The following is a 144,179-nucleotide window of genomic DNA, read 5'->3' as shown; positions in this document are numbered from 1 at the left end:
GTATGGTGAGCCCAACAGATCCGATCCTTTCTACACTTCCACTTAGTTCATATAACTCTTCATCTTATTGTCTGTTGTACCGTACATACAAAAATTACATATTATCCACAAATACATATTTATATATTTCAATTTTTATTATCATTAACACAATCTATTTTGAGCTTTTTGTTTTTCTTATTCATCTTTAGCATTGTACATTCAACTTCTTATTAGGACCTAAATGTTTTCCATTTGGATGACATTGTGGTAAAAAATTTAAAGTAAAAAATTATAACACAAAGGAACGAAAGTAGGATGCTATAATAAAAATACATCATCATATATGCTATTTTTTTTGGTTCAAAAAACAATTTAAGAGGTTATAAACATCTGGTAAAGGTATGCTAGATCAACCCATTGGACCTACTTTTTAGGTATATTTATCAATAAAATATGAGTATAAAAAACAATTCATTTGGGGCTAGTAAACAAGACAAGACACTCTTTAAAATGATATATCTAAAGAAATTATAAAAGCAAAAGCATACCTGATGAGAAGCATCTATGTGTCTGATTCTGAAGAAATAAAATCATCATTATCTACAACAGCATATGATCCGGTTTTGGTCCTGTCCTTATCTTGTTGCTGATGAGACTTTGGCATCCGCATTAATTCTTGGCGCATCCCACCAAAGTTTGAAGTGCTTCCGGCCACAATCACTGCTTTCTTAATATTTCCCACCTGATTGGTTAGTGGTTACATACCACACATAGAAAATAAGACTCATATCTATATTTACCAAAGTAATAAATTAAAAGATTTGTATTGTACCTAAATCGGAGCAGTAGTGGTCCACTTCCTTCGCTTTTCAAGTTCCACTTGTTTTATACCATACAAAGAAGGGTCTCTAGCAGCTACAAAAATAGTCTTTTCCAGCTCATCCACCTTCCCTATCACAAAAATTCATTTTCAGAACTCAAAACAGATTTCATCTTTCTTAATTTGTCTTGTATTTCAGATACATACCTGCCATTCAATGTTATCGCAATTGGAAAGGAGTTCCTTTCTCAGCCAGGATTGTTCCCCGCTGACGCGTTCCCATTCATGAAAGCTGCCCTGGAGGCTATCACTCACAAAATAAATGATTATAAGATGATAAAACACTAACATACTTTCCTTGTACCAGGAGGATCATAGAGAAGAACACCAGAGGGCTTACGTAGCCCAGATGAAAACAAATCTTTATGCAGAAAGGGGAGCTATAAATGCATTACCAATATGTCACAACTTATGCCAAAGCTTACAACAACCAACTGGAATTCAAGATTCCATTCCTATGTAGTATGTACTTGAACTGTATCAAGAATAGATTTTTTCACATCTTCCAGCTCACCAACGTCCTCCCACTTAACATTAGCGACCTACACACACACAAATCAAACTTATTACCCTGTAGAATAGATGTAATGCCACCAACCATTTTTTATTTTACACACCTTGGGATTCCCCAAAGTCGATGCATTCCTTTTCTTTGACCGCTCCAAAGCTTTGACCATGAATTCTTTGCTGTCACCCAACTTCTCAAAGCTACTGCCATTAATAGGAATCAAACTTGAACTAGCATCAGCAACTAAAGCCCTAATATCCCTTGGCATGAAACCAAAAGTCTGTCCAAACATATCTTTTACAACATCCTCTGTACAAGTCTGCAAGGAGCATACATCATTCATTAGATTTTAAGATAAATATATGTATACAGTAAAATATTCTTATTCTTATTCTTACTTACATCTGGAACCAATTCAGAGATAAGGTGAAGTGATTGGGATAGCATTTCCACTCTCTGGTCTTCGGTCAAACCTCCCATTTTCGTTTCATGGCTGAAACAACGCCTAATTGTAGGTGGCAACCCTTCAAAGTTATCAGCAGTTGCAACTAGCAGCACAGGATGGGTATTAACCGTGTTCATATGCTGCATAATGAGAGTAAAACAATGAGCAACCAATGGATAATTGACATGTTTTTATGGCAGAAATCATCATCTCAAAACATCAACCTCTGCTTCTTCTTCTTCATTTTCATAATCATCATCTTGTCTAAATGGCTCGGTGAATTCCCTAATGACAGATGCAACTTCAGAATTCATACCAACTTGATCATTTTGTGAACCATCATTAGAGCTCAAATTGCCGAAAGCATCAAAATTTCTGAAGAAGAAGCCCTAAGCAGCTGCATATCCATGAACCATAACAAGAGTTGGTGAATCCTCCTTGCTGTCGAAGGTGAAAATGTTGATAAATCTTGGTTCATTGCTGGAACAACGAAACCTGAGATGCATAGAGAGTAGATGCATAGAGTGTGTGCAACTGCTAACAAATTATCAGAATGGGATTGAGAAGCATAAAAGTACAGGGGGAGGATCTCGCACCTAAGAAATCAAACAAGAATGAGAATAAGGGAGAAGGAACGAAGAATACCTGAGATGCATAAAGAGTAAAAGTGGGGATCGTGGAATGAAGAGGAGTTCGCAGTCTCCTCCATAGGGATGTGAACGAACCTTAACAAATCAACTCCGAAAATATAGGCATCTTTCACTTAGATCGATTGAAGATAATGAAATCGACTGGAGACATTGAACCGAACGATTGAAGATAGTTGAAGAGATAAGAGTATAACAATATCAAGAAATATTACCTAAAACTTTGAATCAACAATGCCATGAAATCGAACCGGAGGGTGAAGAAGGTGCGACTTCATCCAAGTTCTCATCGTCTGAATCAATTAGGGATTTAAATCTGGGTTTTTTTCTATTGGGCGTTTTAGGGAAGATGTGCTAGGGTTTTTCCAGGATGATGATTTAGGTAGGGTTCAAAATCGAATTGAAATATCGGGGCTTTATATGAATGAATGAAATATGAAACAGCGATTTGATTTTCATGTTAAATATTTTGCGAATGAATAAGAAGATGATTATGGTGAAAGAGAAGGGTGGAGAGAAAGGTAGGAGAAAAGTAGAAAGTGTGGATCGATTTCATGAGGGTTGACCCACTCATCATTGTTATCTTCCATCCCTAAAGTCACCGGCGTGGCGTCTTTTTTCTTTGGAGCCACCGTCGCTGCCATATTCTTTCCCTCAAGCCACAATCGCTGCGAAGATCAGTGAGATGAGACAACATTTGTTACAGCCATGGAAGATCTCTACGAAATCGCAGATTGGGTTTTAGGTTAGAGAGAGAGAGAGAGAGAGGGGGGGGGGGGAAGACGAAGACCCTAGGCTTCTTTCTTGCTAATTGGAATAGGAGGCGGGGTTTTAATTTTTGAGATTTCATTTCCCGCTTGAAACGCGTGTTTCATTAAAAAAAATATAAAGCGACACACTTACATGACGCACATCTTATGAAAGGCATCCTCCGTATTTCTTTTTTTTTTCTTTTCTGACACTAATTTTAGGGCGCGCGCAAAAAGCGCATCCTCTATCCTTCAAATTTTAAAAGAGATGACATTATTTTTGGGGCACACACTTTTGCGTATCGTAAATCACCGCGTGTCATTGTTTGCGCGTCATTAAAGGGCTTTTTTTCTAGTAGTGGTCCATGGATCAGACAAAGGATATTTCGGGATTTTGAGCTGTTTTGGTTTGGGATAATTACCAAAAACGTTTTTTATTAATAAAATCCGAATTTTATCAATATTTGGTGATTATCCTTACCAAAATAAAAGATAATTGTCAAAATTAAAATAATTACATGTTTTATAAGATAAATATTAATTATTTATAAATTTGTTTTGAATTATCTTGTAAGAAATTGAATTATGATAATTATCAATTATTTGATTAATTTAATTATTTGTAATTTGATCTAGATAGTTTTGAAAAGTTTCAAAACTTGTCATCAAGTTTTGGAATTTAAAATTTGATCAAAAGTTTGCTTTTGAAATATTAAATTCTAAAACTGTAGCTTTTGAAAACTTCAAATTACACCCTTATGGTTTTATTAAGTTAATTAAATGTATAATTAAATGAGAGTTAATAAATTCATAATGATATGATTTATATTTAATTAAATTAAAAGTGTAACTTATTAAATTATACCACCTAGTATTTTAAAAAGTGTAAAATACACCCTTATACTATATATAAAATTAAAAGTCTAATATTATATATGTATAAGTAAAGAGTCAGTCTTACCGTCAGTAAGCCTCATTCACGAAGCTGGTCTCTAAGGGGTGTTTAAGGAAATTGCCTATAAAATGACGATTGAATGGGTATCCACTCTTACCCACCGCACTCTTGACTAGTGGAGGGTCGTTATCCGAACGGATAGGATAGGACACAACTTTCCATTATAATTATAATGAACTACGAAGTAACTAAACACTTTTATACATTCTCAAGTCTTAGTTACTTTAGGAAAATGTGTAATTTGTGCAAATCCATGAAATTGCACATTGCACCCTTATTGGTCGACTAGTGGAGCGTGTGTGGTTAAACGGAACACTAATATGGGACCAATGGAGCGTGTGTGGTTAATCGGCATATTGACTAGGTGATTCGCAACATCGAGAGTACCAAGCTAATTTGCATGGTTATCCACAACTTGTATGTGATCCTCAGCATCCCAGTCACAAATGAAGAGAACAATCGAGATTTAAACATGTCATTGAAAAGTTCAATGAATCTCAAAAGATCTATGAGTTTCAATTCATTTAAAACTTAAAATTTCATTTTCGTTTTTCATGGTGGAAATTGGTAAATCGTCATTTTCCTACCTTCAAATATCTACAATTTGGATTACTACATCCCTCTTCCATGTTGTAGAATATTGTGTTGGGTCCTAGCCGTAATATCTCATTTGGGTGTTTTATTAAGGACTCGATCAACTAACTTGAATTTTCTCCCATTTTGTAGATGTCTGATTCTAACTATGGTCTTCCTAAATCCCTTGGAACAAGTTTTCCACAAGAAGATGATATTCCACGATTCGATCGAGGAACAAGAGATCATTCTTCACTTCCTCCACCTCCTCCTATTATTCTCCCTGACCCATAAGTTCGAACGCTTGAAAAGTTCAAGCTCACTCAATCCCTTTTGGAAAGTAAACATGAACAAGGAAAGTCAGTGTGTGCACAGTCTTAGAGATGAAGTCACACATTGACAGGTTAAGAATCTTGGGAGTCATTGTCTGTGAGAAGCTGGCTGTTGACTGGGTTCTTCAGTCGCTTCCTGATTCATATAGTGAGTTCGTAAGAGAGTACTATATGATAGACCACGACGTGACCTTCATCGATCTCACCTATTTGCTTGTTGATGTTGAATCAACAATGATTTGGTGCAATTGAGAAGCAAAGTTGATTGGTAGATGTAACACCGTAAATTTTTGCATAAAATTTTCATTTTTAAATTCACAGAAATGACATCAACACTTTTCACAAAACCTCAATATATTAATTATCAAAACACATGTTCATAATTATTTGAATAAAATCCATGATCCTCGAAACACAACTCCACCTCGTTTGTACAATCAAGTCGGCGCCTTCCCGTGATCCAGAGAAGCACCTGAAACACATAACACATAACACATAACACGGTAAGCACGAAGCTAAGTGAGTTCCCCAAAATAATACACACAACTCATTAGCCACTTGAGGTTGTAACTCAATAAGACCCTCTGGTCAATGTGTCTCAGTGGGACCCTCTGGTCCCACAACTCAGATGGACCCTCCGGTCCCACAACTCAGATGGACCCTCCGGTCCCTTAACTAAGTAACTTAATAAAACACAACATACATATCACAAGACAATAAGCAGAATATCTCAATACACAGATAAGCAGGATATCTCAATACACTGTATATGCACATAAGATCAAAATATACACCAATTACTATAACAACATAAGTCACAATGAAAATATGCACGATAATACATATCACATTATAAACAAACAAGACCCTCTGATCTATAATGTATTAAGACCCTCCGGTTTACAATGTACACTGACCCTCCGGTTAATATTATACTAAGACCCTTCGGTCAATAGTGTAAATAAGACCCTTTGGTCAACAACAAGAATAAGACCCTCCGGTCATACACAAATTACAACACAGGTAAGTATAGTAACAAGACTTACCTCGGTTGGTGAACAGATCCTATAGATGTTGTTGTTGTACTCCAGCCTCTAACTCTGAGTCAAACCCATAATTAACCCCATTAGGATTTAAGACCAACCTTCACATATTAGGTCTAAATATGGTCCACCAACCCGGTCCATAACTAACTCAATCCCGTTGGGCCCACCAAGGCCCAATACCAAATGGGCCCACAAAGGTCCACTAAAGGTCCAAATATGGCCCAATTTTCCACATTGAGCTCAAACCCTCATGTGGGACTTACCCTAAAGCCCATCAATAGCCCAATCACCAAAGCCCAAAAAGGAAGGCCCAAGCAACATTAGGGTTTTTACACGAAACGGTGATTAGGGTTAAGTGTTCTCAGTTAACCCATTAAGTCCATTATTCCACTAAGCCATTGAACAATGGAATCGACATGAGCCATAACTCTAGTCCACTGGTCTAAACACGGGTCGCAATAGTTCCAAACCTACAAACCCCAAAATTAGGGTTTTCTAAACCTTGTTTAGGGTTTTTAGCCCAATAACCATACAACTAGCCCAGATCAAGAATTTGGGCTGATTAGGGTTCACTATGCCAAGAACCACCCACTACCACCACATATATTGGTGGTCAGTGGCGGATCACGGCGGCAACCACCATTTCCAATGGTGGTGGTTCGAAATCTTAACTAAAAAAATCACATATATCACTTTACGCATAATGCACACACACAGCCACCCTCCACGTTGGCTGGCGGCGGCAACACAGTGGCAGAAACGAAAATATGGGTGGCAGCCACCATGGTTGGCTGCCATGGTGGTTGTTGCGGCTTTCCGGCAGCCTAAAACACATATTAGACTGGACATGTTCATTCGCCACCATAAGCTAAACATACATCACACACACAAAAGAGACGATAACGACAACCAACAACCACCGCCATGACGCCCAGCGGCGTCGGGGTCGACAGAAACAATAGGTCGAGGCCAACAACAGCGGCAATGGCGTTTCCCATGCCACACACACCGGAATATAAAAGGGAGGAGGAATCAGATTTCAGATCGCTTACCGAGTGGTTTTGGTCGTTCAAAACTCGCAGCATCGTTCACAGCTCCGTCGGAGGATTCCAGTGTCTCTTTCCGGCTTCGCACCTCATCACCGACAGCAGCATTTAGGGTGGCGCTCAACACGGCAACAGGCGGCACCTCCGCCTGATCGGAATAATGAGGAGGAGGGATAGGTGGCGGCTGCAATGGAATAGCGGAATTAGGGTTTGTCTCTCCAAAATGACGGGAGGGAATAGCCATCAGGTTCAAGTCCTGTGTTCTCTCAAACTCCAAAACACTTTTGTCACAATAAACCCCTACTTGCCAACCATTTTCAACTTTAGCCCAATATTTCCCTTTTAACCCCTGAATCCATAAATTCATTACAATACAGGTCCTAAAACTTACCAAATAACCCCTGACCTCATAAATCTTTACAACTTTACTCTGGAATTACCATTTAGCCCTTGAATCAGAAAAGATATTCGATTTAAGGCTATTACTCATTTATTAATTTCATATACTGATTTATTTAATAAACGGATAGTTAAACTAGATCTGCCTTCCAAACCTCCATGGACATAGATAATGGCAACGAAAGTCATTCCATAGCAAAAAAAAAGTTTGAACATAAGAGAAAGGCAAAGTATGAGGTAGTTCCGTGTGCTGTTCCATAAGTGTCAATTTTCTTTTATTGCCAAGAGAAGGGGCATTGGAGACGAAGTTGTCCTGTCTACCAGAGAGATCTAAGACATGTGAGAGTCAAGGCGTATGCCTCTGCTTCAGGTAAAATCCACTATCTAACTCTATTAAGTTCTTATCTTCAGATTCTAAATACACGATGTGATAAGATGACATTTGGTGTTTTGTAGAATCTAAGAAAAGACAGGAAGCTTAAAGGAAGAAGCGTGTTGAGTCCGATCGTGAAGAAATGGATTTCAATCGCATGGTTCGATGATCGGATTTTTTAGCTGCTACGTTTAGAGTTATGATAGATTGCTTAGGAATATGTAATATCATAGTTTTCATTTGATTTGCATTGTAAGGATACGTTTTTCTGCACCTTTTATAAATAAAATAAATTTTGATTTTGTCTTATTTATATATTTCCTTGCAGTGGCATGAATGAAAATTGACGTTTGTGTATTTCTAGTTTTAGCGATGTTGAAATGGATGTGATTCTTAGTTATGCTATTTGTGGTAATGTCGAGAATTTACCAAATAGGGAAAGTTTCTTGTCTCCCGAGTTTCAATTGGACGGAAACTTGGAATCATACAACTTGTATTGTATGATGAATGAGAATCTTCATATTTGGAAAATTAAAACTAATTCCTTGACAAAGAGTCAAGCGAAGGACTAGGAGAACTGGTACACAATGTTGTGCATTGGTCAAGTCCACCACAAAGAACGATAAAATTATTCGTCATGATTTACTAAAAGTCTAGTAAATGTGGTTATGCTTATAAGATTAAGTGTGATTCTGAATCATTGAAAAGTTTCAATGTGTGGCAGAACGATTAAGAAGAATCAAATAGGGTATAGATCTGAAAAACAAAGTTTAAATATTTCATCCAGTATAGAGCTCAAGTTATAAAATACATATACAGTTTTATATTTGAAAAACAAAGTTTAAATCTTTCATCCAACACAGATCTCAAGTAAACAGATAGTATGTACACATAGCACGTAAATTATATAATATACTTCATATCTATGTGTAAGATGAAAGTAAGTATGCACTCACGTTAATAGCGTGATTGGATAGAATCTAACTAGAAACGGTCAGCGGTTCGTGATCGTCGGGCTCGGGAAGGGAAACGGCCTCCGAAAAACTAAAGAGAACGAAAATAGAAGGTGTAATGAAAGAATGGGTCTCGATTGTTATTTATAGGCTGATTTTGGCTCTCTCACGCCGTGAGCCTCATATGCTCTGTAACACCCCGTTTATTAAAATAAATTAACAAATATAAGTCCCGGACTAATTTGTGAAGAATATTAGAAGTCGGAGATTAAAAGTGTCAGTTCCGGATTAGTCTTGTAAGTATTTATGAAGGTAAGGACCACGTGGTAAATTATCGGGACTTAAGATGGATAGATTATGAGAAGCAAGGGCTAAATGGTAATTTTGGACTTCATTGTAAAGAGTTTTGAAAGTTAGGGTTTAAAAGGGAACATGTGGTCTTTATTTGAAGAATAATTCGTAAGGAGGGGTTGAATTGTAACTGTGGGACTAGATATGAAAGAAATTTTGTGAGCAAGGGTAGGAAGGGTAAATTATGGCCTTGGTTTGGAAGAAAAAGAGGAATAGAGGGCTGATCTTGATATTTTGGCAAACTTATGTATGGAGGCGGATATTTAAGGGTTCAAACCCTAACCCTAGCGCAAGAACTACAGCCGCCATCTCTTTCATTCTGGTAGCCGCTACTACCATTGGAGCCTCCTCAGCCACCATTTGCGTCACCAAGCCCGACAGCCCGGTCCCGCCTACTACCTCGTCGACAAACACCATCATCCCGTCACCTGCTGCCTCCTGTAGAGCTGTGAACGATCGGAAGTAAACAACCGGAGCCACTGTTATCCTTCCTCCGCCATCGCGATCCCACCATGACTTTTACCGAGCAACAAAGGCCGCCAACGATCTCAATGCTGCCACCGCCGCTTCCTTACCCACTGAAGATGGAGCACCCTTCGTTGTTGCCCTTGTCGGACTTGTGAAGCTACCGTGGTCTTCTTCTGCCGGCGTGAAGTGAAGTCAGAAAGCCGTCGCGAGCCTCCACTGTCGCGTGGGTGTAGCGCCTTGTACCAAACGACATGAAAGGTGGGGTTAAGGTGTTACTAGGCAGTGGATCATTAGCGAACGCCACCACCACCGCGAGGTGGTGGCTGTCAAAGCAATGTCGACGTTTCTGCCGCCTCTAAACATCGTAGGTGGGAGTTTTGGATCCATTTCTCGAGCATAGAAGAGTATTTTTCTTAGTGTGTCTGCCATGCTTGGTCGGAAAAGTGAGAAGAAAGGTCACCACCACCGTGAGGTGGTGGCTGCCTCCGCTAGCCACCATCGATCACCATAGTGTGGTTGTGTGCGTGTGATTAGTTGAGTGTGTGTGTGTGTATGTGGTTAATTGAGTTATCTTTGTAAAATGTAATTTGAATTTGGAATAATGAAAATGAACCAAACCACCACTGTGAACCACCATTGACCACCACCACCCGTGGTGGTAGTGGATGGTGCCCCACTAGAAAACCCTAATGGGCTTAGAGATTGGTTTTGGGCCTATTGGGCCATCTTTGGGTGGAAAACCCTAATTATGAGTATTGGGCCTTATACTTATTGGGCCCACTTGTGGGCCATTGGAATTGGATTGTGAATTAATCCTAAATTATACCATGTCATTCATCTAGCAGGGTAAAGGAATTAATGGATTAAGTCCTTAATGGGCTAAGTGAGAAAACCCTAATTTTGAGAAGTTATCGGGACACACACACGAGAATTATTTAATAAGTAAAATATTAAATAATAATCATTGGCAGAAATTAATCTAAGCAAGAATGGACTTAATGGATTAAGTCCTTAGTGGGTTAAGCGCTTAATGGATTAAGTGAGAAACACTTAACCCTAATTGTCATTTTATGTGGAACCCTAATGTCAAATGGGCCTTGAGTTGGGCTTTTCAATTGGGTAATTGGTAATTGGGCCAATAATGGGCCATCCAATAATGATTATGGACTAGAATATTTAGTTGGGCTTTAGGGTAAGGCACTAATGAAAAAATTGGGCTCAATTTGGAAAATTGGGCCATAGATGAGCCATAGTTTGGGCCTAGAGGGTTGTATGATATTGGGCCCTTAGAATGAGACATGATGGACTAGACTGAACAGTTGGACCTTAAGGGAAGTCCATGTAGATGTTTGGGCTAATTTGGAAAATTGGACCATATGTTGGGTTTTGTTCCCTAGTTGAATTTGGGCCTATGGATTGGGCTTTGGGCTTGGGTAAGCCAAGCTAGGGGTAATGTTGTAATTATCCAAAGTATGTATGTATATATATATATATATATATATATGGTGGAGCCCAATTATTAATTGGGTGTTATTTTGATATTGACAGATCGGGAATATGTCATCCAGCAGCTATGGTTTTGGAAAGTGGGACTTCAGTAGTGTGAGGTGAGTTTTTCTTCCAATAGGAACGGGTCTACGGCCACAATGTCGGCCCGTTTAGTTAGCAGTAGTTCTGGACCTTGGTCCGATGCAGTAGTACAGTGTGCTTGATGTCTTTGTGATTCAAGCATGTCTTTGTGTTATGTGTTACGGACTTCGGTCCGATGCAGTATACAATATATGTGCTTATGCTAGTTGATATGTTTATACTATGCTAAGTTATGCGCAGTCAGTTTCCGGACTTCGGTCCGATGCAGGGGACAAGGTCCAACTCAGTTCCAGATTTCGGTCCGATGCAGTTAGTTCCGGACTTCGGTCCGATGTAGGGGCAATGTCCCAGTCAGTTTCGGACTTCGGTCCGATGCAGTTTCCAAACTTCGGTTCGATGTAGAGGGCAAGGCCCTGGTTAGTTCCGGACTTCGGTCCGATGCAGTTTTCGAACTCGGTCCGATGCAGTAGGCAAGGCCCAATATGTGTTTATATGTTATTGTATGGTATGTGGTAGTTTGAGGAGACTCTCTAAGCTTCGTGCTTACAGTTTTCAGTTTTGGTTTCAGGTACACAGTTTTCAAAATAAGAGCTCGGGAAGATTTCAGTGCACACACCATTTATTCAGCCTGGGATGTTTATACTCTAATATACTTGACAGTTGTTACATTATTTTGAGATAAATTGCTTATGGTTTTTATATGAGGTTTATTAACTATGGGTTTAATTATTAAATTAAACAAAATTTTCAGACTGTGTTTTTGGGATGTTTCATGCTCACATTATGAGCTTCCATGAGTCGTCTTGTAGCCTTCCCATGTGTTTTCTAGCCTCGATTAGTGTCTATTTGACTCCTCACGTCGTGAGAAAGCATGCTAACATCGTAAGCCTTAAACGTAGACTTGTCATATGTATTATGGCCTTGAAAAGTGGTGTTTTGACTCCTCACATTGTGAGGAATCATGCTCACGCCGCGAGTCCAGTCAGATTAGGGTTTATAACACATGTCATGCTCTCAGACAGTTACATCTTTGGAAGGCCATAACTTTTGCATACGAGCTCCGTTTTGACGTTATATATACCCACGCGTAGGTGGAGACATACTCTACAACCTTTATTTAGACCCGTAAGGCTAAAAATTAATTTATCGTAAACTCACTTTTTACGATTTCCGGTGTCGTACTGGTTTTATCGCGAAACTTCGACATGTTATAACTTCTTCGTTATAACTCGGAATTTGGCGTTATTTATATGTACGGAAACCTTGTGACATATACTACAACTTAGTTATTTATTCTAAATTATAATTAATAATAAAAGTCTTTTTTTACGCTCATCATCTCTATAATGACTAGCCTGAATCTGTGGGCGTTACAATTATCACCCCCTTAGGATAATTACGTCTCGGAAACATCAAAAAAATAGGGCTTGTATACATCATAGGTAAATCGTAACTTCTATGTTTCTTCGAACGAGTATCTAACTCTTTGGCTTCTTGACTGCAGGCGGTGGTCAATCTTGCACCCGCTCTTTATCCTACATTGGACTTTCAACCGTAACCTTCGAGTTAGAAAATCAATTCTTATTAGAGACTTCTTCTTCTTCTTAAATAGACTAATCTTAAGAGAAGTTCTTTACTTCGATTATCATAACAGAATGATGGGTCATGTTCTAATGACCTCTCATCATATTATGCAACGCTTAGACTCATGTCTCTTAGAGTCAAATTCTAGAATGGAATATACCTTTCTTCATGTTCTGATGTGATATAATCACATTTTAACATGTAGAATTTCTAGCTATAGACTTCTTACTTAAACAATGGTCGTGATACTTCTATTGATCCTTTCGATTATCTTTCACTTCAATCTTCTGGCTCAAGTCAGATGCTACATCGAACTTGGTTCTATGAACCACGTAACATGCTTGTCTTAGTCGGACTCAATTTTATATGACCATTAGGTTTGGAATATCAATCATCTTCTTATTCATTACCGAAACAATGGTAACAACATACATGAAAAAAATATAATCAATTACTAGCTTCTTGGTAACCTTGTGACTTTCCCCGATCCAAGTGTGAGTCATGTGGTTCTGGTAGTATAGGCCTCTACTACCTTTCAAACCTACTCATACTCGTCCCAAGTATTGTCTTGCAGTCCCCAAGTTCTTATTTCCTAAAATCACAAAATAGTTTAACACATACAAATGTGTCCAAATAATCTTAAAATTTTTCCCTATACTCTACTAGGGATTCTTCCATGCATATCTTCAACATAATCGTGCTTCAACTCGGTTGGTGATGGAAACACCAGATGATAGGATAACTTCAGGAATTACGCCAATCGTTTTATCATCCCGCCATTCGAAGGTGTACTTTGGACGTACCGTACTCCTCTAGACGTACTGTTATTTAATTAGATGTACTCCAAAGGTAAGATACCAATCTTTCAATATCTTCTTATATATATCATCTGCTATCGTAATCCTTCTCATTTCCTCCTTTTGCTCAATCCGTTACGAGTCCTTATCATGTCGTTCCATGTATCGTAATAGTTGTTCAAGAAGTGAAATTTAAGATAAAGAATGTTTAGACGGGTAATCTCCCTTATTACTCCGAAAAGTTACATGTCAGTTCTAATATCGTAATTAAACGTTTAGAAATCTAAATACATAAAATTTTCAGATCCGATCAACTAATAGCATATAAGGCATCTTTATATAAACCATTTTGCACATAAAAGCATTTTAGACATCTAATCCTAAAGTAAGCTAGTGTTTGTGTCGTTTCAGGTGTACTACCTAAAATATAATAGACACACTCAACTCACAATCATCGATTACCATTCTAAATTTAAGTCTAGAAAAAAATCCTTACTCCTTGTTCGCTTAAACCAATGCTTTGATATCAACTGTGACATCCCCAAATTCACGGCCAGAAAATACCGATTTGTTTATGCTTTATTTTAAAAATCAAAGTATCCTTGTAAAGAAAATGTTGGATTAATGTCTAAGTCCATAACTATAATTGGTAAGACTTGACCCGACCCGGCATGGTCCATTTGGGTTGCAAACCTTCATGCACTTGGATAGACTATAATGAGAGAAATAAGACACTTATGGTTATTAATATATTATAAGTTCTAGTATATTAATAATAAGAATAATAAGATTATTTAATTAGTATTGATCAAGAATTAATCTAGGATTAATTAAGTGATCAAAAGAAGACTAATTAAATATATGGGTTGATTGTGTAAATCATCCGTACTTATATAGTGGGCTAATGCTCCATGGATAATCAAGTTGGGCTAAAACCCATAGGATGGTCCATGGATGCTCCATGGTGTATTTGAACCCATGGATCCAAGGAAATGGAAAGCCATGACAATTAAGGATTTAACCTAATTGTAACACTATATAATGATCTTATTCTTGACAAAAATCTGCCACTAGTATTACACTAGAGAGTGTAACAAAGGGCTAGCCGATTTCATGAAGTGTAGGACTCTCTCAAGTTATTCTAAGTGTTTTGATAACTGTGATTCCATTTGAGGCTTCCACACTATTGGGGCTAGGCACTCAAGCTTCATGAAGACTTTCTACATCAAAGAGGTATGTATTCTATCTTGTTATATTCATGTTTTGTATGATAGATTAGGATAATACCTTGGATATTCTTATTTGCATGTATAATAGAGAAAACATAGATCCAAGGTATTTAGGGTTGCATGTACACTTAGGAGTGTTAGAATGCTCAAAACCCAACAGTGGTATCAGAGCCTAGGCTTGTTTTCTTGTTATACTTGCAAATGGAGCTGAAAAATCGAGTTTTGATGCTGTGAGCCCAGCAGACTCGCCGAGTCCATGAAGGGACTCGACGAGTCCAAGGCAAAATGCATCCAACTCGCCGAGTTATGTTCATGCACTCGACGAGTTGGACCCCAGACAGCATATTTTCGAGGTTTTTGGCTGGAAATGGACTAGGAACATTACCCTAAGTTGTTTTTGAACTTATAAACTTGTTTTTTAATGTGGTAATGTTCATGCTAATCCATTTTTAAAGATAATTGTCAATAGATTCATGTTTTGTATTAGTTTAAGGTTTAGACTAATTACATGAAAAAGTTTGATATGAATTATCTTGTTCTTATGAGTTGCTTAGATTAATAGAAAAGTTAATTGAAATAGTTGTTTTCAATCCATTTTAATCTAAGAGTTGAGTATAAAATGTGTTTGTGTAACTTGTCCTCAAGTTACATGAAGAGTCACATTAAAGACTCATAAAACTCATAAAAGTTGGTAATGGTTACAAAATGAAGAGTCTTGTGTCATTGAATTTTTTTTTTATGACTCCATAACTTGTCCTCAAGTTATGGAAATTCAAGAGTCACTTCATTAATAAATAAATAAATAAATAAAGTGTAACCTTAATTAATTCCATAAGTTATAAAAATAAAGAAAAGTTAATTCTTTTATTTGTTTAAAGTCTTCCATAAGTTATGGAACTTGAAGAGTTTTTTTAATTAAAACTACTTTAAACACATAAGTTATGGACTTAATTAGTTTTGAATAGTTTCAAAACTTGCCCTCAAGTTTTGGAATTTGAAAAGTTTTCTCTTATGAATACTTTAATTCCAAGTTAGCCCTTAGAATTTTAAAAGAGTTAAAATTCAACACTTATACTATTTATAACATTAATGGTTAATTATTATATATATGTATAAGAACAAGTCGTTTTACCGTTAGTAGGCCTCATTCACGAAGCCGGTCTATAAGGTGGGTATAAGGTTGTTGCCTATAAAATGGTGACTTAATGGGTGAATACTCTCACCCACCGCTTGCTTGATCGGTGGAGGGTCGTTAGCCGAACGGGTAGGACAATGACTTTAAATTCTCCCTTTCGTTAAAAGTATTAATGATAAATACTAAAGTAACTAAAATCTTAATAATTCCCAATATTAGTTACTTTAGGAAAAATGTGAATTTGGTGCTAACCCATGGAATTCACACTTTGTACCTTACCAAGTCGTTGGTGGAGCGTGTGTGGTTAGCCGGCACACTAACTTGGACTAGTAAGGACCACGAAGGGTGACTTAATGTTTTTCATAGATCAATGGAGCGTGTGTGGTTAACCGGCACATTGATTAGGTGATAATATTAAGGGTACCAAGTGAATTGGTATGGTTATTCACACCTTGTTTTGTGATCCTCGGCATCCCAGTCACAAAATTTGAGAGGGCACACTCGAGATTGAAACATGCCATTGAAAAGTTCAATGAATCTCAAAAGATCTAGGAATTTCAAATCCAATTAAAACCTAATAAATTATTTCGTTTTTCATGGTGGAAATTGGTGAATCGTCATTCGCCTACCTTCAAATATTTTATAGCTTGGATTACGGCATCCATCTTCTAAGTTATAAAATAGTTTGTTGGGTCCTAGCCTTAATATTTCATATTGGGTGTCATATTAAGGACTTTAAATCAACTATCTTGAATATCTCCCAAAACATGTCTGGTTTAGACATTTATGATCTTCCCAAATCTCTTGAAGATGATGTTCCTCAACATCATGCTTCACTTCCTTTATCTCCTCCAATTATTCTCCCTCACCCACAAGTTCTTGAAAAGTTTAAAGTCACTCAAGCCCTATTGGCAAGTTAAGGTCTTGGTGTGGTCACATCTTGGAGATGTAGTCACATATTGACAAGACGGGAGAGTTGGGTGTCAAAGTCTCGTGAAAGTTGGATGTTCAATCACTTTCTTAGTAACATAGCGGGTCACTTTGGGACTACTATGAGACAGACTATGACACGAGCCTTAATGATCTTATCTATTTGCTTTGTGTTGTGGAATCAGCAATGATTTGGAACACTAGTAAAGCAAATTTTGTTAGAAGATCAACTTCCCAAACCTTAAAATGGACATTGGCAATGGCAGCATTGGATATCTAGAAAAGCATTTCTCTTCCCAATGGAAAGGGATCGGCCATAGTCAAATCGGTTGACCAAATGGTAAAGAGAAAGGCTAAGTCTGAGATAGTCTCATGTGCCATTATCAAAGGGTCCATATGTTTATATTGCCAAAGAAAGGGGCATTGGTTGCGAAGCTGCCCTATTTACCTGAAAGGTCATAAGGTTGATCAAGTCAAGAGGTTTGACTCTACTTCGGGTAAAATACACTGTATAACTCTGTTAAGTTCCTATTTGGAGATTCTTATTACATAATGTGAATGGGTCACATGCTGATGTCTTTTAAGAATCAAAGAAAAGATAGGAAGCTTAAAGTAAGTATATGTTGATTCTGATTGCGAAGATGGGTTTCGATCGCATGGTTCGGTAATCAGAATTTTGAGCTACTTCTTAGGAGTTATAATATATTGCTTGTGAATAGATAACAACAAGTTTTTCATGTGGATTGTAAGGATAAGTTTTTCCGCAAAGTTTTAAAATAAAAGAAAAAAAGGTTTTAATTTTATTTATTTTAAAAAAATATCCTTACAATGGCATCTATGGAAAATTGTTGCTTATTTGTTTCCAGTAATAGCAATATTGGAAAGTGGATTTGATTCTTTCATTTGTGGTAGTGTCTGAATTTACCAAATGAAGAAAGTTTTTCATCACCCAAGTTTCAATTGGACAGAAACTTGGAATCATACAAGTTGTATTGTATGATGAATGAGAATTTTCATCTTTGAAAAATTAAGACTAATTCTTTGATCACATGTATATGTGAGTCAATTGAAGGACTAAGGAATTAGGTACACTGGGTGTGCGCTGGGCAAGGTCCACCACAAAGATTGATTTGTCATGATTAGTAAATATGATTATACTTATAAGGTTAAGTATAATTCAGTAACATTGGAAAGGTTACAATGTATGGCAAAGCAAATAAGAAGAATCAAATTAGGAAGAAGGATAAAAGTTTCTCAAATCTGAAAATATGGGAGAGTACTTTAGTATCAGTTTTATGATCATCTTAATGATTTAGAAACCATATCACAAATTCATACTCTATGGACGTCTTAGTGCATTGTTATGGCTAAGAAGAGAGGTCATGAATTGTTGGATTGGTTAAAATCAAGAAGATGAGTCATACTTCGTTCCAAAACAATTCTTAGAGTCATACCCCAAGATTGTAACATTGAGTGACATAAAGTAAGGTTTAAAACACTTATCAAATGTAGTGTGAAATGTTTCTACTCTTGTACATTTGAGATTGGTAAGTTGTGATGTCTTGGATGAGACAAAGACCAACTAAGACCAATTGTGTGAAGTGTTAGTCTTGATAAGAATCCGCACTATCCCTTGAATATTTGTTTTGTTAAGGAATGGTTCTTGACTGGGGAAACTTATATGTCAAAAGGGACAGTGGGAGCCTTAAAGATCCTGAAAGAGTTTCAAGATTTAATCAAGAGTGAAACCTGTAATTTATCACTAGCACACGACTTAAGGTTTTTAACCTATCGTGTTGACATAATTCTTATTTCTGTACCTACTTCAAATAAGTTGAATTTGCATGTGAGTTATCAGAGTTCAACTTGGAAGCATTGGTGGGCCTTGTGTTACCAAGGTGACAAGAAACTAAGATTGAATAAGTTTAATCCATGTAAGGCTGAATTTGTCACTAACCTTATCTTGTGATTATGGTTTTGACAAATTCGCATGGATTGGAACTCATACACTATAAAATCTAAGTGTCATAAGGTTTCTCTCCGATTCATGAAAATGATGGTGAGGAAACGCTTTCACTAAATAGATTTTAAGTAGATATCAATTGTGTCATTTGCATTTTCAAAAGTCATTAGTGGAGCGCGTGTGGTTAACCGGCACACTAACATGGACTTGTGAGAAATGGCAAATGCCTAAGCAATTGAGACTATGATTACGGCATCCCTTTTCATAGTTCTGAAAATTGTTTAGACACACATGTGATTTATCTAAGAAAGGATGTATGAATCTAAATTTCAGAAGTCCAACAGATTTCTGGAAATGTGTCAGAGCTAGTGGGAGCATAAGTGTTATGCTGATAATCATCATGTTAGTGGGAGCATGATTATTATGATTAGTATTGCAAGCTAGCAATGTTAATTATAGAAAACAAAGTTTCAATCCGTGAAGTTGCAGGGGTTGAAAAGTTGTTTTGCTATAATTAAGGGAGAGGAAATTATACTTCATGTCAATTCTAAAGCTTAGATTGAGATTTTAATCATCTTTAGTCAAGAATATATATGAATTTTATGTCTGAATGGTTCGACTTAAGGAAATTCTATATATATTGCGTTTTCAAAATTCGATTATGATTATGGCATCCCTCTTCATAGTTAAATTTTGAAAACATGGCACATAAAAAATATTGTAGCAAAAGACTGGTCTAGTATCATGTCTTTATGTGAGACATCATGAATCGTGTCCCATATGCTTCGGATATAGGATCGATTTCACGTGCTATAATATTCATCCTTTCTAAATTTTCCAAATGCTTAAGGCATATAGAAGGGAAAAGTCTAGAACTGGATATGACTAAAGTGATTAAGCAATTGTCGAGGACAATCTGAGGTTCGCCAAAGATTGGTTGCTCAGGGACATTTGGAAGTCTAGTGTTAATTTTGGTAGGACCATATTGACATTTTCTGAAAAGAGGTAACTCTTGTTCGGAAGTGATAGTCAAATGGGACTATGGAAATGTCTCCATAGGTGGAAGTTATTCAATCTATGTAAGATTAGGAAACTTAATGCAAGAAGGATGTTCCCAAGGAGCTGATCTCCTTTGGAATGCTCTGTAATGGTTGATGTCAAGTCTTTCTGACTTCGTGCATAATCATTACAAGAGGATCAATGCATATAAGTTTAGAATCTAACAGATTTCAGTAAATGACATGAATTTGGAATTCTTGCATTTACAATAAGGATTTGGGATTGTGAAATGAGTATCATTGGAATCATGTTCAATTGATCTACATCACAATGTAAGGATCATAGACAAACATAGTGTGCATACTTGGGGTATGGCATAACTATTGTTTAGAAAAACAAAGTGTACATGCTAGGAGCATGGGACGACTGTTGTTTTTATTCAAGTCTTAAGTTGATTATTTGAAACATTGAATAATGTGTAATCAATATGGTGATAAATAAAAGGTGGTTTTATTTATATTCAAAAGGGTTCTGAGACCATATTAGATTCGATTATTATTGTGTTTCACTTTGCATGTTTTGACTTCCAAAATAGCTAGGTTATTCTTTTCGAATGACTAAGTTATTTAAACACTCCACAGTCGTTCATATGTTGGAAGTAGGTATGAATCAAGACTGTCATGAATCGGGTTTGTAGATGGCTAAATGGGTTTAGTCATGGCAATGGTGCTACAACATTCATGAGTGCTCATAAGTTATGAGTATTGGAATAAACCCACGCTCACTTGTATCACTTCATGGAATTTATCTCGAGTGATCGTGAGACGGTAATATCATATAAATCTTCAAACCTAGAGATATGAGTTGTTACCTATGAGTTGGTTGTGCATTGATTGCACGTAAACGCATCAGTAACTTGATGTTATAAAACGTGCCTTTGTGTACAATTCAACAAGTAGTAGAACAAGCATATGAGTCGAAGTTTATCTGTTCCTTCTAGAAATAGAAGCGATATCTGGGCCCCTCGGTGATTTTGTTGTGACCTATGTACCGGCCGGTCAGAACTGAATTGATGTGTTCGATTAAGTTCTTTGTCAAACAAATCAAAAATCGGGAAACAAACTGCTGGATAATAAGTACGACGTTGTTCCATGTATTTGTCCGGCTGATATCATGAGAACAGAGGATTATATGATCCCTTATCTAATGGACAAGTCATTGACAAGGTCAGAGTTCATCTACAAGGTCAGAGTTCGACAGAAGCTTTTGAGAGCTACGATTGTCGGTTGGTTCCTGAAGTCATACGCAATAATAGTTTTAGACTTATCCAAGTGGGAGACTGTTGGATTAATGTCTAAGTCCATAACTATAATTGGTAAGACTTGACCCGACCCGGCATGGTCCATTTGGGTTGCAAACCTTCATGCACTTGGATAGACTATAATGAGAGAAATAAGACACTTATGGTTATTAATATATTATAAGTTCTAGTATATTAATAATAAGAATAATAAGATTATTTAATTAGTATTGATCAAGAATTAATCTAGGATTAATTAAGTGATCAAAAGAAGACTAATTAAATATATGGGTTGATTGTGTAAATCATCCGTACTTATATAGTGGGCTAATGCTCCATGGATAATCAAGTTGGGCTAAAACCCATAGGATGGTCCATGGATGCTCCATGGTGTATTTGAACCCATGGATCCAAGGAAATGGAAAGCCATGACAATTAAGGATTTAACCTAATTGTAACACTATATAATGATCTTATTCTTGACAAAAATCTGCCACTAGTATTACACTAGAGAGTGTAACAAAGGGCTAGCCGATTTCATGAAGTGTAGGACTCTCTCAAGTTATTCTAAGTGTTTTGATAACTGTGATTCCATTTGAGGCTTCCACACTATTGGGGCTAGGCACTCAAGCTTCATGAAGACTTTCTACATCAAAGAGGTATGTATTCTATCTTGTTATATTCATGTTTTGTATGATAGATTAGGATAATACCTTGGATATTCTTATTTGCATGTATAATAGAGAAAACATAGATCCAAGGTATTTAGGGTTGCATGTACACTTAGGAGTGTTAGAATGCTCAAAACCCAACAGAAAAGTGTTGCAAAATTTGTTCCTAGAAAAACATTATAAACATATTATCAAAGCATTTACGAATAAATGTATTTTGTTTATATTAAAACTTTAGGATGCCATTGTCAATACAGAAACATAAGCATAAACAGACCTTACATTCATTTACACTAGTGATCTACATCTCTTTATCTCTCCAGTGTAATGTAGCTTCGTATCGACACATGTGATAAAATAAGTTGAGTGGGTCAGGTTGGGAAAACTGGTGCGCACATAGGGTTTTCAACCCATAATAATATAATTATTATGTTTAATAATCAAACAATCAACCCAATTGATCATCCCTAATATCTTCGTTATTCTTAAAGATCTATCCTAAGAATCATCTATCACTCATTCCTAAGGATTCTTCCTAAGGAATAGGCACGAAGTCCATCGACACCAGGGTTTATACAACAGGCAGTAAATCCATAGTTGTCAGGGTTCATCCAACAGGTACTAAGTCCATAGCCACCATCGTTTATCTAATAACCACTAAGTCCATAGCTGCCAATGTTCATCTGTAAGGTACTAAGTCCATAGCTACCAATGTATATATAAGGCCCTAAGTCCATAGCTACCAAAGTTTATCTTATTTATCAATAGTATTATATGTGGGAGTCCACCCACAATACATGTCAATGGGTTTTTAGAGTACACCAGGTGAACATATCGTCCACAACACCTACAGGTTGCGAGCCTGCTAGTGTTCCGCGGACCGTATAGAATAGTCCATGGTTGTCATCCATACTCTGCCAGATGATGGGGCCAACACGTGGGTAAAGACTTCTCTCATTTTTTACCCCTCACCCTCATCTCATGTTCTATATCACCTTTCATCTCATCCTCCAACTCATCTTTCTTCACAAACCTGCTATTTCATCTAACCATGTTCTACCCAACATATTTGTAGATATAAAATACATATAAAGTTCAGATATGAAGAAAAAGTTTAGATCTAAAAAAAATACATATACGGTTCAAATATGAAGAAAAAGGGTCTAGATATGAAAAACAAAGTTTAAATCTTTCATCCAATATCGATCTCAAGTTATAAAATAAATATACAGTTTTATATCTGAAAAACAAAGTTTATATCTTTCATCCAACACATATCTCAAATAAATAGATAGTATGCACGCATAGCACGTAAATTATATAAAATACATCATATGTATGTGTAAGATGAAAGTAACTATGCACTCATGTTAGTAGCATGATTGGATAGAATCTAACTAGAAACGGTCAGCGGTTTGTGACCGTCGGGCTCGGGAAGGGAAACTACCTTTTAAAACCAGAGAGAACGAAAATAGAAGGTGTAATGAAAGAATGGGCCTCAATTGCTATTTATAGGCTGATTTTGGCTCTCTCAAGTCGTGAGCTTCCATGAGTCATCTCGTATCCTTCCTAGGTGTTTTATTGCCTCGATTAGTGTCCGTTTGACTCCTCACGTTGTGAGAAATCATGCTCACGTCATGAGCCTTAAACGTAGAGCTATTATGTACATTTTAGCCTTGAAAAGTGGCGTTTTGACTCCTCAAGTTGTGAGAAATCATGCTCATGTCGCGAGTCCAGTCAGATTAGGGTTTCTGACACGTGGCATGCTCTCAAACAGCTACATCTTCGGAAGGCCATAACTTTTGCATACGAGATCCGTTTTTTATGTTATATATATATATATATATATATATATATATATATATATATATATATATTCACGTTTTGGTGGAGATATACTCTACAACTTTCATTTAGACCCCTAAGGCTAAAAAATACTTTATTGTAAACTCACTTTTTACAATTCTTGGTGTCGTGTTGGCTTTGTCGCGAAACTTTGACAGGTCATAACTTCTTCGTTATAACTCGGATTTAGGCGTTCTTTATATGTACGGAAACCTTGTGACATATAGTAAAACTTAGTTAAGATTATTTATTCTAAATAATCATCTATAAAAAAAAGTCATTTTTGACGATTATTGTCTCTAAATTTACTAGCCCGAATTTGCGGGCGTTACAAATAGTACACCAGATCTATCCTATTATGGTATTTGCATATGGAGTAATCCACAAGAGTATGTGCTCTTACTAATAATAAATTTTTAATTGCACATTATAAAACGCGGATCTACCTTCTCTAATAAACAAAACATCTAAATGATCTTTTTAAGTAGGCTAATTGACAAGTGGCAATTTTTAAGAAATTCCTAATTTTCACTTTGTTTTTGTAATGACCCGATTTTTCAAATGAAAATTTTCATTTTTAATTTACCAAACACATTTTTATAAATTACAAAATCCCATATGTAGTTGTTTTCAAACTCATATCAAATACAACTTTTATTTTAAATATCAGAGTGTCCATAATATGCATGTGTGAGAGTGCATGTCGTGCCATCACGCATTGCCCTTGCCCTTAGGATATGATGTACTAGAAACAAATCCACAACATGTAAGCTAATGCTTAGTGTGTTCCCCAGTGCATACCCCGCACACAATCTACATAATACATATCATATTAGCTATAAAGTTACACATACCACATAAGCCATGCATACATAATCCTGTAAGGATGTCGTGGGCTCTCCCTAAGGTCTGACACCTTCATATTATGGGCTACCTCACATGGCCTTTACATGGAAATGCCATGGGCTACCGCACATGGTATTATATCCAACTATCATGGGCTCCCCCCGGGTCTTTCATGCAATAACATACACAATCAACCTAGCATATCATATCACAGAGGTATCTAACATACTACATACATATACATAAACCTGTAAGGATGTACTGGGCTCCCCCCAGGGTCTTACATCATCGTGTCATGGGCTACCTTACATGGTATTTACCTGGGAATGTCATGGGATACCCCACATGGTTTTATATCCAACTGTCACGGGCTCCCCCCCCCCCCCCCCCCCGGGGTCTTCCATGCAATAACATACAATTACTAGCATACCATAAATCTCTACAACTGCTAGTGTACCACATAATATAAAATGGGTCGGTCTTGGTAAATATGTCCCAAGTGTTATTCCAACTCAACTTCCTGTAAGCATCATAAGATAGACTTGTTAAAATCCTAGAATCACCCTCAAGGTCAACCTGGTCAACCTTGGTCAAAGTCAAAGTCTACAGTTAAAGTCAACAGTCCATGTTGACCTCAGCTCGTTGAGTGCATCTAGCCACTCGTCGAGTTCCTACCGAGTCCAGAAAACCTGATCAAACCCTAGCCAACTTGACGAGTTCACTTGATATTCAGAAGGAGGGGAAACTCGATCCGACTCGTCGAGTTCTTAGAGCAATCCGTTGAGTCCCCCTTCCTATTTACTTGTTGTGATGATTCACCGAATCGAGGGACTCCAGGGCTTATATATAAAGCCCTACGGTGTCCAGAAGGATAAAGTTTCCAACTTTACCTTCTAGAACTGTTCCAAATGCTTTAAGGCCATTTTCAAAGGTTTGAAAGCTCCAAAGCTTTGCCATATAGTCCAAAACTCTAGGGATCTGAAATCCTTTCTTTCCAGAAGGGTTCCTAGTCCTTAAAACGTTCCAAAGATGGAGGCTTTATGGATATGCATGTCCTATGCATGTCCCTAGGTAAAAATGGCAAAACTGAGGGAAATATGCCCTAAAACCCTTGCATGGTGTCCTTGCTAAACCAAAGGCTAGATCTAGCCCACCTTGGGACAATTTCGCTTTGGAGATTCATAAAGTTTCAAATTTATGAATCCCATGCATGCGTTCAACAATAAGGGTTGGAAATGAAAGGTAAACTCAATATATAGCCATGTTCTTTGATATAAATGAGTCTTGAAGACTTACAACAGTCCACCAGATGACTAAGCTCAACGATGGGTGCTTGGTTTGTTGGATCTTCTCACTATCTCCTTATTCTTAAGCTTCAAACGTCACTTTAGCTCACAAAATGGAAGAGAATGGGGATTAGGGTTCGCACAGACGTTCTTAGGGTTTGGAGGCTGATGGGAGGTTAACCTCAAGGCTCTCAAGCAGACTATATAGGGTACATACCCTAAAATTAGGGTTTTATCATTACAGCGCCTACTCGTCGAGTCGGCCTTCCAACTCGTCGAGTAGGGTGTAGATCCTGTATTCTTGAAATGCCCTCTACTCGACCAGTTGGACTCCTAACTCGCCGAGTCTACAGACCAAAACCCTAGATCTTAAATAAATTAAGTAATACATGGAACATGTGTTACAAGTCTCCCCTACTTGAACTAGAATTCGTCCTCGAAGTCTGCTAATCCAAACAATTATGGGTAGTGGTCCCGCATCTCGTCCTCCGGTTCCCAGGTCCACTTTAAGCACCTGTAGTGTTGCCATTGCACAATTACCAACTTTACTCCATTATTCTGAAGAACCTTAGTATTCCTATCTAAGATGGCAACGGGACTCTCAATGTAGTTCAGGCTCTCATCCACTTGGATGTCGTCTTGCGAAACAACTTCGGACTCATCAGTGACACACTTCCGAAGTTGTGACACATAGAAGGTGTTGTGAGTCTGGCTAAGCTCATCTTGTAGGTTTATTCGATATGCTACCTTGCCCACCCGGGGCGAAATCTTGAATGGGCTGATATATCGGGATCCTAGCTTGCCCCTCTTCCGAAATCTGATAACCCCTTTCCAGGGAGACACTTTCACTAACACAAAGTCCCCCACTTGGAACTCAAGATCCGATATCTGCTGGCCAGCATAACTTTTCTATCGACTCTACGCGACCCGAAGCCGGTCACGCGCCTGCTGAATCAACCCGGTAATCTTGAGCACTACCTCAGTGCTCCCCATGACCCGGTGCCCAACCTCGTCCCAACAAACTAGGGTCTTGTACCTTCGACCATACAAAATCTCGAATGGCGGTCGGTCGATAGTGGCATGGTAAATGTTGTTGTATGAATTTTTTGACAACGGGAGGTAGGTGTCCCAACTCCCTCCAAAATCCAACACGCATGCTCTAAGCATGTTCTCCAGTGTCTGGATCGTGCTCTCGCTCTGGTCATCGGTCTGGGGGTGGTACGTCGTGCTAAAATGTAGCTGAATGCCCAGTTCCTCGTCGAACTTCTTACAGAACCTAGATGTAAACTGAACATCCCTATCAGAAACTACCAACACTGGCACCCCGTGTCTAGCCACCACCTCTCGCACATAAATATCCACCAACTTCTCAGCGGATATACTCTCAGAAATCAGAATGAAGTGGGCACTCTGCATCAGTCTGTCAACGATCACTCATATGACGTCCATGCCCCTCGTCGTCCTTGGTAACTTCGTGATGAAGTCCATAGTGATCTCTTCCCGTTTCCACATGGGAATGGGTAGCGGATGTACCTTGCCATGAGGCCGTTGATGCTCGGCCTTAACCTTCCTGCAGGTCAAGCACCGGTCAACAAACTAGGCGATCTCCCGCTTCATGCAGGGCCACCAATAACTCGGTCTCATCTCTCTATACATTTTTGTAGCCCCTGGATGTATATAGAACTTGGACTTGTGTGCCTCCTCTAATATCCTATGTTTCAACCCTCCAGAAACTGGTACCCACACTCGACCGCACTGTGTCAAAATACCAAGGCTATCCTTAACAAACAAAGGATATTGTCCTTGAATCCGCTCTATCTTCCAATTCTCTCTCTTCACACCCTCGACCTGGGCCTCCTTGATCATGTCTAACAATGGAAAGATTATCGTCATCCTCATACAAATATTCTTAATCGGGGACCCCACCCTTTTGCGGCTCAAAGCATCGGCCACCACATTGGCCTTACCTGTATGGTATAGGATCTAGCAATCATAATCCTTCAGCACGTCCATCTACATCCTCTGCCGCATGTTGAGGTTCTGCAGATCCATCAAATACTTCAACTCTTGTGATCAGTATAGATACACCATACCCCATACAAGTAGTGCCTACAAATCTTGAGGGAAAACACCATTGTCCCCAATTCCAGGTCGTGAGTGGGGTAATTTTCCTTATGAGGCTTCATCTGCCTTGAGGCATAAGCTATCACGTGCCCCCTCTGTATCAGCATCACACCTAACTCTGAAATCGATACATCATAGTATACCATCAAATCATTTAACCCCTCGGCTAGTACTAAAATCAAAGCCTCGCATAACCTCCATCTCAGGGTATCAAAAGCCAACTGTTGATCCGTGCCCCACCGAAATGTCACATTATTCTTGGTCAAGCGGGTCAATGGCACAAAAATCTTGGAGAAATCTTGAATAAATCTTCGATAATAGCTCGCCAAACCCAAGAAGCTACGAATCTCTGACGCGTTCTTCGATACTTCCTACCGCATCATAGCCTCAACCTTGGTTGGATCAACCAAAATGCCCTCCTGATTGATGATGTACCCTAAAAATTGTACCTATCGCATCCAAAAATCACACTTGGAGAACTTTTCATAAAGCTTCTCCCCCCTTAAGGTCTCCAGTACTTCCCTCAAATGTTGCTCATGTTGCTTCTTGGTCTTCGAATAGACCAGGATATCATCAATAACAACGATCACCGACCGATCCAACATCGGTCTACACACCCTGTTCATGAGATCCATGAACGATGTTGGGGCCATGGTGAGCCCAAACGGCATCACCACAAACTCATGATGCCCATACCAATTTCTGAAAGCCGTATTCGGTATATCCTCATCTGATGGTACCCCGACCGAAGATCAATATTGGAAAACCAAGATGCACCATGCAGTTGATCGAACAAATCATCGATCCTTGGCAACGGATAAGGGTTCTTCACCGTTAGTTTGTTCATCTCTGGGTAATCAATGCACAATCTGTGTGATCCATCCTTCTTTTTCATGAACAGGATCGGTGCTCCCCACGGGGAACTGCTCAGACGTATGAACCCTCAGTCTAGCAGCTCCTGACGCTGCATTGATAACTCCTGTATCTCAGGCGGTGCCAATCGGTATGGTTCCTTGGCTATCAGAGTGGCACCCGACACCAAATCAATTCGAAACTCCACCTGCCTCTCTGAAGGCACTCCTAGTAACTCTTCGGGGAAAACATCCCGAAATTCCTATACAACCGGCACACTGCCCACATCCGTCGTGGCCTCAACCCTTGTATCTGAGATATGCGCCAGGAATCCCATACATCCCTGCTTCAGAAATCTCCTAGCCCTCACAGCTAAACATATAGTTGGCCCTACGAGGCTCTCTCACCATGTATAACTAGTTCTCACCCTCTTGGGGTTCGAACCCTAACCAATTGGCGCTCATAATGAATCATGGCCCCATTTTCCCCCAACCAATCTATCTCGAAAATCTCCTTCAACCCTCGCAACGGTATCGAGACTAGATCCACATGAAACCTCTCGCCCAACACATTCAGGATGCAATCCTGATACACCCACACAACACTTACAGTGTGGTCATTTGCAATCTCTACCTTGAGTAGGGAATCCAAAGTTCTCGGCGCGTCCCGAAACTTCTTGCTAAGTGCAAGGGACACGAACGATCAGGTAGGACCCGAATCAAACAAGACATGAGCAAACATACCATTGACCAAAAAGGTGATGGGTTCTTGGATCTAGGTTTTTCTATTGTACATGCAATTCATCCAAGACTTTAAACCCTAGATCTAGCATACTATTAGTCATATTAACATAATAATGGGGTTTAGATCTTACCTTGATTGTTATGTAGCAATAACAATCTCAAATCCTCCTTGTAATGGATTTAGAAAGCTTAGAGTAACAAGTGTCACTCCTCTAATGGATCACAAACACCAAGAGCAAGAGGATGAAGAATAAGGACAGAGGAGGCTGCCCAAAAACATCCAGAAAACCTAGTGGAACTCTTAGCCACGTTTTTGGGGTTTAAGGGTACTATATATACATGTAGGCTATTAGGGTTTTCAACTAGGAAACCCTAATTTGACTGCTTAAGCCCTAAGCAGCCCATGGACCCTTTTAGAATATCCCTTGGACGATTTCTAATGGGTTTCCCCATAGAATTCGTCCAACCTATTATTCCAAGGTGATCCATAGCCCAAATGCAATTATCTTATAATTATAGTTCCAGTCCCTTAAGTTTAATTAATCTCTTTTAGCCACAAAATTAATTATGAATTAATTCTTGACTAATATTAATTAAACAATATGATTTCTCCTTTAATATATTATTCTCATAATATATTAATAAATCATAATTAATCCTCTCTCTCCATAATTCATCCTATCAAGTTGCTTTGGTGAAGGCAACCCAAAAGGACCATGCACCATCGGGTCAAGTACATACCACAATAGTTATGGACTTAGACACTAATCCAACAGTCTCCCACTTGGATAAGTCTAATAACTATTTTGCGTATGACTTTAGATCCCGATATGCAATTGTAGCTTTCAAAAGCCGTTGTCAACTCTGATCTTATCAGATACGCGTGTCCTTTAGATAAGGGATCATATATTCCTCCATTCTAGATATTGTATAGACGTGAGACATGAATTCGAATAATTCTCTCTATACTGTTTCCAGAGTTCTGATTTATGACGACTGACAACAGACTACAATTGAACATGTCAAATTAGTCCCGGCTTGGCCAAGCGCTTAGGTGCCATAACTAAATCATCGAGGGGCCCAAAGATATCGCTTTTATCCTACTTTGGATAAAAGGAATGGATAAACTTTGATTCAATGCTTGCTTTCACTCACTTACCGAATCACACACAACAATATGTTTTATAACACCAAGTTACTAGTGCGTTTACATATTATCAATGTGTAACCGAATCGCAAGATACAACTCACACATCTCGGTTTTAAGAATATATAATATTATCATCTCACCAATCACTCGTGATACAATTCATGAAGTGATCCAAGTGAGTGTGGGTTTAATCCAATGCTCAAATCATATTCATAAGCACTCATGAACGTTGCAACAAACATTTGCTTATGTCTAATATAGTTTAGACAATCCACACACCAATTCATGACAGTCTTCATTCATACCTACTTCCAACATATGAACGACTGTGGTCCGTTCGAATAATTTGATTATTGTGAAATAATTAATTATTCAGGAAGTCAAAACATGCAAAGTGAAACACAAGAATAATACTAATCTTGTATGGCCCCAAACTTTGGGTATAAATAAAACATTTTATTTAATCACCATATTGATTACTCATTATTTGTTGTTTCGGGTAATCAACTTCTTACTTGAATTATTACTACACTTATCCCATGCTCTTATCATGCACACAATGTTTACTTATGGTCCTTACTTTATAAAATAGATCAAATGAACACATTTCCAATCATACTCATTTCACAACTCCCAATCCTTATCACAAGTGTAAGAATATCAAATTCTTGCCACTCATAGAATATGCTAGATTCTAACATTTTATGCAATGATCCTTTCGTAATGTCATAGCTCAAAATCATCAAGACTTGGCCAATCTCTATCAGAAACAATTCTATAGATATGATGTCTCTAACTCAAAGTACATTCCTTTGAACATCGTTCTTGCATAAAGGTTTCTAATCTAGACATAGATTCTCAATATTGCTCCCAATATGGAAACGTTTCCATATTTTCCATATAACAACTCATTCTTAATAGAATCTTATCTATTCATAATAATGTCGATATGGTCCATCCAATATCATACTTCCAACTACTCACAAGCGACCAATCCTCAGCGAACTTTAGATCGTCCTTTGATAGTTGTTTAATTATCTTAGTCAAAACCGATTCTTGTCCTTTTTCCCTCTTAATGTGCTAGACATTTGGAAAATTTTAGAATGGCCGAATATTATATCACTTGCAATCGATCCTTTACCCGAAGTGTATGGGACACAATGCATAATGTCTTACATAAAGATTTGATACTTTATCAATCTTTTGTCATAATATTTTATGTGTCATGTTCTCACAGTTCGAACTATGGAGAGGGATGCCATGATCATAATCGAAATTTTGAGAACGCACTATGTATCCTTGACTAAAGTTATTAACATTCCACAACCTAAGCCTTTAGATTTGAAATGAAGCATAATATTCTCTCCCTTAATTATAACAAAACAACTTTTCAACCCTTACGACTTTGCAAAGTATAACTCTTGTTTTCTATAACTAATATTGTTAACTTGCAATACTTGCCTTAATAATCATACAAGCACAACATTTATGCTCCCACTATCATGATGATTATTATCATATCAGCATAACACTTATTCTCCCACTAGCTTTGACATGTATTCAGAAAACAGCTTAACTTTCAGAAAACAATACCTATTGAATTTCTTAAGTTTATATTTCTAATACCTAATGCTTTGATAATCCTTTATCTAAGCTTCTCAAACTTATACACATTTTCCTTAGATATCTCATATGTATGTCTAAACAATTCAGACTAATTGCCAAATCTCACAATTCGAATCATGGAAAGGGATACCGTAGCCATAATCGAATTCGTGAATATAATTTCACAATCACTATCTTCTTAAAATCTCTCTTAGTGAAAGCATTTCCTCACAGTCATTTTAATGAAGGAGGGGATCTTATGACACTTAGATTTTAATGGTGTATGTGTTCCTATCCATGCGAATTTGTCAAAACCAAAGTTTGCGACAAATCCAAACTCATATGAACCGAACTTTCTCAATCTTGATTTCTTGGCTTATGGTAACACGAGTGCCCACCATGTCTTCCAAGTAGTTAAGCAGCTCACCCTTTCATATCAATGTACTTTTCATTGATCAAAGTGCTTGCCTTTTATTCATTCAAATGAGAACTCATAGAACTCACATACATAATTAACTCAATTGGAACCGCACAGAAACAAGATAATGTCAACACGATAGGTTGTAAATCTCAAGTCGTGTGCTAGTGATGATCGATAAGGTTTATTTTTTATTAGTTCTTGAAACTTTTCAAGACCATTAAGACTCCCACTGACTCCTTGGCATATAAGATTATCTTGTCAATAAACATTTATTGACAAACAATTATTCAAGAGTTAGTGTAGCTTTTATCAAGACAAAACACTTCACAAAATTGGTCCTAGTTGGTCTTTATCTTATCCAAGACACCACAACTTTCCAATTTCAAATGTACAAGAATAAAAAAAACTTTTTCAAATTCCACATTTGATGAATGTTAAAAACCTTCATAAGACTTGTCACTCAATGTCACAATCTTAACTCTAAGACTTGTTTTGGAACGAAGTATGATTGACTTCTTGATTTAACCATTTCTTCAATTCTTGATTCCTCTTCTCAAACATACAATTGTACTAAGACTCACTTAGAGGATCAATTGAGATATGGTTCTTAATCATTAAGACCTATCATAAGACATAATAAAAGATACTCTCCCTTTTTCTTAGAATAGAGAAACTTTTATCTTTCTGCCTACTTGATTCTTCTTATCTGTTCTACTATTGATTTAAACTCTTTCAATCAATTCATAATTACATTTAATCTTATAAGTATAATCATATTTACTAAACCTTTAGTAAATCATGACGAATATCTTTGTCACTCTTGTGGTGGACTTGATCAACACACAACTTTGTGTAATCAATCTCTCAGTCCTTTACTTGATACTTTGTCAACGAATTAGTCATATTTCCAAATATGAGATTTCTCAGTCATCATGCAATCAAATTGCATGATTCTAAGTTTCTGTCCAATTGAAACTTGGACGATGAGAAACTCTCCCTATGTGGTAAATTCTTAACATTTCCACAAATAACATAATCCATTATTGCTAATAACAGAAACATTCAAACATCAATTTTTCATATACGCCATTGCAATGATAAATAAATAATATAAAATCAAAATTTATTTTAATGCGGAAAAATTTGTCCTTACAATGCAATTCAATTGAAAACTATGTTAATACATATTTCATAGCAATCTATTCTAACTCCAAGTAGTAGCTGAAAATTCTAATCTTCAAGCAATGTGATCGAAATCCATTTCTTCATGATTAGATTCAACTCACTTCTTTCCTTAAGCTTCCTTTCTTTTCTTCGATCCTACAAAACATCAATTGTAATCTTATCACATCATGTATTAAGAATCTATAATAGGAACTTAAAAGAGTTAGTTAATGGATTTTACCTAAAGTACAATCATACGTTTTGACTCTCCCATCTCTTAGATCTCTTAGGTAAATAGGGCAGTTTCGTCTCCAATGCCCTTTCTCTTGGCAATAAAAGCAAATTGACTCTTTTGGAACAACACATGGAACTACCTCAGACTTTGCCTTTCTCTTATGATCAAACTTTTTGATCATGGCATGCCTTTCGTTGCCATTGCTTATATCCATATCCACCAATCAACTTGGCTTCTCCAGTACGCCAAATCATTGTTGATTCAACAGCAATAAGCATGTAGGTGAGATCTATAAGGGTCACGTCGTGGTTCATCATATAGCACTCTCTTACGAACTCACTATCTGAGTTAGGAAGCGACTGAAGAACCCAGTCAACAGTCAGCTCCTCATAGACAACGGATCCCAACAATCTTAACCTATCAATGTGTGACTTCATCTCTAGGAAATGTGCACACATCGACTTTCCTTCTTCATGTTTACTTGCCAAAAGTGCTTGAGTGAGCTTGAACTTTTCAAGCCTTTGAACTTGTGGGTTAGGGAGAATAATTGGAGGAGGTGGAGGAAGTGAAGCATGATCTCTTGTTCCTCGATCAAATCGTGGAATATCATCTTCATATGGAAAGCTTGTTCCACGGGATTTGGGAAGACCATAGTTGTCGTATTTTGACATCTACAAAACGGGAGAAAATGAATTCAAGTTAGTTGATTGATTGGGTCCTTAATAAATCACCCAAATGAGATACTAAGGCTAGGACCCAACACAATATTCCACAACTTGGGAGAGGGATGTCATAACCCAAATGGCAGAACATTTGACGGTAAGTGAATGATGATTCACTAAATTTCCACCATGAAAAATGAAAAACGGATTAAGTTTTAAGTGTTTTGAAAAGTCCTAGATCCTTTGAGGTTCATTGAACTTTTCAATGGCATGTTTAAATACCGATATGCCCCTCGATTTGTGACTGGGATGCCGAGAATCACAAAACAGGGTATGAATAACCATGCAAACTTACATGGTGCCCCCACATGTTACAGTCACCTATTCGATGTGCCGGTTAACCACACACGCTCCACCGAACTATGACAAACATTGAGTCACCCTTTTCTACCTTTGATTAGAACCATTTACTGTGCTGGTTAACCACACACGCTCCACTAACATCTTCGTAAGGGTACAAAGTGTAATTTCATGGAATTACATCAATTCACTTTGCCTAAAGTAACTAGATTGGGAATTTTGTAAAATATTTAGTTACTTTATACTTCATTATACTTATAATGGAAAGTTTATGTCCTATCCTACCCGTTCGGCTAACGAACCTCCACTGGTCAAGAGTGCGGTGGGTAAGAGTGGATACCCATTCAATCGCCATTTTGTAGGCAATTTCCTTAAACACCCCTTATATACCAGCTTCGTGAATGAGGCCTACTAACGGTAAGACTGACTGTTTACTCATACATATATATAATACTAGACTTTTAATGTTATATATAGTATAGGGTGTTATTTACACTTTTAAAATACTAGGTGGTCAAATTTAACAATTATACTTTTAATTTAATTAAATTGTAAACCAAAACTTTATGGATTTATTAAATCTCTTTTAATTATACACTTTAATTAATTAATAAAACCATAAGGGTGTGATTTGAACTTTTCAAAACAATACTAGGGTTTCAGAATTTAACATTTCTAAATTAAACTTTTAATCAACTTTTAAATTCCAAAACTTGAGGGCAAGTTTTGAAACATTTCAAAAACATTAGGGTTTAACTTATTTAAATTTCAAAAACAAACTTTTAAGTTCAAATTTAAACTATAAAACCTAAAGGGATTAATTTGAAATTTTTCCAAACTTTATCAAGAACATTCTAGATCACAAAATTCAAATAAGGCAATTAACAATTAATTGGTGGTTATCTAATTAGACCTAGTTCAAATTCTTGCAAGATAATGATCAAATAATTCAAATAATTTAACATTTATCAAACAAGGTAACAATTATCTAATTAGATGACCAAAATCTTTTATTTTGACAAATATAATCATAAGGAATCAATAAAATTCGTATTTTATTAATTATAAACAATTATGGCAATTATCCTAAGTCAAAATAGGCAAAAAAAAATCCCGAAATCTGCTCTAACTGACGCTCGAACTCGCCGAGTTCCTCTATGGACTCGCTGAGTTGGAGCTAATCGCCGAGTCCACATTGGAACTCGCCGAGTTCATCAATCAGGGGGGCAAAAAATCGATTTTCAAGCTTGAACAAATTACCAATGCATCAATACAATAGAAACCAATCAAGGCTCTTATACCACTTATGAGTTTTTTCCATAAGAACATCCTATTTGCTCATGCAAACCCTAATGCTTGGATCTAGGTTTCTCTATTGTACATGCAATTCATCCAAGACTTTAAACCCTAGATCTAGCATACTATTAATCATATTAACATAAGAATGGGGTTTAGATCTTACCTTGATTGTTATGTAGCAATAACAATCTCAAATCCTCCTTGTAATGGCTTTAGAAAGCTTAGAGTAACAAGTGTCACTCCTCTAATGGCTCACAAACACCAAGAGCATGAGGATGAAGAATAAGGATAGAGGAGGCTGCCCAAAAACGTCCAGAAAACCTAGTGGAACTCTTAGCCACGTTTTTGGGGTTTAAGGGTACTATATATACATGTAGGCTATTAGGGTTTTCAACTAGGAAACCCTAATTTGACTGCTTAAGCCCTAAGCAGCCCATGGACCCTTTTAGAATATCACTTGGATGATTTCTAATGGGTTTCCCCATAGAATTCGTCCAACCTATTATTCCAAGGTGATCCATAGCCCAAATGCAATTATCTTATAATTATAGTTCCAGTCCCTTAAGTTTAATTAATCTCTTTTAGCCACAAAATTAATTATGAATTAATTCTTGACTAATATTAATTAAACAATATGATTTCTCCTTTAATATATTATTCTCATAATATATTAATAAATCATAATTAATCCTCTCTCTCCATAATTCATCCTATCAAGTTGCTTTGGTGAAGGCAACCCAAAAGGACCATGCACCGTTGGGTCAAGTACATACCAAAATAATTATGGACTTAGACACTAATCCAACAAAAGGTCCCTATATAAGCATAAAGTACACATAAGTCACACAAATAATAAGAACACATAATAATAGACATGTACCAGTCGCAACGTCTGGCGCTACCCGAGCCTCCTCGGTAGTCAGTTGAAATGCACGGATCTTCACCGTCAGGGCATCCGCCTTAGCAAGGCGGCATTAGTGATCCTCAGCGTGGCGGGTGTAGGCACCACCATTGATCCTCCCCCTCCATGCAACCTAGGACAGTCGGCCTTTTTATGGCCAGTCTGGGGCAATCCCTGCTCAAATGGAATTGGTGACCACAAGAGTAACAACCCAATATCTCTACTGTCCGACAAACCCCACTATGCGTTTTACCGCACCTAGCACATCGGCCCCGACCCTGCTGGCCCCTGCTGGAAGTGTCTGAGGTCTTAGGCTTCTTAGCTTGACCCACCGCTGCCTGTGCCTGTTCCAGCTTCCGCTTGGTGCGGAATTCTAACTCCATCTCCCGCTCCTGGGCTTTCTCCTCATCGGTAGCATACTGAGAAATCAACAATGCTTGCTCACGAAACTTGGCGGTGATCTCCACCACAGTCTTGGTGGTCTGATAGAGTTCCTGGAACTCCATCACCATCCTTTGCACCTCAATGGCCGGTGCGAACTCCAAATTAAACCGCCGGACAAACTCAAACCATGTCGTCTCAGCCACACCAACTGCTCCCACCTGGCTAGTAACCTCGCCCCAATAATTTTGGGCCCTATCTCTCAACATATAAGAAGCAAATCCCAACTTTTCCAGCATCCGGGAAAGAAATCATGCGCTAGGCATTCTCGATATCCGCCACCCAGCATTAACTAACAATGGGGTCTTTGACCCCGAAAAACTTTGGCGCCCTTTACGCCTTGAACTCCCGGTGAAGGAGTTTGGGCCCCAACCTTGCCTGCAGCAATCTCGGATCTGAATGCCCTGAGCCTCTCCTCCATAATCTCCATCATACCCTCCTTGACTATCCCAAAGATGACTGTGATAGCGTCAATGAAGCCCCTTGTAACCTCGGTTGCAATAAGCTCGCACAGCCTCTCATCGACGACATCGGTAGTGTCGCATGATCCAGATCCCGATCCTGATCCCCATACTACAAATCATGTCACCACCATGCTGAACTGAAATGTCATAAATCATAACGATCAAGATACTCATAAAGGGTATCTTCCCACACTGGTACTCCTTAGAGTTGTCAGATCTAACATTGGTTCGGGTACAGGTCATGTGCTTTCAGTAATATGGGCCCATTACTATCTTCCACACCTACCTGTACCTTTCCCAATACTCTACCTAACAACTTCAATTTGTCCCAAATAAATCACATTCCACAGACTATTACATCTCTCAAAACCTAGGTTGTCCTAAGATTTTCTCTACCCAAACCAATCATAACCGGTTGCCTTTATGCATGCAAATATTACACATAAAATGATCAAATAGACTTTCGAATAAAAGATTCTACTGTAGGACCACAACCAAACGAGGAACAGGAAATAAGGCCAAATCAATCATTGTGAGGCTATAAGCTCCTAACCATATACAATTTTAAAAGCATACACATAGCAAGTTCCATATGATTAACAAAGCTCAAACATCAGTATAACATGGCTAACACATTGGGGAACTACTTACTTGGCTCGACTGATCATGCGAGTTGCACTCTCATCTTTTCATTTCTTTAAAAGCCTTTTCATTTTATTTTTGAAAACAATTTTACCATTTCCTTAGTTTGAGTCCTGACACACCCAAGAGTGTTCCCGAATCCCTCAAACCAAGAATCTGATACCAACTTGTAATGACCTGACTTTTCAAAGGAAAATTTTCATTTTTAATTTACCAAACACATTTTCATAAATTACAAAATCTCATATGTAATTTTTTCAAACTCATATCAAATACAGTTCTATTTAAAACATCAGAGTGCCCATAAAATGCCTGTGTGAGAGTGTACGCCGCACCATCACACCTTGCCCTTGCCTTTGGGATCTGATGTACTGGAAACAAATCCACAACCTGTAAGCTAATGCTCAATGAGTTCCCCAGAGCATACCACACACACAATCCACATAACGCATATCACATTAGCTATAAAGCTACACATACCACATAAGCCATGCATACATAATCCTGTAAGGATGTCATGGGCTCCCCAAGGTCTTACAACTTCGTGGCATGGGCTACCCCACATGGTCTTATATCCAACTGCCACGGGCTCCCCTTGAGGTCTTTCATGCAATAACGTATATAATCAATCTAGCATATCATATCACATAAGTATCTAACGTACTACATACATATACATAAACCTGTAAGGATGTCGTGGGCTCCCCCTAGGGGCTTATACCATCATGCCATGGGCTACCTACATGGTCTTACTTGGGAATGCCATGGGCTACCCCACATGGTCTTATATCCAACTGTTACGGGCTCCCCCTGGGGTCTTCCATGAAATAACATATAATCACTAGCATACCACATATCTCTACAAACGCTAGTGTACCACATAACATAAAATGGCCCGACATTGGTGCCTTAGACCCATTGGTATGGTGAGAAGACTCACCTCTCTCAAATGTTGAACTGACAAGCTAAAACCAGATATGTCCCACGTGTTGCTCCAACTCAACTTCATGTAAGCAACATGAGATAGACTTGTCAAAATCCCAAAATTACCCTCAAGGTCAACCTGGTCAACCTTGGTCAAAGTCAAAGTCAACAGTCCATGTTGACCTCAACTCGTCGAGTGCATCTAGCCACTCGTCAAGTTCCTACCGAGTCCAGATAACCTGATCAAACCCTATCCAACTCGCTGAGTTGTTTCATCAACTCGACGAGTTAACTTGATATTCAGAAGGCGAGGAAACTCGATCCGACTCGTCGAGTTCATAGAGTAACTCGTCGAGTCCCCCTACCTTTTTGATTGTTGTGATGATTCACCGAATCCATGACTCCAGGGCTTAGATCTAAAGCCCTAAGGTGTCTAGAAGGATAAAGTTTCCAACTTTACCTTCTAGAACCGTTCCAAATGCTATAAGGCTCTTTTCAAAGGTTGGAAAGCTCCAAAGCTTTGCCATATGGTCCAAAACTCTAGGGATCTGAAATCCCTCCTTTCCATAAAGGTTCATGGTCCTTAAAACGTTCCAAAGATGGAGGCTTTATGGACATGCATGTCCAATGCATGTCCCTAGGTCATAATGGCCAAAAAGAGGGAAATATGCCCGAAAACCCTCTCCTTATATATATTTCATCATCCCTTTTCTTACCTAAAACTTCTCAGTATTTTCATGATCATTTTCTTCACATCTTCAACCACCAGAAACACAAAGACGACAGAAACAACGACATGTTAATCCTTGTTGTAATATTCTGATTTGTTTTTTCTTTCTCATCTTCTATCACACAAAATCACACAGTAAAACAAAAAAACCCCACGAATTATTACTTCTTATTAATTTCTTACGTTGACTGGTTTTTTATACATTGATAACAACAATGTAGTTTACATGAAACCATGTTGTTACTAGTAGACTAAGTTCATGAATTTCCATCCTCGTTTTATTTTTTGAATTGATAATCATGGAATTCAATTTATCTTACTAAGTTTTTTTTTTTCAATATTCATGACATGTGTTTTGTCCACTAAATGAATAAAAAAAACTATTTTACATCAAAGTACATTGATGTAAATAATAAAACTTCAACTACCACCTAATAGATGATTTACCATTATACCAACAATTACTTTATGTTTCGCATCTGGTAGGGGTAAAATGATCCTATCAGTTTATGTAAAATGTCATGTGTTTTTTTTTTCCACTGAATGACCTTTTTATATCAATGCAGTTTTAAAGTATATTTCTTTCAATTATTTTAAAAAAGAAACTATGTAATAGCTTATAGCAATGCACTTTCAAAGTACACTGCTATAAATAATAAATCTTTAGTTACCCCTAACAAATGTTTTACGATTTTACCCGGTTCATTTTTTTTCAAAATAATTGGATTTTTTTTTCTAATAACAACAATCAATTTCTGCTTCTCATGTCATGGGGTAAAATCGTCATATCATTCTTATTTCTAATAACAACATTTATTTTCTGTTTCGCATCTTCAAGGGGTAAATGGTCATATCAGTTTCTGTAAAATGACGTGTTTATTTCACTAAATCACCGTTCTATACCAATGTACTTTCAAAGTATTTTGATTTCATATATTAAAAAAAAAAAACTGTTATATATAGCAATGTAATTTCAAAGTACATTGTTGTAAATAATGTTTTACTTTTATACTCTTTTACGGAAATATGGATGCTCAAATATTACATTTGTAAAAGACGTTGACCTAGTCAATTTTGAATTAACGATCAAAATAAAAATATTGAAGTTGTGACGCTCAATTCTATATTTGATGCTAACGAAAAGTATTCCATCGAAATGATTTTCTTGGATGAAAATGTATATCGTATAACTTTTATATTATTTTTTTTGTTTTCCTTGTTTTTTAATATTCCTTTTGCAGATGAATTGCTAATGTTGTTTTTGCAGTTATTAATTTTTTGTCCATATAAATTTTTTAATCATAATAACCGTGATTTCAAGGGTTATAACCTAGTTATGTCAAATATTACCATATTTCTTTATTTTACACGTAATAATTACATACTTCATTTCCATTTGAAAAATATGATAAGTTAAAGCATCACCTTTAACTGTTCAGCATGTTTAGAGGTAGAAAATCAAGTTGGGGGTCCTTTTCTTTCTTTTAAGGAATTTAAAATTTCTTAATGTATAGTTATGGTTATTAAACTTAGAATATTATAAGAAGCATCTCTTTCCTAATAATCCGGTTTAGGAAGTTGTAAGAATTCCAATACACTTCAAACTTTGAGTCATTCAAATTGTATATGAGTTTTTATGTTTGACCCTATTTAAGATGAAATATAATGAAATTGGAACGTGCGTAATATAAGAAAGTAAGTTGTTTAACGTTGGAAACGGTTTATGATAATTAACATGTATGTTTTTTATCGCATAACATTATTAGTAACGATCATTTAAACATTATATTATAAAAAAAATCCACGTATTTGAGATATACATATTACATAGGACAAATTTATAGTGTGAAAAAGAAACATTCATGATATGACAATGACATGCATCAATCGTTAAAGAGAACATAACGTGTAGGGAAGAAAGAAATCGGAGGGATGAGAGATAAAATGCATGAAAAAGTTAGCAAAAGATGGAGAAAAGGTTCATGTTTGGAAAAGTGTAAAACCCATACGTTGCTCTAACTCGATTAAGATTTTAGAACACTCACAATGAAGATCATAAAACATGTCATGTTACAATTTTCAAAAAGATTGTCTACGCTTCATTGAAAAAAGGAAATATATAGCTATCATATTAATGTCGTTTTTGCTGTTCTTTTCTTATTTCTAAAAATGTGAACAAAATGTTGGTTTTTGTTGCCAAATGATATCTTAGGGTGTGATTTTCTTTACTCGGTCCAATAGAAACATGAAAATACAAAACTTAATGGGATTGATAACAATAAATGAAAATAATTAAATAGTTGTAATATCTATATATTATATGCGTTTATTGAAAAAAAATAATAAACAAACATGAAGATCTAACAATTTAAAATGTAAATTTATAAGAAAAAAATAAAATATTTAAATATTGAAATTGAAGTGTTTATTTATCTTTTAAATTTAAACTAATAATTTAAATAAATAAAAAACTAAAATAATTATATTCAGTTTAGAAATTTAAAAATTATAAAAAAAGTTTCATTAATGAATTGAATATATATATATATATATATATATATATAATTACATTTATTGCATTTAAATATTATATGAAATTTAATAAAATGGAAAAAAAACCCCACAAAATGACAGATATAATTTAATCTAAATTTATTATAAAATGATATGTAACTTAATGCATAAGAGGATGATAAATGTCAAATTTATTTTCATTTATTATGGAAGATTTATTAAATTTTCAATTGGATTAATAAAAAAAATTCTATTCGCTTCTATTCGCTTCTTTTAGTGACTTTTAAAATCAAGTTTATCATTAGAAATCCAAAGTTGCAGGGGGAATTCTTCGCAATATGAGAAAAATCAGTTAAATATAAAAATATATTGTACAATTAAAATAAGGTAAATTGTATAATAGATATTAAGTTTTACAGAAACAAAATGACATTGTGTTTTCTTTTCTCTCAATTAATTCATTTTATATATATATATATATATATATTGTAAATTTAACTAAACAAATGATTTGTTTTAGGTGTTTCATGTATATCACTTGCTGACTGGATAAAAAAATTAATATGGCGTTCACATAGTAAATATTTTGATTAAATTGAACACTTATGTAGATCTATATTCACTTTTTCTTATTTTTTCTTATTTTATTTTCTTAGAGAATCACGATTTTTTGCAATGACGTCCCCGCATAGCTCAAGTGGTTCATCATCTCAGAGTGATGTAAGCAAGACAAATTGTTTTGTTTACACCACTCTGAGTTGGTGAACCACTTGCACGACCTTAGAAAGTCATTGCACAAATTGTGATGTTGTAAAAGAATAAAATAAAAAGTAATAAATGAAAACGAGTACAAATCTACATAAAGATTCAATTTAACTCAAACGTTGGCTAACTCATATCATATATGGAAGCAACATGAGTTTTTGGTCTAGTCAGCTACTGAAACATGAAACACTTGAAATATACAGTTCGATTGGTTAAATTTACAACAATTAAACTTATTGGTTAAATTTGCAACAATTAAACTTAGAGACCTAATTGAGAAAAAAAAAAATAAACACAATATTAAAATTAAATATTTTTGTAGACCTAATGTCTTTTATACAACATGTCCATTAAAATATACACCAAAAATTGTATTGTATGATTTGCTTGTTTTTTTGTTTTTTGTTTTTTGTTTTTTTTTTGTTTTTTTGTTTTTTTTTTTTGCAATGAGTTATACCTTAGGACAACAGATTTTTCAAGTGGTTATAAAATTCTGATTTCTTTATAGTAAAATTATCGTCTTATTTGTTGATATGTGCTAATTTGTTTCTAAACCAAAACAGTTGCGGGGTTCATGTTGAATTCATGTGCTCACCTAACCATCACCATAGTTAGACCTAAAGATTCTTCCTTATCAGCCCATAACAAGTTATCATATGTTTTCATTTTCACTAAAAATTTAATCAAATTTTGCAAAAATGACTTATATGGACGTGGTATGGTAATTTTATTTCAAAATTTTACATAAATTTATAACAATAAATCGAAATTTGAAAGCTTAATGACAAAAAACACATTTATGAAACTTGGGTTCCTTTTAAATGTATTAGGACATCCACATTTGTAGCGTCAATACCTTTTGCAAATAGCATTGAAAGAAGTTTAAACCCTAAACTTGGGAGTCCATGTCATCCCTGCTCTTCAACCGTTGAAAGAAGTTTAAACCCTAAACCCTAAACCCTAATACGTATGGCCTATGGGTTTCATCTCATATTAGAAAACAATTATTTTTATTATTATATTAATTAGTTGTAGAAATATGTATTATATGAGTTAATTTAAAAAATATATATATAAAAATCAAAAGAGAAATTAAAAATTTTCGTACATTTTATTTCTATTATCCTCCTATTTACATTAAATGTTGACAAATGGACAACATTTAAATCAATTTCATTAAATGTGTTAATAAATGTGACACGTGTCAACATTTGATATGATAGAAGATAAGTAGGAATAAAATGTAGGAGGATATTTAATTTTTCAAATCAAAATATTTGAAAACTTTGAATTTATAAGAAAATAAGAGAAACAATGAGTTATTATAATGAAAATATTTTTTATCTTTTAAATTTAAATAAATAAAATAAACTAATAAGCTTTAATTTTAGAAATTATGAAATTAAAAAGGTAAGTAAAATTGATATACATTTATTGCAATTATTATATTAAAATATTATGTGGAATTTAATAAAATAAAAAACTCATAAAATAACATGTGAGAAAAAAATTAATTCAAAATGGCCATAAAATAACATTAGACAAATTAAATGAAAGTATGATAAGTGGTAAAAAAAATACCTTCATTTACTATTTAATCTTTTTTTACCAAAATGGCCATAAAATAAAAAGGTTAATACATTTACTATTTAATCTTTTTTTACCAAATGCAGTGTATATTTAATCTACGGATTTATAATACCATTGATTTCAAGTTCCTTAGGTAACAGTTCTTTTATTTTATTGGACCTCTCTATTTTTTTTTTTATATAATCCCACCGCCCTTTCATCCAATCATAATCTGCTTCTCGAACCTTTGTTTCCCACCGTCCTATGATCTACCCCCACTGATTTCATACATCGTTGATTACAATCAGATACCGCTTCTTTGACTTCCTTCCATCCCTCCATACGCTCCTCCAAACCATCGCCTTACACCTCCCTCTTCCATTATGTCTTCAAATTCTACCTCCGTTGACACTAACACCTTATTTCCTCTCAAATCCATGAAACCAACGTCATCGATGCTTCCTCAATATCCCAGTGAGCGGTCATCGATGGTGCCCAACAAAAACCTTAAATTGATTTCCATCGTCTGTTTGTCCATCTCCATATCAGGGATCTCTTTGACGTCGATAGCTACCGCCTTCGACCACCTGCTGCTCCGTCTTCCTCTTAAAATCAATCAAACCCGAACTCGCCAATTTCTCTGTCGCAATAGATTTCTGATTCTGGTATGTGTTATGTGGTTTCTAATTGATTTTCAATTATCTATCGGTTGTTTGTATCCAATACAACTGAAGGCTGTAAGGTTGCATATTAATTTCATCTCGCTGTGGATTTCAGTTCCAATCACATGTTAATTTGGTTTCGATTTTATGTTTGTAGTGGATTTCAGTACTCATGTAGACGATTGAACCCTACCATGACCGACCCTCACTCCTAACTTTCCGGCTACCATCTCTTCAAAACCCATTTTCTCAATCAGGTACTTCTTTTTCTCTGATCCCCACTTCCCTCCTTTTCAATTGTTTATTCTTAGGTGTGAAGAAATTTACAGTCTGGAGTGCTCATCAACAGCAGAAACGCTACGTATCGACATGTAGGACTCTTTTTACTTGGTTACTCTCTGTAACTCTAATAGATGTATTTCATATTTTCTTCTTTAATTACTCGCAGACAATCTATATGATTTTTCTATACAAAGATTTTTTATTATATTAGGTACAACATCATTAGACGTTTTTAGCATGATATGTGAAAGGTCGGTCACAAATGGACTCTACTATCTTAGCAAAGTATAGTATCAACAAGTTCATATTGTAATATACTCTATATTTGACGTTCTTAGTAAACTACAGGTTCATATTGTAATATACTCAGCTAGCTTTACAAAGTATAGTATCTTAGAAACAAAGGAACTAAAAGTCATCAGTGATCACGTCACATTGTATTGTTAATTTTCTGTTAATTGGATAAGGACCCGATGGTTGTAGATATTACATCAGGGTAATAATTTTATATTCTTTTTTATTTAATCATGTTATATTGGAGACAACAGGTGTAGGGGATGCTTTTGTAGCTGGAGTTTTATTAAACTTGCTGAACATTTTCCAGTGTTGCAGGATGAGAAGATGCTAAGAAAGGCTTTCAGTGTTACAAATGCTTATGGTGCAATTACTGTGACAGAGAGAGGAGCACTTCCGTCACTATCCACTAGAGATTTAGTTAAAGGTAATAACTTTTCTCTATTGTAGATCATGGTGCCAAATTACAGTAATAATATTTGCTATTTTTTGAATTTTTTGCTTGAAGATTATATGACAAAACGATATTCATATTCAGTTTTTGGACTTTTATTTTTTGTAAAATCATTATAACATGTAGTCATTTTAAATAGTTTGATAGATTTTCCTTTTTTTTATAATTCTGCTGTTCTTTGTATCTTTTTCATTTTTTAGAAGCTAATTGTTTTCTTTCTTTACAGTTGTACTATTTTATCCGAGTCATGGTTTACAACGTATCTTAGGTTGTTACATTTCTATTCATTATACACTCTTGGTGTCTTTATTGTCTAACTATTTGTGATCCTCTATGGATGTGACTGTCTTTAACATACTTTATCTATATGTTTGTCCGACTATCTATGTGCAGTTGGATGTTTAAAAGCGGATCTGCAACAAGTGAGGGATGAACTTACTCAGTACAACATCAAGATCAGTAGTTTTGCAGCTTGCATCGTAATTTTAGTAGAAAAAATTTACACCGGTAAAAAACATGTTTGTGTTTAGGGAATTGTTTTGCATAGCAACTTTGCAACCTATGAAATTTGATTTCTTTGTGTAAGTCTTATGTGTTTGATTCTGGTATAATAATAACTTCCAAGGGTACTTTGGTCATTTTGTAGATTGTTACGTCATTCCTTTAAAGGATTGGAAACTATAAACATGTAATAAAAAAACAGTAGAATTCAAATTCGATCCCTGCAAAGCAGGGATACTTCCCTAATTATTGTTAAAATATATCATATAAATATATCTATATATTAGAATTCAGTTAACTTTTTATGATTAATGTTTTTAATAATATAACTTTTTATTATTTATACATTACAAATAAATTAGTATATAAATAGAATAATATTATTTTTACATACTTTAAAACTTTAAAACGTATACATATATCATATAAATATATATATATATATATATATATATATATATATATATATATATATATAAATATATATTATGAATGTTTTTAATAATATAACTTTTTATTATTTATACATTACAAATAAATTAGTATAAATAGAGTAATATTAATTTTGCATACTTTAAAACGTATACATACAAATTAACTCAAAAACAAACAATAAACAGGTATACTTTAACCTACTACAAGCAATTATAAATTTAAACGAATTTTTATTTTAAAACATATCAAATGTACTTTTCATATAATTTTATTTGTTGATTTGTAATGCATAAATTAAATAATCATTACTTTTTTATTATAACATATTTTACTAATTATTTGTTATTTAGATTTGAAAAACGAAATGTGTTAATATTATTGAATAATTGTTAATGATGTAAACTGGAACCTAGCCGTCTAGTCTTGGTGTTGAATATAAAGAGGGAAGGTTCATAGAATTTTCATACCCCGGTGAGAGTTTAATCATGCCCATGTCTTTAAATCAAATTCATATAAAACATAAGAAATAAAGCAAAGATTAGAGGAGCTTCTACTTCACACAAAGTTTATAAAATAATTGGATGAAAATAAAATTCAATTCATGTTAATTCATTGTATTAAACCAATGTTTAACAATAGTAGATAGTTAAGGGGTTGGTTTGCAAATATGTTTCATATATATATATATATATATATATATATATATATATATATATATATATATATATATATATATATATATATATATATATATATATATATATGTTTTATAGAAAACAAAAAAAAAACCTAAAAATCATAAAAATGCATAAAAAAATACTTAGAGATCACAAAAAAAATTTCTAATTTTTTTTATAAAAAATCGCAGGTTTTTGTTAAAATTCGTTGAAAAAAAAATCAAGTTTTTTTTGTAAATTTTTTCACACACACACACACACACACACACACACACACACACACACACACACACACACACACACACACACACATATATATATATATATATATATATATATATATATATATATAGTACTCTTGTATTCAACGTAATAAGAAAAAGATTACCTTAATCAATTAAGGTTTGATATGGTATCAAAGCCTCAATAGCCGACCCTAACCCTAAGTCTTGACACAGATTGAAATTCCATTGATCTAATTCCCTCTGGCGCCCTACAATCCAATCTAAGTCTGTTTTTTATCTCGCAGTCATCATGACGTCACTCACTGTAGCAGAAAAATCTGCTCAATCAGCCCACTTTTGGGCCATTCTTCTCAAAAGGGAGAATTATCAATTTTGGAAAACTATGGTGGAACCCTTCTTGTCGGCAAACAAACTATCAGGGTATCTTAATGGATCGATCTCGTGTCCTCCCTTACAAATAACTACAAAAAACAAGACAATAGAAAATTTGGCTTACGCGACTTGGAAAGCAAATGATGATCATGTAAAGATGTTACTACTCTCTTCAATCTCTGAATAAGTTGTAACATGCAGTGGCGGAGCTTGAACAATTAATGACTACTGAAGATATCATTCCCTTACATGAAATAATGGTTACATAAAATAGAATTAAGTTCTCTTAATACCGATTGGGCTTGAGTAGAAGTAGGTGCAGATTTCCACGCCCATTTAAAGCCATTTTCGACTCTCTTTTAAACCGGGCACATGATAATATAGAAATAATTTTTTATTAACAAACTCATGACACCCACTTGCAAATTCCAAAAAAATGTATTATTTGTTGAGCGACATTTCAAATGCCATTGTTGCGGTTGGTTACGAAAGTAACAAAAGGAGTAGGGAAATCAGCGTTCACACGCGCTTTCCGTACGTATATATTCGCCATTTTATGCCGCCTACTCCATCGTCATCACCGTCGTCACACCGCACCATGACAAACCAAAACGAAGCAGCACCAATCTTCACGTTTTCTTGAACCGATTCCTTCTACTACTGATAGCTTTCAAACCTGATCCAAGGACAAAATTAATGGAGGCAGCAGTAGTGATACCAAGCAGAGCTGTGCTTGCGGTGGTTGTAATTTCGCTAATTTCCAGTGTTTCTCTTGTATTCGCCGGCGATATTGTTCACCATGATGATGTTGCTCCTACGAGACCCGGCTGTGACAACAACTTTGTTCTGGTAATAATTCATGTGTTATTGTTATTGTTTTTTTGCTCGTGAGCTTTCGCTATGTGCAGGTTGGTGTCACGCCGTGTACGGTGATTTGTGTGATTGCTATAGTTTTCTTACTTAATTATTGTTTATAATTGAAGTTCTTCTAAGGCTGATGGACAAACGTTAAGGTATTAGAGTTGGATTGAGATGGAAGGTTGATAAAATGAGTCAAATTAAATCTCAGAAAATCATAATCATACCCTAAACTGAAATTCCTAAGCTCAATCATATGAAATATAGAAAATCCGAATTCAGGTGTACAAATTTTCACTTATTTGCTGATTTTTTGTGTTATGTAACAGGTGAAGGTTCCAACCTGGATTGATGATAGAGAAGAAGATGAGTTCGTCGGTGTTGGTGCCCGATTTGGTCCCACCTTGGAATCAAAGGAGAAGGATGCCGATAAAAGCAAAATTGCGCTTGCAGACCCTTCCGACTGTTGCACAACACCTAAAAACAAGGTTTATTTTTCTTCATATTCTTCTTCCTCTCTCTCTCTCTCTTAAAATCTTTGTTGTGATCTAAATGATCATGTTTTCTGTAGCTTACTGGTGAAACTATCCTTGTGCATCGAGGGAACTGCAGCTTTACAACCAAGGCAAATGTTGCTGAAGCTGCTGGTGCTTCAGCTATCCTCATCATTAACAATGGCACAGGTATGTTAGCTTATTGGGGATTTTAGCAATCAAAGAAACTATATAATTACTATATACATATATGTTAACTTCATAAATGTTGATTCTTGTTTAGAACTGTTCAAGATGGTGTGTGAACCAGATGAACCTGATGTTAGTATCGGCATCCCTGTAGTCATGCTTCCACAAGATGCTGGTGAAAGCTTGAAACAGAATCTCCAGAAAAACTTGAATGGTAAGGACAGGTGTATTAAGATGATTAATAAATGATGATGAAAAGTGAAAACCAACCTTAAATAATACTAGTAGTAGCAAGCTTGGTGGTTTGTTATAATTGTAACTTGTGTTATTCTCAGTTTTTGTGCAGCTATACTCTCCAAAGAGGCCACTGGTTGATGTTGCTGAGGTGTTTTTATGGCTTATGGCTGTTGGCACCATACTATGTGCATCTTACTGGTCTGCCTGGAGTGCTAGAGAAGCTGCCATTGAGCAGGACAAACTGTTAAAGGTTGACTTTTGACTTTTGACTTTTGACTTTTGACTTTTGACTTTGACTGATTTGAATGTGAAATTTACAGGATGGTTCTGATGAATACTTGAATATGGAGGTTTCAAATTCAAGTGGTGTGGTGGAGATCAACACCACATCAGCAATTGTGTTTGTTGTGATTGCATCATGTTTCTTAGTTATGCTTTACAAGTGGATGTCATACGGGTTTATTGAAGTCTTGGTTGTCTTGTTTGCCATTGGTGGTGCTGAGGTATCTCATAACAATAATTTCACTGCTATTTGCTTTTATCAAAATGTGTATTTTCTTTTCTATAAACAAAAGGAAAATTTTTTATATTCACTCTTTTTGTTTGTTCTCACTTCTCAGGGTCTGCAAACTTGTTTGGTGGCTTTATTGTCATGGTATTCTTCAATTTTACATGGTTTTATAGATATTAAAGTCTGAACTAACAGTTTAATAAATCCAGTTTCAAATTATTTGAACAAGCTGCAAAAACATACGTGAAGATCCCTTTTCTAGGGGCAGTATCGTATTTAACACTAGGTGTTTCTCCATTCTGTGTTGCATCTGCTGTTGTATGGGCTGTTTATCGCCGTTTTTCTTTTGCTTGGATAGGCCAAGATATACTTGTAAGTTCAATCTAATATCATATATTTCGTTTAAATGTTTTGAATTTATATGCAACTTCGAAAGAGATGAAATAGTTACATAGAATAAAATCTTTTTTTTTTTTATCTCAATTTTTACATCAGGGCGTCGCGTTGATTATCACAGTAATCCAGATAATCCAAGTGCCTAATCTCAAGGTAATCATCAAAATTTTGTTTTTTTTTTTTTTTTTCTAAGTAAGTGTTGCGTCTTTTAAGGTAATTAATTAATAAATATTTTTATTTGATGAATATAGGTGGGAACCGTTTTGTTGAGCTGTGCGTTCTTGTATGACATTTTCTGGGTGTTTGTATCAAAATGGATGTTCCATGAAAGTGTGATGATAGTGGTGAGTTTTCTTATTTTGAGTTTTAAACTAGAAGATTATTACTAATTATTTATTAATGAATTTACAGGTGGCTCGTGGAGATAACAGTGGTGAAGATGGGATTCCCATGCTGCTGAAAATCCCTAGGATGTTTGATCCATGGGGTGGCTACAGCATCATTGGATTTGGGGATATCATTTTACCAGGATTATTAGTAGCCTTTTCTTTAAGGTTACAACAATTCACCGTTCTACTTTGAAAAATCTACCCAATTATACAATTAGTGATTATAATAATGTATAAGTCAAACATTGTTTTGTTGACTTTATTTACAGATACGATTGGTTGTCCAGCAAGAGCCTTCGAACCGGATATTTCTCATGGACAATGATTGCTTACGGGTTAGGTACGCAAACTTGTATTCATACAGTTTGCTAATTATTTTTTTTAACAATTAATTTATTATTATTTTAATTTAACATGCAGGTTTACTTATTACATACGTGGCTTTGAACTTGATGGATGGACATGGTCAACCAGCTTTGCTTTACATTGTTCCCTTCACATTGGGTAGGTTTAGTTGGAGCCCTAAGAATGATAAGAGAATTTTTGTACAGATTTATTTATACTTAATATTTGCAGGGACTTTTATAACATTGGGAATGAAGAGAGGTGATTTAAGACATTTATGGACAAGAGGCGAACCTGATAGGATTTGCCCACATGTGCAGCTTCAACCCTCCTCTGAATCTCAACACACGACTACTGCTTACTAGTTTGCCTAAGTGTATGTAGTTTATGACAATCTACAACTTCCGTTACAACAAGTACAACCGACTAATGCATTGTCCCGAGTGTGTAATGCATTAGAGAGTTGTACATCTTGTAGCGAAAGTTGTATATTGTTATGGATTTTATTTGCTTATGTATGCTCTTACAAGATTTGTTGCAAGTCCTTTAATCCCAATCGTAAATAGGAAATTTAGAGGATAATGCGTTACTTACTTGTACATATAGTGCCACATTGGTTTAGATTTTGGTCGCTTTTAGCCTTCTATTAAAGCACCTCCCAGTGGGGGGCAAGACCTTTTTTTTTTTTTTTTTTTTTTGCATTTTATGATAACCATTTATTTTTCATTGAGTGGTTTTTTTTTTGAAACTTAACTTTTTTCCTTCAAAATTATTTTCATTTTATACTCTTAAGTCATGTTTTAATATTAATTGTATTATATTTTAACTCATTAATTGATTTTATTAAATATGTAAAATATGAGACCTAAGTTCAAATCATAGGGCCTTCATGGGTGGCTAGAAAGGTAACAAAAGTTTGCTTACAAAACAATGCAAGATGTCTTTATATCTTCACCAAATTGTGAACCACCTTCAAGGGAGCATGTTTTACAATATATATTTTTTTCTTTTTAAATATATGCAAAATAAAACTGAACCTCTTATGTGCAAAAAAAATCCTTAAAAAGCCTTTATCAAAGACTATCAAAATTGACATTATCAGATATAAAAACTATATATGAGAGGTTCTTAAAAGAACAAATTAAAGGAAGACTATAAAAACTTTTAACATAAATGAATATAAATGTTGAAGTGTAAAAAAGAAAAATGTATTGACGAAGATAATATAAAGATAGATTTTGTTAAATAAGATTAGTAGAAAATGATGAAACAAAAAAAATCATTAAAAAGCCGTTGTCAAAGGCTATTGCCGAGAGGTGATTTGGAGAGCCTTGAAAGCTAGAAGCGTCCTCAGGAGATATGACACTCAGCTTGTACGTCGGAAACACTAGTTATTTCTTGGTTGAGGTTGGGCTACACCAGGGTAAGACTCTCAGCTTGTACGTCTTCGCCTTGATCTTAGGCGATGTATCTTATGAGATTCAAAGGCTCTCCAAAATACCTGAAGTATAGTCTTACTATACTTTAGCTTGTACGTCTTGCGACTTACGACTTATCGAGATACTTTAGCTGAAAATTCTAGTGGGGGAGAATTGTAACAACCCAGACTCTCTGCTTACCTACTTAAGCTAAAGTATAGTAAGACTCTGAGCTCCGACTCACCGAGTCCACTCACAATTTCCATAATTAAGTCCAAAATAAATACCTGAAAATTCTGGGTTGTTACAATTCTCCCCCACTAGAACTAGACTTCGCCCTCGAAGTCTCACTCTGCAAATAACTCTGGATGCTGCTCTCGCATCTCACGCTCCGGTTCCCACGTCATCTCGGACCCCTTCCGATGTTGCCACTGAACCAAGACCAAAGGTACCTCCTTGTTCCTCAGAACCTTGATTTTTCGATCCCTGATGGCCACTGGTCTCTCAGCATAATTCAGGCTCGCATCCACCTGAATATCGTCTAATGGAACCACTGCCGACTCATCGGCTATACACTTCCGCAATTGCGACACATGGAAAGTGTCATGAATCTGCCCCAATTCTGTCGGCAAATCCAAGCGATAGGCTACCCTGCCTACCCTCGCGATTACCCGAAATGGTCCGATATATCGGGGCCCCAATTTGCCCCTCTTCCTGAATCGGATCACTCCTTTCCAAGGAGAGACCTTCAGGGGCACAAAATCACCGACCTGGAACTCAAGCTCGGACCGACGTCTGTCCGCGTAACTCTTTTGCCGACTTTGTGCAGTCAGTAACCTCTGTCTGACCTGTTGGATCTGTTCTGTCGTCTGAAGTACTATCTCCGTGTTGCCCATAACATGCTGCCCGACTTCTCCCCAGCAAATGGGGGTTCGACACTTCCTCCCGTACAACAGCTCAAAGGGCGGCATACCAATGCTCGAATGATGGTTGTTGTTGTAAGAAAACCCGGCCAAAGGCAAATACGTATCCTAACTTCCCCCGAAATCCAATACACATGCTCGGAGCATGTCCTCGAGGGTCTGAATCGTCCGCTCACTCTGTCCGTCGGTCTGGGGGTGATATGCGGTACTAAAATGCAACCTAGTACCCAACTCCTCATGGAACTTCTTCCAGAACCTGGAAGTGAAACGCACGTCACGGTCGGAGACAATCGAGATCGGCACCCCATGCCGAGACACCACTTCCCTCACATATATCTCTACTAACTTCTCCGCAGACGAACTCTCACTGATGGTAAGAAAGTGAGCACTCTCGTCAACCTATCTTCAATCACCCAAATTGCATCAACTCCTCGAACAGTCCTTGGCAATTTAGTGATGAAATCCATGGTGATCTGTTCCCACTTCCATTCGGGAATCTCCAACGGCTGCAACTTACCATGCGGTCTCTGATATTCGGCCTTAACCTTACGGCAGGTTAAGCACCTCTCAACAAACCACGCAACATCTCTCTTCATACAGGGCCACCAATACTCTTTCCTCAAATCCAGATACATCTTAGTGGCCCCAGGATGGATCGAGAACTTGGACCGATGAGCCTCCTCCATCAAAATGGCACGTGCACCTTCCACGAATGGTACCCAAATACGCCCCTGGAAAGTCATAAGCCCCCGACTATCAGTAACAAATTCCGATATCAAACCAAAAACTCGTTCTCTCTTCTGGTTTTCCGACCTCATTGCTTCAGCCTGTGCTCCTCGAATGGTGTCCAACACCGGAGTCATCACAGTCAACTGTGAACATACACCTTGCAACGGGGCACTCTCCGCCTGACGACTCAGGGCGTCGGCTACTACATTAGCCTTGCCCGGATGATAGAAGATCTCGCAATCATAATCCTTAACCACATCCAACCACCTCCTCTGTCGCATATTCAGGTTGGGCTGATCCATCAAATACTTCAGACTCTTATGGTCCGTGTAAATCGTACACCGAACCCCATACAAATAATGGCGCCAAATCTTGAGGGAAAACACCACTGCCCCCAACTCTAGGTCATGGGTGGGATATCTCGACTCATGAAGCTTCAACTGCCTCGACGCATACGCTATCACATGCCCTCTCTGCATCAATACCGCTCCCAATCCCAAAATCGATGCATCGCAGTATACGACAAAATCCTCCATTCCCTCCGGGAGGGCTAACACCGGGGCCTCGCATAACCTTTGGCGAAGTGTCTCAAAGCAGGCCTGCTGCTCGGGGCCCCATGAAAAAGCAACACCCTTCCGGGTCAACCTAGTAAGTGGCACTGCGATCTTAGAAAAATCCCTGATAAATCTCCGATAATAACCGGCCAACCCTAGAAAACTCCTGATCTCGGAGGGTGACCTCGGCACCTCCCAACTTATCACCGCCTCCACTTTGGCCGGATCGACCAATATTCCATCCTGGTTGACAAGATGTCCACGGAACTGGACCTCTCGCAACCAGAAATCGCACTTGGAGAATTTGGCATAAAGCCGCTCCGATCTCAGAACTCCGAGAATTTCCCTCAAATGCTCTCCGTGCTGCTCCTTAGATCTCGAATATACCAAAATGTCATCAATAAATACGATCACCGACCGATCCAACATCGGCCTGCATACCCGGTTCATGAGATCCATGAACACTGTCGGGGCATTGGTGAGCCCGAAAGGCATCACCACAAACTCATAATGCCCATAACGCGTCCTAAACGCTGTCTTCTGGACGTCCTCATCTCGTACCCTCACCTGATGGTATCCAGACCTCAAATCGATCTTGGAGAACCAAGATGCTCCCTGCAACTGGTCAAACAAATCGTCGATCCTCGGCAACGGGTAACGGTTCTTGACCGTCAGCTTGTTCAATTCTCGGTAATCAATACACATCCGATGTGAACCGTCCTTCTTCTTTACAAACAGAATGGGCGCTCCCCACGGCGAGCTACTCGGCCGAATAAACCATTTCCCCAGCAGCTCCTGAAGCTGCGAGGATAGCTCTTGCATCTCTGGAGGTGCAACACGATAAGGCACCTTAGCAATAGGCGCAGCCCCCGGGACCAAATCAATACTGAACTCTACTTGCCTTACGGGAGGCACCCCCGGCAACTCCTCCGGAAAAACATCTGGAAACTCACGCACAATAGGAACCTCCTCCACCGATCTCGGCCTCCCGGAATCAACCCGCGTATCTGACACGTACGCCACAAAACCCTTACAGCCCTGCTGTAAACACTGCCTCACCCTAGCGGCCGAACAAAATGTTGATCCAGAATGGGTACCCTCGTCGTACACTGTAAGAACTCCCCCACTAGGGTCTCGTATGGTCACTAGCTGTCGCTCGCAATCGATAACCGCACCGAACTTGCTCAACCAGTCCATGCCCATGATGACACAAACATCCCCCATGGCAATAGGAACCAAATCAATCGGGAACTCAACACCAAAAATCTCGAGTACACACCCACGGATCACCTCCGTGGCATATATCGCCTTCTCGTCAGCTATGGAAACTCTTAGAGGCCGACTCAGCGCCTCGCGACTAATACTGATGTGCTGACTAAAGGCCAAAGATACAAAGGACCGACTCGCACCCGAGTCAAATAATACCAAGGCAGGTATAGAATTCACAAGAAAAGTACCTACGCATAACATAATATAAGCTAATATTTCAACATTATGATAAATACACGAAAGAATACATACTAGCCACGACATCGGGCGCTGCGCGGACCTCCTCCGCGGTCAACTGAAATGCTCTCCCTCGTGCCCTCGGTGCCTCGGCCTTCACTGGCCCACTCCCGGTAGCTCTGATGGCGGCAGGGGCAGATCCTTGAGGTGCTCCCTGAGCCGATCCCTGCAACTGCGGACACTCCGCCTTCCAGTGTCCGGTCTGGTTGCAGTGAAAACATACTACAAACCCCTTAGGGCAGTCCTTGTCCATATGCCCCTCCTTGCCACATTTGTAGCAAGACCCCGCTCTACACACTCTGTCATGACCCTTGCCGCACTTTCCACAAGTGTGGCCCTTCTGGATCCCTAATTTGGGATCAGCAGGCTTGGCCCGCATGGCTGCCGGCTGGAAATGTACCGGTCGCCGATCCCTCCCCTAAGACTCAGCCTCCTCCCTAGCCTGGGTCTTCAGCTCAATCTCCCTCTTCCGGGCATTTGCCTGAAGCTCGGTAAATGTCCGGTATGAGGAGTTCGCCACAAACTCCCGAATGTCTCGTCTCAAAATACTCAAATATCGACTCATACGTGCCTGCTCAGTGGACACGTGCTCAGGGCAAAACATCGCCCTCTCGTGAAACATCCTGGTGATCACTGTAACAGACTCAGTACCCAGCTTGAGGGTCAGAAACTCCTGGGCCAACCGCTCCCGCTCCACCTGGGGAACATACTCATCACGGAACATGGCAGTGAACCTCTCCCAGGTCACTGCCGCAAGCTCAGCAGGCGAAAAATGTGTTGTGACAAACTTCCACAAGTCCTTCGCTCCCAAGCGAAGCTGGTTCAATGCGAACCGTACTCTCAGATGCTCAAGGGATGAGAAAGTGAAGAAACACCCCTCTATGTCAGAAATCCATCTCATGGCCGCCACCGGGTCCTGGGTTCCATCGAACTCCGGTGGTTTCGTGTTGCTGAACTCCCGGAACAGCAACGCGTCGCCACCCTGCGGCCTAGCAGTAGCAACAGCTGCAGTGGCCGCCGCAACCGCACCCTTAGAAAGAGCGGCATAACGCTCGTCGAAAGTCTCGATCAGCACGGTCTTAATAGACCGAACATCTCTGGTATCTCTGCTCTGATGACCGCAGCCACCTCCTCATGAATGATCTGTCGGATCTCCTCATCACTAGCCCCGACACCCTCCGGCATATGACGTGTCCTCACCATGATCAACCTCTGAAATACAACATACGATAAATTAGAATCCGCTCGAGCATACTCACACTCGACAATCCATCCCTCCTTGATTCTTGGTATTCCAAAGATTCTTATTTGGGTCGTGCACCGCCCCGGTGCTTTCAGTAGTACGGGCCCAATACTATTGTCCACACTGTCTCAGTACACACCCCAAATCTTCCTCTTCGGATCCCAAATTCCAAGTACTCTATCACTCCCTAACAGATCTCTCATAAGCTCCTCACTGCTACCTATTCGCTCTCAAGCATCTCATAGCAGCTCACATCTCCCTAGGCTAAGGCATCACAAATCAGGGCACTCTAGTCCTAATAAGAATACATAGCCTACTCTAACAAGAGATTACACCATAACATATAATATAAGGGTATTTTAGGAAATCACCGTTCGGGCGCCGACTGATCGTACACATGTTTCTTCCTTGAATTTTTCAAGAAAATCTTTTACTCTTAGAAAAGTTAAGTTTTCTTTTGAAAATATTTTTCCAAATCCTCAATTTGAGTTCAAATACTCCCGAAGGTGTACCTGAATCCCTCAAACCAAGGCTCTGATACCAAATTGTAACACCGTGAATTTCAAACAAAATTTTCAAATTTTCGTAAAACATAATTCATTTAATATTCATAAAACAACCATATTAATTATCCAATTCAAGTAAATACAAAATCCCAAGATCACAAATGTATAAACTCCGTGTGTGTATGTACGGATCAAGCCGGCGCCTTCCCGCGGTCGTCACTAGTACCTGAAACAATAACATCAAACACTGTAAGCACAAAGCTTAGTGAGTTCCCCAAAATACCACATATAACACATATTAGCCACTCGAGGCTATGACTCTGTGGGTCCGTGCACCCATACTCTGTGAACCCTCAGGTTCTAACTCTGTGAACCTTCCGGTTCTAACTCTGTAAACATGCACAACATAAATCACATAGAAATAATGCAGTACAACACATAACATACATAGCATACAGATACTCTGTCACATAACTATGGTTACCTATTTAAGGTAAAGTATAGTGAGAAGACTCACCCCGCGTATCTCGATAAGTCGTAAGTCCTGAAATCACTAGTGCTCGATCTCCCGAGCTATAGTCCTCCTAAATCACAATACAACTCTAATTAACACTTTCCCAGCTAAGGTTGGCTACTCCTTGATAAGTCAACAACGGTCAACGGTCAACTTTGACCGGACTCGGCGAGTGCATATAGTGACTCGGCGAGTCTGAGCGTATACACTAATTTCCCTGAAATCCTCCCTTGACACGTCGAGTATTCCCCTAACACGACGAGCCCCTCCTGGCATGAGTTGTGGGGCCACCACGACTCAACTCGCCGAGTCTCAACAACAACTCGGCGAGTCCAACTTGACTCAGTGCACCTGTCCACTCTGATTTCCCCCCTGACTCACTAAGTCAACCCTTCCCAACTCGGCAAGACCACACGCTGTATGATCGGGCAACATTTATACTACTCGCCGAGTCTGTTCTTCGGACTCGGCGAGTCCATGCCATGCAATGACTAAAACTTGTTCATGAGGTCAGATCCAGTCCATTAACCCATAGATCTAGTCCTTCCAAGCTTATTTAGCACGTAAAGTCACTATCTTGATGCCCATACAATCTCTATATGACCCTAAATGATGTTTTTGTCTCAATTTCAATATCTCAAGGCCATAAACTCCATTTCTATACATAAAGCAGGAAGAGTGAGGCTCTCTGGACCTCTATGGATCCAGATCCAGAGTCTCAACACAAGAAGGGGACTATTTGGCATCAAATCATTCCATAAATGTCCATAAGAAACCCTAGATCTCCCTATACTCCACAAATCAGAAAATGGATCGAATTCATACCTCTAGATCGATGCTCTAAGCTTCAAATCCACTGAATAGCAACCTCCTTTGCTTCCTCTTGCTTAGATCCTTTTCCTTCTTTGCTAGATCACACACACAAGGTCAATAAGGCTCCCTTTCTCTCTCAAAACGTTCCAGCTCTCAAAGGTTTCTCTCTAAGGGTTGGGTAAGCACAAATGACGGCCATAAGGCCCTTTAAATAGGCCACAAACCCCGGAAATTAGGGTTTCACCACACAGCGTGGACTCGCCGAGTCCACTCTTGGACTCGTCGAGTCCGGACGCGAACCCGCACCTAAATCCGTGATCTTACTCGGCGAGTCTGGACTCCGACTCGCCGAGTCCACTCACAATTTCCATAATTAAGTCCAAAATAAATACCTGAAAATTCTGGGCTGTTACAATTTTGACAAATGACATTGTTTTGGTAGTCGCTTTAAAATTGAGTTGAAAAGGGCTATAGATCAGCATATTTAAAACATAGTATTTTTGGTTCAAATTTAATGGGGAGTTGGCGTGGAGGTAAACATCACCCTTTACATTAAGGCGAGTTTGTTAAAGTAGAGGGTGGCTATCTAATAGCCACCTTGTTGAGGTGAAATAAGGACATTGAGGTGGACTTGTAGTAGAATTTTGTTGAATAGGATATTCAATATTGCTATAAGAAAATCGTTAGGAGTGACATAGATCTGATAAAAGCGACTGCCGAGTAGCGAGTACTCGGGATTATTCGGGGGGTACTCGAATTCGATAATTCATGTATACATATTTTTAGGGAAATTATATGACAAAATCATAAGTTAAATTCAAAAGTTGATTAAAATATATAACAAAATTAAATACATGTGAATACACAAAAATAGAAAAAACGCATAATGGTCTCACTTCGTGAATAATCGTTGAGAATTATATATATATATATATATATATATATATATATATATATATATATATATGTGTGTGTGTGTGTGTGTGTGTGTTAAATAATAAATCATTAAGTATATTATACATATTAATCACCGAGTTTACCAGTTTTACAACACCGCTCAGTTTAATAAGAGGTCGATCGAGGAGTACTCGGGATTCTGTAACTCGCCTCGGTAAGAGGCTGAATAGTGAGTACTCAGAGGAATCGGACAACTCGGCGAGTTTTACAATATTGTTTTGACTTACTCTCTTCTTCTTATTCATGTTTTTCCTCATTGATAGACAAGTTCCCTCACTTTGCACATGTCGGAAGGTCATCTTTATGACACAATCGCTCATCTCCATGGAGAGAAAGATAGATGCGGTTTTGTATGGTGTCCAATAGTGGCACCGGCAACGCCTAACTTGCTTGTACGCGGTGCAACAATTTCGATTTTTTTTTACTATTGTGTTAGTGTAAAGAATTTGTGCAACTACTTAAAAAAAATGTCACTCTAGTTTAAAAGCCCGAAGATATAATATTTTTAATCCAACATTTCAAGCCCAAAAAAGAAAATGAAATAGACAATAACCCAATGGCTTATGCTAGCCTTGGTCCTTGCGGGATCAGTGGCGGAATCAGAAATTTTTGCAAGGAGTGGCACAAAATCCCGATAAAAGATAATACGATATATTTTTTTAAAGTTACAATTTCTTTAGAAATAACAAAGTACTGCAAAAGTCTTACATTTCAAAGTTGGTCTCGTTTACTCATATTTTGAAAGCGTTCTATCACTCGCTCAATCTTATAATCCACAAGCTATTCTTTTTCTACACTGCAAATTAAAGTATTGTTCATTAAATCATCACCTATTTTATTACGCAAGTCGGTAATCAGGAGCTTTATTGCGGAAAAAACATCTTTCTATTAAGGGTTTTTTTCTCCACCACTTTCATCACTACTACCAACATCCAATGTTCTTTTAAAAAAAATCAATTAAGCCCTACAAACAAAATTAAGATTTAAAATTCACAATTAAATATTACAACCTAATATCACCAACATCGTAACAATGGAGCAACTAATTCACTAATTAGGTTTTTAATTTCAACAACTAAATTAAACCAAAACATAAAGCGTTAAAGATGGAAATTAAAATATAAAAATAAAAAAATTACTTGTTTCATGAGGATTCTGTAAGTGAGCAAGTGCCAAATTGGAGACGGTAAATCAAAAAAGAAGAAATTGACTTCGATTGTTTTTCCTTCGTAACTCATAAGAAAAAAAATACTTTATTTATTTTTAATGGGCTAAGCCACCAATTACTGGGTTTCAATATAACATTTGTATTTTTAATGTAATACTTAAGCAAGCTGGCAGCGACTTCAATAGTTCAATGTAAATAAAATCTATTGATTATTTGCCCGTGCTACCCCTACCAACTAGGTAATTCCGCCCTTGTGTGGGATCCAATTCGGTAATTAGAAGAAGAAAAAAAATCAGCAGTGGCATATTGAAGAAAAGTTGCCTTCGCAAATCGCACTTCGCACCTGGCTACATCTTCAACCTTGGCAATTCCAAGCTCGAAATTGGATACAAAATCAACTTCCTTTCCACTCCATTGATGTATTTGATCGTTTCTATGTTTTTATATTATGTTTCACCACTGAAAAAAAAAAAGCGTCAAGCCTAATATGAAATCCTGTATCCACTTTTGTGGAGAGACAAATTTTGACATCTACCTACCCTACCTCATTATAATAGGATTCCAACCTTCCGAGGTCTGTTGTCATTGCTAATGAGTGAAATTGAGAAAGGGTCAACGAACAACATCGTCTATCATGTGGTGAAGTTAACACAAGTTTTTAATTTTAAAAGAGCATTAAAAAAAATTTGATTATCAAAGACATGAAAAATAATCTTACTTTTCAATTTTCATTGGATAGATTTTAACCATCATAACAATTAAAACGAGACATTCAAGGTACAGGAATAGAACTTAAACTCGGTCCTAAATCCTAACACAGCGTATTAGACAACCTACTTTTTTGTCATTATATGGCAATGGTTATTTTTATCCTGCTGTGAGCTAGTCTGGAGGGTTTTTTTAGCAAGTAGAATTTTGGTTGTTTATTTTTAAAACACCATTAAATAATAGTACAAACTTGAACTTGAGATTATTATCCAACCAAAAAAAAAAAAAAAAACAAATCAAAATTGCATGCATGCATCATTTGGGTTTTCACAAAGAAACGTCATTAGAGGTGACTGGTGAGGTGAGGTGGTTTACACTTGAGAATAATCCCAATTCCCATGGCATCCATCCATCCATCCGTACATTTCTAATCTCTTTTTTTTCTTTTTCTTTCTTTCTTTAAGGTCAAAATCTGAGTCTCCCTCCTCTCCTCTCATCACTTGTCATGCTTCTCCATCTCCAGCCTTGTTGAATCTGTCCATTAGTAATTAATTTATAATTAATTACACCAACAGGATTAGCAAAAGTCTTAGATTTTGTTCTGTTCAATGGGGTGCAGTGAAAAGTAAAAAGTAAAAAGGTTAAAAAGAAACATACTTGAGAATTTTGCCGAGCAACCATTTCCATTTCCATTAACAGAAACAGAATATAAAGTTGGCCTCCGTTCTTGGCCTAGAGATAGAAGCTCTTGCACTCTCTCCGGCCAATCAGAATTCAACCTTCGTGCAAAGTCCTCCACTTCTCTGACAAGACACCAATCATACCATTCTACTTTCAATTTTCAAATTCAATTCGCCCTTTTACCCTACTAAGAATATTAAATCAAAGTACCTGTCAATTTGCTCTTTTATTTCAGGATCTATCCCATCTCCTATATCACAATCATCAAACTCATCATCAAGTCCAAATCTATCATCTTCTGAATCTTGCAACTTCAAAAGCTCATTGATATTGGGTAGACAACGGCTTTTCACCCTATTATCATCATCATGCCCCACAGAACCAATACCATTTGATTCCTGTAAGCATAACACACATGTCTCTCTATCTCTTTCTTTTTTTTTTCACAAAAAAAAAAAAAAAAAAATGAAGAACTTGTTCGATCGCTTTGTAAAGAATAATATACGGTTATGACCTTGGTGGCATTGTTTGTAGATGAAGTATCTGAGATAGCGCATACAGGAACATTATTCTTATGTTGCTCCTTTCTTCTTCGGTTTTTCTTTTTGCTCTTTGCTGTTTTTACTTCTTTCGACTCTGCAATAATAATAATGAAAAACATCAAAATATAAATGCAATTCAAAGATCAGATAATAAAAGTGTCAATTGTAACAAGTAAATCGCCACCGACATTTAGTAAATAAATATAAAAAAAAAACTATAGAAAGAGAAGCAAGTACTCATACTGATGCTAGGGAGGTACCTCCGTTTTCTCCATTTATAAATGACAAAAGTTCATCAACCGATCGATCATCTACATGCTCCGCTTCCACCTCAACATTCTGAAAATCCAAACCCAACAGAAAAGGGCATTTACGTCTTTTTTCAAGAACAACTCCATGTCCCAAATAGTTCCATGTTTTTGGGCAGGACAAAAAAATTGCAATTTTTGTCCCACTCACAGTCCAAGAACAACTGTGATGTCATCATGTCTTGTCATACTCACAAACACGAAAAAAAGAATACTTACCTTAACAGAAGGGCATTTATGTCTTTTTCACAAAAAGAGAACAAATCCCTGACTGTTCCACCTTTTTGGGCAGGACAAAAAATTGCAACTTTTGTCCCAATGACATCGGTCCAGGTACAACAAACACACACACAGTACAACCTGTTATGTCATGTCTTGTCAATAATAACAAACAAGGAAACATTAATTACCTTAAGTTTCTCTTTTTCTTTTAGTTCTTTCCTCTTTCGTGCATAAAGTCGATTCAATAATCGTATCCGAGGATCATCAGTTATATTCTTCAAAGGCTCTAACTTTTCTTCCTGCAAGAAATTGAAGATTTTATTATTACTAACTGCTAAATAATAAAGCATATACTATTTCATAAATCATGAATATATACAACAAACACCACCTCTGTAAGATCATCGGGTATATGAAAAGTTTCACGGATTTCTTCAGGAGTTTTTCCTTCAATCATTCTTGCAAGTGCCCGACTTGTAAGATCAACTAATGGCTTTAACTGTAGGCTGTCAGCAGCAGATGTTAACTCACATAGCCGATTTGTATCCATCCGAATGAACTTCTCATCAAATGACTTCCGCTCCTGTACAAAAAAAAAAAATAGCAATGTACTTTCTTTTTTCTTCCCAAAATGTTTTTATTTATTTTTTTAAATTTGATGCGTACCTTATTTGAGCGGCCTGGGACTTGATGGAATCGGCAATAATCAAGGATTAAACTTAATGTGACAGGATTTACTCGTGCTGGAAGAGAGATTGGGTATGTTTTTGAAGATCCCATGCCTGCATGTATCTCATGACATATCAAAGGACAAAATATAGCAACCTCTTGTTCCACTTGTTGAATCGACCCATCAGCAGTTTGAAGCCATATATAAGATTTCATCATCTAAAAAAAAAAAAACATTAGAATCAAATCATTGTGCCACATTATGTACTTTGTATGTAAATCTGAACACTTTTAGGATTCACAAACCTTAGAGGAATTTTCAAAACCCCAAAAGTCTGGTACCACATAGTACATGATTCTTTTGCACTTTTGGGAAATTGAAACCCATAAAAAGCAAAGGTATAATTTGACCAGACTTCCAAATTTGTTTTCATGTTAAACCAGATAGAAAAAATATGGTCGCATATCCCAAAAACCAAAACCGGAATTTATAAAAAGTTGTAGACAAAATTTATGAGCTGTAAACATGATATGAGCTTTCCTGGTTTACCTGATTTATGATCAAGAAAATTTGTAAACATTATTGATAGGGGTAATCAATTATTTATGCAACAAAGTTACAACTTACAACTTTTTACCAATTTTATGCAATAAAGTGAATTTCTTGTCAATTTAAGCATTATCTTACAATTTTGGTTGCATAAATTGGTAAAATAATTGTTAAAAACTTGAAACTTGGCTGCATAAATTGCTAAGAAATCCACTTTGTTGCATAAATGGGTAAAAAAGGTGTAAGTTTGTTGCATAAATAAGTGATTAGCCCATATTTATAACTTGTGAACAGAACTTTGATGCTTTCATGGTCTATGCAACTGATTCATGATCATGATAATGCATCGACTGTCAGATTTCATAAGGTTGAGTATTGAAAACACATAAACGTTTGTATGTATGATATAAAAAATGGAATAATCTTGCCAGACATCATGTGTTAATTTTGCTATCCAACCAACATCCCATTTCCATTTTCTTACAAAAAAATGCTAACTTTTAACATCAAATGTCAGAAGTATCTTTTCTGGTATGAAGGCAGAATACAGCAAGACAATAACCTAGACCTCCTTACACATATAACAAACCTAAAAATTAATACTTTTGGAAGAGCCAAAAAGATAAAGTACAAAAACAAATAAATAAGAAAGAGAGTGCATATAGAAAAGAAGGGAATAACCATTATATGATACCTCAGGTTTGATTACATCCGGCTCTGACATTATGTCAGGACGGTAGATAAGCAACACTCGGATGACTTACTGATAAACTCTAACCTGTATTCAAGATTTAAAGTGAGAAATTTTAGTGATTAGATAATAAAATTTAGATATAACACCAAACTCAATGGTTAACATGCAAAACTCTAGACATGGTTGCTTGTTCATTATAACTTTAAAAAGACCCACTTCATTGTGAATGGATTGAAGAGAATTCCGATCATTTAGCCTCTGATCAATTGTAGCAACTAAATAACCAGTCATTCGGCAATTTGTGCAAAACCCTTCGGGTAAAGAACCCTTTTAACCAGATTATTCAGCAGATAATACCACGTAGATAACATAAAAATCATTTCTTTATCGATGCAAAGCCTAAACCTAGACCTAAACAAACAGACACTAAATTTTGCCAAAAAAAAAAAAATCAAACCTAATTATTCATCAATTCTGCAAAACCCTAATCCTAGAGCCGCCCATCCATTGCCAATTTAGCAAACAAAGGTTCCTTCGTTCGCTAATTTACTAAGAAAAAAGTCCGTTTCAGAGAAAAAAAAACCTAAGAAAAAACCTACACCGAAGTTCGCCACTAAAAACACTGAAAAATCGAGTAACTTATATAGTGATATACATCAATAACACAAACCTAGACACAATCACCAACAGGTTGAAAGAATAAACATTTACACATTTCAATCAACGCGCAATCTCATACATTTGCATAAACAAATACGAGATTACAGTTCTATGTACCTGAGTGAAGATCTAACAGAGATTTGAGAAGACGCGCTTTAAATTTTCTGTGAAATTTGGCGGTTATTGGCGGAATCAATTAATGGATAAGAACGAGAGAGAGGTAAATTTTGTGTGTTTTTGCTCTCTATATCTACAAATGGCGATACCCCTGTGTGTGTGATTCAAATTAGGGATAAAAATATAAGGGTTGTCATGATATGAATTGACAAATTTTGGGGTTTGAATTGTAATTTTAGGATTATTCAATTTCTGCCCTTTCACATTTAAACATATGATTTTCCCCCTTTATCTTGTTTATTTTTACAAATGGGTGTGATAGTAAATACTCGGGTCGATTTGACACAGATAAATTAATGGGGTTTTTTTGGGGAACAAAACGAGAACCATGTTACCGAAAATGGTTATTTTTTTAAATCGACAATTAAATATAAACCAATATGATTGTTGATTGGATACAAATTTATAATCTTAAATGGCATTTGAGAAGAAATAGTAATTTATGACAGCAAAAGATGTCATCGTTGAAAGGAAAATGTTTGATGGCAAATTTAATGAAAATAATCTTTGTTTGGAAATTTTATTGAAAGGAAAAAGGGAAAATAATAATTTTATGAGAATAATTGGAAATTGGTTCAAAAGCTAGGAGCTATCTTGTGAATAATATCGAAAATCAAATGAAATCTTGTTCATCTTAAAGTTAAGGCTATGTTTATCGTACTAGCTGAAAAGTTAACTGTTAGCTGAAAAGCTAACTGATAGCTGAAAAGTTAGCTGTTAAATAAAAAGCTAGCTGATAAAAAATAATATTTTGTAAAACTAGCTGAAAAGCTAACTGAAATATATAAAATTACATAAAAGGACATGTAAGAGCATGTGTTTTTATAATTAATTAAGGGGTGTATTTGGAAATTTTCAAAAATGCTCCTAAAAAGCTAGTCTAAGTAGCTTTTCAAAAAGCTAGCTTATAAGCTACTTTTTAGCTTACCAAACACGACAACATAAAAAAACTCGAAAAATAAGTTAGTTGTGGCGCGCCAAACACAGCCTAACTAGTCGACAATAGGTTTGTTTCTAAAACTCCATGTTAAATACACTTAACGGTTTATTATTAATGTTTATGAAATTGCATATTTCTTTTGGTTTTTCAAAAAAAATAACAATTATTAAACATATCTTTATAATATAGTTTGCATTTCTTTTTGTAAAGGTAACTGGAATGCCATAAAAATTTTCCCATGCTATACTCCTAAAGTTAAAAATTAAACAAATAGTTTAAAACTTTCCCATGCCATAAAAACTTTCTCAAATAAATTGAACAACTAATTAATTTATTTTTAATTTGAAAAATAAATAAGCAATGACCTAACGTCCTAGGTAGGGGTGTAAGTGAGCCAAGCTACTCGTGAGCTACTCGGGATCGACTCGTTAAAAGCTCGACTCGTTAAAAGCTCGACTCGAGATCGAATTAAACGAGCCCGAGCCGAGCTCGAGCCTAGATATGAGGCTCGTTTACTAAACGAGCTCGAGCCGAGCTTCAATTAATGGGGCTCGCGAGCCTAAACGAGCCTCTCTCTCTTTCTCTCTCTCTCTCTCTCTCTCTCTCTCTATATATATATATATATATATATATATATATATATATATATATATATATATATATATATATATATATGCATAGAGGCTCGTTTAGGCTCGATTAAGCTCGCGAGCCCACTAAATTTTTCATGAGCTGAGCTTGAGCTTCATTTTAAGGCTCGAATCGAGCTCAAGCTCGAGCTCAAGCTTCCTCAAATTAAACGAGCCAAGCTCGAGCTTGGCCAGGCTCGGGCTCGGCTCGGCTCGTTTACACCCCTAGTCCTAGGTTATACTCCTAAAGTTAAAAATGGAATGTGCCCATATATATGAGCCATGAGGGCGGGCTAAGGAGGCCTGAAGCTATAAAAGTTTGGATCGGAAGTGTTTAAAACTTAACAGTTTATATGTCAGTCAGTTTGTATGTTATAGGTAATTAAGAGTCTATAGTTTTGACTTTTGATGGTAATGTAGATATTAGGAAAAACAACGCAAGTTAATCAAATTATATATAATATATGTTTTATACCACCAATATACGAATTAAATATAGTTGAATGTTATTTGTGATATTTTTAAATTTTTATGAGGCAAAATGATGGAAGATTCTTGTATCTTTGCATGAGCACAATTAAAGTAAGACTAAAATTGTCAATAAAATCGACACCCCATCCCTGAACTGATGTGGAACGGGTGGCCTTGATTTTGAAGAGACGCTAGACAGGAAAAAGGACTTTCAAAAATAACTTTGGAGATAAGGCTAATCTATATTTATTTAGGGTTTTTGAATTTTATTAGTCGATATCATTTGATTTCAAGTTTTAATTAGTTAACGTTTTAGATTAAGAGCTCGTTTTCCGTAGTTTTTTTTATCTCAATTATTAACAGACATGCTTATCCCATGTGTGATACTCTAATAGATCCAATATTCAATGTCAAATACATGTTGTTTTGATTAGCTCGGTTTCGTGTCGCGTCAATTAGTATCATAGCCAATGATTTTCCTTGGCCGGGAGAAACGCAATTGGAGGAGACCTCATTGATGATAATTGTGAGGATGTAAATACTTCAACAATTAAGAACGTGAACATACAGTGATGATATTGGAGGTGATGTTTCATCGACTGCTTAATAATCAAGCCAACTAATTTCGCCAACCCACAATGGTTAGGAAAACCAATGTTGAAGATCTCGAAAGTGAAGAATCAAGAAAAAAAGAGGCAATGGATGACAACACATTAAACAATCAAAATTCAAACCCATAAGGCTTATTATAATGTTTTGTGCATCTTCATGATACATTTTGTAATGCCCCGTTTCTTGCTAGTGATTTAGAATACGAGTTTAATAATTAATATGAATAATTATATGATTAGAGATAAAACTTTAAGTATTAATGAAAATGAACTAAATTAATAATATGCATCACATAGATTTAAAGTGATTAATCAATAAAAGAATAATGTATTAGAAAGAAATAAATTAAATCATATTAGTGAAAATAACAATAAATTTATATAATAATAATTAGAAATAATTATTTAACCTAATGTGAACTACAAATTACGTTACAAATTGAAAAGGTTAGGTTTATAAACTTCATATGTAAAGAATTATGGTCTAGGGTATAAACTGTCGTTATGAGAAAGTTAAAGGTTAAAGTGTAAAATCTACGATCCAGTCACAAAATTGAAAGGATGTAAGTATTAGCTAGGTTTTATTTTGCCTAATCCATAACCCACACATATATAAATCCTTAAGTTGCCCTAAGCCTAGACACATGCATGCGACGACTTAAAAGAGCGAGAGATTTTTCTCATACAAAACTCTTATGAACTCACCAACTTAATTGTTGATACTTTTTAAAAATTGTTTGTATTCTCAGGAAACCAGTAAATAGGTAATCAAAACGATTTTTGAGGATGGAGCGCTACAACATCACGTCATATATTTTTGTCATATGTATTTTCGTATCAAGCAAACAATGATTTGAATACAATGTAAACTTATAAATGATCAATATAATGGTTGTATGGATTTGATCATTATTATTCAATTGTTATGATATTGTACATGAAGTCAATCCACCCACCCCCAGACATTTCCATCGTTCTGGTTGGGGGGGTGACACCTGTGTGTTGAGAGCTTTGAAATATTGAATACCCTCCTCTTGCACGTTGACGTAGGTCACCTTGACCGAACCACGTAGATATTGTGTCTTGTATGCTTTTGGTATTGCTAGTTATCCTCTTTACGTCCTAATATAATATAATATAATATAATATGGAATGTAAAAAACCTTTAGTTATGATTTCATGTGCCCATCTTGCAAGGACATCGCTACATTGATTCATGGAAAGTCCAAATATGAGGTTATCAACTTCCCTTGTGTAAAGATAAATAGCCATCCACCTTGATAAAAGAGATGCATCTCTTGTTACCCGGAACAAACAGTAATAAAAGTCATTTTACAATTACAATGAGGCTAAATCTATATATGGTAAGTAGATGGATCCTCACAAGCTTATGACTCAACAAGCTTGTTGTTCATCCAAAATAAATCTGAATTCGGATGTGCATTCATAAAATGAGATTCCTACCCAACATACCATGTCGATTGCATAGTAGGATTGATTCCGTTGTGATCATAGAATATACAAAAGGTCATCATCAAAAGTTTAGAACACTAAACTAAAATAAGAAATTATAACTCCATATGTAAGTGATGATTAATACCTCATGAAATATGCAGTCAATAATGCAAAATAATTGAGCAGATCGAGAACTTTCTCAAGTTCTGGCACCATTAGGTAGAGAATATGGAAATCGGAGCAAGAGAGAGCCATTGCATAATCTGTTGATAGTTGTTCCATTTGATGAAACAATAAAACATCGTTTTCCAGAAGGTCTTGCAAATACGTACCTGTAGGGTTTCATTAATTATGAGTTCACTGTTATTGATGCATCACGAATAATTGATGAGATATGACCATTGTTCATCAACGTGTCGACCTTTTAACTAATTTTATGAATCTCGTTAAGCCCTAATTGGACCAAATTATGTATATCGTATAGAGTTAAGGAGTTCAGAAAGTGCTTATTGATTTATCTTGATTCGTAGATTAGGGCTTTTTTGTAGATAAAATGAAAGAGGAAGATAAGGAACTAATGCGGTGGGAAACAGATAAACTGAGTAGATTATAGATACCCATATAGAGAAGCTACTAAGTACGTAAATTAAAACTCAGTGGTATACATAACCTCGGAGACGGTGTGCCTACTGTTTCCTTTATCGACGTCGACGACCGAGAAGGGCAAGTAACAATGGTCGAAGTGCGAGGGTAGTGTGACACCCCAAAATCACGACCAGAAAAAGACCGGTTTAATTTATGCTTTTAAAATGATTTTAGAGTAATCATTTGATTAAAAGAGTTGTGGAATTTGTTCCCAAAATGAAATATGATAAAGATAAGATTTACTAAAGCATTTCTTAAAGAAATGTATTTTTCATTATATTACATTACTCGGGATGTCATGTTCCGATAAACAGACCAAAAGCATAAACATTTCAATACAGACCTTACAACAGTATTTACAACAACAGGTCTATAATCCAAAAATAACTTGACAAGTCATCCAACTTATGCTCTGACACCACTACCTGTAATACAAAGAAAATTGAGTGGGTCAGGCTTGGGAGCCTGGTGAGCATATAGGGTTTTCAACATACAATAAATAATTAATTTAATTTCATCAACAAAGAATAACTCAATTACCCATTCCCGTTATTTTCACTTTACGTCCCTAAGACAACTAACACAAGGGACCTAGTCTAAGAATATTCAATCGGGGCGACAATACATGCTTCGGGGGCTCTTCAACAATATAAGTCAAATAAGAAACCCACGAGGGGGATGGAGTACATCGAATGAACACCAAAGTTCATTAACACCTACAGGTGGTGAACCTGCTAGTGTTCCACAGGACTGTCTAGAAAAGTCTGTGGTCGTCATCTAAACTCCGCTAGATGACTGAATCAAAAACAACATCGAGGTCTCTCATCTGTTTATCACACATCAACTATCTATCCATGTTCTACCCAACATATTAGTAGATAAAAATACATATTTATATATGTAGTTTAAAACCTATATAACATTCTCATTCAATACATATTCCAATCAACAAATGAGACACATACACATAACACGTATTTCATAGAGAATAAATCATATCTATGAGATAGAAGAAAGTAGATATACATTCACACATATAACAATAAAATATACACATAACACGTATTTTGCATAAAATACTTCATAATTATGCGTTGGAGGAAAGTAACTATACACTCACTTGATCAAAAGATGATCGGATAGCACTACGACTTGTAGAAGTAGTATTCTTCGGTGAAACTGGTTTCACTTCACTCACCGGGCTTCTTGCGGGCAGAGCTTCAGCTCAAAAACTCTTTTCTTCGCGGGATCTTCGAGCTTCGGGACTTGCTTCGGGTCTCGGGATGATACTGGGGCTTTGGGGGGGCGGGGGCACTTATTTGCATTTAAATCGAGGTAATATGAGTGAGATGAGAGAATTTGAGCAACCAAACTCAGTTGGCCCTTCAAATCTATTTATAGGGAAAAATTTGCCTTTGTCACGTCGTGGTGGCTGGGTCTTCATTGCAAGTGGGTTTGACAGACTCCAGAGCTCCTGCCACGTCGTGGTGGCTGACAGTTTTCGGGTTTCGCGCCCCGAACTTCAGAAATTCATAATTTTCGCATACGAACTCCGATTTCGATGTTCTTTATATCGACGCGTAGATGAGAATATGATCTGCAACTCTCGTTTAGACTTCGTTGGATAATTTTGACTTTATTTTTAATATATTATAAATATATTACTATTGTATTATTTTTAGTAGGCCGGGACAGGAAAACTGTGTTATAAATTCATAACTTCTTCATCCCACGTCCGTTTTCGCCTATCTTTTTATCGTTTCACTACTATCGATGAGATATTCGATTCTCAATTAGATTGTTTCGGCTAAAAATCACTCGATCTCAAATCGAGGATTCAAGTTGCATACTGCTTAGTCGAAACTTTGAAAAAATCATAACTTCCTCATACGAAGTCATATTAAGGCATTCTTTTTATGCACACTCTCTGTAACGACCCAATTTTCACACCCAAAAATTTCATTTAAAATAAGTGGTTTGTAAAATATTTATAGTAAAACATCATCCGATCATATCATTTCATAAAACATATTTTGTGTTTGAGAACCCAAAACATGAAAATAATAATAATGTCAGAGTACAATCTCATAACATCTCATAATGCGGAAATCCAATGTGTGTGTGTGTGTATGATGTTCCACTACCTCCCATCGTACCACATACCATACAATCATATCACATACATACTACCGGACATTTATGGGGTGCCCGACCTACCTGGTACAGCCATTCTGGGGTGCCGACCTACCCATGTCAATCCATTCTGGGGTGCTGACTACCCTTCGATCCTAACAACCGAACCTCGGGGACTATTTCACCCCTACTACATATAACATAACATAAGCATATTATCAGACATATCGGGGGTGCCTGAACTACCTTCGGTCCTAACAACCGGACTCGGGGACCAGTCCCCTCCTACTACCTCTATCGCATATAACATAACAAGCCAGCATGCAAACCTATCATCACATACTGTCAGACGTACCTGGGTGTCTGACTACCCTTCGGTCCTAACAACCGAACTCTACTACTATCACATACAACATATCATACTAGCATATAACATATAAGGTAGTAACAAACCTAGATGATATCACAAAGACAATCATCTATCATACGTCTCCTACTGGTGGGCCGACATTGTGGCCTTAGACCCACTGCTATTGGAAGGTAACTCACCTCGAAAAGTAGCTGCTGAAAGTCTGCTTGCTAAGCGCCTAACTACTGAATCGGTAATCCTTCGGCTATAAATCATAAACATAGATTAGCCACTCATACACATCCTTAGGTCAGATGACTAACCCACCCCTGGTCCAAGGTCAACTCCTTGGTCAAAGTCAACTTCCAGTTGACTGGACTCGCCGAGTCATGGCACCGACTCGCCGAGTCCTTCTCCACTAACCCGGTCCCACTCTCCAAGTCCCTTTTCCCACTCACTGCATCACCTTTAACTCACTACTTAGGATGATAGAACCGGCTCGCGATCCGACTCGTCGAGTCCATTCGAGCAGATCTCCCACTCGCTTCCAAATCCTCACCAGAGCATCCTTTATGAGGATTTGGGTTTCTGGGACTACTGCAACATGTTAGATTGATAATTTTGTGTGGAAATACGAAGGGTTGACCTTCAACATCTAAACCCCTCTTACTCAGTAATTGTTCATCTAAATCGCCGAGTTTGAAGAACAACTCGTCGAGTACCAGACAATCTTCATAGGACTCGCCAAGTTGTTCATCCAACTCGTCGAGTCTAAGGCCATCTTCAAAGAACTCGCCGAGTCCATTGACTCATTTCCTATATAAACCAAATCTGAGACATGCAATGCTTCAAAACCATAGATTTATGTTCCTAGGGCATGTTTATCACGCAAGGTTGCAAACTTTACATGCATGCATGGCCCTTGAAGCTCCAAAAGGCAAATCCAAGCTCTTTATGAGATCATACACCCAATGGGGACCTCAATCACTTCAACCACATAAACTTTAGGCTTCTAATACGTCCACAAGGTCTAGGTCTGAAGTCCTTTCGGATCATTAAGCACAAACACATGAAGTTTGGTGTTTTAGGGCTTGAAAACCACCAATCTGGAACAAAAATGGTATCTAATGACCTAGTGATCAAGGTAGGAACTTTTCTACCTGAATGGAAGTCTCTCACAGTGTAGATTTCGGATCTACTCCCCTCTTTGCACTCTTCAACCTCCTCCTTCTTCTTCTAAGCTCCAAACTTCCTTCACCAAGCAAAAAATCACCCACAAGAACAGTATGGGGGCTAGGGTCTCTCACTACAGCTCTCTGGAAGTGTTAGGGACAAGGGAGGTCGAGTTAATGTGCTTAAATAGGGTGCCAACACTCCGGTTAGGGTTTTTGCCCAAACAGGGCCTACTCGCCGAGTCCAAGGCTCAGACCCCGCGTCTCATCCCGCTCCTACTCGGCGAGTCGGTCCTTCAACTCGCCAAGTCCAAGGCAAAAATGCATGAACTTAGAATTATTAATAACAAGAAATACGTATCGGGGACCAGGTGCTACAAATCTCCCCCACTTATTTTAGACTTCGTCCTCGAAGTCTGCTGCTCGATCCTTAAACAAGTCGGGGTAGTGCTCCATCATCTCTTCCACCGGATCCCAAGTCCACTCTGATCCTTTTCGGTGCTGCCATTGCACCTTTACGAGTTCCACCCTCTTGTTCCTCAGATCCTTCAACTTCTTGTCGAGGATTGCCACAGGCCGCTCGATGTAATTTAGGCTGTCATCGACCTGAATATCCTCCAAAGACACCATTGCCGAGTCGTCCACCAAACACTTCCGCAACTGAGAGACGTGGAAAGTGTTGTGGATCTGGCTGAGTTCGGCTAGCAGATCCAACCTATATGCCACCTTGCCCACCCGGGCTACAACCCTGAATGGCCCGATGTACCTTGGGTCCAACTTGCCTCGTTTTCTGAATCGGATGACGCCTTTCCATGGCGACACCTTTAGAAGAACCATATCCCCGACTTGGAATTCCAAGTTTGAACGACGCTTGTCGGCATAACTTTTCTGCCGACTCTGTGCAGTCTGAAGCCTGCTCCGAACTTGCTGAATCTTCTCGGTCGTCTTGAGCACCACTTCGGTGCTCCCCATGACCCTCTGGCCAACCTCACCCCAACATATCGGGGTCCGACACCTCCTCCCGTACAACATTTCGAAGGGAGGTCGATCAATACTCGCGTGGTAGCCGTTGTTGTACGAGAACTCAGCTAGAGGAAGATAGGTATCCCAGCTACCACCGAAGTCTAGCACGCATGACCGCAACATATCCTCTAGTGTCTGGATGGTCCGCTCACTCTGACCATTTGTCTGCGGGTGAAAGGCGGTGCTAAAATGCAGACGAGTGCCCAACTCGTCATGAAATTTCTTCCAAAACCTGGAAGTAAAACGCACATCCCTATCTGAAATCACGGATATTGGCACCCCGTGCCGCGCCACTATCTCCCTGATATAGATGTCGGCCAACTTTTCGGCCGATGTGCTATCCGGAATTGGAATAAAATGGGCGCTCTTGGTTGATCGATCCACGATGACCCATATCGAATCCATTCCTCGCGCGGCCCTAGGAAGCTTTGTGATAAAATCCATCGTAATATCTTCCCATTTCCACAACGGGATGTCCAATGGTTGCATCTTGTCGTGCGGTCTCTGATGCTTGGCCATGACCTTCCTACAGGTCAAACACCGCATAACGTACCAAGCCACATCCTACTTCATGCAAGGCCACCAATAGTCTAGACGAAGATCCCTATACATCTTCGTCGCCCCGGGATGAATAGAGAATCGGGATTTGTGCGCCTCCTCCATCAGAACCTGACGCAAGCCACCATGATAAGGGACCCACACCCTACGGTGAAGGGTTAATAACCCTCGGCTATCATAGTCAAAGGAGGAAACCTGTCCCACAACCCGCTCACTCTTCTGATGTTCCTCCTTCATAGCCTCCTGTTGAGCCTCCCGAATCCACTCCAACAGCTGAGTCACTACTGTCATCCATAGGAAGATATCTCGGATCAGCGTTGCCTTACGGCTAAGCGCGTCGACCACCACATTGGCCTTCCCTAGGTGATAAAGGATCTCGCAATCTTAATCCTTTACCACGTCCAACCACTGATGCTGTCTCATGTTTAGATTCGGCTGATCCATGAGGTACCTCAAACTCTTATGGTTTGTGTAAATGGTATAGCGAACCCCATAGAGGCAATGACGCCAAATCTTGAGGGTGAACACAACAGCCCCCAGCTCCAAGTCATGCGTCGGGTAATTCGCCTCCTGAGGCTTCAGCTGCCTCGACGCGTAGGCAATGACATGCCCTCTCTGCATCAATACCGTGCCCAAACCTGAGATGGACGCATCGCAGTATACAACAAAATCCTCTATGCCCTTAGGCAGGGCTAAGATTGGCGCCTCGCACAATCTCTGCCTCAGTGACTCGAACGCTGCCTATTGCTCAGGCCCTCAACGAAAGACCACGACCTTCCTTGTTAGCCTGGTCAATGGTACGACTATCTTGGAAAAGTCCTGGATGAATCTCCGATAATAGCCCGCTAAACCCAGGAAACTCCGAATCTCGGATGGAGACTTCGGAACCTCCTATCTCATTACAGCCTCCACCTTGCCCGGGTCTGCTAAAATCTCATCCTGGTTGACAAGGTGCCCAAGAAACTGCACCTCGCGTAACCAAAACTCACACTTGGAGAACTTAGCATATAAGCTCTCTCTCCCCAGGGTCTCCAACACCTCTCGGAGAAGCCCCTCGTGATCCTCCTGCGTCTTTGAATAAACCAATATGTCATTAATGAAAACAATCACAGACCGATCCAACATCGGTCTGCACATGCGGTTCATGAGGTCCATGAACACGGCAGGAACATTGGTGAGCCCAAACGACATCACCACAAACTCATAATGGCCATAGCGCATCTGAAACGCAGTCTTCTGCACATCCTCCTCTCTGACCCTCATCTGATGATAACCTGAACGCAAATCGATATTGGAGAACCAAGATGCTCCTTGCATCTGATCAAATAGATCATCAATCATCGAGAGTGGGTAACGATTCTTCACTGTTACCTTGTTCAACTCTCGATAGTCTATACACATCCGATGCGACCCGTCCTTCTTCTTTACAAACAGAATCGGGGCTCCCCAGGGTGAACTGTTTGGCTTGATAAATCCTTTGTCTAGCAGCTCATGCAACTGCGTAGACAACTCCTGCATCTCGGGAGGAGCCAACAGATAGGGTGCCTTGGCTATGGGAGCCGCACCAGGGACTAGGTCGATTCCGAACTCCACCTGGCGCTCCGGAGGTATCCCAGGCAGCTCCTCGGGGAATACGTCCGCGAACTCTCGTACTACGGGCACCTCGTCCACCGTCGCTCTACCCGCCTCCCGTGTATCCATAACATATGCGACGTAGCCTGCGCAACCCTGTTGGAGGTAGTGCCTTGCCCTCGCCACTGAACATAAGGTTGACCCTCGTTGTGGTCTCTCACCTTGAATCACTAACTCTCTCCCACTTGGGGCTCTGACTCGCACTAGCTGCTACGCGTAGTCTATCACTGCCCCATTGTGGCTTAACCAATCTATACCAATAATAACCTTGTTCCCCCGTAAAGGTATGAGAACCAGATCCACCAGATAATGCTCCTCAAACAATCTCAATACGCAATCCTGGAAAACCTCTGATGTTCGCACCGACCGATCGTCGACAATTTCCACCTCTAAAGGGCAATCGAACCTGCCCGAAGACTTAGGAAACTCTTTGCTAAGCGCAAGAGAAACAAATGATCAGGTATCCCCCGAGTGAAACAACACTTGAACTGGGATACCGTTTACATGGAACGATCCTAAGCAGAGTACATACATATAACATATCAACATTACAGCAGCATAACATAAAAGCATAAATAAAGAATCATACCAGTCACCACGTCGGGTGTGGCGCGTGCCTCCTCGGTAGTCAACTGGAATGTCTGGCTCCGCACCACTGGAGCCTCTGCCTTGCCCTGCCGACCATCAGTGATCCGCATGGTCGCTGGAGCTGAAGCCTTCACTAGCGTTGATGCGTGTTGTCAACTTGGGGCAATTGGCCTTCTTGTGGCCCCTCTGGTTGCAGTGGAAGCACAACAACTCATACGTCTGAATAACCGGTGCAGGGGTAGTACAATCCCTGCTGAAATGCCCCGTCTTGCCGCACTTGTAGCAACCCGACGATCCCAGTCTACATGCCCCCTCATGTGGCCTGCCGCATTTCCTGCAGCGGCCCGGTCCTGACCGGCCTTTCGGCCCAGCATCTGATCTCTTGGGCTTCTTCCCCGAATCCCCTGTAACCTGTCCCTCCTCTACCTTCCTTTTCCGGTTATGCTCCAGATCAATCTCCCTTTCCCTAGCCCTGGTAATCATGGAATCCAGGGTACGACAAGCTGAAAAACTAACATGCTCCCGGATGTCAGCTCGTAGCATGTCATGGTAGTGGTTCCGCCTCATATCCTCATCACCTGCATACTGGGGAACCAACAACGCCCTCTCCCGGAACTTGGCGGTGATCTCCGCCACGGTCTCCGTCGTCTGCCTCATATCTAAAAACTCCCTAGCCAGTTGTTGAAGCTCGACAGTCGGTGCAAACTCTGCCCTGAAACCTGGTCACAAAGTCCGACTAGGTCATAACCTCGACAGCCGAGGCTCCCAATGAGTCACCAACAGACTCCCACCAGTCTCTATCTGTGTCTTTCAAACACCTTGTTTCGTATCTCACCTTCGACCCCTTGGGGCAGAAGCTAGTCAACTGTGCAGACTCGATGTCTGCAATCCACCGCCTGGCAGCTATGGGGTCCTTTGCCCCGTGAAAATCCGGCGCACCACTGCCCCTGAAGTCATTAAAGGACAGCATGCGAGATCCCAACTGGCCAGATGCCATGTCGCTCCTGAATGCCCTGAGGCGATCCTCCATCAACTCAATTATCCCTTCCTTGATCGACCCGAAGATAATAGGAGTCGACTCAAGGATGCCCCTGGTGATCTCTGACGCGATGAACTCGTGTAGCCTCTCATCCCCTAACTCGATACCTGATCCCGAACCTGATCCCTCTCCTGAACTGCCAACTGCTGGCCTCAATCGTAGTATCACTATTCTGTAATATATAAACAATGACTGTTAGCGATACTGGTACCTCTTGAGGAACCACATCCACTACATGTTCCTTGGTCTTATCTCGATCTTCCTCGGTTCGGGTACGGATCATCTGCTTTCAGTAGTACGGGCCCATACTACCTTCCACATCTATCTGTACATTCTTCAAGGACTGCCTTGACTCCACTAGATCCCTTTTTACCACTGCTGTTCATTGATATCTTTATCCTAGGCTTACCCTAGGAAAATCTCTGACTCCACTAAAACCAATCCTCAGCTGTTGAAGGCTCGGATAATGTTTTGAGTAAAAGACTCGTCCATACAACGGTTGTACTCAAACGAGAGCTGCGCAGCAGAGCCAAATCCAACACTCTGAGATTATCCAACCCTGATCCCATGTGATGTGACGTATTCACCTAATGGCTAACTCCCATCACTTGGAGTCCCACAAAGCACAAAGCAAGCATCATTCGGATACAGGAACTACTCAAGAGAATCTATTCTCATAACGAGAAAATGCGCTAGCATACAATGCTGAACTCATACTATCAGGCATAACCTAAATAGGCTATCCTACTGCTGTCTACTCAATTTCTAGCATGCAATTTTCATAAGGCTGGAACACATAAAGCATGCACGTAAGAAATCCTCCTAAATCCTTAGTCCTATTCTAGCATGCTGTTCTACTGAAACTGATAAACATAGTATAACATTGTATGGGTACTTTGGGAAATACTTACTTGAGCTCAGTCGGTCGCGCACATCACACACTTCGTTCTTTTTTAAAACTCTTTACTATCAAAAGTCAATACATGTGGTTATAAAAACATTTGACTATTAAAAGTCAATGTACACATCAATAATAATAACTAGAAACCTGATAATTTTAAATAAAATTATATTTTAAATTGGTATATTTCAAGTTTAATAATTTAATGGATAAAAAATAATACTTTAAATGGTCATTTAAAACTTAAAAATGAAGTTTTCATATACTTTTATGTCGATAATCCTTATCATAAAACCAAATAATAATATACTTTAGAAGAATTTGCGTCAAATAGAAGCTTATAAATATGTGTACACAACCGAATGTGAAAGTGGTCAAGTGATTAAATCTTTTAGAAAATTTCAATTTTTTAATCTTTCTATTCCAACAAAAGAATAGTTTTTATCTTATTTTGACATATATCATTGTATCAAGTCTCCTAATCAATGCATATTTTATTCTATTTTTATCATATGTCACCCTATTATGCCACTAGTTAATACATGTCACTTATCAATCTATTAATTTTTAATTTTAAATTTCTTATTCTAATTACATTAAATTAATAACACTAGAATAAAAATTAAAATAAAATTAAGACATATTATAACGTGATATAATTTCGCATATTCATTTAAATTAATGATTATAATTTTATATAACTAAAAAAATATAATAAATATATTAATAAAAAAAATGAAGATCGAATGATATGGCATTTTAACATTAGTAAAAGTATAAAACAATTATAACAAATTCAAAATAGTTATATCGTATTTAAAAAAAAAAAAAAAAAAAAAAAAAAAAAAAACTTAATTAACATATATAGAAGATTGTGTTCACGAACATCATAATTGAAAAAAAGTATAAATGTAAAAGAGAATCAAAAGTCAAATTATCAGTCAACTTTCTTACCGGTGCATTAAACCGCTCAACCACTTGAGGACATTTTCGTCATTTTACTGACATCCAGCGAAAACTTCCCACCTATCTTCAAGGGGTAATTTGGTCATTTAGGTTGTGTCACACCACATTTAAAAGGGAGCCCTTCCCCCTCTCTCCTTTCATTCAGTTGCTTACAGAAGCGCAGAGAGAAAATGTCGTTACAGAAGCCGGAATTGGGCGAGAAGGCGTTTCCACCGATCTCGAAATGCGATGTCTCCGCCATCAGTCACCAGTCAGTGGCGGCCGATCTTGACGGAACTCTGCTGAAAGCCACCTCCGCTTTTCCATACTACATGCTTGTAGCGATCGAAGCCGGCAGCCTCCTTCGCGGCCTTGCTCTGTTACTTTCGTTTCCGATAGTTGCTGTCGCCTACATCTTCATCTCGGAGGCTTTGGCTATACAGATGTTGATTTTCATCTCCTTCTCCGGGATCAAGGTGAAGGACATCGAGCTTGCGTCACGCGCCGTTCTGCCGCGGTTCTATGCGGCGGACGTAAGGAGTGATAGTTTTGAAGTTTTTGATAGGTGCGAGAGGAAAGTAGTTGTAACGGCGAATCCGACAGTAATGGTGGATGCGTTCGTGAAGGATTTTTTGGGAGGGGAGAAGGTGCTTGGAACGGAGATCGAGGTGAATGAGAAAACGAAGAGAGCTACAGGATTCGTGAAGGAGCCTGGTGTTTTGGTTGGTAAATGGAAGAAGCTGGCGATCCTGAAGGAATTTGGTGAAGATACGCCTGATATCGGACTTGGCGATCGGAAATCTGATCACGATTTCATGTCCGTTTGCAAGGTTAGTCAAATTTCAGTTACTTTCTTGAAATGTCTAGCGTCTATTATGTTTATTTGGAGCTATTTAAATGGCGTAATACATAATAATCTACAAAGGCGAAGCACAAACCGACTTCCGCTTTTGTTATTTTTAGTGCCAATAAAGTAAAGTAGATCGTGCTCTTTCCTTCATTGCATACTATCAGTTAGTGTTCGCATTTCATACTAAAAGTACTCTTCCGTGCTAAATTGAAATTTATATTGGAAAGAATGGAGGAGATATGTTGCTTTAACTTGTTGATTTGCTATCCTGACTCAATATCAATTCTATGGTACAAGTAAAAGATGATGCAAGTTATGCCAGGACAAAGCATAAAAATGTCCTAATCATTAATTTAGTAAACAATGCATCACAAATAATAATAATCCTTTCATTTTTTATTTTGTTATGCATGTATACAATTTCTTCCAATTTGCAATTTGTGTGGATTATTGATAGTGGTATGTATATCTTAATTTGTTCTTGCCTATTCTTCAAGCTTAGAAGCATTTCTATTTTCTAGATCGGGTCTCAACTATATGTCGTTCTTTTTCCATGAAAAGCTAACATCAAGGTAATAATATTCACTTTAAATGCTTCCAACTAAATTGGTGCTTATAATATAAGAATCAGTCCACTGGTAACTGAAAAGTGATATTCAATTCCAATTAAATGTCAATCATCTTAGCTAAGTTTTAGGCTTCATTTCCAAATTAACTCCAAATTGCAGCGCATCTTTTGATGGATCCATTGGTAAGTGGTATAGAATATGCTAGAATTGAGGTCTTCCCATGTTTATGCTTAAGCACTATAAAAGGATTATTCTGGAGTGTATACAAAGATTCTTAAAATTATCATGTAATTGATTGTTGACATGGTCTGAAACCCAGCCCATATATTGAGAGACAAGAAGCTGTAAGAAACTGACTAGAATGTGAGGGTACAGTAACAGGGTAATAGTACTTATCTGGTCTGTATTTTCGGTGCATTATTGATTCCCAAACTGTACACATTAATTTGTGAAGCGATGGTGGTTGGAGATCTGATAAAACGGTGTAAAGTTTGGGTGTTGGTACATTTGTAATAACAACTAAGGAATTAAAGAAGACGGTAGTAGATAGCTTGTTTAATTATCAACCCCAACCCCAATCCCAATCCCAATCCCAATCCCAACCCTTGGAAAGAAAGATCTAGGCCCACTACCATGTACTAGTCCCTTTCTTTCTTTGTTGTGTCGATTAAATAAATATTACCTCTAATTATTCTTGTAGCCATGGACCCATAGACCTGAGTTGACTTGGAGGACAGTAGATTGAACCGGATTTCTGACCCGAATGGAATTTTAAGTCTATGATTACTGATGGGTCTTTTTATTTAGTATCTTAAGTAATTAAGAGATAATACAACCAGCCCAACCTTTTAATCAACAAATCTTTTTTTTTTTTTCTTACTCAACATATACACAACAACCTTTAGAAGTCACCAACCCAACCTAATATATTTTGTCCTTTAATGCTTTATTATTTATGGGGAATAAACAAGTTTTATTCTATTTAAGATTATACGTAATACATTAAAAAAACATTTCTTCGTTATTGAAATTTGAAAAGGTTGCTTAAAAACGGTATACAATACGTATCCGATAAAACTTTTGGTTATCCCATTATTAATCACGTAATTTGAAGACCACAATGAATTTATTATTTATTATTTTCTTATTTGTGACTTGAATTGCAGACAGCTTTCATGGTGCCGAAAGACGAATCAGCGACGATAGTAGGCCGCGACCGCCTGAAAAGCCGATTAATCTTCCACGACGGGCGGCTAGTCCAACGGCCGACTCCATTCAACGCCCTAATCACATACATCTGGCTCCCATTCGGATTCATCCTATCCCTCATCCGTGTCTACTTCAATCTCCCACTCCCGGAGCGAATCGTCCGTTACACCTACGGCATGCTCGGTATCAAGCTCGTAATCCGCGGCAACCCACCACCAGCTCCATCCCCGGGCACCCCCGGAAACCTCTACGTCTGCAACCACCGAACCGCCCTGGACCCCATCATAATCGCCATTGCCTTAGGTCGCAAACCCTTCTGTGTCACATACAGTGTAAGCAAACTCTCACGCTTCATGTCTCCGATCCCCGCAATTGCCCTAACCCGTGACCGGGAAACCGACGCTGCCCGGATCAAAGAATTGCTTCAGAAAGGTGACCTGGTTGTGTGCCCGGAAGGGACGACTTGTCGTGAACCGTTTTTGTTGCGGTTCAGTGCGTTGTTTGCTGAGTTGAGTGATAGGATTGTTCCGGTGGCAATGGATTTGAAGCAGAATATGTTTAATGGGACGACGGTTCGTGGGGTTAAGTTTTGGGACCCGTATTTTTATTTCATGAACCCGAGTCCGACTTATGAGATTACGTTTCTTGAGAGGTTGCCGGCGGAGATGACGGTGAAGGGTGGTGGGAAATCGGCGATTGAGGTGGCGAATCACGTGCAGAAAGTTTTGGGTGGTGTTCTTGGATTTGAGTGCACCAATTTGACTAGGAAAGATAAGTATTTGTTGCTTGGTGGGAATGATGGGAAGGTGGAGTCCATGTATGGGAAAAAGTGATTTAGGTGGTGGTTATTCACTTTGGGCATTATATTTGAACTGAAACAGTCGGTCCTTTTAGATTCTTTTGAATTCTGAGTTGGGTTTGTTCATCCATCATCTTTGGTAAACAAGCGAATAAAAGATATTTCTCATGACAAAATTTCTTTTTTGTTTTTATACACAAAATGGTTACAAGTTGTTTACAAAACAAAATCTATACATGGATGAACAATATAATCTACCAATATTTTTATTTTATATAATAAAATAAATAACAATCTATTTACATATTTCAAAAAGATTAAATGCCTGATTATCGGTAATAAAGAAAAAATATAATAACCGTTACATACAAAAACTCATGAAAAAAAAAAAAAAAGATTTCATTATGTAAATGCCATATGATCAATGATGAATTAGTAAATTACATTTGATTACCGAAAAAATCTCACTTGTTTTCATTTTGTAATCAATATCTTATGGAATCTTCATGAACTAGAACATTTTTGCTTGAACCATGAACAATGAGCTGTTTCCACTATAATTTAGTGTGTATGTGTATTTATAGAAACTTTTTAACTTGTTGATAGAAAGTTGTTGATCAATAATGACAAATATAGAAAAAGATGCGGCTAATTATGGACCAATTAACTATTGTATGCAGTGCACAAATTTATGAATCATAAATAAGCTCATAAAACACATTGGAAAATTGTCCACCAAGCAAACACCTATAGTATATCATGGAATCGTACGAGCGATTAACAAAGTTATTACTCATTTTTGTAAATGCATTATGTTCCAGTTATTTTTTCAATTAAGAAAGACAAAAGAGAGCTAAAATATCAGACCATTTGGTTCAACTTCAACTTCTACTTCTAAGACATTATATGATTTATATATTATATAAGGCTATTCGGTATGGTAGCACAAACTCCACATGACCTCTGATGTGGTAGACTAGAAGATGCGTGACCCCCCCCCCCCCCCCCCTTTAGGCCCGACTCATGGGGGTGGGCAAGCTGGACGACGGCTTAGGGCCCATCGTTGGATTGGGGCCCCAAAAAAATGGCTGTTAATAGTTATATATAATTAGTGTTACATTTTAAACAAACATGAATACAAACCAATTGGAAAAAGCGATGCCTCTGTTCAATCCTTGTACATCCCAGTTCAATTCTTGTAGTTAACGTGGCTTTTTGAATTTAGACACCCACTACCACCTCGGATAGTGGTGGTCAGCGGCGGCTCATGGCGGCAGCCACCACCTCATGATGGTGGTTATGAATTTCCTTGATCCAAAACATGTCCAAGCATATCTCAAATAACAATCCACTCACACTCAAATGCACAACACCACCCCAACACGATAGTTGGTGGTGGTAGGGGCGGCAGCCACCACTTCATAGTGGTGGTGGTAGGTTTCCTTCGGGTTTTCCTGTAACAACCCGAAATTTCTATTCTGAACAATCATTCACTTCAATAGAAATCAGAAATGTTTCTGCTATCTGTTAATCATTTTGGGAGTCAATTTAAGTGTTTTAAAGCTTAGTACTTCAAAGAATAACAGGAGAGAGGATGCCTTAGGTTCATTTTGCATCATTTTCGCAAAAACTCCAAGAGTTAGGAGTTTTCGGTCCAAACACTATTTGGGCCGAAAACCCCATGAGTATATATATGACACTTAGCCATATTTGTCACTTTTTCACTCTTTTAAGAACAAGAACCGAAATCCTCTCAAGTATCATCCGATTTTTCCTTCTAAACCTTTAAAATGTAAGTGTTTCTTACCCTATCTAGTTGATTCCTCCCATATTCAAGTGTTTCTTCATGATTTCATCCATGAAATCATTCCATTTATGTAGATCTTCAAGTGTTCTTAGTTACACCAAGAACACACACTAGTGTTTTGGGTCGAAAATCACCTTCTTTTCTTCCATATTGTAAGTATCTATCTCCTATACTTGTTATCTAGTAAGGATACTTAATTTAGAGCCTTGAAAGCGTCATTTTTCCAAGAACAAAAGGGGTTTTCGGTTAGTGCATCTCCTTAAACCGAAAAACCCTAAAGAAAGGTGTCTTTTTGACTTCAAGCCTTCCTAATGCTTCGTATTGAGTCTAGAACACTTAATTGCTTGATGAAAGCCCTTGGAAATCACCTTATGCATCAAAGAACAAGAGGTTTCGGCCAACATTTGGACCGAAAACCTCTTGGACCGAAAGCTATATGGACCGAAAGCCATATGGACCGAAAACCACAAGAAACATACGACATGGAAATAAAAACTCCCTTAAGTGGCCATACAATCCTTAGATGCAACCCTTGGTACTTCTATCACTTGAATCAAAGTGTTTTTCCTTGTCCCAGGGTGTCTTAACTTGGTTAATTACTTGTTAAATGACTAATTGTATACATATATGTGTTATTATATGATAAACAGGATCCGTGTGTGTGCTCAAGCCTTCACTTGACACTTAGCATCCTATACCATCCGTTCATCCAACCTTTGAAATGCTTTATGCGCGGGGGGGGGGGGGGGGGGGGGATACAAGTGGACCCATGTTATGTATTAGATCAATCACATGTGATTAAAAACTAGCATGCAAATGGATTTTTCATACTTTAAGCTGTTTTACCAAACAAATGACTTCAAACTGTTTAACAAACTATTTTACATATAAAACTCTTTACCAAATTCACTTTTGTATACTAAACCTTTCTTGTACAATTTTCAAACTTATATATTGTTAAAACCATGTCTACTACATATATAGTTATATAAATAAGGTTTGAAGGACTTAGGAGAGATAACCCACTTTACTTCCTGTCCTTGTTTGGTTGTGGTCTTAAAGTACCCGGTTGTTTGTCCGAGTATCGTTGAATCCTTAGTTATATATTATGTATATATGGATAGATATAAAGACTTTTATCTCAGTTCAGTACATTCAGTCATACAAACAAGTCTACTAATAAACTATAATAGGTATAGTTTAGGGTTATACTACTTACTACTTCTAGTCCAATGAAGCATACAAGAGTCAGTTCATTCATGAGTCATTACTTATTACTATGAGAACATATACAACTATACTAGGATGAGAACATATACAACTATACTATGATTAGAACATATACAACGATACTATGGGGAGAAACAATACATTACATATACAAGTATACTTTAACATAAATGTGATCCACTGTATCGGAGCATGCCTTTATTGTCATGGCCCGATTTGTGACCAGACTCTCCTAAAGGGAGAGCGTGAGTTTGCATATAGATCTATACTGGATTGACTATCCTACACCTTGCTGCTAGCTACAGCGGGACCTGCAGGTCTTCGGGTGCCAAATGTCATACCTTTTGACGACTTACATTGTCGTGTTTTCCAGTTGATAGTATGGTACAATTATTTACATAATACCTTGATATAAATCCGGTTTAAGGTAGTTAGTACAGCAGTAGTTCCTATAATACAACACTACAGTACTACATTAATTTACCCTTTACATTTATTTGGTGATTACTTCACTTAAACATTAATGTACAAAGTATATTTTGATAATGATAGTTACACTTGGGAAAATTACACACTTTACAAGAAACAAACATACAAAATAGGCGTGCCTTGGTAGAAGGCTACTTTTAGTAGAAAATATAGGATTTTCTAGGAGTTACAAACACTTACAAACATTCACATACTTTTACTACAAACGTTTACAAACTCGTACTTCAAACAACGATTCAAACATTTTGATACAAACATAGACACTAAATACTTATGAACTCACCAGCTTTAATGCTGATAAACTCTTTCAAAATAACTTGTATTCTCATATCATCAGTAGACAGGTACCGATGCTAACTTTTGAGAAGATGGAGCGCATACAAGACTCATCTTATATTTTGATTCATGTTTTGGTGTCTTATATACTACAGAACACACTTGTATTAAAATTATATATTTAATGCAATGGATGATGTTGTTTACTTGTTTACTATTATACTGTGTTGTGATACTGTACATGACGTCCTCCGCCTCAGAACGTTTCCGCCGTTCTTGGTTTTGGGGTGTGAAATTTCTGGACATTCAATACATTATACATCATAATATCCCAAATAACACACTCATACACCCAATATAACACACACATACACTCACGCACAACCACCCTTGTGGTGGCCGACGGTGGTATAAGGTGGCAACCAGCATGGTTGGCAGCCATCGTTGTTTTTTCCATGGTTTCCGGTCAGTGAGCACACCCACACTTGTACAACAACACCAAAACATGCAACACACGAGCTGAACATGGAAAACAAACCCTATCGGAAATCTTGTGGCGGTAGGCGGCGATTTGTGCTCGGAACCTCGTGGCGACATAAGGCAGTCGGAGGAGGACATCCCCCGCTATAGCTGCTCGAAAAGGCGGCGACGGTGACATTGAAGCGGCAGAAGAGGCGAAGGCGCGTCCGAGAATGACAACACACAACCCTACGTCGTCTTCAACCGCCTCGGCGTCGCTCGGAACTTCGTCTGGTCGGAAAACGAGAGGGAATCAGTGGCTTGCGACTTCGATAATGGCTAGGAAGCAGCGACAACGACCAGTTGGAGAGGTTGTGGGTGGCGGCTAGAGAAGAGCACAATGTGGCAGCTGTTGGGAGAGCTAGGGTTAGGGTTTGCCTTGGTGGTGCTTCATAACACGTAAATGACGGGTCCTTAAGTTCTCGTCCCAATTTAAAACTTCACCCATATTGGCACATGCGGTCCCTCCTTCTTAATCCATTACAATGCAACTCCATATTTACCCTTTAGCCCTTGTTTTCCCAAAATCCATTCACTATAAGTCCTAATAATTACCGAGCATACCCTCACTTTTAAAATCCTTTTCAAATTAAATCCGAAGATTACATTTTAACCCCCAAACACTCAATTATGACTTTTTAACCCTCAGCTTCTATAATAGCAACAGTTAACTCCACGAGACCAACACCTTGTTATATTATTATTGATTTTAGGGATACTATTCATTCATTATTTTGTATTTTGTCTATTTATTTATTTAATAAACATGGTGTTACATTTTTACTTTGGTATTTTTGTGATTAATGTTATTCTTTATACTTAAATGTATTTTGATATATGTTTAGGTAAAAGTAGGTATCACCTTTGACACTTTTAATTTATCTATTTAACGTTGAGACAATTATTTTTAGCCTATTGCATTCGACAACTAGAATAGGATTAAAGGTGGGCTCACAAACTTAAGCACCACCCGCAGACATGCAAACCTAATCGAATTCATTTTATTTGTCGTCATACGTATGTTTTGTGTAAGTTAAGGAATATTTTATTAGTTAAATTGTGTTCATGATGGAAGTTGTGTCTAGATTAAGCATTTAACTCATGTCATTTAGTAAAAAAAAATCCTAATGAAAATTATATGATTTTAATATGAATGTGTAGATAATCATGTTGCAGTAACGTTTTCATAAATGATGTAAAAATGTGAAATTCTTTTTAATTAAATTTGGGATTTTTTTAAAGTTTTAATGTTATCTTACTTTGTCAACCGTGCAACACACAAGTTATAACTTAGTATGTGAATATGAGTTTAAAAGGAGGTTTTATGCAACAAAAAAATCCCATTATTATGGGAAAATTTCCGATAAAGTTCTATTTAAAAAAAAATCTCATTATTTTGGAAAATCACATAATTTGTCATTTCCTGTTAAAATACAAAAAAATATTTTTTTCATTAATTTGGACAAAATATTAAATAATCGGAACTTTTTTGTTCAGAAAAAAAAAAAGATTTAGAACTTTATCAAAAAAAATTCTTAAAATAAGGAGATTTTTTACATAAAACCCTTTAAAAAGGAAAATATTATCATAAATAATCTATATAAAAAAAGGCAATGCATATTAATAAGTTAATACAAATACTTTATATGGTTATCGTCAATGAGGTCACAAACATACACTACCTTCTAATAAATATTTGTTAAAATGATAATTTCTTATCATTCGCACAAATAATTAAACGATAATTTATATTATGTAAAGTGTTATTCCATATTTCAATCAATAAAATAAACAATCAGGATCGATAAGCAAAATGCACTATTATCTCAGCACTACTTAATTAAGAATAAAAATGTTTTCTATATTGCAAGTAGACCTGATACTTCGTGCATTCGTATCATGAAAACGTATCAGCAACAAATTTAACACGATACGATTACACGGTGAAAAATAAGTTTTATCTCAATTTTTAAAATGTATTCGTATCGTGTCGTGTCGCACACATATTCGTGTTTTTATGTTTGAAATTGCCAGGTTTAATTGCAAGGTATTACGGTTGTAAAATTTTTACCCTATCTAAAACCCTAGCTCAACAAGGAATATCCCTTTCTCACAAATACCCAAACTGCCCTTCATTTCACATCCTTTTAAGGAAACAACCACGTAAATCTTGCTTCAGCCAGGGATAATATTGTACCAAAATAAGAAATCCTCTGCATGACTGGACACGTGTCAGTTCCTCAGCCTCTTATTAGTATCTTTGTCACAAGATATTTTTTGTCCCCTTTTTTTTAAATCTGAGAAAAAAAATAAAAATTTAAATTCAATTTTTGGTGTCCAAAATTCGTATGAAGAAAAACATTTCTGCAGGGTTTATCCTCTTCCTCTCACTCTAGACTAGACATAGCGTGTCAAATTATGGTGTAATTCTGAAATAAATTCTTCGAATTCCAGATTTGTGTAGTCTATCCGGTCAGAAATGGCCATCGGCGCCGTTATATCTCACCGGAACTTCACATCTTTCATCAGCTCAGGTAATGATATGTAGTTATCACTTATTCTTAATCCGTTGTTGAATTAGGATAGAGTTATTGTTAGTATGAAGGATTTTTCGTGTGTAAATGTGCTTGATGAATCTTTTGTACATCATATTCATACATTTAGTTTTCCTCACTTGAATAGCAATTCATTTTTTATGTTAATCAGAATTCTTCTAGACAAGAGAGATGAATTAGTGTGAATCTGCAATAAACTCTTCAAATACCAACTTTATGTAGATTATGCGGTAAAAAATGGCCATTAGCGCCCTAATTTCTCACAGAGCTTGACCTGTTCCATTTGTTTGAGTAACGATATAGAAAATGCAGTTTCTGTCATCTATTTGCATGCCTTGGTGTGGGCGTGTAATGTTTCTTAATCTCACATTGCTGCTGTTAAAGTAAGGATATAGAAAATGTAGGTTTTGGGCCTTTTGGAACTTGAATTGTATGTCACTTGTAATGTTAGTCTTGATTAAACATATAGATGTTGTTTCCCTCATGGAATTAGGGCAGAAGCAGAACTATTCTATACATGTGAATATTTGTACATAGCTCATTCATAATCTCTATAATGATTATGCTTATCCATGGACAATGTTTTATTTCAGGTAGAATTCATAAACCTGAACAAGATACAGCATATCAAAGAGCAGAGAAATTAAGCTTTTCTTCTGCGCAACATGTGCATAGGAACATGTATTCAGAAAAAGTATATAGTCTAAAGAAGATCCACTTTCATTCCATATCTTCTCATGGTGTTCATCTTTCAACAACCCCACAAGAAAGCAAAAAGTTCCAAATCAGAAATCATAGACGAATAGCAAGATGCAATTGGATTAAACCGGAACAGCTAAAACATAACAGTATATTCAATAGGCAGCCCCTGCAACCACGTCATGCTACAATTAATAGAATTCGGGCAAACTATAAATCTGAGGAGTATGACGTGGCAGGAACAGATCTGGATTCACTTGTAGTATCATCAGAAGGAGGAGCAAGTGAGGCTGTTTTAGTCGGAGAAATACAAGAAACAAATCAGTTTCCAAAGCGTTGGGTGATAGTACTTCTTTGCTTTTCTGCATTTCTGCTATGCAATATGGACCGTGTGAGTTTTTTTTTTTTTTTTAATAGTTTATTATGCATCAGGGTAATAAATGATTTTATTTGGTGTTAATAATCATTACTGCTTATATCTATAAATAATTATTTCAGGTCAATATGAGCATAGCAATACTGCCTATGTCAAAGGAGTTTAACTGGAACAGTGCTACAGTTGGTCTAATTCAGTCTTCTTTCTTCTGGGGTTATTTACTTACTCAGGTCTGAGAGTATTTTCTAGTTTCCATATAACTCTTGTATGCATTTTGTTGGGCAAAATACAAAAAAGCACAACTTACTTTCACTATTTTATCAAATTATAGTGGTTAATTGAACAGTTTTGATAAATCGGTTTTCCCGGATTTTGGAAAAAGACAAAATACTGAAAAGCACAACGTACTTTTACTATTTTATTGATTTAGTCTCAAAACTAGTCCGTATTATCTATTAACGATTAATTATAAGCGCAAGTTGCAGGAAATAGCAATGTACTTCACTATTTTTACCAATATGGGCAGTGTACTTAATTTTGTTACCCATAATAGCAATATACTTACACTTATTACGGATAACAGCGCTTGAGCTATGTAGCCTAAAACTTGTAAGATGTACTTTATTTTCTACCCGTAATAGCAATATACTTACATTTCCTTATCCATAATAGCAATTAGCAACATATGTACACTATGAAAAAAAGATCAAGCACATTGATAATATTGGTAGTGAGAGTAAAAGTATGTTGCTTTTCCCCACAATTTTCCTTTATTATAATACTAGATAAAATTGTAATGTAATAGTTCAGTAGCTAAAATGATAAAAGGTAATAATAGTTAAGTGTCTAAATCGATAAAATGATGAAAATACACTGTGGTTATATATATATATATATATATATATATATATATATATATATATATATATATATATATATATATATATATATATATCAAAGCTGGGTAATGGGAAAAAGTGTTGAATAAATTTATATTTAATTTTTTGTGTATGTGAATGTGTTTTTTGGGGTAGTAGATTGTTGGAGGTATATGGGCAGACAAGATTGGTGGTAAACAAGTACTGGGTTTTGGAGTGATCTGGTGGTCGGTTGCAACGGTTTTAACTCCAATTGCTGCCAAAATCGGACTTCCTTTCTTGCTTGTAATGCGTGCTTTCATGGGAATTGGTGAGGTTGGTATCCAATTTTCATTCATATTGAACCAAAACAGAAACAGAGACAAACAGTGGGTGCGTGTTTTACTTTTACAGGGTGTTGCAATGCCTGCTATGAATAACATACTCAGCAAATGGATTCCAGTCTCGGAAAGAAGTAGATCATTGGCATTGGTGTACAGTGGAATGTATCTAGGCTCTGTTATAGGTTTGGGTGTATCGCCCATTTTGATTCAAAAGTTTGCATGGCCATCTGTATTCTACTCCTTTGGTTCCCTTGGAAGTGTCTGGTTTGCTTTCTGGCTGGCCAAAGTACGTCTTTTGCCACCAATTTTTATTTCACTTCGTTTGGTAATAATAATATAAGGATATGCAATGCAGTAACCCGAAAGGGAATGGAATGGAATTAAAAAAATTCTCCTTTGTTTGTCAGTTAGGAATGGAATGCTTAATGAAGCATTCCTTCTCCCATGGGGGAGGGATGTTTTTATTTTATTCAATTAAATCATTATTTCTCATTTCTCATTTCCAAAGAATAACTACCAATAATATTTATTTAAATTTTGATGGTATTTAATAATTTATCAAACAATATTAATTTATTTACCGATATATATATTTTTATTTAACTATAGTTTCTATCTATAAAATAACATCTTTATTTATTTATCAATTAATTTTCTAACAAACTACATGTTTACATGACACATTCCGTTTCCATTCCTTCAAGATAACAGACCCATTCCCGTTACCTTGCTCATACCCTTCCATTGCATCCTATCAAACAGACCCTTAAAGGATATTCAATATTAATGTAGCAAAATTTTGGGTTTGACTTTGACTTTGACTTTTCAGGCTCATAGTTCACCAACAGATGACCCTGAGCTTAGTGCAGAGGAAAAGAAGTATATCTTAGGTGGCAGTGTCTCAAAGGAACCCGTGACTGAAATTCCATGGAGACTTATATTATCAAAAGCACCTGTTTGGGCTCTCATTGTCTCCCACTTTTGTCACAATTGGGGAACTTTTATTCTTCTCACATGGATGCCTACTTACTATAACCAGGTACAAATTACAATACTATTCTATTTAATTATATTTTCAGATCAACTAAACTAACATATTATTTTTGCCCCAGGTGTTAAAGTTTAACCTTACTGAATCCGGACTGTTATGTGTATTGCCATGGTTGACCATGGCTGTGTTTGCCAACATTGGAGGTTGGATTGCAGACACACTTGTTAGCCGAGGTTTTTCAATTACCACTGTTCGTAAGGTAAACTAAACATACTGTTTTTGTTTTTTAAAATTTTTATGATTACCATAACATTGAATTTAATTATGTGAAATGTTTCCAATATGTATGTAGATAATGCAGTCGATCGGATTCTTGGGCCCTGCTTTCTTTCTTACACAGCTGAGCCGTGTCAAGACACCTGCAATGGCAGTGCTTTGTATGGCTTGCAGTCAGGTCTCGATTTTTTTTTTTATCCCTTAAATCAACACAAACATTATAACTTTCAATTATACTAAAAAGCGTTATGTGGCAGGGATCTGATGCATTCTCTCAATCTGGCCTTTACTCCAATCACCAAGACATTGGACCCCGATATGCGGTTAGTAATAATTCTAATTTATAATTTCATCACAGATGAGATAATGCATCTCATAATTTTAGTTGACTTTTACTAATCCTTTTTTGACTTGCCAGGGAGTCTTGTTGGGGCTGTCTAACACAGCAGGAGTACTTGCTGGAGTCTTTGGTACAGCTGCAACTGGTTATATACTCCAGAATGGTAACTTCATAAATCATTACTAATTACTTAACTAATAATAATAATAATAATAATAATAAATACTATATATCTTCAAGACATGACATAAGGAATGATATGTTTCAGGTACCTGGGATGATGTCTTCAAGGTGGCTGTTGTGTTGTACCTCATTGGGACTCTTGTTTGGAACCTGTTTTCCACTGGTGAGAAAATTCTAGACTGAATAATAATCAGAATAGGGAATTTAGACAAATTAAAGGCTAAAATGGGGCTGTGACTGGTTTGCATAACACCATTTACATGGATCATATATATTTGGTATGATGAATCATGTCAAGATGCAAAAGCTGTTGTTATATGTAATGAATGTGTTGAGGCTGTAATTTTTAATTATTTTTAATTGTAAACACAAAGACAAGAAGAAGACAGGAACATATCAAATCAGTCCAAAATTGTTTACAATTAATAAATTGAATTTCTCCTTCAAAAATTGGATTAGGTTTTGTTGTAGTTTACATTCATAATTGATTGCTTGCATTTGAGCCGATATGATTGTCTTAATTTATATGCATGTGTCTTTTCTGTTGATATAAAAGGTTTAAATTGAATGTAACCAACTTTTCATGTGTTTATTTGCTACCGACTATTTTTAATCATAATTAATTGAAACTGAATTATATAGGAGGTGCATCGAACCTATATAAGTATATCCACCACTTTCCCATCAAACTTTCTTTAATTGTTAATTAATTGTTTGTTTTTATTTGGATTTAGTCATTTTTTTTTTGTATACTATATATACTATTTAACGTGTCTGGCTATTGTAGATTACATACTATTTAACGTGTCTGGCTATTGTAGATTTATGTGAACAATTTTCTCCATTAATTTAAAATATAGTCAAATACTTATACTAATTTAAACATCTATATGTCGCCTAGTAGTTAAGACGACTACGTCAACATAATTAAAATGTAATAAACCTTCAAAAGTGACTAAATCCTGTAATTAAAATTGATAAACTGTAGTTTTTTTTTCGAAAGTTACACAATCCACATGTCCGTATGGAATTTTAAGTGTAAGAGCATCTACACTAGTGCAAGTTTAACATCTTGCAATAAAGAGCTACATATGATTGGTAGATTAAAATAACATTATAAACCCACTTGCAAGTCTTTAAAATATTTGAAAGATGAAGTCATAAGTGGCAATCTATATATGCTTAGTGACATTGCAAAATTTCTTTGAAGGGCCCGATATGGATAATCTAAAAGTAACATGGTCATGTGACTAGTGTAAAACGTTTGAACTATTCAAACGTATCATCCTTCCTAAAGCTTATAGACATTAAAAAATTGTAAATTTGGGCAATTTTAAATGCAATCATCATACAATGGATCTATAGAACAAATCTTCAGTGATCTTATTCCTACAATACTTAAGTCTTGTATAGTGTCGGATAGCACCGCTCAAGACGCATGAGACCGCCTAGAACATTATCTTTCAATACAACAAACACTTTATAATGGGGACAATTCATAAAATGAGTTTGCACCAAAAAAAACATTTTTTTTTTTTTGCAAATTTAATTGAAAAAAATAAATGATTATTTCATAATAATAGAAAGAATTTCATTCTTATCTTTACTAGCTTTAAATATTAAATATTTAAAGATAGATCATCTTGTAATAGAACTGTCTTTTTTAATATTTTGTGATAAAACTGTCTTTATACGTCTTTTTCTATTAATATACAAAAGGTTTAAATTGACTGTAACCAAATTTCCATGCCTTCAATTGCTACCTTTTAATCGACTTCTATAGAACTATTTTTAATCATACTTAATTGTAACTGAAATTATATAGTACATTAGTACAATCTATGAAAGCACATTTTGAATACAGTCACTACAAAAACTAATAAAAAAAAAAAATTCCCACAACAAACATTCAATGTGTACACTATTATACCATATTCTTATAGCTATTCAAAATAAAAATAAAATAATTATTGTTAAAAATTTATACGGTTATTATTTATCTTTCCATAATGGAAATCCAAATAAGACTATTATGGCACAATAATAAATGAAATTGTACCTACAAGATGTAAAAATAATAAAAATTGCATGTGACCATATTCAAAGCACAAGCTCAACCCGAACCCGAACCCAAATAAAAATTTAATAGTATTCAAAATTCAGACCTACCTCATCAAACTTTATACCGATAAATCAACCCAACCACCAAAATTAAACAACCCCAACCACCGCCGTCGACTGCTGTTTGCCGCCGCTAGTCGACACCTTCTTTCTCTTTCTTCACACTTTCCATAACTGCCCTCAAATCCCTCTGAAACACATTCACCTTTAACCCATACTTCATGAACAGCGTCAACGACATCTTCTGCTCCACCTTGTGCCCCGGCACCACCGCCAGACGGTGGCGTAGCAACACCGCCGCCGCTATAGACTTCATCTGCAAATAAGCCAAGTCCTTCCCAAGACATATCCTTGGTCCGGCATTAAACGCTACAAATTTATACGAATCATGCCTCACAAATTTTGTGCCGTCGGCAGACAACCACCTCTCAGGGCGGTACTCGAGACAGTCTTCACCCCAACTTGACTTCATCCGGCCGGCGGAATATATTGAATATGTAACTGAAGATCCCGCCGGAACAAAAGTTCCGTCCGGCAGCACATCGTCGGAAACAACATGTTTTGAGTCCTCCGGCACCGATGGGTATAGTCGGAGGGTCTCCGACAACGCTGCCTTCAGATAAACCAGTCGGTCCACCTCTTCAAAACCTAATGGCTCATCTGTCCATTTCGCCACGTCATCGCCACGTGTCTCCAGCAAGACGCTAGAGATTTCTCTAAGAATTTTGTCTTCCACTTTTGGGTTCTGAATCACCAACCAGAAAAACCAGCTCATCGCCACAGATGACGTGTCGCGTCCAGCTAGGATGAAGTTGAGTGCCACGTGTTGCAAGAACGTATCAGAATAGGATTCTTTCATCTTCATAAACCTTGATAACAAGTCATCATGTAAGCCTCCATCTTTAAGCTGACCGGACAATTCATGCCTGCGTGTAGTAATGATGCTCGACAAATACTCCTCCACGTGAACAAGGCTTCGGCTCAAGCTGACCTCCAAACCAAGCCGGAGCCATCGCCTCATTCTCCAAATGACTTCGGGGAAAATAAACCGTTGCAAGGAAGCCTCAGTTGCCCGATCAAAAGCCAATGCAAAGCTATTGTCGGGCAACTCAGGGGCCAACGTCTGTGGGTCTTTCCCGAAAGCCAACCCGCAGATATTATCAAAAGTGATTCGTAACAAAAGATCTTGTAGATCTACAGGCTCGGCCTGGACCTGAGCCCGTTCGAGAATCGGACAGAACCGATTCTTGATCGCTCGAGTCACCCATCGAGCCATCGCTTGTCGGAGTGTCCTGGTTGTGAACTCGAGTGCCGCCGTCTTCCTTTGTAGAAACCACGTATCGCCATCCGAATTAAAGATCCCTTTTCCTAATAAATCATGGAAAACAGCTTGCCATGTTGGACCCTTTGGGTAATTATCAAACCGGGTTTTCAGAATGTGTTCAAGATTCTTCGGGTCGCAGGTGACGGTTACAAGACCTTGTTTTCGGGCTAGAAACGGGACTGCACAGATACATGTTTGATAGGTCCCGTTACAGGCCCGAAGATTATCTGCAATCCATTCGTGCAACCGATCTGAATTCTCGATCAGTCCCGGAAGACTGCCGAATAATGGCCATACACGTGGACCCTTTAATGACCGTGAGATGAAAGTAAACCATAGCAGATAAGCAGTCACAGCAAGAAACAACACCAGAGCAATAGATACATCCATGGTGTATCTATCACCTTCTTCCCGCCAAAATTCTTCAAATAAAATTCTGTGAAAATCAACACCACCCAGATCAGATTCCGCTTCAACAAATTATGGGTTTCGTTTATTTCAACCAAAAAATCGTTCTTTTAGTGAGAGAAAGCTTCAAAAATGTGAGTGAGGAATGCTTAATCCGACTAGCATTACACCAACAAATGGAATTTCAGAGAAAATAAATAGATCAAATTACAGAAAAATCAAGCTTGATTATAACACGAGTTACAGAGAGAAACGAAGAATACTACTAGAGAGAGAGAGAGAGAGAAAAAAAAACAGGGAAATAGAGGGAGAAGGAGATGAGCGAAAAAGAGTGGAAACTGAGGTGTGATTTATATAAGCATGTGGTTGAGAAGATGGGAAGCAATTACTGTGACAGAGTGTTTAACATCTCTCTCCTGTTTTCAGCCATTTGATATGAATCGCCATTAATGCAAAAACAGAGGTTCGTTGTAAATGTATTTATGAATTCAAATAATCAAAAAAGAAATAAAGGTGTTTCATCATTTTTTTTTTTAAAAAAATTTGAAAACCGAAACAAGGAAACCCAATTAAACCCATCAATCTCTCGATCTATCTCTTTTTTTCTCTCTCTACAACTAATGCAGCAGTGGAAGGAGCTGGCTGACTTTAATTTCATTCATTCAAGAGAGATAGGAAGATTTAATGAGTCCAGTTTCAGTTGAGAAGAAACCCAAGTTTTCGTGTGTGTGTGTGTGTGAAAGAGGGAGAGAGAGAAACAGAGAGAGAACTTACGTCGGAAGAACTCTGTTTGAATGTAAAGATATTATGGGTTTTCTTCCATTTTTAATATACATTTGGATTTTGGACCAAAAGAAATTAAATATAATTAAATTGTTAGCGTAGGCATAGTAAATTATAAGTATAAAAAATATATTTCAACCGATTTATACTATGAAAAATACATCTTTGAATTAAAGTTAAATATTCGTTTTACGAATTTATAGTTAAATAAATATAATAATAAGATACCGAAAAGAATATTTACTTTTAATTCAATTTCTTAATAGAGATTTATACCTTAAAAATATGTTTTATTATGAGTAAATTTCATGGATGTTTGATGATATTTGCTAGTTAGGATTTGGTGAACTAATTCATCAAAGAAAACATATATAAATAAAATTTTGGTTTTCTCAAATGTATAAACTCCTATTAGGTAACCAAGATTTCACCCTTCTAGTTTTACATTACTCAATGATGGACTATGAAATTGTGTTCGATATTTGACGTTGTTTTATATTTATGCCTTCATATCATTTTATATAATCTGATTTAATATTTGTATTGCAGTTTTTTAATCAAATAAAAAACTCGAATATTTAGTATATGTTTACTTATTGACAACCATCATTTATATAAAAATAATTTTAAATTAAAAAAAAAACTAAATATACGTTTATTTTAGATCTTAATTTGCCATTATACGCTTATCTTAGTTTGTTAAAGTTCTGTTGTTAGTAATCTATAATAATAATAATAAATAAAAGATTTGCTATTGCATTATTATCCTATTCAACAGCAGCTTTGACTTGTTATTTAAGTGGTTTTGACTATGGACTTGGACTTCCAACTACTAAAAAATTTAAATACTTCAACCATCTCATTAAAGTTAATAAATTTTTACTTTGACACATAGCTAAAACAGCTGTTTTATTTATCAATTATTTTAATAATTATCAACAAAAATATAATATGACATTATCTTACTATTTATTTTTTACAAACCTGACCGATATATAATTTTGTCTAAGTTTTATAAAAGTTATATAATAATTTTAATGTATTATCTATCTTTATAACTATAACTTAATATTTTTTATTATATGTATAAAATAAAGATCCGATAATTATATTTATAATTCCGTAGTAAAATATGATGTATTTAAAAATGACTAATTGAATGAGAATGGTTTATAAAATATTTTATATAAATGAAGATATATTAGTGAAATTTTATAAAAAGATACTAAAAAAGTAAATAAATTGGCATGTCATTTAACTTGATATTAAAATTAATGAAATAACATACTATTGGAAATACTATAACACATATTAAAAGATTGAAAAGAAAAATATTGAAAGATTGAAAAAAAAAATGACGCTAATATAACTTTGAATTATAAAAATAAAAACTTAATATAACACCTTACAAATGAAAACAATGTCAAACATTATATTAGGATTATTTGGATTATAATCGTAGTAACAACAAAATATCTTCTTTAAAACAATACAAAATAAATGAAATATATTTTTTAATAAAATATGTCATGATTACTAGTAATCAGTATTTGACTTAAATTCTTGTCAACAAAATATTGAACATGTCGTATAACTTTATATTTTTTTATCATATGTTTTATGTTTAAGTAAGGATGTCAAATATATTGCATTTTTAATATGACTCAATACAATAAATTTCTATATCATCTGATTGTTTGCTTCCCGGTGTCTTTTATTTTACAAATCATTCTGTTTTCCTAAAAAAAATAATTGTTTTATATTCAAGAAAGAAAATTTGTAAATTTATTAATACTTTTACATAAACTCTTGCATATGGATATTATATTTTATGAAAAATAAAGGTCAACGTTTGTCTCAATACAATTGATTGACTTATTTTATCTATCTCATTAATCCACAAACCAACAAAGACGTGAAAAAGAGTCAACCTTTCTGACTAAACTCTGAAATTCAAATGCCTAGGGATAATGATAAAAATTAAAAGTCAACTCTCTGAGTTTTTGTATTTAAATCAGAGAAAAAGTCAACACTGTCGATATGCCTCTTAATTGAAGTTTGAGCGTTTGAGATTGGGCATGATTCTCAGGTGCTTCACTTGTTTGTACGACATGCTTCGAGAGTTGTACTTTTCCTTATATGTTATATTGACTTCCTAATTTTTTCAGTTTCTGTTTCCAAGGATAAATGTAACATCTTTTAGTTTAGGTTTGGAGGAACGGGCTCGGCGATTAGGCATGCTCGGCAAACACCGTCTCACTAGAGTAGCATGTCGAGACTTTTTCAATGAAACGACATTCGGTCACCCAAGAGAGAAAGAAACTTATTCAATTCAAACACTATTTTCTTTACCCCAATACACATTTCAACTATTAAAAAAAACAAAACCAATTGTTTTTAAAAGCAAAATCCTTTTTTTTAAACATATTTTCAACCACTATAAATATACATATCAATCTCTGATTCTTATCACACTAATAGTGTATGGGGATCATCACACACATAAAGTTGAAGCAACACCATTAAAAGGAGTCCAATCATAAACAATAAACTCAAATACCTTTCAGATCGATAGTTCTCAACAAAGCTGACTACTAGGCAAAACCGGAAATCAATATATTAAAAACAAAAAATCATCTATATGGATTCTCAGGCACTATCGTACAAAACACAGAAAAAATGCAACATTATTATATTGAAGGGTACTACCCTTACAACCCATTGACATTTACAACACCCATTTAGAAAAACAAGAAATCAGACCATCTCGTTTGTATATAAGACTTTCGATCACCACCAATGTAGAGTTTTCGGAACCCAAGCAATTTTACTACCCTTCTAATCCACATCTAACTTAGGCATCACAGAGCAATATCGGGGTCCATCCCTTAATATCGCTTTCTAACCTAGTGTTTATCCATTTTTTGTAGTGTGCCTTCTAGATTGCACATTAGAAGATGATCACTTCGTCTTGCTATCAAGCATCCACGAGGCTATGTATCAATATTGGCGCCATCCGTATACAAATATGCGAGAAAAAAATCTAGTTCCATGTCCCATATTAGGCTCAACTTTCAGCCCTATCAACTCAATCCCATCATTCACCCCTATTACAATGACAACACCAAGTGTCGTGCTACCAATGATAGCATCATCCCTACTAGCATAACCAACTTCATCCCGAGCACACATACAAAAAGAAGGAGAACCAAATAGGAAATCATCGGGTAAAAGGAATAATGTTGTAACACTCATAAAATTTAAAAATTTTAAAACGTTTACATAAATCCAAAAACCATCATTTATTACATATTATTTTCAAAATAGGTTTCACATCAGAGTTTTTCCCAGAAATCATAGCATAAAATACGAGGAGGTGCATGATCAAGCTTTTGCCTTTCCACAATCATCTAAAGTACCGAAAACATAACCAAAAACTATAAATCCAGAGCTTAGTGAGTCCTCCCCAAAATATCACCACATAAACATAACCAACAACAACATATACACATGATCCGTCAGCCTGACTGGTCTACTTCACAGGGCCTTCAGCCTTTCTGGACCGCTCCTGAGCCTTTGGTATGACTGGACCGCCTCGTAGGGCCTACAACCTATCCAGACCGCTCGTCGGGCCTTCGGCCTAACTGGACCGCCTCAACCCAACCGTACATACACAAGTCAACATATACATAACTCATAAACACATAATCAATCAACAGGCAAGCACAGATCATACAGATAAATAAGCATAACATCATCCTATCCACCAATATATCAATCTAGCATATCGTAACAACACAATAGTATCCTAAGATAACTAGGATAACAACCCAAAAAGGTCGGTATTGGTGCCTTCGACCCATAAGTACAGTGAGGAAAACTCACCTCACAAGCAGCACTGACCGATAAGATCCAACTCTCAAATCTCAGCTCCTGACTCGAATACCTACAACCAACATGAGACCATCTCTATCAAAACCAAGAAATACCCAAAATACCCTCAAAGCCAAACTTGGTCAACCATGGTCAAAGTCAAAGTCAACGATCAAGGTCAACAATCCATGTTGACCCAACTCATCGAGTGCACCTAGCAACTCGTTGAGTTCCTTCAGTACTCAGAAAGTCGAGAAAACCCTAACCAACTCGCCGAGTTGGCTGGACAACTCATCGAGTTTTCCACCTGCCAAACACATCCGGATGATACTTCGATTCCAGGGACTCTAAGACTCAGATCTGAACTCCAAATGTGTCTTAAAGGATAAAGTTTCAAACTTTATCCTTTGAGACATCCTAAATGCTCAAAAGCTCTTACCTAAGGCTTGAGAACTTAAAGGCTTAACCATTAAGCCCAAGACCCTAGAGATCTGGAACCCATCCTTTCTAAAAGAGGTTATAACCTCAAAAACATCCCACATTTATAGATATGCATGTCCAATGCATGTCTTGAAGCCAAAATGGGCCAAAAGGGGGAAATATGCCATAAAATACATGCATGGCATCAAATCTTAACAAAAATCCAGATCTAACCCACTATGAGGCCATCTTGCGCGGGAGATTCATAAAGTTGCCAACTTTATCATTCATGCAACAACCAAGAATAAGGAGGAAAAAGGGGCAAAACTCAACATCTAGCTAGACATATAGATAAAAATCGAATCTTGAATACTCACAACAGTCCACAAGCGCGCTAAACTGGAGACTAAAGGCTTATCTTGCTAGATCCTTTCTTCCTTCACATAATTTTCTCCTTCTTTTCTCCAAAATGCCATAATAACTCACAATATGAGTGGAAATGAAGATTAGGGCTCACAAGGTTGATATTAGGGTTTGGAGGCTGATAAGAGATCAACCTCAAAGACTTAAGGATGTTATATAGGGTGTAAACCCTAAAATTTAGGGTTTCTCATCCAACCGCCAACTTGTTGAGTTTTTCCTTACCAACTCGTTGAGTTGGTCCAAAGGGGCCCACGGCCCGGAAGCTTTCAACACGTCAAGTTTCGGCCATCAACTCGACGAGTTCCAAGGGGATTTTTCCTTTAAAGAAATAAATCATATACATGGAAGTAGGGATATTACAACTCTTTCCCACTAGAACTAGGATTCATCCTCGAAGCCTGTTGCGGTGAACAAATCCGGATAATCCTCTCGCATCTCGGCCTCTGGCTCCCAGGTCCACTCAAATCCCTTCTGATGTTGCCACTGCACCTTTACCAAAGGTACCTGCTTGTTACATAGAACCTTTACCCTCCTTTCCGAAACAACCACCGACCTCTCGACATAGTTTAGGCGCTCATCAACCTGAATATCATCTAATGATACTACGGCATCCTTGTCCAAAACGCACTTATGCAACTGCGATACATGGAAATTGCTATGAATCTGACTGAGCTCCTCCGGAAGATCCAACCTATAAGCCACATTGCCAACCCTGATAATAACCCCGAATGGTCCAATAAACCGAGGACCCAACTTTCCCTTTTTCCTGAAACGAATCACACCTTTACAAGGTGAGACCTTCAACAACACCATGTCACCGACCTGAAACTCCAACTCAGATCGGCACCGGTCGACATAACTCTTCTGCTGACTCAGAGCAGTCTGCAATCGCTGCCTGATCTGTTGAATCATTTATGTAGTTTTCAGAACCACCTCAGTTCGACCCATGACCCTGTGACCAACCTCGCCCCAATAAACTGGTGTACGGCACCTCCACGCATACAATAGCTCGAAAAGCGGAGCCCCAATACTGGAGTGGAAATTATTATTGTAGGGGAACTCTGCAAGCGGTAGGTAGGAGTCCCATCTCCCACCGAAATCAATGAAGTAGGCTCGCAACATATCCTCAAGAGTTTGAATGGTCCGATCGTTCTCACTGTCAGTCTGAGGATGATAAGTTGTGATGAAATGCAGCCTCGTGCCCAGTTCCTCATGGAACTTCTGCTAGAAAGGGGAGGTGAACCGAACATCAAGGTCTGAAAAAATAAAGATCGGAACCCAATGTTGAGTAACGATCTCGATGAATATACACATCGCCCAACCTCTCGGTCGACGAGCTCTCTCGAATTTATAGAAAATGGGCACTCTTTGTCAATCGATCCACGATGACCCAAATAACATCAAAACCCCTTTCCGTCTTCGGCAACTTGGTGATAAAATCCATCGAAATCTGCTCCCATTTCCACATGGGAACCTCCAGTGGTTGCAACTTGCCATGAAACTTCTGATGCTCGGCCTTGAACATCCTGCAGGTCAGACACCTCTTAACATACCAATCGATATCTCTCTTCATGTACGGCCACCAATAACTCAATCTCAGATCCCAATACATCTTGGTAGCCCCCGGATGGATAGAAACACAAGACTTATAAGCCTTATCCAATACAATCTGTCTAACCCCACCAGTCACATGAACCCATACCCGACCACAACGGGTTAGCAAACCACGACTGTCCGACATAAATATGGTAATCTCACCCCTAATCCTATTGATCTTCCAATTCTCCTATCGAACACCCTCAGTTTGAGCCTCCCTAATAAAATTTACAAGTGGAGAATCCACAGATATCTTCATACATGTCATCTCAACAGAAGGTCCAATCGACTTACGACTCAGGGCATCCGACACCACGTTTGCTTTACCCGGGTGGTAAAGGATCTTACAGTCAGAATCCTTGACTACGTCCAACCACCTGATATGCCTCATGTTCAGGTTCGGCTGATCCATAATATGCCTCAAACTCTTGTGATCTGTGTAGATAGTATAACGAACCCCATAAAGATAACGCCTCTAAATCTTGAGAGCGAAAACCACCACTCCCAACTCAAGATCGTGCATGGGATATCACGTCTCATGTGACTTCAGCTGCCGCGAAGCATTCGCTATCACTCATCCCCTATGCATGAGGAATGCTCCTAAATCGGTGATGGATGCATCACATAAGATCACAAAATCCTCAATTCCCTCCGGGAGGGTCAAGACTGAGGCCTCACAAAGTCTCTGCCGAAGGGTCTCAAATGTTGACTGCTGCTCAGGGCCCCACCGTAAATCTACCCCCTTCCTCGTCAGACGAGTGAGGGGTACTACAATCTTGGAGAAATCCTGAATAAATATTTGGTAGTACCCGACCAAACCCAAAAAACTCTTGATATCCGAGGGAGATTTTGGAATCTCCCACAACATCATCACCTCGATTTTGTCCGGATCGACCAAAATCCCATCTTGGTTAACGAGGTTTCCAAGGAACTAAACCTCTCACAACCAAACTCGCACTTCGAGAACTTAGCATAAAGTCGTTCTCGCCTCAAAACCCCCAGAAGCTCGCGAAGATACTTCTCATGCTGCTCCCTGGTCTTGGAATACACCGGGATATCATCAATGAAAACAATAACTAAGCGATCGAGCATCATCTTACATACCTGATTCATCAAATCTATAAATATTGTCGGCACATTAGTGAGCCCAACGGCATCACCACGAATTCGAAATGCCCATAACGAGTCTGGAACGTGGTTTTCTCCACGTCCTCCTCCCTGACCCTGACCTAATGGTATCCAAACCTCAGATCTATCTTGGAGAACCAAGATGCTCCCTGCAACTGATTAAAGAGATCATCAATCTGTGGTAAAGGATAACGGTTTTTCATCGTCAACTTGTTCATCTCCTTATAATCGATGCATATCCAGTGTGAATCATCCATTTTTGACGAAAAGAATCGACGTTCCCCACGGAGAACTGATCGGACGGATGAACTGCTTGCCTAGTAGCTCCTGCAGCTGAGATGATAGCTCCTACGCAGGCAATTTCAATCTGTACGATGCCTTGCAATAGGGGTCAGACCTGGCACAAGGTCGATCCTAAACTCGACTTGCCTCTCAGGAGGCACACCGGGTAACTCCTCTGAGAATACATCGACGAACTCCCTAACAACCGGAACATCAGCCACTGACAACTGATCCCCAACCCCGCGTATCCAACACATAAGCCAAATAACGTGCACACGTGTGATGAATATAATGTCAAGCCCTGGCTTCCGAACAAAACCATGAACCCAAAGTGGTGCCCTCTCCATAGATAACCAATTCTCCCCCACTAGGGGTTCGAACTACCACCCACTGGCCCTCGCAGTCGATCATCACACCAAAATGGCTTACCTAGTCCATACCCACGATCACATAGATACCCCTCATGGGAATAGGAATCAAATCAACTAGAAAGGGTACCCCGAAAATCTCCATAACGCAACCCTGATAAATTGAAGAAGCAGAAATCTTGTGTTTGGTGGCGATGGAAACTCACAACGGACACTCCAACTCCCCAATGGGCATGTCAAACTCTCTACTAAAATCCCGAGAAACAAAAGACCGACTCGCATCCGAGTCAAACATCACTAAAGCAGGTAAGGAGTTCACTAAGAACATACCTAACAGACATACAAACATATGAACATACCTAATAATATATGATGATTTAGGGTAAAAGAGTAAACCTAAATTAATTATGAGAAATATTGGGTAGTATCTTCTTATGAGTACAAGTGAGATATAAACGAAGAATAGAACTTTAAAATATGTCATTAATCTGGGAGCATGGATTAGACATTGGCATTTGTCCTTAGTCCGAGAGTATCGATAGGACATAGTTATTTTTCATTAATCTGAGAGTATGGATTAAGACATAGTCGGTTTTCCTTAGTCCGAGAGTATGGATAGGACATAGTTATTCGTCAATGATCCGGGAGTATGGATTTAGACATAGACAACTGTCCATTTTCCGAGAGTATGGAATAGGCACAGTTATTGATCTGAGAGCATGGATTAGATCCGGGAGTATGAATTAAGTAAAGAGGTAAATTTTAAGGTTCGAGAGTACGAATAGTGCCTTTGTGAGGATCAACAAGGTGGGGTAAGAGTTGCTTATATATGGTGAAATTGTGTATTTTGTGAGTTCTAAAATATATATGATATAACATTGTGTAATTGAGATACCTATGTACTCACCAGGTTTCCCAACCTAACTCACTCAGTTTATTTGTATCACAAGTGTGATATGAAGCTACATTACACTGAGAGATTAAGAAGATGTAGATCACTATTGTAAATAAATGTAAGGTATGTTTATGCTTATGTTTCCGTATTGATGATGACCTTCCAAAGTTTTAAAAGGAATAAAATACATTTCTTTGGAAATTCTTTGATAACGTATTTATCATGTTTTTCTGGGAACAAATTCCGCAACATATTTCTTTAAAAGATACTATGATTTTTAAAATAAAGCATAAACAAATCGGTATTTTCTGGCCATGAAAATGGGGATGTCACAGAGGCCTCACGGCAAGGTGCAACCGCTACCTATTCCCATGTGGAAATGGGAAGAGATCACCATGGATTTTATCACGAAGTTACCTAAGACTGCGCGGGGTGTGGATTCCATTTAGGTTATTGTGGACAGGTTGACCAAGAGTGCGCATTTTATCCTGATTTCCAAGAGTATCTCCACCGAGAAATTAGTAGATATTTATGTGCGGGAGGTGGTAGTCAGGTACGGGGTACCGATATTTGTGGTCTCGGACCGTGATGTATGTTTCCCCTCCAGATTCTGGAGGAAGTTTCATGAGGAGTTGGGCACTCAATTGCATTTCAGCACCACTTACCACCGCCAAACTGATGGTCAGAGCGAGCGAGCGATCCAGACGCTCGAGGATATGCTTCGGGCATCAAAGGGAGTTGGGATACTTACCTTCCTTTAGCAGAGTTCTCATATAACAATAGTTATCATGCTAGTATTGACTGAACCCCGTTTGAGATGATGTATGGTTGGAGGTGTAGGTATCCAATTTGTTGGGGCGAGATTGGATATCGAGTTATAGGAAGCACGGGGGTGGTGCTTAAGACCACCAAGTTGATTCAGCAGGTGCGTAATAGATTGCGAGTCTTGCAGAGCCGTCTAAAAAGTTATGCTGACGGAATTTGTTCGGATCTCGAGTTTCAGGTGGTAGAATTTGGTTTTGCTGAAGGTGTCACCTTGGAAGGGTGTCATTCAGTTTCGGAAGAGGGGCAAGTTGGGGCCCCGATTTGTTGGACCGTTCAGGATTTCTTATCGAGTCAACAGGGTCGCTTATCGATTGGATCTTCCGGATAAGCTGACTCAGATCCGTAACACCTTCCATGTGTCTCAACTCCGGAAGTGTGTATCAGATGAATCTGTAGTTATTTCTTTGGATGACATTTGGGTAATTGAGAGCCAGAATTATGTTGAGAATCTCATAGCAGTTCTGGATAGAAAGACTAAGGCTCTTCGTAACAATGAGGTGAAGTTGGTGAAGGTGCAATGACAACATCGGAGAGGATCCGAATGGACCTGGGAGCAAAGTACGAGATGAGAAAGAATTATCCTGATCTTTTTGCATCAGCAGACTTTAAGGACGAAGTCTAGTTCAAGTAGGAGAGATTTGTAATGCTTGGTTTTGGTATGAGCTTATTCTTCGAATCATTTATATTTCCTTTGGGACTCGGTGAGTTGGAAGCTTCAACTCAACGTGTCAAGATGACTTTGGCCGCAAAAATTAATGAACCAACACGATGAGTCGAGGTGTCTCAACTCGTCGTGCTTGCGGTTAGGAATGAAACCCTAATTTTTAAGGTGTTACACCCTATTTAAATTCTTTAATTCCCTTGGCTGACCTCCTTACCAGCCTCCTCTGTCCAGAAACCCTAATAGTGTGTATCATCTTCCTTTGTGAGTGTGTGAGCTTGTGGAGGGCCTTGAGTGTTGATCTTTTTCTACTCTTTTGAAAAAGCTTTGAAGTTGAAGGTGTATAGCTTGTAGGGAAGACTTAGATCTAGAATTTCCCCACCTGTTGTAGTCTCTTGGAGGTATCAAGTTTATACTTTGCTTTGTGATCGTTTAGATCTCTTTGTTTTGGGGTTTTATCTTGATTTTGGGCTCATTCTCAGGTTGTCTAAGAAGTTGATTGTTCCAGGGGTTGTTATGTTAGACCTAACCATTTTATGGCCTCTTTTAGCTTAAAGTTGCAAGCGTTACTAAGTTCTAGGTCCCATTCATGCAATAAGTCCTTTATTAAGCCCATCTTGAGCCTTGGGGTTTCTTTTTAGCATGCATGGACATAAAGTTGGAATCTTTACATGATTTTCCAGTCTTTGGATGCCACATCTATATTTTGGGACTATGTCTTGGGACTTTAAAGGCTTAATGGGTCAAGCCTCGCTCTAATGAGTCTAGGGTTTGAGTTTGAATCATTTTGATGGTTCCTAAGGGTAAAGTTGGAAACTTTACCCTTCTAGACATCATTTTGGAGGAGATTTGAGGTTTAGAGTTCCTAGATTCGATGGAAACAACTTAATGCATTAAGCTGTTGGATTTCTGGCTAACTCGGTGAGTTCATTAGTGAACTCAGCAATTTGATAAGATTTTTCCCGATCCTTGAAGATAATGGAGAAACACGGCGAGTTGAAGGATAACTTGGCGTGTTGGGTCAACACGGGTCGTTGACTTTGACCTTTGACTTTAGTCTTTGACCAAGTCTAACTTATACGGGGTTTGGGGCATTCTGAGTTATATTTAAAGAATTGTTTCTATTTAGGGGTTGAGTAGAGCTGATATTTGGAGACGGGACGTTGTCAACTATCGTTCAATATTCAAGGTGAGTCTTCTCACTACACTCATGGGTCGATGGCACCAAGGCCAACCCATTAATTGATATGATATGATTAGTAATGGAATAGTTTGCTATTTAATATATGTGTAAACTTATGTGAAGACCATGGAAGGAGCCCATATCACTTGGCAAGACCATGGGATGAGCTCATGGCTCGGGGATACAAGACCATAGGGGTAGCCCATGCATTCCAAATGAAGACCATGAAGGGAGTCCATGGCATACTTATATGTATGTGTGCATGACATTATGTGATTTTATGTTTTGCATGTTTTGGGAAACTCATTAAGCGCGTGCTTACAGTTTTTTTAGATGTTTCAGGTACTTCTAATTCTAAGGGCAAGATACCGGCTTGATGGTGTGACATGCATTCTCCAGTATTTTCATATTTAGTTTTGATACTCTGATCTTTTAAAACATTGTGGTTATGCATTGGGGTTTTTCGGAAACAGTTGTGGTTGGTATTTATGATTATAAAATTTCAAATTTTCTGTAAAATTTTAGGTTGTTACATCGGGAATACAAGACCATGGGGGTAGCCCATGGCATTCCAACTGAAGACCATGGAGGGAGTCCATGGCAAATTTATATGTATGCGTGCATGACATTATGTGATTTTATGTTTTGCGTGTTTTGGGAAACTCACTAAGTGCGTGCTTACAATTTTGTTGGATGTTTCAGGTACTTCTAGTTCCAAGGGAAATGGCCCGGCTTGATAGCACGACATGTATTCTCCAGTGTTTTCATAATTAGTTTTGATACTCTGATCTTTAAAAACACTACAGTTATGTAATGGCATTTTCTGGAAACAATTGTGGTTGGTATTTATGATTATAAAAGTTAAAATTTTCTGTAAAATTTTGGGATGTTACACATAATCATGAAAAGAAAATATTGCAAGTAGTATCCGAATATACTTTATCTTGGATTCTGGTGAGTACATTTCCCCACAATCAAGTTTTTGAGTCCGAGTGTAACCTTTTTCCACCAACTAGCCTTGAATGTGTGTATATTCCCATCCATACCGGTCTTCTTCTTGAAGATCCATTTACACCCTATTGTCTTAAGAACATGTGTAGGATCAGTCAAATTCCAAACTTATTCACCCATGATAGAATGAATCTCAATGTCCATTGCCTTTTTCATTTGACTGCCTCAGGGTCTTTTATTGCTTCTTTTTAGTTAGCGGGCTCATCTAGATTGCCAATGTTCTATCATTGTCAACATATCCCCATCCACAGTTATATGTAATCCGTAAAACTTGGGTCGTTGGATAACCTTATTGGATATGCAAAGAGATAAGGGGAATTTTATTTGGTTCAATAGGTTTTTCAACCTTTGGTTAAGAGCTAGTGTCAACTATAGGTTCATTGTTGGTTGACTCTAGTAATTCCTCAAGTTCAATTTGATTCCTACTGACCCCTTCATATATAAATTCTCTCTCAAGGAACACTCATCTTCGAGATATAAATACGATGTTTTCATTGGGTTTGTAAAACAAATATCCAAAGAATCCTTGTGGATAACTGATAAAGTGACATCTCTTAGATTTGGATTCAAGTTTGTCTAAGGTTTCACAACGAACGAAAACCTCACAACCCCATACCTTAATATGGTTTAGAGAAGGAACTTTTTTTGTCCATATTTCATGTGGTGTCTTTGCAACCTTCTTAGTTGGAACAAGGTTTAAGATATGAGCAATTGTTGTAATTACATATACCCAAAACATGATTGGTAAAGAAGCACGACTCATCATACATCGTACCATATCCTATAGGGTGCAATTTATCCTTTCAGAAACACTATTCAATTGTCGTGTTCTTGAAGGAGCCAATTGTGAGACTATTCTATAATTTATAAAATTATTGTAGAGCTCGATATTATATGTTCGTGTTTAAAATGCCAAAACCAGTCACGCCATTCAAAAAAATGCCAAAACATGTAAATTATGCACTTGGGTCTTTACATTCTCAATTTTTTTGGGGGTGGTACTGAGTTCGAAAGAAATATTCCTAGGGTTAAATGGATTTTGGTTTTTTGGGGGTGGTACTGAGTTCAAAAGAAAGATTCCTAGGGTTAAATGGCTTTTGGTTTTAAACTCTAAGGAAAAAAAGGCGGCTTGGGAATTGGAAGTTTAAAAGCTATCAACTTGACTTTGCTTATAAAATCGAGATGGCATTTTCATAATTTGGAGGATGCGTTATGGGTTAAGGTGATTCAAAGTATCCATGGTATGCATGGTGGCTTAGGTTCGTCTTCTCCAAAACCAATTGGAGAGGGTGTGGTCTAACCTTGTGAAAGCCTTGATAAGTTGGATGCTCTCCAAACATATCCACATTCATTTTCATTAGATGTCTTGGAAATGGTAAAAATACTCGTTTCTGGAATGACATTTGGATTAGTAATGAAAAACTCTATTCTCGGTTCTTTAGAATTTATGCTTTGCAACAGGTGAACGATTGTTGGGTGATAGATAGATGGACTGAAATAGGTAGGGTTTGGAGCTGGAGTCGCCAATTCCATTATGGTAGGGTCATGACTTCTTAGCATGCGTTGTTGATTGTTACTATTTCACATGTTACATGTGTTGATAGGTCGGACAATTGGGAGTGGGGTATCGATCCAGTGGAAGGCTTTATAGTTAATAATACTAGAAGATTTATTAATTCCAAAAATTTAGAGGAATGGGTGCACGATACGAGATGGTACAAGTTTGTCCATATTAAACTTAATATTCATCTTTGGAGAAGCATCTTGGATAGATTACCTACTCGTAATAATTTGGTGATTAGGGGTATATATCTCAATTTTGTGTTATTCCCTTTATGTTTTGTTCATATTTTGTAGAGTGTTGTGTGGTAAAAGAAATATGGAGAAAAGTTCTTAAGTGGTCTGACCTTCATTTTCCTTTGTTCACAACGGTCTAGGAGATCATGAAGTACATTAATGGTATTTTAGTTTCGGGGTTGAAATGAAGGAAGATTGAAGTAATTGTTATCACAACCATTTATGTTATTTGGTCAAATAGAAATAGTGAAGTATTCAAGATGAACAACATGAGGAAGAGTCATATTTTTGAAGGTATAGTTATTCATTCTTTTAATTGGTTTACTAGAAGAATTAAGAAAAATTGTATTACTTGGTTTAAGTCGTAAGAATCTTTGTAATTGATTTTCCTCTCTAGCTCTTGTTAGTTTTTATAATATTATGTGTTTGTTCAAATAAAATGTAGGAACAAAAGTTTACATTTTAATATATTATTTTTTGTTAAAATTTTAGAAAGAAAGTTAAATTAAATATTAATTTTCACAACGATTTGAACCCGATACTACATTTTGGAAGGTAAACAACATTACCGATTTAACCACATTATTTTTTTGTCTTAAGATAAATATTGTTTGAAATATCTTTTCTAGTCATATCTTTCGGATAATCTTTAAATAGTTTTAAAGTAAGGTGTATGAGAGCATCATCTTTAATGGTTACATTATGTTATGACTTAAAACAAATTACACATCATCATTTAATCTTGACATCTAAATAAATGAATGTACCAATAGTTAACGTTATTTACTTAGCTTTGTTTTCATAAATTTAACTAATTTACCCTTATATTTCTAAAATGTTTTATAAAACTTCATCATCTAATTAGTTTATTTTTAAACAAAAATAATATTTTAATATGATTATATAAATACAAATATATCTGTTCATTATTTATGTGCGTAAAACATAAAAAAAATATTATGTTATAGTTACAAAAATAAAATAAAAACATTGAAAACATTATATTATGGTCATAAAAATTATATTTATAAATAAGATGCTATTAAATAGTTAATAGGAATAACTAATTAGTAAAGAAATAAAAAATATTTAAAAGTAAATTATAATAAAAAAGATAAATTGAAATATGGTTAAAATATAACAGGTTAAATGTATAAATAAAAAAGTAAATTGATCACTTAATATATATTGAATGGATAAAATAAAAGAACAAAATATAGCTACTTTAATGGTAATAAATTGTCAAAGTAAAAAAATACATTGTAATAAGTTAAAAAAAACCCTTTAAATACTTTAATTAATCATCCACTTTAGAAACTAAATATATATTTGACGAAAACCTTACTTCTTTTTTTAAACAACAAACTAACTAACCTACTCCTAATAACCACCTATGTCTCCACCGATATTTAAACCCATGACCTCTCATATGTGAGGATCACAGAAGTTGTGAAAATGGCTCTTTAGTAATTCATGTATACAAAAAATTATGATTAAACGATAAATTATGAAAACCAGGCCCTTTTTAATATATGATTTAATAAAAACTTTTATAAAAATTGATTAAAATAATTAATTTTATTAAATTAGAGCACGAATGGAATCAAATTTGCAACTAGTTTTTGAAAGATGCATTTCTACCATATCATCTAAAACGCCTATATTATTAAATTTATATATAAAAGTACTTATACATTACGTAATAGAAATAAATTTGGACGCCTTTACTTTTTGCATGGCTTGGGGCGATCACGCTGCTTGCCTACCCATTTGGTTGGACATGTACTTTACAAAACTCATCAGACGGTAACAGTCTCATAGATGATGCATGCAACTTTTTGAAACAATATCGACGAATCATATCAAACGTTGAAAAGTTAAACTGAAACTACAGAAGAATATAATAAGAACTAAAACTGTAGTTTACTCTATTTTATAAAAACAATATAAAATTAAAAAAAAAAAAGATATCGAAATTTATAAATAATAATAATAATAATAATAATAATAATAATAATAATAATAATAATAATAATAATAATAATAATAATAATAATAAGTTATAATTAGTTAATTAAAATATATTGTAGATTTAAAATATCTTAGAAAGCCACTCGTTTCTTTTACATCTAAAGCCAAAACCATATTTCAATCAATAGTCTAAAATTAACTATTATGATCATGTGCATATCAATCCATAGTCCCAAATTAACCCATAAACATATTACTCCATAGTGTCAACAAGCAACCACTTGTTCCATGAAATGAAAAAAGTAATTCACAATCCATGTGCAATGTATAAATATTACCTCATGGTATGTTTGGATGATGGTGTTCTTTCAATTATGAGAAAAAGAGCACAAGCAACAAGAAAAAAACAATAAAGCATATCAATACTACCTCTGGTAAATAATATCCGTATCACATTATCAAAAATCATTATTAAGTTTTCAATTAACGTAACATGGAATTAAATGATATCCACAAAAATACAATTTATTGGTTTAGAGCTATTACAAAAGGCCATGTGGCACCATGCATCAATGTTTCTCATTTCTAAGACTCGAATCAATGGACCCAAGAATAAATATGGTGTACAGAATTGGGTTTGAGATCAGTGGACCCAAGAATAAACATGGTGTACAAAATTGGGTTTATGATCGTGCCTGAATCATTCCGTTTTAGTTCACATAAGCTAAATCGGACACGAGCATGGATAAGTCGTTGTAACTGGGCCCATAAAGACCGGTCATGGTTGGTTCACCGAGATAAATCAAATTCAAAACTTACCACTCATAAAAGTTTGGGCAGTTAGTAAATCTCATATCATTGCAATCAAAATCAACAATTGTGGCTGTTAATCTTTCCACCATGCAAGTATGCCCAATTTGTCATAAGGCATGTTTGGATTTATTGGGAACATGTCGTACATTATTTATCATAAGGCATGTTTGAATTTAGTGGGAACATATCGTACATTTTAGAGCTCCTAGGTTTTAAATACTGGATTATATGATAATAAATGTTCTCTTTGATGTATTTAACAAGTTGATGTTTCGTTAAGAAAGAAACGTTTGAACATTTTGACTTTTTGACTGACTTATTGAAAGGAAAATCAACACTTAAACCAACTGAGAACATAATTTTTAGATGGGTTGGAGAAAAACACACATATTTGGATCTTAAATAGATTACCCTTCTTGTAGATTTGAGGACAGAGGTGAGGCTATTGCAAGTGAAGGTGGGTTACTTGATACACCAAAAAAAATATTTGTATTACAAGTAATTAATAAAAAAAAATTGTGACCTATCTTAAAATTTGTAGATGACATACCTTAATTTATTTGGTATGGACTTTTAGCCCATCTTTTGTATTAAAATGGTACATTTTTTTAGTTTATTTCAAATATTGTCCACCGTGAATTAACCTAATACCTTTTAATACAAATTTGATGCGAATTGCTCATTTGTTTCTAGCAAATTCGCACGGCACAATCACGCAAATCGCAAGGAACAACCGAAGAATGAAGTCGCTCCTATCGATCACTCGATTAGGCCGCATGTTCTCCTCACTCCGGCCACCGGTAGACTCACATTCACATCGGTTTTGGCCCACAATCTGCATTGCTTTCATCTTCACATAAGGTTTTAACTTTGAAGATTCTTAATTGTCAACTTGTGATTGATAATGATTGCCTTCTACGGTTTACCCTTCTTCTAATCTTCTTCAAAGTTATGAACATATATAATGAAATCAGAAGTCCAAGACATAATCAATTTGATGTTTAATCTCTAATATTGGCGCCAACAATAGGCTTTGTATGATAGGTTTCATCACTTTATGTGGTATGTTTTAATATGGGTTGTCTTTGATTTAATCAATATAATTTCATTTGATTGTTTTTATTTCTCAAATTAATGGATAATTTAGTGTCATATATTGAAGAAAGTGTTTTAGATAGTATTAGTAATGATACGATTATGGATATATATCAAGATATTAGATCTCTTAGGATACAATTGTAATAACTTTAATTTTTTTTATATGATTCGACCCATTACTAGTATTTTTTTAGTTATTTCATTTCTATCGGGTTCACCTAAATAGTGATCTACATAGATTTCTAATTCTAAATAGTGATCTACTGTAGGTCATGATGTTTTAAAAGCGTCATTATGCAAGTTCACAAAACATGTATGAAAAATCAATACATGTTTATATCATTCACGTTTAGTACTTTCGGTTTCTTTGCCCTATAGGTTGTAGAACTTCTCAATAGTCTAATAAATCATGCATAATAATATTATGACTCAGATCTATAGATATAGTTTTTCAAATGAATTTTTTGTCATTTAAAAATGATACCGACACAACTTATTGTCCGTTTTTTTCTTTCTCCCCTACCCGTCCACTAAATGTCATTTGGATTACTGTTAGGGGACCCCGTGCTTTGTTAAAACTGTTTATTTGAATATTCCAAAATCTTACTAAAAGTCTAAAATGATTTATTTGGTTTTGAGCAAATATTGATCTTTTTTCTTTTCGTAAGAATTAAGTCACAACCTATTTCGGTTATTAAAACGTAGACTTCGTCAACATTTATATGGGACTCAAAATAAGTGTTCAAAGTTAAAAAGAAACAACTATAAATCAATTGTCCAAATTAACATATTGAACCCTAATTCAGGTCAGAATCTTCAACTTTAATTCCGACCAATTTAATTAAACTCGTTCATCATGTTGACCAGATTAATTAAACAAATTAAAAATCTCAAACCCGAGATTATTTACTGCAATATGAACCTCATACTTCTCATACTGATAAAGCAACAAGCACTACAAAGAGATAATTGGTTTTCTTATAAGCTTCAAACTACAAAATATAAAATTTTGCAACATACGATAGTTGACCTTCAAATGTCAAAATCTGACTTTTTCAAATGGACTATTTTCTATATAAGTACTTTGTGAGTGGAAACTTGAGGCTCTTTGCTACCTGCACAACAAACAGAAAACTAAGAAACCCACAAAAAAAGAAAGAAAAAAGCAATTTTTATAAAAAGAATCATAACAATGATAGTTTAAAAATGTTACTTTTAAGGCCAAATCCTCGCTGATTGTTGACCTGTATCGAGTTGAGCCTTCCAATGGACAGCTTCCACCTTTGCTTATAAAATTAGCACTGCAAAGACTTGATACCTGTAAAAGTATGTCAGACATAAGACTCTTGTCTTCTTCTTCTTCTTCCTCTTCTTCTTCTTCAAGTGGATACTCTGAACCTGATGTGATACACTGGAAAATAGCTAACAATCTCTCCAATGGAAATGTTCCAGGGCCTTTCATGAACTGTTCTTCCTCTAAAGCTTCCTTCAATTCCTTTGATTTTTCTGAGCTCCTGTACATGAAAAGGGTTGTTGAGGATTTAGATGTTTGGTATGATGGAATGGAATTAGAAAGGAATAGAGTGAGAAATGTGAAGGAATGGATTGTTACATTTTATTGTCATGTTTGGTTGGAGGAAAGAAATCGAATGAGTTTATATAAATAAGGTTAAATCCAGCAAAAAGATATATAGATTAATAGATTGCATATAAACATATTTCATGTTGTCCAATGCATGGAATGAGCAACGTAACAAGTCATTCAACAATCAACATGTTGTTTTGTTATGTATGAATAAAAATATAAATGAAGGTAAGCTGATAAATAATGAAAAAAATATGATTGTATAGAAATAAGCTTTAATCAAATAAAAATATGTGCTTAATAAATTGTATATATAACTGTGATGTCATGTGAAAGATATACTACATTGGTGTTAAAAAAAATATACTACATGTGTTTCAGATAGTTAAAAAAAATAGTTTTATATATCACTTCAAAAATTATTTATAGTAATAAAAAATCAGATACCATGAAGCTTTAGAATAGAATTATAATCAATAAAAATGTTTTTAGTTATTTTTTGAAAATAACATAAAAAAAAATAATAATAATAATTTGAAGATTATATAAGTAAAAGAAGATTATAATTATAATATATCATTCCATTCCAACAATAAATTAGCAAAAAGAAACACCCCTCCCCGATGGAATGCTCTATTCAATTCCTATGTGGCAACCAAAACATGATTTTTTTTTTTCATTATGCCATAATGCATTGGGACACTTAACTTATGAAGGGAGATAAAAGTGGAAACAGAGATACAATGAGTTACAATATCAAACTATTTAATACCAAAATAATTATCAAACCACTTACTTTCTCTTCTTTTTTTGATTAGCAGGACCTCCAGTCGAATCAAAGAATGATGCATCAAGAGTAGCAGGATTTCTGGAAGCAAGAAATGCAGAAATAACAAGATACTTTGCGGAAGTAGACATATGAAACTCTATCTCATCAATGGAATCAGAAGCTCCAGATTTCTTCTTTTTCATGTTGACCTGAGATGACATGGTTGTGACTCTTAATATCTCATTGATAGCAGGAGCAATATGAGGTTGAAGACAATTCAACAACTTTCTCTTGTTTTCTCCAACAGGATTAACCTCCAGATCATCTAAAGGCTCACAGAATTTCTTAAATAGCGGTGATAAACCAGCCGATAACTCATCAAGCTTTCTAGTTACCCGACAGAAAGGCTTCAACACCAAACTGTTGAACAAGAAAAAACCGAATTATATGTAGGTGTCATAAAAGACTCAGTATATAAAAAGGAGCAGAAACTCATATAAGAAACTAAGCAACTTACTCAAGAAAAGCTGAGTAGAGTTTTGGGTTTGGCTGGTTTCTCATCAAGATTTGTCTAAGAGCGTCTTCTGTATAATCAGGGAAATAAACAGGTATAGGATCAACAAAACCTGTATCTGAATAGAAGGTATCGAGTGAAGAGCTACTAACAAAAATCAAACCAACATCAGGAACCTTCAAAATATCATGAAGCTTGAACAAAAATGGTAATATGGTAGAACTTTTGTCCCAGTCTCTGACAAGCTCTAAACTATCGAAAATCAAGTAAACCATACTTCCATTCACGGATCCTCCCGAAGATTTCCCCAAATTAACTTTCAGACTATCTACAACACCCACCAATGCTTCCTTCAATAGATTAACAAAATCAGCTTGCTTTTCACACTTCTTGGCACTCGAATAGCCATTAATTTCGCTTTTCCTATGAAGCAGTAGCTGGTTCAGAATGTTTTCAAACAGTTGGCGTGCATTGTAACAGGTCCTGCAGCTTGAGTAGACAAATGGCCGGTTTAAGTGACGGAATACCTGGAGAATCGTACTTGTTTTGCCATTCGATGCGCCGCCGTAAACAAATATCGGAGATACAGGAGAATCCACCGGACCCAAAAGGCGTACAAGTTCAAAGATTTGGTTTCGTCTTCCGGGTAGACTAGAAATCAAATCATCATAAGTTAAGGGTTCTTCTTCTCCAAACACGAGATCACGAAGCGTAAGGGGTGGAAGATTGATGGTTGTTGTAGCGCTTTCGATCGCATTTGGGGTGCAAGATGATGATAATCTCGTTTTTCTTTTTGTAACCTGCGGACTGTCTACTTTGTTCATTCTGAATTCTTCAAAAAACAAGCACAAAGCTTGAATCAAGTGGATATGCGGTCAATTATGCAAAAATAATAATGCTGATTGGCTCGATCGTTTGGTTTGGAAAGAAACCCTAATTATGATGAATGGGGAGGAGCATTTTCCCGCCAACGAGACGGGATGAAATCTGTAAACTGGTTCGGGTCTTGATCACGTGATAAAAAACTTGGACCGATGTCATCGGACCTACGTTAACCGGTCACGGACCGGCCCTAATGCTTCACTGATTTATTAGTTTATTTTATTTTTTGAAATAATAGTAAATAGATAAAATTCCTGTGATATGCATTTTTTGAGGGTTTTAGTATAAACACGATTTTTTTTGATTGATGGTCATTTTGAGTTAGTTTCTTTGTGTTTTTGGTCTCTCAGTAAACTAAAAAGACTGTTATGCCCTTCTTATATATTTTTTATATCTTTTCTATTTAATTTAAATGAAAAATAAAATAATTAACTAATTTGGGGCCCACATCTCTCTCTCTCTTCCAAAAATCAATAACCCACCATTCCAATTCATGTATGTTTGTTCTTCAACCTAGGAATCAAATATCCAATTGTTCAAACCGGTGACCTTCACCAGTGATGACAACCCTCCTCCCCTTCCCTTCTATTTCATCAACTCCAACTGCTAAACACCTTCTGCCAGCTAAGTCCTCCTCACAACTGATTAAACGCCACCGTAGTCACCACGTACAACGGTTGTACCATCGAAGGTTGAAGTACCGAGAGAAGGAGCTCGCCAAAAAAACTCGCTGCTCTTCCTTCATCCTCCAATTGCAGTCACCCTTTCGCTATTTGTTGTTGTTTTGTTCTTCTTCCCCTTGATTGGACTGCCGATGACGAACAAATGGACCAAGTAGGAGCTTGTCGGACCTCCTTAACCTTTTTCTCCTCTTTCTCCAACAGAAAGAGGGTTTTTCTAGGTTGGAGTGTTTTTGAGACAGGGTTCAGTGGTTTGGGGCAGTCATGAAAACCCATCACTGCATATTGCCTTTTCTAGGTTGAACATGCCTTTTCTTTGCATATTTGATTTCATCATTGAAGAGTGGCCTGTTCGAATTGAGAGCCAATCTTCTTCTTCAAAATCGATTTATAATCTTCAATTTTTGTGTGTGTTTATGGTTGGGGAAGAAGAAGCGGGGGTGGGGTGTGTTTTTGATCTGCCTTCAAACCAATTCTTTTTCGCCTTGGTTGCTGCCGCTGGAAACGTAAATTAAACCCTTAGAGGGTCGTCGAAGATCGATCTCTCCGCCCCTCCTTGCGATTCGATCAAACATCACGGGACCATTTTTTTTATGCATGCTTCTGTTCGTCTTCTTCAATCTACCATGGACAAAAGTCATTTCCCCTTATTTGTGTTGGATATATATATATATATATATATATATATATATATATATATATATATATAGAGAGAGAGAGAGAGAGAGAGAGAGAGAGTATGTGGGCCCGTATTTTTATTTTATATATATAAATATTTATAGGAAAAAAGAAAAATGGAAAATAAATATAATAAGGGCATAATAGTCTTTTCAATTTACTGAGGGACCAAAAACACAAAGAAACTAGCTCAAAAGAACCACAAATCAAAAAAATAGTGATTTGGACGAAAACCCCAAAAAAATGCATACCACATTGACCATTTCTGCAATTTTGTCTTTCGTCTAGTAAATATAAGATTTATAACAAAGTTAGGGAAGTTTGAAAGAAAGTGAACCAGGAGGGAGGCCTAAATAAGTGAGTGATTTTTGCTAAAGTTTTTGAACGAACATATCGGACGAAAAAATATATATATTTTAACCTTTCAACCGACGATCAATTATATCTAAAATCATAATTTATGAAAATTTACAACATGTCATGCTAAGAATATAACATTTTTTATAATCAAACTTAACACTATTTGTTACTGGGTATATTGTGTTGCTTCCTATAAACTGGTGGGTTAGTTTTGTCATTAGTATTGCAGGTATGTAGTTAGTGCGCGGGTATGTCGATTCAACTATGGGTATGTTTGGCAAAATTAGTTATTAGCTGGAAGCGGGTAACGGGTAACTGGTAGCGTGTAGCAGGTAGCTGGTAGCAGGAAGCTGTAGCTTTTATTTGTTATATGAATGTTTTGCAAAAACAACTGGAAGCTTTTGAAATATACAAAATTACATAAAATGACAATTGATTAAAAATAAATAAATATATAAATATATTTTTAAGGGTAATTATGGAAATTGATTTCAAAAGCTCATGAACGTTTTATTAAACGCTACGTGAAGTAGCTTTTAGAATCGGAGCGTTTTGTTAAAACTAAAAGCTAAACGCTCGTACCGCCAAATGAAACTTTTTGTTTAAACTAGAACGTTTTATCAAAAGTCAAAAGCTAGAAGCTCCCAGTCGCTTCCAAAAGCTCCGTGCCAAACACGCCCATATGTATTGTTTGTTTTTAGGGTTTGCAACTCATTCGTTCATTCATCATCTCATACACTTGTAGATATCCTTCTCTCATTCTTCGCAGACGGTTTCTCTCATTCTCCGCAGATTACGGTTTCTCTCATTCTTCGCAGATTACAATTTCCTCTTAGATTAGGGTTTGTATTGTTCATTGAATAAACTATCTCCTATTCGAGAGAGTAAATGTATTTTGTAGTGATGTTTCCTATGTAATTGTTTGGTTCATAAACAATTTGGTTGATAGTGAATAAACTGATCATGTTGAGAAATCCTTGAGTTACTAGTTTCTTTACATGGTATTAGAGTCATAGGTGCTCCGATTGTTAATCTACGACGATTTCGTAACAAGGTTAGCGTTTGTAGCTCCTTTCTATTTCCGTTTTCATTTTTTTTTGTTTACTATAAACCATGTAGATTTGACACGAATTATGTCAAATCTAGGGTTTTGGTGTTGGTTCTTGTTGATTGACACTTGTTGTGTTGGTATGATATTGTGGACTTGATCTTCCATCTGACCGGTCCTGTTTGTTATTAAGTTCTACGTTACTACAAGTTTATGTTTATCTTGTAGAACTGATGGAAAACTTCTAAGATCGTAAGGGATTTGTATATGGTCAGTCTATTTCACTTGAATTCCACATAACCATTGTATTACTCCTAAAATCCACTCAATCTCCTATAAGGTGTTTGATTAACTCTATTTAGAGAACATATTTCGGTTCCGATTAACTCATTTTGTGAGAACGAATCTCAAATATTAAATAACTATATTAGGGAATGAACCATATGAGAGGTGATTATATGGTTCTGCACTTCAAAAGTGACTATTATACCTCTATGAGGTTTTCTTATTACCTTCAACTCTCTTTCGTAGTTTAGTTGTGGGAGATCTTGGTTATCTTGAGTTTACCAGTTACTTTGTGCACTTTATCTGGATATCTTGTGTACTCTTGTTCATATCTTGTTTTCTCAACATTATGTCAACCTGTCTAGGGCCCCAACATACCATGGTGACCATCTAGACTTATGGTTGTCACAATAAGTTGGATATTTTCCCATGCAACCTTTATTCCTTTCATTAAACATATATATGATGGGATATACAACAAGTGTAAATACAATTACAAATAAGACCACTAACAGCCCCCCTTACGGCAGGAGTAGAAGAACAGACATTCAAACTTGATTGAAAATCCAAGAATAATACCGAAGGTAGACTCTTCACAAAAATATCAGCATGTTGAGATGAGGAAGGAACATGAAGAACAAGCACTTGACTTGTAGCAACCTTTCCACAAACAAAATGAAGATCAACCTCAATATATTTAGTGTGTTGATGTTGAACCGGATTAGATGACATATAAAAAACATTGACATTATCACAATAAACAATAGTAGTACAATGCAGGGAATAATGAAGGTCAAGTAGGAGATTTTGAATCCAACATGTATTGGCAACAACATTAGCAACCCCACGATATTCAACTTATGCATTTGACCGAGAAATAGTTTGTTGGATTTTAAGGACCAAGATAACAGGTTGTGTTCTAAAAACACACAATGGTCGGAAGTAAATCGCCTAGTGATAGCGCAACCAACCTAATCAACATCAGAGTAAGCAATAATATCTCGATCAGGAGAACTGAATATCTAAAGACTAGGATGAGCAGTCCCACAGATATATAGAAAAAGTATGCCTAAGCGCCGTAAAATACGGTTCTCGAGGATCATGCATGTAAAGCCACACCTGTTGAATTGTATGTGTGATGTAGGTACTTGTAAATGTTAAGTACTATAAGGCACCTGCAAGGCTACGATATAACGTAGGATCAACAACGGGAGGACCAGACCCGTCAAATTTGGTTGACAGATCGGCAGGGGTAGATGCAGACTTGCAATTCATCATAGAGGCACGATCAAGTATCTCATGGGGCATATTTCTTATGAGATAATAAAAGACCATCAATAGTGCAAGAAGAAGATATGCCTAGAAAGTAATGAAGATTATCAAGGTCAATCATAGAAAACTCAGATCTAAGAATTGAGATGATGTGTGACAGAAGTTATGCTGAAGATCCAGTAGAACAATGTCATCCACATAGATAAGCAAACAAGTTGTATGAGATCCATGTCTATAAATGAACAAAGAAGAATCACACCTACTATTAGTAAATCCAATATGAGTAATAAACATAGTAGACCACTGGAACCAAGCTTGAGGAGTTTGTTTAAGAACGTATAGAGACCGTTTTAGTAAACACACATTGTAACATCCCAAAAATACAGAAAAAAATTGTTTTTAAATTCATTCAATTCATAAGAAACTGATACCAAAGTATTCAAAAGAGTCACATTGTATCATTATCAGAGTACAAATCCCAATATCACTAAGTGGAGAAAAACATGGAGTGATGTGGTGCGATCAAGCTAGGCTCTTTCCATTCGAACTGGAAGTACCTGAAACTGAAACTGAAAACTGTAAGCACAAAGTTTAGTGAGTTCCCCCAACATACCACATACTAAACAAACATACTAAGCAAATATACTGCTAATCATATCTGGGTGTTGGCCTACCATTCGGTTTATTTCAATCGGATACTGCCAAGCATATATGGATGATGGCCTACCCCTTCGGTCTATCTCAATCGGATACTGCCAAGCATATCTGGGTGTTGGCCTACCCTTTCAGTCTATCTCAACCAGATACCAAGTCTATTCACCCCTACTACTACCAAATAATATCATAACAGTAATCACAGAGTCATCAAGCAAATATCGACATGACTGACAATTATCATAAAGACAATCATCATGCTATAGCATAACTAGTGGTCCAGCCTTGGTGTATTCGACCCACGGCTACTACGAAGGAAGACTCACCTCAGACTGTGGGTATCAAATCGTACTCAGAGGATGAAACGCGAACTCCTCTCCCTATCGCACAAGCATAAAACCCTAATTAGAAGTTAGGTGACAATCTAACCCGAAGGTCTAAAATCCTAGTCCTTAACTTAAGGCAAAAGGGCTCCTTTACCTTTACCTTATTGAGCCTCTTTCTCTCCAAGGCCCAAAACTATAAAAACCAAAAGGCATCCAAGCCCACCATTGGGCCTTTACGGCCCACTATGGCCCAAGGAGCCCAAAAAGGACTAGCTACACTAAGGTGGCCCTGAGGTCAAACTTTCCCAAGTCTAAAGCCCAACACCAAACGAGCCCAAAATCTTCCAATCCTACAGATCGCATATGTATGACGTACTTGGCTTGTACGTATGATGGTGTTGACCAAGGTTGAGGCGCTGACCCATTACACACAATGTACACTTGAGTACGCACGACATATCGGTCTGCCAACCCAAACTTAGCTCCATGTCCTACTCCTTTAAGACCTTATGTCCAAAACTTAGATCCAGACCCCTCGAAACATCCTAATCCAAAAAGTTGCAAACTTTATGCTTTTTCATGTAAGGATGGGGCTCAAAATATAAATCAAGTCCATAATGTAACGACCTAAAAATCAAGGGTAAAAATTATATTTTTATTATAGTCAAAACACATATATCTTTTATATCCAAGCATTCCATAAAACACTGCTAATTAAAAACATTTATCAGAGTTCATCCCAAAATCATATATTGCGAAAACACGGGTGGGTGCGCTGCGATCAAGCCGGACCCTTCCTTTCCAAACCAATGATACTTGAAACCATATATAAAACTGTAAGCACGAAGCTTAGTGAATTCCCCATAACATACCCCACAAAATCCACATAATCACATAAACCATATCAGTCATATAAGCTACATAAGCCACATCAACCACATATGCCATGCATGCAAACATTTAAGGATGCCATGGAAACCCTCCAAGGTCTTACACCGGGTGACATGGGAACCCGCACATGGTTTTAAATAACTGTCATATAAACCGTACATACAAACATATAAGGATGCCCTGAAAACCCTCCAAGGTCTTACTCCGGGTGCCATGGGAACCCCTACATGGTCTTATCCCACTGCCACATGGTCATACATTGGGAGCCATAGGAACCCCCACATGGTCTTAACCACGGATGTCATGGAAACCCTCCAAGGTATTATGCCTGGTGCCATGTGAACCCCAACATGGTCTTAACTACGGATGTCATGGAAACCCTCCAAGGTCCTACACCAGGTGCCATGGGAACCCCCACATGGTCTTAACTACGGATACCATAGAAACCCTCCAAGGTCTTACACCGGGTGTCATGGGAACCCCCACATGGTCTTAGCCTAGAATGCCATGGGAACCCCCACATGGTCTTATATCCAATTGCCTCGGGAACCCCCTGGGGTCTTCCTTGTAAGTATCACAAAGACAACTAGCATATCGCATACCAGATAATCAACTAGCATACCACATAACACATAATCAACTAGCATACCACATAACACATAATGGGTTGGCCTTGGTGCCTTCGACCCATTGGTATGGTGATGAGACCTACGTCACACTGCTGAAGTCCCGTGGATAAAACTCTAGCTGCCGGATGATAGACTCCTGAACTGTCCATATCAAAACAACACCCAATTAACCATTTGGGTTTCAATGCATGACCATAAATCCACACTTAGGGTAAAGGGACCATTTTACCCCTAACCTAGCTTGGTTTAAAACCATGGCCCAAACTCACACTCTAAAGACCTAAAAACCAAATAATCAACCAAGGCCCAACATACGACCTAATTTTCCAAATTGGCACAAACCTCTGCATGGTTTTACCTTAAGGCCCAACCATTAATTCTAGTCAAAACAATTGGCATTCTGATTGTGTAATATCTCATAATCACCAAATCCCACTTATGGCCTAATTTTCCAAATTGGGCCCAAGCCATTCCAATAAGCCTTATCCTAAAGTCTAATAATTTCCTTAGTCCAGAAACTTGTTTCCAATTGGCCCACAAAGGTCCACAACAACTTAGTCCAAGAAATGGACCAGCCCGAGGCCCACAAATGCGAAGTCAATTTCTATATTGGACCACAAGGTCCAATAGGCCTAACCATAACAACATTGGTCCGAAGATAGTTTCAGACCCAAACACAAGCAAGTCCAGGCCCAAAAACCGTTAGGGTTTTTCACATAAAATGACGATTAGGGTTAAGTGTTCTTATTTAACCCATTAAGTCCATCACCCCACTAGGCCAAACGTACAATGTAATCGGGCATAAGTCATAACATCAATCCAATGGTCCAAAACACGGGTCCCAGTAAGTCCAAACTGAAATCTCCAATAATAGGGTTTTCTAAACCCTAATTAGGGTTTCCAACCTAATCACAAGCCAATTTTTCCAATGGTTAAGTTCTTACATTAATTATAGTCTAATAAGTCGGGCACCACCCACTACCACCTCGGGTGGTGGTGGTGGTCAATGGCGGCTCGTGGCAGCAGCCACCACCTCGAGGTGGTGGTGTTTATGATTCTAGACCAAAATACAAACGTATACCAAATAATAGTCTAATCACACATAAGAGCACACAGCCACCCAAGGTGGCGGCAACATGGCGACGTGAGGTGGCAGCCACCACCTCACGATGGTGGTGATAGGTTTTCCTTAATCAATCCGGCCAAAGTTACATTTGTACAACACCACGCCACAAAATACACATAATATCACCATAATACACACCTCAACCATTGAAACATAGACATATACACGAGCAGAAACACACCACGCCTAAAATTTAATCTTAGAGGAGGACGACGACAATGAGAAATAGCTATAATGGCGACGTCGGCGACTGTTGGGCAGAAAGATAGCGAAGGGTGGTCGAAGTAGCACCTGAGACTGACGTGATGCGTCTGTGGATGGTGACAGTACGAAGAAGAAGAAGACAAAGGAGGAAAGGCGGCCACTCGACATCGCTAGAAAGGAAGGCAACCATAATGCTCGGTGGCTCGGTGCAACAAGGAATGGAGATGGCTACATTGGTTGATCACAGTAGCAAGTTGGTGGCGGTTAGGGAGGCTACACATGGTGGCGGATGAAGAGAATGTGCTAAGGTTAGGGTTGTATAAAAAAGATGAGGGGGATGGGATATTGGGGTTAATCACGTGTCTCATTTCAAACATTTGTCCATTATTCCAAGATTAGTCCCTCCCCCATGACTAATGACAAAGAATAAGGGTAAAAGAAACGCACCTGAATCTCGGGATGTTACAATTCTCCCACACTAGAACCAGACTTCGCCCCCGAAGTCTCATTCCTCGAACACTCTGGATCCTACCCTCACATCTCCGACTCTGACTCCCAAGTCATCTCGGACCCCTTCCAATGTTGCCACCGAACCAAAACCAGAGGCACTTCCTTGTTCCTCAAAACCTTGATCTTCCGATCCCTGATCGCCACCGATCTCTCAGCATAATTCAGACTCGCATCCACCTGAATATCCTCCAATGGCACCACTGCCGACTCATCTGCTATACACTTTCATAACTGCGACACGTGAAAGGTGTCATGAATCTGACCCAGCTCTGCAGGTAGCTCCAAGCGATACGCTACCCTGCCCACCCTTGCGATCACTCTAAACGGCCCAATCTACCGGGGTCCCAACTTGCCCCTCTTCTTAAATCGGATCACTCCTTTCCAAGGAGATACCTTCAGGAGCACCAAATCACCGACCTGAAATTCGAGCTCAAATCGTCTCCTATCAGCATAACTCTTCTGGCGACTCTCAGCGGTCAACAACCTATGCCTGACCTGCTGGATCTGCTCTGACGTCTGAAGCACTATCTCCGTACTACCCATCACACGTTGCCCCACTTCTCCCCAACAAATGGGGGTCCGAAACCTCCTCCCATACAACAACTGAAAGGGTGGCATACCAATGTTCGAATGATGGTTGTTGTTGTAGGAAAACTCCGCCAAGGGTAAGTACGTGTCCCAACTCCCGCTGAGACACACCCCCGGAGCATATCCTTAAGCGTCTGAATCGTCCGCTCACTCTGTCCGTCAGTCTGGGGGTGGTACGTGGTACTAAAATGCAGTCTAGTACCCAATTCCTCATGGAATTTCTTCCAGAATCTAGAGGTGAAATGCACAACTCGGTCTGAGACAATTGAGATCGACACTCCATGTCGTGCTACCACTTCCCTCACATACATCTCTACCAACCTCTCTACGGAAGAGCTCTCGCTAATAGCGAGGAAATAAGCGCTCTTCGTCAATCGGTCTACAATCACCCAAATTGCATCGACGTCCCTCGCAGTCCTTGGCAATTTGGTGATAAAGTCCATGGTAATCTGTTCCCACTTCCACTCGGGAATGTCTAACGGCTACAACTTGCCGTGCGATCTCTGGTGCTTGGCCTTAACCCTGCGACATGTTAGGCACCTCTCCACGAACCATGCAACACCCCTCTTTATACAGGGCCACCAATACTCCCTTTTCAGGTCCAAATACATCTTAGTGGCCCCAGGATGGATCGAGAACTTCGATCGATGAGCCTCTTCCATCAAAATGGTATGCGTTACGCCCACATGCGGAACCTAAATCTGACCCTGAAATGTCATAAGCCCCGACCATCGGTAACGAACTCCGATACTTGCCCGATAACCTGCTCTTTATTCTGGTTTTCTGGTCTAACGGCCTCGGTCTGAGCTCCTCGAATGGTGTCCAACATCGGAGTCATCACTGTCAATCTCATACAAATTTCATGCATCAGAACACTCTCCGCCCTACGACTCAAGGCATTGGCCACAACGTTGGCTTTACCTGGGTGGTACAGGATCTCGCAATCATAATCCTTTACCACATCCAGCCATCTCCTCTGTCGCATATTCAGGTTGGGCTGATCCATCAAGTACTTCAGGCTCTTGTGATCCGTGTATATGGTACACCGGGCCCCATATAGATAGTGACGCTAGATCTTGAGGGCGAACACTACTGCCACCAACTCTAAATCATGGGTAGGATACCTCGCCTCATGAGGCTTCAGCTTCCTCGATGCATACACTATCACATGGCCTCTCTGCATAAGCACTGCTCCCAACCCTGATATCGACACGTCATAATATACCACAAAAACCTCCATTCCCTTTGGAAGGGCTAACACCGGGGCTTCGCATAATCTCTGGCGAAGTGTCTCGAAGGAGACCTGCTGCTCTGGACCCCAAGCAAAAACTACACCCTTTTGGGTTAACTTAGTGAGTGGCACGATGATCTTGGAGAAATCCCTGATGAATCTCCGATAATAGCCTGCCAGTCCTAGAAAACTCCTGATCTCCGTGGGTGACTTCAACACCTCCTAACTCATCACCGCCATAATTTTGGCCGGGTCGACCAATATTCCTTTCTGGTTAACGAGATGTCCCAGGAACTAGACCTCTCGTAACCAGAAATCACACTTGGAGAACTTGGCATAAAGCCTCTCCGATCTCAAGACCCCTAGGATCTCCCTCAGATGCTCCTCATGCTGCTCTCTAGATCTCGAATACACCAAAATGTCGTCGATGAATACGATCACCGAGCGATCCAACATCGGTCTACACACCCTGTTCATGAGATCCATGAACACCGCTGGTGCGTTGGTGAGCCTGAAAGGCATCACCACGAACTCTCAGAGGTTGATTCAACGCCTCTCGACTAATACTGATGTGTCGGCTAAAGGCCAACAATACAAAAGATCTACTCGCACCCGAGTCAAATAACACTAGAGCAGGTACAGAATTCACAAGGAAAGTACCTACGCATAACATAATATAAGCACAATATCACAAAATACAAAAGAATACATGAAAGAGTACATACCAGCCAAGACATCGGGCGCTGCACGGACCTCCTCTGCAGTCAACTGGAAGGCTCTCTCGCGTGCCTTCGGTGCCTCGACCTTCGCAGGATGAACATTCGCAGCTCTCATCGCAGCAGGGGCTGATCCCGGAAATGCTCCCTGCGTTGACCCCCGCAACTGTGGACACTCTGCCTTCCGGTGTCCAGTCTGGTTGCAATGAAAACATAATGAAGAACCCTTGGGGAAATCCTTGGCCATGTGTCCCTCCTTGTCACACTTGTAGCAAGACCCTGCTCTGCATATCCCATCGTGGCTCTTGCCGCACTTGCCACAAGTGCGGCCCTTCTGGTTCCCAGATCTCGAATAAGCGGGTTTGGCTCGCTTGGCTGCCGACCGAGACTGAGCTGCCTGCCGATCCTTTCCCTGAGACTCAGCCTCCTCCTTGGCTTGGGTCTCCAACTCTATTTCCCTCTTCCGGGCATTTGCCTGAAGCTCAACAAATGTCCGGTACGATGAGTTCGGCACGAACTCTCGTATATCCCTCCTCAACATGCTCAAATACTGACTCATACGTGCCTACTCGGAGGACACGTGCTTTAGGTAGAACATCGCCCTCTCAAGGAACTTCCGAGTATTTGCTATAACCGAATCAGTGCCCTGCTTTAGGGTCAGAAACTCCTGTGCCAATCGCTCGCTCTCCACCGGGGGAACGTACTCATCTCGGAACATAGCAGTGAACCTCTCCCAGGTTACTACAGCAAGCTCAGCAGGCATGTAGTGCGCTGTCACAAACTTCCACCAGTCCTTCGCTCCTAAGCGAAGCTGGTTCAGTGCAAACCGAACTCTCAAATGCTCAGGGGATGAGCAGGTAAAGAAACACCCCTCCATGTCTGATATCCATCTCATCGCTGCAATCGAGTCCTGAGTCCCATCGAACTCTGGTGGTTTCGTGTTGCTAAATTCCCGGAACAGCAACGCATCACCACCCTGCGGTCTCGTCGCAGCTATAGCTGCAGTGGCCGCAGCAAAAGCAGCCTCAAAAAGAGCAACGTATCTCTCATCAAATGTCTCAATCAGAGTGGTCTTGATAGACCCGAACATCTCTGGTATCTCCGCCCTGATGGCCGCAACCACCTCCTCCTGAATGATCCTATGGATCTTAGCCTCGCTCGTAAAGTATAGTGAGAAGACTCACCTCGGGTATCTCGGTAATCTCTGTTACCACACTAGGTAAAGTATAGTGAGAAGACTCACCTCGGGTATCTCGGTAATCTCTGACTCGGTAATGTTGGTCTAACCTCCGCCTAATCATATAAAACAAATACCCTAATTATTATAACTCTCAAAGGCTAGACTATGTCCTCTTATGACACTCTCAGAAGGGTAAAAGACCATTTTACCCCTCTCACAACTCAAAAGGCCCCACAATAGACCATACCCTAAAAGTCAACCCAAAAGTCAACTTTCCGGGTTACGTTGCGCGTACCAGATGTGTACGCTGAGCGTACCTGGTTGCATCTCAGGTTTAGGGAACGCCACCCAGTACGCAACGCGTATTGGGATTACGCCCGACGTACTCCCCAACTTCAGCCTCTTAGCTCTTGAGGTCTTAAACATTTAAGACTCACGTCCAATTTCTATATCTGACCACATCTAAGCCTCTTAATCCATAAAGTTGATGACTTTTTGCCTTTGCATGGCTGAACAAGCCACTAACTCCCATAATATTCCATCCTCTAACCCTAGAAGGCTTATTACTCAAGCATGACCTCAAAATAACACTAAAGATGGAAACTTTATGGCTCTAAATCACTAATAGCACTGAATGGGGACAAATCTCGGACCATGGAGCACTTTACACTCATAAAGTCTCCACCTTTGGGGTTTTTAGCCCTAGCAATAGCACATGCAACAATAAATCAAAAGAAGAGGAAAGTTTTGAACTTTATACCTCTAAGTGTAGTCCCTTGCTCTGTAGATCTTAGATCCAAAATGGCACCTCAAGCTTTGGCTTCCAAGAACTCCTTTCCTTCTTCTTCACTAAGTCACCAAAGCACAATTAGCTCCAATAACACTCACACACACTAAGGACGGTGGGAAGCTCTCTTTTAGGGTTTCACTCACTGATATGGAGGCTGAGAAATGAGCCTTAGCACCCTTTAAATAGTGTACAAGATGAATTAGGGTTTTGCACCTGGGCCAGCTACGCCCGGGGTAACTTTGGGTACGCCCAGCGTACCTGGCGATTCCGCGTCCAAACTAAGCACACGAGTACGCGCAACGTACCCCTATGGTACGCCCAACATACTCACTTGCTAAGTTCTCTCCACATAAGGGATAATCATGACTAATGACAAAGAATAAGGGTAAAAGAAACGCACCTGAATCTCGGGGTGTTACACTGATAGTCGGCCGGTGAAGACCGAGACGCCGAAGGCTCGGGGGAGAGCCTTCCAGTTGACTGCAGAAGAGGTCCGCGCAACGCCCGATGTCGTGGCTGGTATGTATTCTTTCATGTATTTATTTTAATGTTTGAGATTTTGTGCTTATATTATGATATGCGTAGGTACTTTTCTTGTAAGTTCTGTACCTGCTTTGGTGTTATTTGACTCGGGTGTGAGCCGATCTTTTATATCGTTGGCTTTTAGTCAGCACATCAGTATTATTTGAGAGGCGTTGAGTCGACCTTTGAGAGTCTCCATCGCCGAAGAGAGAGCAGTGTATGCCACAGAGGTGATTCGAGGATGTGTACTTGAGATTTTCGGTGTAGAGTTTCCTATTGATTTGGTCCCGATTGCGATGGGGGACGTCTGTGTCATCGTAGGCATGGATTGGTTGAGCAGATTTGGAGCAGTTATCGACTGCGAGCGGCAACTGGTGACTATACGAGACCCAAGTGGGGAGTTCTTACGGTGTACGACGAGGGTACCCGTCCTGATTCAGCGTTTTGTTCGGCTGCTAGAGCGAGGTAGAGTCTACGACAGGGCTGTAGTGGTTTTATAGAGTATGTGATGGATTCGAGAGTTGGTGCAGAGAGACCGAGTACGGTTGAGGAGGTCCCGATAATGCATGAATTTCCAGATGTTTTTCCCGAGGAGTTATCAGGTGTGCCTCCCGAAAGACAGGTTGAGTTTCGCATTGATTTGATTCCAGGGGCAGCACCTATCGCCAAGGCGCCCTATCGCCTTGCACCTCCAGAGATGCAGGAGTTATCCTTGTAGCTTCAGGAGCTGCTGGGGAAGGGGTTTATACGGCCGAGTAGCTCGCCGTGGGGAGCACTGATCCTTTTTGTGAAGAAAAAGGATGGTTCGCACCGACTGTGCATAAATCATCGAGAGCTGAATAAGTTAACGGTTAAGAACCGTTATCCTTTCCCGATGATCGACGATTGGTTCGATCAGCTATAGGGAGCATCTTGGTTTTCCAAGATTGATATGAGATCTGGATATCATCAGATGAGGGTGCGCGAGGAGGATACCATAAGACCGCATTCAAGACTCGTTATGGGTATTACGAGTTCGTGGTGATGCCATTCGGGTTCACCAATGCACCCGCAGCATTCATGGATCTCATGAACAGGGTATGCAGACCGATGCTGGATCGATCAGTAATTGTCTTCATTGACGACATTTTGGTGTATTCGAAGTCCAGGGAGCAGCATGAGGAGCATTTGCGAGAGATCCTCAGCATGCTGAGATCGGAGAGGCTTTACGCCAAATTCTCCAAGTGCGATTTTTGGTTACGAGACGTGCAGTTTCTTGGTCACCTCATTAACCAAAAAGGGATTTTGGTCGATCCGGCCAAGATCGAGGCGGTGATGAGTTGGGGGTGCCGAAATCTCCTTCTGAGATCAGGAGTTTTCTAGGGTTGGCCGACTATTATCGGAGGTTCATCAGGGATTTCTCCAAGATTGTTGTTCCTCTCACCAGGTTGACCCGGAAGGGTGTGGTGTTCAGCTGGGGCCCAGAGCAGCATGCCTCATTTAAGACTCTTCGCTAGAGACTGTGCGAAGCCCCGATGTTGACTCTCCTAGAAGGGATGGAGGACTTCGTGGTGTATTATGACACATCGATATCTGGGATGGGCGCAGTGTTGATGCAGAGAGGGCATGTGATCGTGTACGCATCGAGGAAGCTGAAGCCCCATGAGGAAAGGTATTCCACCCACGATCTAGAGTTGGGGGCTGTGGTGTTCGCCCTCAAGATTTGGTGCCATTATATGTATGGGGTTCGGTGTACGATATACATGGACCACAAGAGTTTGAAGTAATTGATGGATCATCCAAACCTGAACATGCGTCAGAGGATATGGTTGGATGTGGTAAAGGATTATGATTGCGAGATCCTGTACCACCCGGGCAAGGCCAATGTGGTAGCCGATGCCCTAATTCGTAGAGCAGAGAGCGCCCCAATTCGGGATATTTGTATGAGACTGACGATGATGACTCCGGTGTTGGACACCATCAGAGGGGCTCAGGATGAGGCAGTGAGACCGGAGAACCGCAAGAGAGAACGAGTTATCAGACATGTGTCAGAGTTCGTGACCGATAGCAGAGGGCTTATGACCTTCCAGGGTCGTATTTGGGTACCGTTTGTTGGAGGAACACGTACCATCTTGATGGAGGAGGCGCATAGATCGAGATTCTCGATCCATCCCGGGGCCACTGAGATGTTTCTGGATCTTAAAAGGGAGTATTGGTGGCCCTGTATGAAGAGAGATGTAGTGTGGTTTGTTGAGAGGTGCCTAACCTATCGTAGGTTTAAGGCCGAACATCAGAGACCGCATGGTAAGTTGCAGCCACTGGAAGCCCCAGAGTGGAAATGGGAACAATTATCCATCGATTTTATCACCAAATTACCGAGAACAGCGAGGGGTGTCGATGTAATTTGGGTGATAGTAGACCGCTTGACAAAGAGCGCTTACTTTCTTGCCATTAATGAGAGTTCTTCTGCGGAGAAGTTAACAGAGATATATGTGAGAGAGGTGGTATCGCGGCATAGGGTGCCGATCTCGATTGTGTCAGATCGAGATGTGCGTTTCACTTCCAGATTTTGGAAGAAATTCCATGAGGAGTTAGGTACGAGGCTGCATTTTAGTACCGCATACCACCCTCAGACTGACGGTCAGAGCGAGCGGACGATTCAGACGCTCGAGGACATGCTCCGAGCATGTGTGTTGGATTTTGGCGGAAGTTGGGACACGTATTTGCCGTTAGCGGAGTTCTCCTACAACAACAACCATCATTCGAGCATTGGTATGCCACCCTTTGAGTTGTTGTATGGAAGGAGGTGTCAGACTCCCATTTGTTGGGGAGAGGTAGGGCAACGAGTGATGGGTAGCACGGAGATCGTGCTTTAGATGATAGAGCAGATACAGCAGGTCAGACAGAGGTTGTTGACCGCTCAGAGTTGCCAGAAGAGTTATGCGGATAGGCGACGATCCGAGCTTGAGTTCCAGGTCGGTGATTATGTTCTCCTGAAGGTATCTCCTTAGAAAGGAGTGATTTGATTCAGGAAAAGGGGCAAGCTAGGGCCCTGGTATATTGGTCCATTCAGAGTGATCGCGAGGGTGGGCAGGGTAGCGTATCGCTCGGAGCTACCTGCAGAGTTGGAGCGGATTCATAATACCTTCCATGTGTCTCAGCTGAGGAAGTGTATAGCCGACGAGTCGGCAATAGTGCCGTTAGAGGACATTCAGGTGGATGCGAGCTTAAACTACGTGGAGAGACCAGTTGTGATTATGGATCGGAAGATCAAGGTTCTGAGGAACAAGGAGGTGCCTCTGGTGCAGGTTCAATGGCAACATCGGAGAGGATCCGAGTTGACTTGGGAGCCATAGCGGGAGATGCGTGAGCAGCATCCGGAGTTATTTCAGGGATGAGACTTTGAGGGCGAAGTCTGATTCAAGTGGGGGAGAATTGTAACATCCAGAATTTTAGGTATTATATTTATTCATTTGAATTTCAAGTTTTGTGGAAGGACTCGACGTGTTGATGCGTAGACTCGCCGAGTAAAGACGCGAATCATTATCCGAGTGGACGGCTGGACTCGGCGAGTCGCCGCAAGGACTCGACGAGTCCATGCTGTTTAATGAAACCCTAATTCCTCGAGTTTGGGGCCTATTTAAAGGGCCTTATGACCGTTATTTGCGGCCACCAGACCCCAAAGAGAAACCCTAAGTGAGCTAGAGCGTTTGTGAGAGGAAAGAAGCCATTTCTTGATCTTTGTTGGTGTTTTTGCAAATAGAAGAGGACCAAGACAAGAGGAGGCTGAAGAGGGTGCCTATCTAGTGATTCCAGTGCTCAGAGACTTCATTTTGAGGTATTCATTCGACCCCTTCTTCAGTTTATGGTGTAATTCTTAGAGTTAGGGCTTTTTAGCCCCATTAGAGAATGGTTATATGGAGTAATTGGTTCTTTCTCGTGTTGGTGCTTTAGATCTGGACCCAAAGAGGTCCAGAGACCTTTTCCCCTTGAGCTTTATGGGTATTAATGGAGGTTATGAACTTAGGGTGTCATTTTAGAGGCCATATCTTCAAATAAGGCCTTTGAGCCTTTGCATGTGCACCAAGATGTTAGATTTACGTGATTATAATGCTTTGGGAAGCTGGATCTATGGTTTAGAGGAGCGGATCTGACCTCAAGAGGTCAGTTCAGCTTGAGCATGGCATGAACTCGCCGAGTCCTTTAGCTGGCTCGACGAGTAGGACGAGGGTTTTCCCGATAATCACACAGTTGGTGACTCACTGAGTTAGGGAAGTGACTCGGTGAGTCATAGGGAATCTAGAGGACAGAGTGCACGTTGGTACTCGCCGAGTCAGGAGCCGGACTCGGCGAGTTGGGTCAGGACATTTCACAGATTGTGATCAGTGATGATTTGCCGAGTTGAGGTTGACTCAGTGAGTCGAATGAGGACTAGGAGAGTGAAGAGCATGTGTGGACTCGCCAAGTCACAGTTGCGCACTCGGCGAGTCTGGTCAAGGTTGACCGTTGACTTCGTTGAATTTTAGGGTTAGTCAATGTTTGGACCTTAGAGTCATCGGAAGGGTAGGATAGTCTTTTACCCTTCCTAGTGGATGTATTGAGAGGAAAAGGTTAGCCTAGCCCTGAGGGTTATATTAATTAGAGTATTTATTTCATGTGATTAGGCAGAGGCTAGACCAGAGTTACCGAGTCAGAGATTTACTGAGATATCCGAGGTGAGTCTTCTCACTATACTTTACCTTGAGTAGGTAGCCAGAGTTATGTGATAGAGTATTTGTATGCTATGTATGTTATGTGTTGTACTGCATTATTTCTATGTGATTTATGTTGTGCATGCTTGCAGAGTTAGAACCTGAGGGTTCACAGAGTTTGGGTGCACGGACCCACAAAGTTATAGCCTCAAGTGGCTAATATGTATTATATGTGGTATTTTGGGGAACTCACTAAGCTTTGTGCTTACAGTGTTTTGTGTTATGTGTTTCAGGTACTAGTGAGGATCGCGGGAAGGCACCGGCTTGATCAGTACACACACAAGATTTTTATGCTATGAGATCTTGGGATTGAAATATGTTATGAATTGAGTTTTCAAACAATGATGTTTTTATGAATAATAAATGAATTATGTTTTATGAAATGCGATTTTTTTTTTGGAAATTTACGTTGTTACACGTAGTTTCATATATGATTTGGTGAGTAAAGGATACAAGCATATGAGTCAAAGTTTATTCGTTTTGTTTCCCTAACGGGAAAAGCGATATCTTTAGGCCCCTCGGTGATCTCGTGTTGACTTATAGTGTTGGGCCCAACCAAGCCTAAATTGACGTGGTCAATTAGAAGTTTTATGACATCATCACAAATCAGGAAATCGGGGAAATTTTTATGGACAATAATATTGATTCTAATCCATGTCTCATATCCATATGATATCTTGTAGAACGAAGGAATATTTGATCAGTTATCTAAGGTCCAGTATCTGATCGGATCAGAGTTCGCCAATTGCTTTAGAAAGCATACTTTGCTGTTTGATTTAGAAGTTATACCTATAATTTAGTTTTAGACTTATCAAAGTAGAGGACTACTGGATTAGTTGTCTAAGTCAATAACTAAATTAATATGATCTTGAATTATTAACAAAGTCTTTTTAGGTTGCCCTCAAACCTAGTAATTGAGTAGAATGATTTTTGGATATATATATATATATATATATATATATATATATATATATATATATATATATATATATATATATATATATAGAGAGAGAGAGAGAGAGAGAGAGAGAGAGACCGATTTATTAATTTATTACTATGATTAATAAATTAATTAAAAATAAATAAATTATTTATTAATATATTATGAGAATAATATATTAATTAGAAATAATATTGTTTAATTAAAAATTAATTTTAATTAATTTTGGGATTAATTGGATTAATTAAAAGTGGAAGGACTAAATGTGACAACGTTTAAAAATTGAACATTGACCAATT

The 144,179-nt window shown here is 37.8% G+C and overlaps 6 protein-coding genes and 1 long non-coding RNA gene across 11 annotated transcripts; 4 read left to right on the top strand and 3 right to left on the bottom strand.

The window, feature by feature from the left end:
* The first annotated feature begins 45,672 nt into the window (after positions 1 to 45,672).
* Positions 45,673 to 47,777, top strand: LOC145006500 (uncharacterized). Of its 5 annotated transcripts, none has more exons than XR_013662922.1 (5): positions 45,673 to 46,112; positions 46,267 to 46,480; positions 47,004 to 47,112; positions 47,366 to 47,407; positions 47,533 to 47,777. It is a non-coding gene; the product is annotated as an uncharacterized LOC145006500 (long non-coding RNA). The 5 variants fall into 5 exon arrangements; XR_013662920.1 differs by having other exon boundaries at positions 46,996 to 47,112; XR_013662921.1 differs by lacking the exon at positions 47,366 to 47,407 and having other exon boundaries at positions 46,996 to 47,112.
* A 2,051-nt stretch (positions 47,778 to 49,828) lies between these two features.
* On the top strand, positions 49,829 to 53,477 carry LOC145004623 (signal peptide peptidase-like 4). Its single transcript, XM_078963579.1, has 14 exons — positions 49,829 to 50,218; positions 50,557 to 50,715; positions 50,799 to 50,910; positions 51,005 to 51,124; positions 51,246 to 51,397; positions 51,468 to 51,650; positions 51,768 to 51,802; positions 51,868 to 52,030; positions 52,154 to 52,207; positions 52,306 to 52,398; positions 52,466 to 52,608; positions 52,713 to 52,783; positions 52,864 to 52,947; positions 53,020 to 53,477. Exons 1-14 carry the CDS (start codon positions 50,066 to 50,068, stop codon positions 53,151 to 53,153), a joined length of 1,656 nt encoding a protein of 551 aa, XP_078819705.1. The 5' UTR covers positions 49,829 to 50,065; the 3' UTR covers positions 53,154 to 53,477.
* Positions 53,478 to 64,107: 10,630 nt separating this feature from the next.
* Positions 64,108 to 68,447, bottom strand: SK20 (SKP1-like 20). The gene is made up of 10 exons (XM_078964424.1): positions 68,271 to 68,447; positions 67,494 to 67,577; positions 66,247 to 66,468; positions 65,972 to 66,163; positions 65,769 to 65,879; positions 65,311 to 65,389; positions 65,023 to 65,144; positions 64,719 to 64,906; positions 64,485 to 64,630; positions 64,108 to 64,361 (listed from the first exon to the last, which is right to left on the bottom strand). Exons 2-10 carry the CDS (start codon positions 67,521 to 67,523, stop codon positions 64,324 to 64,326), a joined length of 1,128 nt encoding a protein of 375 aa, XP_078820550.1. The 5' UTR covers positions 67,524 to 67,577; positions 68,271 to 68,447; the 3' UTR covers positions 64,108 to 64,323.
* A 15,124-nt stretch (positions 68,448 to 83,571) lies between these two features.
* LOC145004322 (putative glycerol-3-phosphate acyltransferase 8) lies at positions 83,572 to 87,024 on the top strand. The gene is made up of 2 exons (XM_078963210.1): positions 83,572 to 84,251; positions 86,007 to 87,024. Exons 1-2 carry the CDS (start codon positions 83,613 to 83,615, stop codon positions 86,880 to 86,882), a joined length of 1,515 nt encoding a protein of 504 aa, XP_078819336.1. The 5' UTR covers positions 83,572 to 83,612; the 3' UTR covers positions 86,883 to 87,024.
* A 6,468-nt stretch (positions 87,025 to 93,492) lies between these two features.
* On the top strand, positions 93,493 to 98,240 carry ANTR2 (Major facilitator superfamily protein). The gene is made up of 11 exons (XM_078963645.1): positions 93,493 to 93,703; positions 94,318 to 94,814; positions 94,922 to 95,029; positions 95,837 to 95,992; positions 96,071 to 96,286; positions 96,830 to 97,039; positions 97,113 to 97,250; positions 97,344 to 97,445; positions 97,525 to 97,590; positions 97,686 to 97,770; positions 97,876 to 98,240. Exons 1-11 carry the CDS (start codon positions 93,649 to 93,651, stop codon positions 97,971 to 97,973), a joined length of 1,731 nt encoding a protein of 576 aa, XP_078819771.1. The 5' UTR covers positions 93,493 to 93,648; the 3' UTR covers positions 97,974 to 98,240.
* A 1,517-nt stretch (positions 98,241 to 99,757) lies between these two features.
* Positions 99,758 to 101,970, bottom strand: CYP86A8 (cytochrome P450, family 86, subfamily A, polypeptide 8). The gene has a single exon (XM_078963561.1). The coding sequence runs from the start codon at positions 101,623 to 101,625 to the stop codon at positions 100,045 to 100,047; it is 1,581 nt and encodes a 526-aa protein (XP_078819687.1). The 5' UTR covers positions 101,626 to 101,970; the 3' UTR covers positions 99,758 to 100,044.
* A 19,702-nt stretch (positions 101,971 to 121,672) lies between these two features.
* On the bottom strand, positions 121,673 to 124,612 carry ORC5 (origin recognition complex protein 5). The gene is made up of 4 exons (XM_078962792.1): positions 123,642 to 124,612; positions 123,152 to 123,544; positions 121,984 to 122,284; positions 121,673 to 121,885 (listed from the first exon to the last, which is right to left on the bottom strand). Exons 1-4 carry the CDS (start codon positions 124,460 to 124,462, stop codon positions 121,835 to 121,837), a joined length of 1,566 nt encoding a protein of 521 aa, XP_078818918.1. The 5' UTR covers positions 124,463 to 124,612; the 3' UTR covers positions 121,673 to 121,834.
* Positions 124,613 to 144,179: the final 19,567 nt, after the last annotated feature.

The sequence above is a fragment of the Lactuca saligna genome, chromosome 7 (genome assembly GCF_052625555.1).
Source record: "Lactuca saligna cultivar CGN05327 chromosome 7, ASM5262555v1, whole genome shotgun sequence".
Lineage (NCBI taxonomy): Eukaryota > Viridiplantae > Streptophyta > Magnoliopsida > Asterales > Asteraceae > Lactuca > Lactuca saligna.
Note: the sequence above shows the minus strand (reverse complement) of the source record. Positions and strands in the feature narration are given on the sequence as shown.

Excerpts from the sequence above, each read along its gene's own strand:
- SK20 (XM_078964424.1), bottom strand. The coding sequence starts at position 67,523 with ATGTCAGAGCCGGATGTAATCAAACCTGAG. Across the intron at positions 65,880-65,971 it reads TACCCGATGATCTTACAGAG|GAAGAAAAGTTAGAGCCTTT; the intron begins GTGGTGTTTGTT and ends AATTTCTTGCAG. Across the intron at positions 64,362-64,484 it reads TTGCTCGGCAAAATTCTCAA|ATTCAACAAGGCTGGAGATG; the intron begins GTATGTTTCTTT and ends ACTAATGGACAG.
- ORC5 (XM_078962792.1), bottom strand. The coding sequence starts at position 124,462 with ATGAACAAAGTAGACAGTCCGCAGGTTACAAAAAGAAAAACGAGATTA. Across the intron at positions 122,285-123,151 it reads AATCAAAAAAAGAAGAGAAA|GAGCTCAGAAAAATCAAAGG; the intron begins GTAAGTGGTTTG and ends TTTCATGTACAG. Across the intron at positions 121,886-121,983 it reads GCGAGGATTTGGCCTTAAAA|GTAGCAAAGAGCCTCAAGTT; the intron begins GTAACATTTTTA and ends TTTGTTGTGCAG.
- LOC145004623 (XM_078963579.1), top strand. The coding sequence starts at position 50,066 with ATGGAGGCAGCAGTAGTGATACCAAGCAGAGCTGTGCTTGCGGTGGTT. Across the intron at positions 50,716-50,798 it reads GCACAACACCTAAAAACAAG|CTTACTGGTGAAACTATCCT; the intron begins GTTTATTTTTCT and ends TGTTTTCTGTAG. Across the intron at positions 52,208-52,305 it reads TCCAAGTGCCTAATCTCAAG|GTGGGAACCGTTTTGTTGAG; the intron begins GTAATCATCAAA and ends TGATGAATATAG.
- ANTR2 (XM_078963645.1), top strand. The coding sequence starts at position 93,649 with ATGGCCATCGGCGCCGTTATATCTCACCGGAACTTCACATCTTTCATC. Across the intron at positions 96,287-96,829 it reads TTGCTTTCTGGCTGGCCAAA|GCTCATAGTTCACCAACAGA; the intron begins GTACGTCTTTTG and ends TTGACTTTTCAG. Across the intron at positions 97,446-97,524 it reads TTTGTATGGCTTGCAGTCAG|GGATCTGATGCATTCTCTCA; the intron begins GTCTCGATTTTT and ends GTTATGTGGCAG.
- CYP86A8 (XM_078963561.1), bottom strand. The coding sequence starts at position 101,625 with ATGGATGTATCTATTGCTCTGGTGTTGTTTCTTGCTGTGACTGCTTAT.
- LOC145004322 (XM_078963210.1), top strand. The coding sequence starts at position 83,613 with ATGTCGTTACAGAAGCCGGAATTGGGCGAGAAGGCGTTTCCACCGATC. Across the intron at positions 84,252-86,006 it reads ATTTCATGTCCGTTTGCAAG|ACAGCTTTCATGGTGCCGAA; the intron begins GTTAGTCAAATT and ends CTTGAATTGCAG.